This window comes from Esox lucius, chromosome 12, assembly GCF_011004845.1.
Source record: "Esox lucius isolate fEsoLuc1 chromosome 12, fEsoLuc1.pri, whole genome shotgun sequence".
NCBI classification, from domain to species: Eukaryota; Metazoa; Chordata; class Actinopteri; order Esociformes; family Esocidae; genus Esox; species Esox lucius.
In genome coordinates, this window is record NC_047580.1 from 10,436,083 (window position 1) to 10,580,261 (window position 144,179).

Here is a 144,179-nt window from a genome sequence, read left to right on the forward strand (position 1 = left end):
GTTAATTGATAAAATAAACTCTCTTTATCCTCAATGTCAAGTTCTCTTGGTAATGCTCTTGATATATTGTGGCTTTTAGGGGTGTAAATGATGGACATTGGACTTACATATTAATGTTTTTTTGTTCATTAGACCTATTATTTTCCCATAAAATAGTTCAAACATTTAAAGCTCTTTGTCCGTCTGTAAGACAAATACAACAATCCCTGCGCACATGCACATACACACACTCCCTTCTGCCAATACAGAAATATTGATGCACACACAAACACACACATTTAATGATTAGGTTCTGCCTTCTTTAATTGTATAAAAGATAACAAAATTATTTAATTACATGTTGATAATTGGACAGACAACATCACAACATACTTTACCTGCATGTTTTTTATAGTCATGTTTTTTTTTTGATATTCATGTTTTTTCACACCATTGATAATTAAGCATAATGTACTCTGTACGAAAACTATATAAAACAAACATGCTTGGAGATGCAGAGGGGTCAATTTTAATGACAGATCAAAGCCCTATTCTGTTACAAATCAAGTAATTTCTTTAAAATAAATGAATAAACTGCAGAATTATGCTAGAGATCACAGGTGTCAAAATCATTCCTCAGAGGGCCGAGTACCTGCAGATTTTGCTTGTCTGACCACTCAAACTATTTGCTCCAGTCCAACGTTAGACAGATATCATTGTCTTCGACTAAAGGAGCTTGAATCTGATCTCCACAATGATTTATAGATAGAAAAAACTATCTGAACTTTCTGATTGGTCCCAGAAACCGATAGGTCCCTTCTGATTGGCCCCAAAAACCGATGGGTGGGGCCAGAGCCAGAACACACGTGGGTCAAGTGACATTTAGAAAATGTGTCAATGGATTGGATCATATGATTGGCTAGAGGTGATCCTATCTATGAATAATTTATTTTGCACAGCATCCATCATTTTGATGTCACCTAAACAACTGCAAGGAGGGAATCACAGCGAATGATAGAGCAACCGAAAATGTTACATGATTAGATAGGAACTCCTCTCACCTGTTTGTCTAGGATTTAATTGGACAATTGAAAGAAACTAAAACCAGATGACTCTGGGCCCTCTGTGGAACAAAATTGACACCTTTTGCTTAAGATCAGCGTCATTTTAAGAATCTCTTTTTTTAATATTTTTTTTCTTTTTACACCAAAATCGAACAAACATACATTGGCACATGCAATGTGAACCTATTGTGCTGCTTTTTCATTACCATCCCAAGCCATTCAAACTGACTTTTATGTTGTAATCCAAACATGAAAATACTCTCAGATATAAAAAGAAAATATATAGATACATTGGCCGTCACATTGACATAATTATTTGTGTTAAAATGACTGATTTGGCTAGATTTCATAAAAGAAAACGTGGCGGAGCTCGCTACTCTAGGTAAATCTATCAAGGTCCAAATTCAACACTATTATGTCTGAAGAAATGTAAGATCAGGCACAGTAAATCAGAAGAAACCTCACTTAACTTAAAATACAAACATGGGCACTGCAAGAGAATATGGCTTTAATGGAAATTACAAAAAATATTTTGAAAACTGTGGAAATAAACTGTCCAGACTTTTCCCCCCTTCTCTTTGCGACTGATTATCACAGAGGTTGTTCACATCACTGACTGTTGCAGAGAGATCACATTGTAGAGAGCTTCTAAAAATCTGAGCCGGTGCGGCTCTAGAACACATTTGAACAGAAGGGATCCGGGCCAAGTCACCAACCTACGACAAGGTTTGTCTCTTCATCCTTCTCTCCTCATGCCAAATACCCAGCTCCAACCCTGCCGCGCTCCTCTTCAGAAGACAAGAAAATGAGAAAGGTTGACACCAACCACAGTCCCGGATTGCATAGGTAGATAACGCTATCTAGGCAGCCTGTCCCTGTCCCGGACTTCCTCTTTGTTTCGTTGTCCCCCGTCTTGGTCATAATCACAGAGTAAAGACACGCAGCGTTCCCTGGGAGCCTCTCAGATCCTGAGGTTGTTGTAACTCACATACGTTTTCTTCGTAGCTTGACCTGAGGAAGTGAGGTAGGTCAGATGTTAAGGAGCCTCTAATAAAGGCAAAACCAAATGCAGTGCAGCACAACAACACCCACAGACAGATGGAAAAGGAAACAAAGTACAAGCGTGATACGTGTTCCAGCCAGAACCCCTAACAGTCACTGCAACATGGCTGCTTGGCTTATTGCAAAGTTTCATGTTGGTGACTCTGGTTCCTATTTTCAGAAACAAACACCACACGAGTGGGCGCCGAACAAACGTTGGGGGCACGCGACGTGATCGAGGTTTCTGCATTGCCATGGAAACGGATCTGAACACGGCGGAAAGCCAAGGAGCCATATGTGGGCAGTGTGTTACACGTCGCGGTCGTCTGCTGTGTATGTGTCCGCACGTAGGCAGTGTTTTCGTTCTAGGCCCCGGCGGAGACGGCGCACGCTTCCTGAAGCAGACGCGAACTAGTCTTCTTCGCTGCTATAAATGTTGCCATGGTGACCAACTCCCATGGGCTACGCAATTAAAGTCGTACCACTTCCTTACAGCCTCATTTTGTAGTCATGGCCAGTGACTCTAATGAATAAAACATGTGTAAATGTACAACATCTTTTTGCAGTTAGCCCATGAGCAGTCTTGGCTATGTGTGGGTGCAGCTGGTATAAAAAGGACAGAATAAAAAAAGAAACGCTCATATTTTCAAGAAGATCATCTGAATGATTTTGTCTGTGTGTGTGTGGCGCACATGCTTACAATATAGATATGTGTTATATAGATATCCCCATACATCCGCAAACGTCCTGCAACTATACGCCTAGACGTCCTTCAGAATGATTATGCAGTGTGCTTAGTTCACCGTATAGTACCGACTGTGTCTCCCTCTCTGCGTCTCTTTCCATGGTCGGGCGATATCTTCCATCTCATAGTATCGATTAGACATAATCCTAAAATGGACCTTGAAATCGTTAATTCATCCAAACATGTCCAGCGTGGTCTATTTATCTCCGCTCCTAATCACTGCGGGGACATAAGAGAAGAAATCTCCAAATGAAATGGCAAATCTTCCTGTCTCTACGAGGGCTAATCATGGAGATCTCAAGACTAATATGTCCAGTGATGAACCGCGGAATGTACAGAGGTACTGATGCTCTTAATAACTCTGAGTCATTATAAGTCTGATCCGTCAGAGGTGATCCTTCCTGAAAGGCGTCGTGACAGCTACAGGGGCTTGACGGACAGTCTCCAGGGAGACGTGGGTTCAGGTTTCGGGGTTGTCATGCACATAAATTCGCCATTAATAAATGTCACTTTCGCTGCCGCTAAAATAGAAGAGGGTCGAGGTGAGGGGAGGTGAGAGGCGGGGGAGATGTGAGCGCGTAGAGGAGACAGAAGGTGAGAGACGCACCGAGCAGATGACACAGTGGTACTTCTGGGAGAGTCTCTCGGAAACGTGCTGCGGCGCGCAGCCCCTGCTCAGGGACGTTGGCAGCTGTTGAGGTGCCCCCCCCCCCCCGACCCTCCCCCCGCGGTGGCCGTCTGCGCCACAAGCCTCACACGTGATTGACAGGAACTGCTGTCACTTCCTTGACGCGGTCGCGCGCATGCGCACTCACCCTCCAGTTCATTACACGGACGACAGTTGAAATCACACGGGGTTTTGGGGGGGAGTCTGTCATATCGGAGGCTAATTGGTAGAAGGGCAACACCTGTTGAAGCCATGTGCATGTGGGGCGGCCCGCGTCATTAGCGGAGATTGAGGAAATAGGGCCGACGGGAACTGCCATGCGCTATTACCACGGCCTGTCATTCACTTCTTGGTTTAGTGCCGAGAAGCGAGGCGAGCCCAGAGCTCGGGTGCGGAGCCGATATCGACTGAAGATTCGTTGGTTTACAGTAATCCTGTCCATCGCAGGTATCATTACACCATTACCTTAATCCGACGTAATTAGGAGCATTTAATCATGCTCGTCTCAGAACACTGCAGCGGCAGTCCAGCCGGTCTCTGCACTTCGACCTTATGGGCCTCTAATTACTCACACCCTCCAGCTTACTGCGGAGGTTTCCAGAGCGCGCAGCTGGTTTCGCGGACTTCCCGTGCTCTCAGCTGTCATCTGGCCTCGTCTTGGTCACTGCTAATCGACGGTTAATTTGTGCATTTAACTAGACAACCCTCGATAATGCACTCAAATATGACCCCCCCAAGCAGTATTGTAGATGTACACTCATAACATGACCAGGATGTGAATTATGCCACAGACTGGCTACAGGGCTGGGATGATGGATGAGAACGGATACTATGGTGATGTCAGAAATCTCAATCTTCTTCCTGAGGTGGGGGTGGGGTGGAGCCAGAGCCAGTGAGCAGGACCGAACCAAATAGGTGGCTCCAGTGTACACTTCCTGATCTCTTTGATGAAGTCATCCCTCTCTGATACCTCATTAACTCACTCCAGGAACAGCGGGCTCTGCTTCGTGACTGGGCTCGTGGGGAGCAGGACTCCCCTGATCATGTGCCACGGGATGTGATTAACACCACGGACAGAGCAACTGGGCCGCTACGCAGCCACGAGGAACATAAACGACTAATTTGCAACGGAGTCAGTTCTGCTAACTTGACCACGTCGGCGTAAATTGTGAGCAAGCACAACCCCCCCCCCCCCCGCCAACAAACTTTCACTCACTCATGGGGTCGGCGGGCGCGGCGGGCGGGTTCTCGCACAGCTCGGTCTTGGCCTCCCCATTGGGCCTCTCGCTGGGCTTGGCGGAGAGACGGGAGGACATGGTGGCGGCGGTGACCACGGCCTTGAAGCTTCTCTTCCTCTTCTGCACGTTGAGCTCCGGGTGGAATATGATGACGTAGACCTTAGGCATGTAGAGCATCCCCAGAGCGACGGAGGCACTGAGGTTCATCGAGATGCAGAGGGTGGTCGTCTGGATGTACAGCTGTGGGGAGGGGTGAGGGGTGGGGGTGGGGTGGGTCAGGGAGAAAGACGAAATAAAGCCACACTAGTTGGAAATTGGGACTCTTGTCTGTTCAGAGCCCCCACAGCCCTCCCCTACCCAGGACGTGTCTACAGGTGGCCGGGATGGGGCCTGGGGCGACAGAATGGCCCGCGAAAAAAATGACACCATTAAAACTGCTCACCTGTAACACCAAGACCTCGCTTCCATATCCGTACTTTCTAACATGCATTGTGAACCTGACGGTATGTCTCTTGAGAAGGGAGACGGTGTGTCAGAGGGAGAGGAAAGAGCAAAGCCTATCATGTTCACACTCCAGGTCTCCATGTTTTCTGACAAACCCATGAAGATAGGTCTTACAGGCTGTAAAGCTAAAACAAGGACGTAGCATGCATTTCTCCCCGGGTGGTCAGGATGTGTAATGATTAGGAAGATAAATGAACCCAATGACTCAAACTCCCGTTGCACTGATGAGGCACTTAGACCTTACCAAGTTGATATTTCTGTTCATTACGGCAGGTGCACTGTGCTAGGTCACTTCCAAGTGACCTCACTTGAAAAGGCTTCTAGTTATCAATAGCAACTAAGGTTGCTCTAGTATGTTACACTTGCTTGCAAAAAATGTAATCAGTTAATCCGCTTTTTATTTTTTTTGGCCAGATTTGAGATATTAATTTTGTCCCGTGGGGTTTCATTTTATTTCGTTACATTCTGTTGTTCTTGTTCTTGTGAAACAGCTAACAGGACCCTAATGAACGGAACACACTCTCCATAGCCTATATGCAGAACCAGCAGGGGCTGAGCAATGGTTGGCCTCTAATTGGCATGATTCACAAAGCACCTCTCCACCGTGACGGATTTCTGACGCAAGACGGGTTGGTGCTGCATGCGCCTAGATCGCTCCCTTCCTTGACCTTATCCCCCAGTGACCCTTCATCAATGGCCTGGGCTAGGCCTGATGGGGGTCAGCTAGCTGTACGTTTAAAACCATGGGTAAAACGCAAAGGCTTACTTCTTTGAAAAGACAGTCAAAGACTGTTTTGGTCAGTATATGAATCATTCAGAAAATCGACACATTTCTCACGTTACTCAGATGTGTATTAATACCACTTGGGCTTCTGTCCTGTTTTTTTTCCTGAACTTACGTAACACAATTCCGACTTGAGATTTAAAACACTCCGGGCTTGCATAACCTTTAATCAGGCTATGATTTGAGTTGGGAGCGAATTATATAACCCTATTCTTAAAAGGCAATCACCCTTCTATCAGACATGTAGTTCACAGATGAGTGGCACTTGTTTCCTTCAAGAGTCTTAGCAAAGGCTGAAACACATGTCCGAGAAGAGCAACCCATCAGAATCAAACTCAGAACTGAGATATGCCAATTGAAACATTGAAATGCCCCTCTTTTACACCCTGCAGAGAGCAGGGCGTAGTTGTCAATATCTGCATGGCGGTACTTTGGGATCAGTTGGAGAGGAAATGTCACAGTTTACCTACCATTTTACTCAATGAAAAACACCAGGCATGATAACACCCTTGTACGCCCAGTAAACACAGCGACATTAACATGCCGGTCCTGCCTTTGAGTTGTCTTCAAACACCAATATCCTTAACATGCCAATGGCTTCTTCTATTGCCTCTCCTCTCTCTCCCTCCCTCACTTCTACTCTTTCTCTCCCTGCTCTGTCTTTCTAGCAGTCCTGTCCTCACGCTCACTCCCACTTTTTCTGACTCCCTCTCTCCTTCTCTCGGAGGAGCGACATCAGAGCGAGAGATCTGGCTCGCCATGCATTAATAACGGTATGAATATCCTGGTGCTCATATCAAGCACCTCTCGTTGGCTCCCTCTATGCCCCATTGTAAACAGAGGAGAATGGAATTGCTGGGCATGTCTTTCCCCACTGCGTTGCAGTCAATCAACAGCGTGCCTGATTGGTTGTGGGGGCCACCGATCAAAGCCTGCAACACTGGATACTTTATCATTTCTCATTACCAGAGGACATCAACCCCATCACTAGGTTTCCTTGTTTGGTTGCTGCTAACCCAAGTGTGGTATCCATAGCAACAGCACCACCACCACAGAAAGCTACTAGAACACTGCTAATATAAGTTTTAATGAGACTATTGCCAAACATGGGATTCCAATACTATTTCAGACATTTCAATTACTTTTCATAGACATTTCATCGCATGTTTCTGTTTTATTAAGTTGCTGAATACTGGAATGTATTGGCCGGTATAAACAATTTGTTCAAATATATAGTAGTTTACAGTATCTAAAATAATTTTTTGAAAAAACATTTCAAACTTGATGTATTTAAAAAAAAAAAAAATATCAAATGACACAATTTTGTAGTGGAAATCATTGCATGGGCTCAGGAACACTTTTGAAAAACCATTGTCTGTGAATATAATTTGTTGCTGCATCCACAAATGCAAGTTAAAACTCTACCATGCGAAGAAGAAACCAGATATAAATAAGATCCAGAAACACAACCACGTTCACAGGGCCCAAACTAATTTAAGATAGACTGAGGTGAATTGAAAAACTGTCCTGTGGTCTGACAAATCAAAATTGTAAATTATAAAGAGGAGAGGGACCATCCGGCTTCTTACTGTATCAGTGCACAGTTCACAAGCCAGCATCTGTGACAGTACGGGGGTGCATTAGTGCACAGGGCATGGGTGACCTGAGCGTCTGTGAAGGCACCATTAATGCTGAACAATATATGCAGGTTTTGGAGCAACATATGCTGCCAACCAGACAACGTCTTTTTCAGGGAAGGCCTTGCTTACTTCAGCAAGACAATGCCAAACCACATTCTGCACATATTACAACAGCATGGGCCCTGTAATAAAAAGAGTCCAAGTTGCTAAACTGTCCTGCCTGCAGCCTAGACCTGTCACTGATTGAAAACATTTGGCGCATTATGAAATGTAATAAAGGAGACCCCGAACTTTTGAGCAGCTGAAATCAAGCAAGAATGGGAATACATTTCAATTTCAAAACTACAGCAATTGGTCACATCAGTTCCCAAACGCTTACAGGGTATTGTTAAAAGAAGAGGTGATGCAACACAGTGTTAAACATGCCCCTGTCCACACTTTGAAACGTGTTGCTGGCATCAAATTCAAAATGTATGCATCAAATTCATTTCTCAGTTTCAACATTTAATGTTGTCTTCGTATTATTTTCAGTGAAACATAGGGATAAATGATTTCCACATCATCACATTTTGTTTTATTAGCATTTTATATAGTGCCACAACTTTTTTAGAAACAGGGTTGTATTCAAAAGTACATTTGTGGAACATATTTAGTACATTCATTTGAAATAACTAACAATTTAATGAATAATTAAGAAGTCTATGATAATATGGTTATATTTAATGAATAAAATAGCTTGTTGGACATTGAGCAATAATCTGGTTTTGCCTTCCAATAATGTAGCTCCATAGTGTTGGAGGCTGCTGGAAAATGTAGGCAGGGGGAGCTGGAAGTCAGTCACAATATACAGAAATGCAATAGCATGACAAAATATAAATTATTTCATCATTGTTTACCGTTATTGCAAGAATTTGTTAATTTACTTGGAAATGGGAAGTAGGATGACTCCAATTCCACTGTGGCTCAAAAAGAACAAAAAAATTTGCTAGACAGAATAAAGAGACGGTGCATACGCGATAAGGCTGAACGCATTGTTGGCCTAATGATAGCCTAGCTACCGAATGTCATTAGACTTCTTTTCCCTCTCTTTCCATTCCTTAATTTTCACACTGGTGTGCTGTCTGGATGCTGGAATTATTTCCAACAATGCCTCATGAAGTGATTGGCATTCAGATGTAAACACCGTGACTGGTAGTGTTCTAATATAAGAAAAGTTATTTTAAAAATCTTCATGCCACTAGGCTGACAGAAACAGACCTCCTTACACTTCCCACCTGAAACACTGAGAACACTAATTTCCACTTGGCTATAATATGATAACATGTTTGGTATGGCTTCCGAATATCTGAATAATATTGGGCAACACTGTCTTAAATATGTTTCCTCAGAGAGAAAGCTTTTGGCACAAAGTCATGGAATATGCATAACCTCAATTCAATATCTTTGTCATTGGGCAAGTCAGTTCAACTGAGAAGTTTATTTAGACCAACCTGTTTCCTCTCTGGCCTAGAACAGAGGTATCCAAATCCTACCCTACTAGGTCCAGAGCCTGCTGGTTTTCTGTTCTACCTTATTGTTAATTGCACCCACGTAGTGTCCCAGGTCTAAATCAGTCCCTGATTCGGGGGTGGAAATAAATAGTCATAATGGATCTGGCTTCAAGGTCCAGAGTTGACTTTGAGGGCCCCAGAGCGTAGGCTATTGGTCATTTATTCAAGCGTAGTCATTTACTTTTTTAAAGGCTAAATTTACATAGACAGCCCAATTCTGATCCAGTAATTTTGAGCAAAATAAAAAAAGGATAGCCTTCCCAGTAGCATTGCCTAACACCAGTTTGAAGCACTGATCGGAGACAGGCAATTTGTTACAGTTTCTTCTTCCCATAAACTGTCATGTGCTTGTCAACTCTTTCTTTCAGGGTTTTGACAAGATTAAAACATGTCCTTGGTAGAGCAATTGGCGAGATGTTTAGTCAGTCCTCTGATGCATGGAATTATGCAGCCGGCTGTGACCATGTTGGATACTAGCACACAATCTGTGTCGACCTCACAGGGGGTTAGGATGTCCACAGCATCAGCCAGGACGCACTTCGATTGCATGGATCGCTGGGTGACAGGCACAGTGTCAAGCTTCCCTTCATCCGCGCAGACAAATGAGCGAATCATTTTCAATTAAGAGTTACAACTTGTGACAGTTGCTGGTTGCACAGGATTCTCCCCATCAAGAAGATCCTCTCCAAATGTTGACACGTAGTGGTGGGAGAAAATAAATGTGTAAAGGGGTCAGTGGGGCTCGACAAAAAGATGCCACAGAAACATGCTGGGGGTGGGGAAGCCTCAACGTACTATATGCTCGTGTCATTGACACCAATGAAATGCATTGTAGCTGAATACTACCAACAACTCTGTCAGCTAGACTAGCATCTTAAATGAATGGAAGGCAGCATTCAGCAGTCACTTCTAAACCAGGAACAATTTCTAAATGTTATCCAGTGAAAGCTGCCAAATATTTCCACGTCAGACTTGATTAACCACATTGTGGGCCTGTTACAATAAATAAATTGTGATGGATTTGACGAATATCCACATTGTTAGATCTGATTATTTTGACTGTTTGACAATGAGTCCTTCTATGCCCCACTGTTTCCTGGGGGGCTACGGAAACGGCTCGGAGAGATTATCTGCAGGTTTAAGGCTGTCTTTCATGGTGAGCTGCAGTATGTGAGCAAAGCATATTTTACGCTGTGGAAAATGAATTTCATCAAGGTCAGTGGAACTTACAGGTCGCAGACATTCCTTCTCTTCATCATTATCTCCAGCAGTAGGAGGGAAGGCACGACCGCATAGTTCCCAATAGTATACTAACATTTAACTTTTTGTCTAAATCTATTTAATACAGAGTGTTTACATGAAATATGTTTGGAAGAAATATATTTCAAAAGGTTTTTAAATACTAGTCTAAGATAATATTTGAAAATACTTTGAAATACACCAAAACATGGAACTCAGGTCCAATGTTTACTGTAATGCTGGCCCTATTAATTTATTGACTATGTAAGAGACTTCACAAAGTAAAAGAGGCTTGTCACACACAAACAAAACAACATTCTGGTCATTAGGTGTCCAAACTCTTGTCTGATAAAGACGGGATCCTTCGGGGTGCCCAGTGTGAACTTGACCCACATTTGCATCCTTCGCATCTAAGACAGGATTGTTTAGCTTGTCACAGAAAATGTATAATTAATTCCTGTTGCTTTAACATAAATAAATACATGAAGTCAATTTTACAACTGCTTGGCAACTCCCTATTTATAGCTGCAGTAATTATTTATTAAGATCTTCATCATTAATCAAATGAGCGAGCCAGAGTTGAAACATCTCAATGACAAGCATCGCCAAACGCCAACATCCGAATAGCAGAAAAACGAACTGCCAACTGCCTTTTATCAACGCAGACAAAATGCTGGTAAAAAAGGGTTTCAACATAATTACACCCACTAGGGATGTACTTACAGCACAGGCAATTTAGTCTGGTATATGTTGGGGATTATTAACGAACACAGAGATAAAGACACAAGTCAGTTAAGGGACAATTAGGATGCTCTCCTACCCGGGTGGAGAACACCTTCAATAATGGATCTGAAGAATGTTTAGCCTCCTCTCATCTACCTGTGAGTCGCTTGTTGTTTTGGGTGGCCTACTTTCCTAGCTTGGCTCAGTTCAGTCAAATCAGGGGGAAGTTGTGTCTGCACGCTGCTCTGGGGAATCATGTGTTCCTCCATCATTACAAATGGGCTTCTCAGAGTCTTTCTGGGAAGGTTTAGTCGACAATGGCACAGGGATGACTTCAGGATAATACAGGAGGCGATCAAATGTCTGTCTTGTTCCACACTGAATGACTCAAAGAGCCAGTTCTAAAGCAATGGTCATGTTTTAGATTGGATAAACCTTAAACAATTAAGTTGTACTCACTGGAAACATTTACAACTGTTTCGTTTATGCAGCGAGTCTTGACATGATTCTGCTGGCTTACAATGACTTGCAGGAATTCTCATGATGTTAACTCAGCTAATTGCATCCTCTCTGCCTGCTGCTTTTGAGGACCCCACCCTTCCCAGGACCCCCCCCCATCCCATCTCCCCTTCCATGGACCCCCCCCCAGCCCCCCACCCCCACGATCCCATCTCCCCACCCCCCCTTGCCATTTTAGTAAGGCTAAAGCTTATCGTAATCCCACTGGTTCGCGCTGTTCTACATCTATTGACTGAAAAGCTTCGGTCAGCATCGCATGCTGTTGGAGGAGGCCAGGAGCTGTGTAGACATTGGAAATAGCAATTCAAGTAGGTAGAGTGGTTTGACAGAAAATGTCAAGTCTAACTTTTGTCAAATGTAGTTATTTGCTGAAATACAGCCGGATTCGGGAAGATGCTGCTGCAGAAGATACTGTTTCCCCCCCCACTGCCCTTAAAATTGGAGGATGAAATGCTTCTTGGATCCTTAACCTGGAGTAATCTAACTTGGCACCTTGCTCTGATGTTCATATTTAAGTGCAATCTGACAAGACGTTAAGTGCTTGTGAGGCGTGTGTTGAGGCGTGTGTTGAGGCGTGTGTTGAGGCGTAGAAGTTTTGTTTCATAGGAGCTTCCCTTACTGAGTGCGGTTAACTGTTGTGGAAGTTTCCAAGCCTTCAGGGAAACGTTTGGTTATGTGAAGTTTAGCATCAATAGCTCACCACAGAGTCTTTCACAAAAGTGTTTTTACCTTGGCCGGATGTAGTAGTGAATGATACACAGAGATTACTTAAGAATTCCAGCTGAAGACCATCAAATAAAATGGGCAAATTAAGAAAACCCCCATAATTAAATAAATTAATTCCCACATGTTACAATATTATTTGCAGCTTTGCTTAAGGCCAGGCACCATAGTTAATAATAGTGATTTTGCCTCCATCTGTCAAGTTTCAGATTTTGGGATATTCTGCAACTTCCATACTTTCATAAAATGTACAAATAATTCATATAAATACTTGATTGTTCTCATAGTGCATACGTTTCTATATCCTTTGTAGACGTGGTGTTTTGTGCTGAAAGGTGCATCATTTCTATTTCTAATTGCATTAGCCTACTGTATCTTCATCGGCCATTTTCTCAAACTGACATGTTTTGACACATCTTGACACGTCTTCAAAGGAGGTACATTCATAATATTCCACACAGGTTCTTAGATCTTATAGCCAGACTTATGCAGAGGCTTTTTTTTAATCTAGTGTCATTTAGATTTTAATTGTAATTTTATCTGTAAATATAGGCAAAACATGCATCCGTCATACATGTGAATATAGTTTTTAGCCTATTTGCATGTTTGCAAATTTGCATATTTTAATAGACAAATAAATAAAACTTGTAATACAAAAATATATTGTATTTCTGAATACTTGCAACTGGTAAAGTTTCAGTCTGATAAGAGTAAAGGGAAAAAACCTATTAGAGGGGGGTGCCTGGCCTTAAATAAGAGACAGCTACACCTGCTTACAGAATTATTCACAATTCTGTGTGTTACATCATTCCCCATTCATAGTGAGTGGTAGTCAGTGGAACATTTAAAGAGTTGGATTCAGAAGCTAGGGATTCTCACGCTCATTAGCCTTTGTGCCGACTGCAGAGTGTCTGCCTTAGAGAGTGCAGGTGTGGTGTGGGGGAGGGGGGGAGATAGGGGACTGGGATTAAGCAATGTGACATTCTGTTGCCGCGTTTGCATGGTTTCACAAAACATGCAGTTCGGGTGGGGGAGTCACAGGTGCAGAGAAAAATGGTAGGCATTGGAGGGGTGCAGATCTGAGGAGAATTCAGGCAGTACAGCAAGAGGGCCGTTCCATCAAAGCGGACAGTAGAAAATGAGGTCACCCGGGTTATTTCAACTCAGGGCTTAACATCAGGAGTTGCTTTACGATGCATCGCCACCGCATCAACACGAATCCTTAGATAATGGGAGTACTTGAATGGCGGAGAAACGGAAAAGAAAGTGTGTCTGAAGTCACAATCTGAAGTCACAATCAACAAGTGGAAGGTTCTTTTTGAGATAAGGTGTCTGGCCATATGTGGTGACCTGTCTCTGTGAACAAGGGAAACATGCAGACACACACGCACACCTTTGAGGTTTAATGGAGCGCTCTCTGCAAACAACCTGCCTACCTAATTCCAAAAGGCATACTGAGTGGGCCTACATCAACAGCATATCACTGTCTCTGTGGCTCAGATGATTGCCGTGTTCAGTCAAAGTTAACTGCAAGAGGATTCATATTCACATATCAAGGGCTATTTAGCCACTGCGCTTAATATAATGAACTCCTAATCACTTCTGAGAGTGTAATTAATCTACGGAATCAACAGGCAAATTGAGATGAAGAAAATCAGTTTGTGATCTGTCTCCTTCCGTAGCCTAGCAGGAAGGATATCGAACGCTGCACCTCTCTAAAGGTTAGGAGTAACACTTTCCTGACAACGTCGATATTCTGTCAGTGGAAAACTTCCACTCAGCGACATCCTGCGCACAAGTCCCTGCCAACCATCGCATGCCGCTCATGAATAGAGCAGATAAATGCATCGGCGCCCTGTCCAATACTGTTCCGATAAGCAATGACTAGTACAGTAGGTCAGAATGTCACATTCTCAATCAGCTCCACTAGCTGCTGATGTCAAGATCATTTCTAGAATGCACCTTATCAAGGAGTGGAACATTTTGACTTAAGACTATTTATCCCCCTCCTCCTCCTCCTCCACCACCTCCTCCACCACCTCCCCCACCTACTTCTCCACCACTTCCTCCCCTACCTCCTCCTCCACATCCTCCTCCACCTCCTCCCCCACCTCCTCCACCACCTCCACCACCTCCTCCTCCACCCCCCCAGTCTTCCGCCACAGGATGAGGCATAGCTAGCGCTGAGCCCCGGGCGTGAGAGCTAAGATAATGGCTAACCCCCCTCCTTCCCAAGCTCTCCTCAAGCATCTCACAGCATTGCTCTGCTTAGAATACCGCCCCCCACCATTCGCCCACCCACCCACACGCACTCCCCCTCCCTTTGACAATGCCTATCTCCTGCAGTCCTCTAAGCCATATGAATTTGAAATCAAAAGAATACGAGTCTTTAACACATACAGCCGCCGTGTGTGTGTTTGCTTACGTGTGTGTCGGTTTTAGCGTCTGTGTCAGTGTGCGTGCGTGCGCGTGCAGTGTTTGCAAGAGATAAAACACAGGCTCCAAGGAGCGTAAGCGGAGCAGGAGGAGGGAGAGGGAGAGAGGAATGACTCACCTTTTCTGCAGACTGGGCCGTGCCAAAGAAGATGGGGATGAAGGCCAGCCAAACGATGCAGGTGGTGTACATGGTGAAGCCGATGGGCTTGGCCTCGTTGAAGTCCTCCGGCACGTCCCGGGTCTTGATGGCGTAGATGGTGCAGGTGACCATCAGCAGGATGCTGTAGCCCAGCGAACAGATCATCTGCAGGTCCGTGATGTCGCACTTCAGCACGCCGCGTGCCAGCCTGGGGTTCATGGTTTTCTGCTCGTCGTAGTCGATGATGGTGTTGGGCGGGTCTACGGCAAACCAGATGAGCACGCCCAGCAGCTGCAGGCAGATGAGGGAGGAGGTGATGGCGATCTGGGAGGTGGGGCTGATGAAACGCGGGGCGGTCACTGTCTGCTTGCCCTGTTCGAAGATCCGGTAGATGCGGTTGGTCTTGGTGAGCAGCGCGGCGTAGCTGATGCACATCCCTAGACCCAGGAAGATCCTCCGGAAGGAGCACACGCCCACGTCTGGCTTGGCGATCATCAGGAAGGTGATGATGTAACACAGGAAGATGCCCGTCAGCAGCACGTAGCTGAGCTCGCGGCCCGACGCCCGCACGATGGGTGTGTCGTTGTAGCGGACAAACGTGGCCATGACGAAGATGGTGGCAATGATACCCAGCATGGCGAGGAAGACGGGGATGACGGCCCAGGGGGAGTGCCACTCCAGCTTGACGATGGGGATGGGCTGGCAGGCCGTGCCGTTGGCGTCGGGCCTCATGTCATAGGGGCACAGGCGGCACGACGTCTCGTCGTACTGGTACTGGTAGCCGTCGCACGGCTCGCAGTGCCAACAGCATGGCACGCCCTTCACCCTCTTCTTCCTATGGCCGGTCTTACAGGGACGGCTGCACACGGAGGTCGGTACCTCCTGCTCCCCCTCAGGCCACTGCAGTTCCTCCAACTGAGAGGAAGAGAGACAGACACCAATACAGACAGAGAGATATAAAGAGACAGACACCGATACAGACAGAGGGATATAAAGAGACAGACACCGATACAGACAGAGGGATATAAAGAGACAGACACCGATACAGACAGAGGGATATAAAGAAACAGACACGATACAGACAGAGGGATATAAAGAGACAGACACCGATACAGACAGAGGGATATAAAGAGACAGACACCGATACAGACAGAGGGATATAAAGAGACAGACACGGATACAGACAAAGGGATACAGACAAAGAGACACCGATACAGACAGAGGGCGAGAGCCAGCGAGACAAAAAGGAAAATGAGAAAGAGATTGACAGACAGAGATATGGAGAATGAGAGACAGAGACCGAGATGGACAGAAAAACAGAAACAGAAATATAGAGAGATGGAGGGATGAAGAACAGCAGAGATTGAGACAGAAATAGAGGAAGATAGAGATGGAGAATGAGAGACAGGCCGTCAGAAATGGAGAGAAAGACAGAAACAGACAGAGATACAGAAAGTGGGATAAAGATGGAGAGATGGAGGGACAGAGAGAGATAGAGACCAATGAGAATGACAGGCAGACAGAAGAAGAGAGAAACAGAGAGAGAGAGTTACAGAGAGAAGGAGGATTTTTTTTTAAATGGAGACAGAGAGAGAAAAAGACAGAGAAGGGAGACAGAAATAGAGAAAAAGACAAAGAGAGGGAGACAGAGAGAGACAAATACAGAGAGAGACATAAGAGAGAGAGGGAGATAGAGAGAGAGTGGGGGGGGACAGGCCATATGGTGGGAGGGAGATAAGCAGTCTAGGCATCATCTCAGATAAAAGAGCACCAGTCAACAGCTGAAGTGCAGATGAAGTGGTTAACAAAAATCGACAGGCAAATGTGTCTAGACCAGTTGTGCCACCAAAACTAGCGTCTTGTGGACTAACTCACTTCTACTGCAGCAAACAATAATACTGATGACTATACGCATAACCACAACTGATTTGTTGCAGTGGAGAAAATCTCTTTCCAGCCTTTTTTGCTGTTGTTCCACTCAATAGACTAGGCTAAGAATAACCAAAATAAACCAATATACTTTCACGTGTATTACTCTGTACTCAAGAGCAATTGAGATCTCCATGGAGACAACACTTGCGTTTTTATTCAATAAAATGAAAAGGGAGAAACAATTAAATGCCAGACACATACAATATATGATTAATAAAGAGTGTCGACGCCAGAGGTATGAGAAAAGGGATTAACTCAGGAGTATCAGATTTGCCGCCCTAAAATGCTCATTTTACAGCAACCATATTTCCAACAGCATTATGGGGAGAAGAGAGGAGGAAAGTTTTTTCTATTTTCTATACTGCATGGACAAATTGTCGGCTACAGAGAGAACATAGAAAAAGCTACTGAAATTCTTCAAAGAAACTGATCATCAACACTCCCGTGAGTAGTCTAACTTAGAAGGGGTTACGATGACAACAATCTGAAGTGCTTCTAAGTGCCAAACCTCTCTGACTTAGTGTTGGGCTGTCTGTTAAATGATTCTCACTCAGGAAAAGCAAGGGAGAACTAAAGCTATTTTCAACATTCTACTCTCACAAAAACATCCAATTTACTGCCACAGATTTTTGCGCATTTTGTTTGCGTTGATTGGTTTTTTGTTTTTTTGTATTCTTTTGTGAGAAAATATTCTAAACAAAGCACAAATGAAAGCATATTTTGTTCAGCCATTGTTAATCTAATGTGTTTGATGTATATACATTTTGACATAATTGTTTTATTTTCTCAGTCACATTGCCTCAGTCACATTGCCAAGTGTTAGTGAAACTTTAATGTTGCTTATTCATAGTCCCTGAAGCTGATGTGGTATATTTACTTGAAGGTTACTAAATCAGACATGGTTCCTGCATTTACATAGTTAGGGCTAACCAGAAGGTTTAATAACTGAGTATTACAAATTAGGTTACATTTAGATCTGTTTTTGGTGAAGATTTTGGGCAACTCGGGCATGCCACGACATGAATGGGGCTTCTCATGTGGTTGTAGGGTGACTCCACATTGTTAGCAATAAATGGGGTTTATAACCTATTTTTTGAACCAATTAAGTCACGGAAAATGTGCCAAAAAGCTGTGGCACATCTGCATTGGACAATGCCTGATGGGAATCCAGTAATAGGGCAAGCGATAGGTTAGCCAACATTTAAGAAAATAAGACATGAAGTAATATTAATTGTATGGAGGGTTGACATATTTTCTGGAACAAAAGGTGTGTGAAAACCTTGAGACATAGCTCCCACTCTACCGCAATCTCCAAATCTTTAGTCATTTTTAGGTTTAGGTATTTACACACACTTCTGGCTTTATTACACTTTAAATTCAGACTGGTTTGTACTTATCAGTACATCTAAAATCTAAATTTTTACTCTAGCACTTCATTGCATAATTTAATTTCTCCTATATCTAGCTACCAAAACCATGACATGTATTAAATAACTGAAGAAAATGACTTTCTTTTGAGCACTGTAATACCAAATCTATCCTTGCTCTACCAAGGGTTTACAGGACACAGATTTGACCTACTCTAGCAGCTATGTTGGTCTACAGTTGGTGTGCAGATGGCATAGTGATTACAGCGGTGTCAGGCCAGTAACCAGAAAGTTGGAATTGCTGATCATTCCACATGGAGAAGCAGGTTCCTTTACCATAATAATAAGTATTTCCAGATAAACGTGTATGGTAAATCTGTAAAATGTACATGCCACTTGTTCATCAAACAATGTAAATATTTTTTTTTTATATAAAAAAAACACAGGAAGATTGTGAACACAGGAAGATTGTGATAGAGGTGCACAAACAGTTTACATGTTTTAAACAGTTTGCATAGCCTATGACATGAGCACTTCTCAGAAAGCCCACTTCAAAAGGAAATACTGATCTAAATAATTACAGAAGTAGATTACTGTACGCCATATGTTTGTTGAATTGTGTTTTTAAAGACATGTAAGGAGCATATATGGAGCAAGCATGGACTTATTTTTAGCGGTGCGGGAAAAAGAACGTAGCGGGCCGGAAAAGGTGCGCTTAGTGAGTCATGAGTGTGGGAGTACAGGCTGTTTGACATCCCGCATGTACTCTGGCTTGTGCTTTGGGCACTACTAGCCCTCATTGGCTCAGAATGACAGCAGCAGCACCCACAGAGCGCACTGACGAAGCTGTGGTCCTGTATACAACTGATTTGACAGTGCCAGGGACACTCCCTCAAGGTTAGGCACATTTTATACAACAGACCGACCAGGCTGATAGAAAACAAATTACAAATAAAAAAAGGTTCTATTCACTGGACACAAAAACACTAAGCCCCATTCGTGACATGTACCACTACCGCATCCCATTTGACGTTTGAATGCAGCGTTCTCGCGGTCTCATTCCATGTGATTAGAAAGCTAACAGAAAGCAAACTGCAAAACAATAAAAATGACTGTGGCACAGATGATGATCATTTGAAACCGACATCTTGTTGAAAATTATTATTGAAAAAGGCAGATGTTAACAAATTAGCCAACATAATTATTGGTAACACCTGCAGCAGTGGCCGTTAAATGGCTCAAAAAGCATGCACAAACAAGTTAACTGACAGCTATTCTCTATCAGTTACCAACAGTCCTCACCCACGGCAAGTCACTCTGTGACTGGTTGATTTTATGGTCATTCCAAAATGCTCCTCTAATAAAGTTCAGTGGCATATGAATTTTGTGTAGACCCTGAAGGCATTGATCCTTGCCTTAACCAATAGCCTACTGGCAGGCTGAGAAGACATTGAAATGGAAAACCATTAAAATGATGGAATGAATAAAAATGGACCACATAACACAAAATGATGATATAAATACAAAAATATATTTGTATCAATCCTAACGACTTCTTTGAAGGTCCAGATGATTCCCCACTGCTAGCTCCACTCTACATCCTGTTGTAGGATGACACACACATGCCACATTATCTGTCGCCTGTCACTCAATGATGCCCAACAAACCTAAATCTTGTTTTAAGAGCCACCGAATAAATGAAAAGTAAAAAAGACTTTGCATGCCAGAAATGTTGTAAATACTGTACATGAAAGAAAATGGTTGATTGTTTACGTTGGTTAAAAACAGGCTAATCGCTGGCCATATGACACAGGAAATGGAAAGCTTGTGTTGCGTGTAGCGTGAGGAGCTGCATCATGCCAAGTAAACTTGTTATGCTGGCCGGTTTAAAAAGATGTTAACTTTGTGAAAAATGAATAACATCTTTGATTTCAAACAAAAAACAATTGTGCTTACACATTCTGTCAGTAGAGCAATTGTTATGTTCAATGGTAAGTTGATGGACGCTTTAGCCTTGTTTCAGTTCAAAGTCCAGAGATTTAGCCAGATTTGTGTAAAAAGGGGTCTGAGGAACCTGTTGCTCATGACACTGTTAAAAATAGTTTAGGGGTTCTTAGTCAGGCAGTGATGAAGTGTCTGTTAAGTACTTCCAATGAGGTTGATTTGCCCCATATAGTTTAACTTAGGGTCATTTGTCTTTGATTGGATAGTAAGCAGAAGATTAAACAAATCCCTAAACTATTATTTACTACACAACCACAGATTATCTATCCAAAATGTTCATCCAAACACACAGTATTTAAACATCTTCCTTTTGTCTGGTGGATACCTTAATTAAAACTAAAACCTACCTGTGTGTAGACGTGTGTATTTATTTGCTGTGTTTGCGTGTACTGTATGTGTGAGTGTGAGCATTCTTTTGCTTTGCGTGTAACTGTAGCATGTCTTGTACCTTTTCATGAACCTGTAAAACTAATATGTTGTCCCAACACTGCCTCAATGGATGATGATCTACCATCCATTATCTGAGCAGGGGGCTCTGATTTGTTTTATGGACAATGTTGCTCTCTGAAACAGCTCCTGATTGCACACAGACTCTCTGGCTGGAATGGAAACACTAATGAGACCAACACCACTGTTGCCATGGCAACCACAAAGCAAGATTTCTCACCTTGAACTGATACTGCTGCTGTACTTATCATGACTATTTCATGCTTATTTTTATTTATTTATCGATTTGTTTTTTGGGGGGCAGTGTTTTAGATGTAAGGTGCATATAGACTTGTGTTTTGTGATTACTTCATTGTAATCACCTCTCTCCTCAGTAGGTCTTAACAGCCATGCATTTCATTAGACAGGTGTCTGTCTTTCTGATATTCTTCTGCTTGCCAATAAGGAAGACCAACGGCGAAGAGCCATAGGTTAATTCCTCGATTTGATTTCTCATTGCATTTCCTAAACAAGTGATTATCCAAATGAAAAACAAATCAATCTACATTTTCTCAAGGGTTCTGTTTACCTTTAAATGTCGCTGACAGAAACTACAGACTACCCACAGTTCCAGTCCAGTGTAAATTGCTTTTAAGAGTAGGTGAGCTATTGTCAGTCTATCTTCATCAGAGCCATCATCAGTCACCTGACCAAAACCTACTAGACTCAGTTAACATAATATGGTTGCACTGTTTTTATACCCTGTCCCTGTTTTTCAGTTTGTGCATTTTGCCCCCAGCCCATTTACTAATTAACAGAAAAAGTTTTTGTGTATCCAATTACATTTCTGATTAATTCCAAAAATCATACAATAAGTTGATTAAAAGGATCTTTTTTGACCTTGTCCCCATGTAAACCCTGGCTGTGATTGCAGATCCTAACCTTACCTTGAGCTGAAGTGACTCCACCCACTGACCAATCGGCCGGTACCTAGGAACACTGGAGTTGGTCATCTGAAACTGGAACAGGTCATAGCGTCCCGGGGCGTCACCGTTTTTATTAAACAGAACCGACGTCATTGCACTACCTGCAAAGAAAAAAAAACAAGAGAGGAGAAGTGCTCATCACGCCGACTTCCATTACACACTTCCACATTGTTAAGATTCCGACAAACCTCTGCGGGGGAGATATTGTCTCCCCCGCTAGGTCGTCGTGAAGCTACAAAGGGTTCTGTGGACACCGTGGGCCATGGGGTGTTCGTAATGACCGTGACCCACATCATGTCCCCTCATTAAAACGCCAGCGAGGGCAGCTGGCTCCCTCCTGACTGAGACGATATGCCCTGCTGCGTCGTGGACCGTACCTGTTATTCCCTTCGTCCATTAAGGCTAGCCTACATTTCATATCGGAGCGTTTGAGCGTCTGATCCGTGTGATGCAGGGGCATCATTAGATCTGTGGGCAAAATCAATGGAGCCAGCTGGAGGCTATCACTTCCACACATCAGGAATTCGGTGGCCTGTTTTTCAAGACAGATGCACGTTTCCTCTGGTCGAACGAAAGAAAACGTCTCGACCGTGCACGCCGTACTGGAGATGAGCGGCGAGAAGACAAATGGGTCAGCCTAAACATCACACGGCCTCCATCTCGTCCCAGCACAGCAGCCGATCCCACACAGAGGAGCGTGGAGTAATTAGTTAGTGGAGGGTCTGGACACCTGAAGCCTGAAACAGTGCTCGGGAAATGAAATCCAGGGCCCCGTATTTCTGACCTGTGTGTTGGTGTGCACGGGTGTAATATGCGTGTGTGTGTATGTGTGTGTTTCTGTTTGTTGAGATCTCAACATGGTGCAGCCTTTCCTGAGAATCAAGTGCCTTTTTCGACGTGACATTTGGGGCTACACAACACACGGCTGATTGTCTCTCATCCTGACATTGTGAGACTGCATGACACCTTTAGTTCAATAGTGAGTTAACCTTGGCTGAGCGTACAATAACTCAATGATGGCCCAGGACATACCATTTCTAAAATAGGACAGGGGGGTGAGAACTCAAACCTGATGTGGCAAGGGAATAGACTGTACTAATAGCTCTGGCTATAAAAAGTGTAAAAGGGGAATGACCAATAACACCTGTCCAAAATAGTTTAAGGGGACATGTAGCTTCTTTTGTTTGGTGTTGGTCTTAGGTTTTGTGATGTAGAGGCTGTGTCCCAACACTGTGTACCTTTCCTTTTAGTTTGTGTCAGTAGGGACTTTCAGTAACCTACACGCCAGTATTTTCTTCTTCACCAAGGACACTTCTCACTGAACATTCAGCAAAAGTGCAAGGACAATATCTCCCCTTTTACACAGCGAGCAGAAGTGACGGTAAACTAATTTAGATGCACCATACATACAGGACAAGACCTAAAGAAAAAACCTCATGGGAGGACAGAATCCGCCACTCCACTAAAAGTTTATATGGCCATCAAAGTCAATGAGTTCCTTTCCTGTGTATTAGTCACCCACTATTCGCGGTCTTCAACAGCGTTTGAAATGGACTCGGTAATGGTTAGCAAGGTGTATTAGATGAGCTCTAATGGGTTCAGAGGAAAGAGCTAATTCCCAAGCTGAAGCAGGTGAAGTCACTGAAACAGGTTTCCCTCTGAATGTGGGCAGCATATTGAACAGGACATCCTGGCTCCTATGCAAGCCCTTTGTAAACAGTGTTTATGAGCAATGAGCATGCATCATAAAACACAACAGAAACACCCCTCACCAACAGTCACGTCCACATTACACGTTGACACAGCCCTTGAGACAAAAGGCTCATGTCGAGGGAAAGGGGTACGCAACAAGAATCGGAATCCCATTTGGACTGATACACCTACGAAGTGTTTGCAGTCGACAATCTGTCACTTCTGCTTCAGACAGAGGCGAGTTGTTGACATGCTGTATCTAGTTGTTGGCAAGGTGTTGACACAGTTGACTGTGAGGAGTGAGGATGACAAAACTACAAGTCTGTCTGGTTCCACGCCCATGGCAGTACAAATAATCTCACACACACACGCGCACGCACACAGTCTGTCAGTAAGCAAATATAAAGCACCGTGGCTCTCCTTGTTGATAGAAAGCCATTACGAATTCCATTCTATTTTACATTTCAGGTTATTTTCAAGGGAACAAAATGATCTGTGTAGACAGCTTTGTAAGAGCGCTGTATAAGATGAAAGATTGAAGAAAAAATCCGCATCGGGCTCTGTGCTAAGATAGGACAAAAGTGCACAACCACTGTTCGGTGCCGAGCAGTGTGGGTGGACTCTGGGCTCCACCGTTGTGCTTCTCTGGCTTCATTATTCTCTCTTTATTTCCTTCAGTCTTTTTAGCAGTATCCAGCAGAGAGGGGAAGGCAACAGAAACTGTCCGCACAGGCACGCACACTCAGGCGTATTCACATAAACTAACACACACTCGTACGCAGGGACATGCACACACAGCAGTCAGGATGCAGTAAAGAGTGCAGTGATATAGCTGTCAGAAGACTAGAAATGTTTGCTTACAAGGAGCAGGGTAAGTGAGGACAGGGGCAGATCGGCTGGTTTGTTATTAGCCTTCCATTTCTTTTCCATTGTAACAATAAGGGTCTCGATGAAAACAAAAATGACCGTTGTGTTTGAAAATGCCGGGGTAGATATTTAGCCCAGTCCACCCCAGTTAGAGGAGGTAGACTGGGTAAAGTCACAATTTGTGAGCTGAGTATTACTCCGTTTTATTGATAGTGTATTACAGGATATATATAGGTTCAAAAAGAGTTTAAAGAAATAAAGCAACAGCTGGTTTGGAAATGCTTTGAGAAGCACTTCAGACTAATTGTTGTTCATTGTATGGATTGTACTGCCCCGTTGACAAATACCAGCTGGAGAGATGTTGGCAGTAACAAACGTGTTTCTTAATTTTATCTGCAAACACCAGAAACTGCAAACCTTAAGATAATAAATAAGAATTGAAATACAAATGGTTATGCCAAAATAAGGTCATAGTCTTCATTTTCTTACTTGGTTGAGAAAAAGTGTGTCCAGTATATTACTGTAATAGTTTTTTTTGTATATTCTATGTATATTTCTTAAACTAAAATGTTGCCAGAAGGACAATCTGCGACTGGAGAGGAAGAACCTCCCAATGTTACATTAACCACATTGTGGACAAATCCACCAGAGCAGAGGGACACCGGAGCAAAAGGACACCAGAGCAGAGGGACACCGGAGCAGAGGGACACCGGAGCAGAGGGACACTGGAGCAGAGGGACACTGGAGCAAAAGGACACCAGAGCAGAGGGACATCGGAGCAGAGGGACACCAGAGCAGAGGGACACCAGAGCTGAGGGACACCAGAGCAGAGGGACACCAGAGCTGAGGGACACCAGAGCAGAGGGACCCCGGAGCAGAGGGACACCAGAGCAGAGGGACACTGGAGCAAAAGGACACCAGAGCAGAGGGACACCAGAGCAGAGGGACAGAGCAGAGGGACACCGGAGCAGAGGGACACCAGAGCAGAGGGACACCAGAGCTGAGGGACACCGGAGCAGAGGGCCTGATGTAGCCTAATCTGAAGACGAGCTGTAGAATTATAGAACTAATACTACAATTCTCCACCCGCGCAAAACCTGATTAAAAGGTCCTGTGTTTTCAACCAGCAACTATTAGGAAATATCACTGATCCCATTTCCCCCCCCCGCATGTTCACACTGTCACAATTTGAAACAAAAACTCAGTAAAATAATTTGCTCTCCACTCTGCCTTAGGCTTGTCATTCCTCATGGTCTCTGTGAAAGGTTTGTAGAAAACATAGTCATTGTATAATTTCTATTATCACTCTATCTGGTTGGAGACATTTAATAAGGGATGGGTTACCAGGGAAACCGCGATAAGAATGTCCATATTTCCTTTTCATTTACTGCAATTATAGCACAGATAGAAACCCCAAATCAATTGTTATATTCAATAACACTAATGAAAAAGGGTATACAGTGGGGAGAACAAGTATTTGATACACTGCCGATTTTGCAGGTTTTCCCACTTATAAAGCATGTAGAGATCTGTCATTTTTATCATAGGTACACTTCAACTGTGAGAGACACTGTATGATTTTTAAATAATTAATTTGCATTTTATTGCATGACATAAGTATTTGATCACCTACCAACCAGTAAGAATTCCGTCTCTCACAGACCTGTTAGTTTTCTTTAAGAAGCCCTCCTGTTCTCCACTCATTACCTGTATTAACTGCACCTGTTTGAACTTGTTACCTGTATAAAAAACACCTGTCCACACATTCAGTCAAACAGACTCCAACCTCTCCACATTGGCCAAGACCAGAGAGCTGTGTAAGGACATCAGGGATAAAACTGTAGACCAGCACAAGGCTGGGATGGGCTACAGGACAATGGGCAAGCAGCTTGATGAGAAGGCAACAACTGTTGGCGCAATAATTAGAAAATGGAAGAAGTTCAAGATGACGGTCAATCTCCCTCGGTCTGTGGCTCCGTGCAAGATCTCACCTCGTGTGGCATCAATGATCATGAGGAAGGTGAGGGATCAGCCCTGAACTACAAGGCAGGACCTGGTCAATGACCTGAAGAGAGCTGGGACCACAGTCACAAAGAAAACCATTAGTAACACATTACGCCGTCATAGATTAAAATCCAGCAGTGCACGCAAGGTCCCCCTGCTCAAGCCAGTGCATGTCCAGGCCCGTCTGAAGTTTGTCAACGACCATCTGGTGCTTTTTGGTCTAAACTCCACTCGCCGTGTATGGAGGAAGAAGAAGGATGAGTACAACCCCAAGAACAGCATCCCAACTGTGTAGCATGGAGGTGGATACACCATTCTTTGGTGGATGCTTTTCTGCAAAGGGGACAGGACAACTGCACCGTATTGAAGGGAGGATGGATGGGGCCATGTATCACAAGATCTTTGCCAACAACCTCCTTCCCTCAGTAAGAGCATTGAAGATGGGTCGTGACTGGGTCTTTCAGCATGACAACAACCCAAAACACACAGCCAGGGCAACTAAGGAGTGGCTCCGTAAGAAGCATCTCAAGGTCCTGGAGTGGCCTAGCCAGTCTCCAGACCTTAACCCAATAGAAAATCTTTGGAGGGAGCTGAAAGTCTGTATTGCCCTGGCGACAGCCCCGAAACCTGAAGGATCTGGAGGAGGAGGAGGAGTGGGCCAAAATCCCTGCTGCAGTGTGTGCAAACCTGGTCAAGAACTACAGGAAACGTATGATCTCTGTAATTGCAAACAAAGGTTTCTGTACCAAATATTAAGTCCTGCTTTTCTGATGTATCAAATACTTATGTCATGCAATAAAATGCTAATTAATTACTTAAAAATCATACAATGTGACTTCGTGGATTTTTGTTTTAGATTCCATCACTCACAGTTAAAGAGTACCTACGATAAAAAATTACAGACTTCTACATGATTTGTAAGTGGGAAAACCTGCAAACTCGGCAGTGTATCAAATACTTGTTCTCCCCACTGTATGATCACATTTTGTATTTCCATCAGATATTTACTGAAATGTTTTATAAAATTTAGGACATTTCAAGAAAACCTCAGAAAAGACCATGTAGGAAATAAGTAATTCTTTCAATTTCTGTAGCACTGCATCCCTTCTTCATAGTGCGGTCTACAGAACGATTAGTCAGAAGCCCCCTGCACTCCATCAAGGTCCTACATGGCATTAGACCAAGTAAGCCTGCCGACGAGATAATTGCTGACCCCTCCCATCCTTGTCACCCACGGTTACTAAGATTTGTATTTAATTTTTTTTGTGATTTTTATTGGGAAGTACAGCTTAGTCATTACCAAAATAAAATCCTGCAACCTGAACAGTTCTTTTTCCTGTGCTGTGGCAGTCAGTAATCGGCCCCATGGAGAGAAACAAGACTACACTCACCACATCCAACCACCTCCAAACTGCTAATTAAACTGCACTCTGCGGCTAGCAGAAATCTTCCCATCTCCCTATATTTACATAGATGAATAAACTATCTACACAGAACTGTAAATCCGTAAAGGTGTACATAAAACGTGAATTAACTGATACTAATGATACTATACTCTTCCAGGCCGTATCCCTTCATCTCATATGGTTACTAGTTATTTTATTGCATATGTATGTAATATGTATTGATTGAAGCCTTAGGTTGTCTAACATAGATAGAACCCTCACACATACTAAAATAATAATAATAATAAATAATAATAAATCCAATTCAGATTCCAATTCTATCCAGTCATGCCCAGTATGAGGGTATTATGGCAGGAAAATGAAAATGTATTCTCTAACAAGATTAGATTTAACCCCTTATCTGAAAGTGAATGGAAAATTATATGCTATTCCTGTATATACTGTTTGGTTTTATAACCAAACACATAATAATAACATTTCACTTTGTCTGGTTACATTTTGGCTACACAGTTCTTGATTCAAAGATACTGTAACAAAAAAAGATACTCTAAACCAGGGGTGTCCAAACAGTTCCACGGAGGGCCTAGTGTTTGCAGGTTTTAGCTTTTTCCTATAAATTGGTTCCCAGTTCAGGCTTAAACAACCAGGTGAGAGTAGAAACTAACCAATTAGTGATCTAATGAATCAATCAAGTACAAGGTGAGAGCGAAAAGCCTGAAGCCACTCGGCTCCCCATGGAACCACTTTGGCACCTCTGCTCTAAACGATCCCATTCCCCTTTCAGAAACACAGACTGTCATCTCAGATGCACTTCTGTTACAGCATAACAGTATATCTGTAATATCCCTTCCCATATGAAAGCATGACAGGATGGTTGCAGTATTTATCTGAAAATTATTTGGTTCCTTTCCAGCACATTTTATGGTCAACTTTTATGCATACAATGTTTGTCACAAGTGCATTTTAACTGGATATTATAGTTCACAGATATTTTGAGAGGCTGTTGAGAGTGTTTGTTGTAGTCAATTCAGGCACGTGACCCAGTGTTGTCTTTAACACAGGCGGAAATTATTTAATAACCTAAATCTAAAACAATAAATCTGTAAATGATGTGGACATTTTATAATTAGCAAGTCTTATTTGTGCAATTTTACATCAAGCTAAACTGTGCTTTTTTAAAGAATGTTCATGAATTTATAAAGTTTCATAAATCCTGAACAGTGGGTTAAGTATTATAGCTGCTAGCTAACATTGTTATGAGTTTTTATGATGCCAGCTGCTTCAACTGGTGCAACGCCTCCAGACTCCTCCCTTTATCATAATATTTCCAAAACTAGGAACTGCATTTAGTTTCCGCCAATAGTTTCATGTAATAAAATTGTGTGCATTAGGCCTTCAAGTAGGGTTGCAAAATTCAAAATAACCAACATTAGAGAAACAATATCATGGATGAATGATAATACATTTCCTGCTTATTCACAATACCAGGAAACTTCTAAACAGTATTTCAGGAAAACCTGAGAATTATGTCAAAGTTTACAGAATTATGCTAGATTAGAAAATAATTTGTATTGGAATCCAGCCAGTGTTAGTATTTTCTTTCAGATTTTCAGAATGAATGCAAGGGTAATATAAAGTATGTGACTATGTTAACTATTGAACACCTACAGTATCTCAATAACAGTTGCAAAACATCCAGGTTATTGGATTTTTATTTTATGATGTTACTTTTCTGCAAATATTATAAGAATAACCACTCACTCAATGTACATGCAATTCCCATTGCATTCCCATCCAAGATCTGCCCACACTGGAGCATTCTGGGAATATGACAATATCAGCATGGTTTTAATATGTATTACATATTCCCCTCTATAAAATTAAACATGACATGATCATACTCCCACACTCAAAACTGGTTTTCAACACCAACTACTAGTCGTTCTTTCAGTTAAGTTGATTTAACACCGGCATCAACAGTAGTTTGAAAAAATTATAGTAGGCACCAATTTGCTGTACTGCACATCTTGTTTATATAAAAATCTTGTTCATCTTTCATGAATAGGCAAAAGACCGAAGGTGTTACTCTTCCTCCAATCTCACCACTCATACCGTCTAAACACTCCTATAAATTCAAAACAATTTAATAAACATCATTTATTCCTAGGGGGAAATTAGTGTCCCATTGAATTTTATTTATGAGCAAGGGCATGGAGATAATTGTACCTCCCAATTCAAAGCAATGCTCCTTTATGGTATGTTAGAACAGCCATGTTTTCTCCTTTTCCCCCTTCTAGCACTGACTTTGCTGATAACTAGTCCATTGAGTAAGATGTACTTAATACTACTGAGTTGTTAGTTTTTCCCCCAAGCTTTCTTTTGATTAATGGACTAACTGTAAATCGCTCTGGATTGAAGAATCGGCAAAATTACAGTGACATTTACTGTATGCAATGTACAGTAAATGCAGTATGTGGACCGCGGCCAGCATCATTTACATTGTTTGATTAATTGTTGCTCACATCACCAATATCTCTAGTGAATCTCTCTGTACAACAATTAAACTGTAATTTTTTTGTACCAGCACATTGGGTGGACTAAGAAAAATCTTTCATCTTACCTGTCATTCTTTTCTTTAAAACACGTAATAATAAAACAGAACGAGCTTTCAAACAATCAAGCTTTCTAAATGCGATTTTTGAACTCATTTTAGAAACAGGCGCTCATTTTCAAGAGGATCTGCACATGAACAGAGTCCACCATAAACCAATGTACTGACCTTTGAAGCTGGCGTTGCATATGTACATGAACAGAGTCCACAGTAAACCAAGGTACTGACCGTTGAAGCTGGCGTTGCATATGTACATGAACAGAGTCCACAGTAAACCAAGGTACTGACCGTTGAAGCTGGCGTTGCATATGTACATGAACAGAGTCCACAGTAAACCAAGGTACTGACCGTTGAAGCTGGCATTGCGTATGTACTTGAGGAGGGTCTTCCCGTCGGCTGCCTCCATCACAGGACAGATGCCCGAGTGCTCTGGACATAGGTCCCTCTGCATGTTGTGAAGCGCGTGAGCCATGGCGTACACAGCGTCTATGACGAACTGCACTTTCCCCTCCTGCTCGTACTTGGAGTCAATCCCGATCCGCTCCTGGCCTGAGGTGAAGAGACATACGGGCAGAGGTCAGGAAAAGGACAGAATCACACACCGTGAGTTAGTCACTTTGTTGGGCATGCGGCATGGTTCAGAGCCTCTACAGAGTCAAACTGCAGCTCTGTAAAAAAGTCTAACCAACAGGGGGACGAGTGTGGACGTACGCTAAGCCATTCTCCAGGAGAAGCCAGCCAACTGTAAGCCCTGCAGGCCCTGAGATGTGTGGTAGTTTTGGGCCCGGCCATTTCAGAAGCGTTCAAGGCCATGACGAGCTTCCGCAGGGATCTCCACTGCTAGCAGCACTGTGTTCTTTTCCAGTAACCCTGCGGGAATCTGCCCTTTACTATAGAACTGCTGTCCCGTGTACTGTATGTTGTGAACGGTGGAGCTGAAAACCAGTCACGTTGCATTGATTTATATTCTGTTTACTTGACTTTAGTATTTTTCACCCAGTGCTACCTAGACTCATATATTTTACTGTTTGAGCCTCTGGAGTGGTGAAGAAAAACATGAATTGCTATTCATAAAATAAGTCTTTCTGGTTGCAAACTTAATTTATGAAGCTTGCTTTTGTTTTCTTTCAAATGTTTTCATGTGCATATAAGTATAAGTGGTCTCAATATGCGTATATATAAATGCACATTTTCATTAGGATTCTGTAAATACAGTGCTTTATAAACATGTGGGGCTGAGTTTCATGAAGAGATAAAGGACACAGTTATGAACACACAAAATCAATCCAACATGGCCAGACTCCCATTTGAATTATCAGTGTGTGATTGTGGGATGTTTGTAGATTTGTACTTTTGATGACTTCCACTTGTCTTGTTTAGTGTTTGAAGTTAGTCACATCATTTAGCCAATACAAAAGGATTTAACTACACCTGCCACAACATCTGCTATAATGGGCATGCGAGGAAGGAAACGTTAAACATCTGAAATCTTTAAGGTGTTTTCCTGTTGCTGCTGATACACCCACTGAAAGCCTAATTAATGGCCTTATTGTAGGTTTGTGGAAGAGTAACTCCCTCTCACACTTTTTTTTTAGGCGGAGATTCTTTTACTGAGGTATTTTGCACATTTCCAACATGCTAATGTGAACAAGCGCAATCATTAAACATGGCATATGGGCGCTGAATATATTAATTTGAAAGACGCAGACAGTAATTAACAAGGATGCATTAACATGAAGCAGCTCGTAAATCCACAGTAGAAACTAACAGATGAACTGTTTGGGAAAGCCGCCAGGATGGAAGGACTGTGGGATTTTAACTTGTAAATACTGAATAAAGACTTGCAGTTCACATTGCAAACTCGAGGAGGACAAAAGGCAAGCTGAATTCAACGTTGAAGACTGGCACTAGCTAAAGGAGGTCAAAAGCAATAAATGTTGACATTTTCACCAGCTTCTCTCCTTTCAACGTACATCTCAGCCCACACATAACCTTCTTGTTCTCCAGAGCAACGAATGGAGCGCTGAATGCAAAAGCTTTGAATGCAACAAAATAAAAAATATATATAAATACTCTAGATCGGCTTAGATGTGGAGAAAGTGAAAAATGGAAGCAACTCGACGGTGAAAAAGGACATATTTCCCTCACTGTGGATGAAGTACATGGATGTGAATAAGAGACACGTATATGTCGCTTTGTACAATGCTTAAAAGCTTTGTTAATATCCTAAATACAAAGTTGATCTGTTTTAAAAGGGGGAATACAAGTATCTGTAGCATGTGATATGGTAGGAAAAGTTGAAAGACGGTATATGACAATATCATTATGCCAACAAATCCCTGTGACTCCAACTGCTAAAGCTACTGTACGGAGGGCCTTCAGTACATCACACGGAAGCCATAAAAAAGATATCTCTGTCACAAACATTGACACAGTGTCATTGTGTCACTTCTCCCTTTGTTTAAATAGCTCATTATACACAACAGAAAACAACACTTCCACACTATCAATGCTCCCAAGTCTCAACATGCCTCATTGCAAATAAAGCTTACAATGAGATCAAGCCAGTTCTGGTAATAACCTTTTAGGGATTGTCAATAGCGAGTTACTTCGGAGCTCTACTCACTTATCTGTAGTTTCTCTGCACTTGCTATGCAAGCCCCTATTTAGCATATGTATCACAGCAACACGCTGCTGTCATAATGCCTTTGACTCGGCACAACTTTAATATCACAGTAGGACCAGCCTTTTAAGCTGTTAGCATCCAGTAGGCCTACTGCATTTGTCAAATATGTATTACGACTAAAGCATCTTCCCTATGCTGTACCTTGTTATAGAACTATAAAATACATTGAAATTACTTATAGACATCTAAAAGAAGCAGTATTAGTCCTAAGTAAAAACAATGGATTATTGCTATTCTTTTTGTTTTTGTTCTTCAAATAGTGCATGATTGCCAATGGCAATGCTCTGTCCCACAAAGAAACAAATGAACCAAACAAACAACCGTGCAAACAAAAATCTAGGCAGCTACAGTACCTACCTGTGCATTTCCTGCTGGTGTCCTCTCGTTTGGAAGAGCTGAGAAGCCTGCAGTCAAAGTTTTCCTCCCAGAACTCAGCAAACCACACGTTCCTGCGATTATTCTCCAGAGTGAGCGAGATGAAGTAGTCATCAAACCCTGGAGAATGAAAAACAAAAAGAGAATTCTTCAGTTCTGCACCAACTGAAGCGAACCTGGAGGAAATGAAGCAATACTTGGGCCTGTGTTTCTGCTGCACGGCTCCATGCTGGCACTCAGGAGTTCCATTACCTAGAGTATAACTAAGACGCTCTTCATCAAAATTTGACCACTTGCGGTTTCTCTGCATCATGTGCATCCATCTTTAATCACGGTTTTCTTTTCATCTCAGAAATGACATTAATATGGCAATAAAAAGCATGATGCCAAACAAATAATAACGGGGTGTTTACGTAAGTTTAGTAGGCTGTGTTAGTTCCAAGGCAGATTGTATGATTTAAGCATGTATATGCGAGTGTGTATGTAACAGGTGTTTTATGTTAGGTTAGTAGGCTGTGTTAGTTCCAAGGCAGACTGTATGATTTAGGCATGTACATGCATCTGTGTATGTATTGTATGTGTTTCTGGAATTAGATCGATAAACTGTAGATAGAGAGAGACCGAAGGAGATAATGTACTATGGTCTTAATCATGAATGTTCATGTATCGCAATTGATGCTTTTGGATTTTTTTGTGAAAGCCTACTATGAGAGTTCTGTGTACAGTTTTGTAAACTCATTGTTTCTCACCTTGCCTCTTGGTCTGTTGATGTGTTTTACGCCTCAGTCTTTTTTAAACTTCTGCATGAAAATTCATTCACAAATAACAAAATCAATAATTCTAATATGAATACCTGAAACTCCTCATCCACCATCAATACATAGCAGCCATCTGGGTGAGGTGCAGTAACCAATTTGAACCAGAACATTCACCACACCATTGTCTATAAGGCAGGGAGATGAGACATGATACAGGACTGTTACAAATAGATGACTAGGTGGCCGTGCTGTTCACCTGGCTGGATTGGGTCTTTGGACCTTAACACCCTTACTATTACGTTAGGTTCCATGGGACTTCTCATGACCACGGAGACACGCGTTTAACGTCCCGTTTCAAAAGACGCCAACCTAAGAAGAAGGGCCGGCTTCCGCCACAGCCGGATAAGCGGTCGCTTTGGGCAGAATATGTTGTAGGGCTCGAGAACTGTTGACCAACATTAAAAAACACTGGGGTTGCTGTGTGGGTTGGCACCGATGCCCCTCAAGGAATGTATTGGACGCCCCTCTGTCCTCTCTATGCGAGTCACACGCTCGTCTATACAGCACATTACTTATCGTTTTGGTGGATGGGCAGTGAGTACTGCCAGTGTCAACACAACTACCTGTAGGCCCAGAACATTTAATTAGTTAATTAGTTAATGCGCTACAGCAGAACTTTATAAATACAGTAAACACTAACGTTATACCATAGTGAATCTGATTAACATCTGTTCTACAACTCTCCGGGTTCCCTACAGAAATACCTGTGAGGGACATCATCTGTCTACTCTCAGTCTCAGCCTGGAACGTCCAGCACACACCACCTGTCAATAGATCTTCCTGACTGGCATGTTTCCTGTAAGAAATGAATTTGTAAGTCGGGGACCATATCAGGTGAAACCAGACTTTATTTTTCCAAAAGGAGAGGTTTGGAGAAATTGCCATTACAACTTCTACAGATTTTTTTGTCAATAGTGAAAAAGCACCGGTCTTAAGTCAGAGAAGCTCTTCTGAAGGTGATGGGAACAGCTACAGATCCTGTTATCATAATTAAAGCTGGATCTTTAGCTGAGGAAGTTGGATCCTACCAGCTCCATCAGCTCCATGAATGTGGAGGCTGGGCTAAAAGTGAAGAGTTTGTGAACTACTAAAAGGCAGATTTTGTATGAGCTAGTAGAGGAGCCAGTCAGTTAAACACTGAAGGAAAAGGAGACTAGATTCTTTAATGTAGGTGTGGATGTTGCCTACGCATCAACTGAAGAGAGTTTTTAGACCTTAGGGGATGTAAGTGACAAGTTTGGATTGTTGGTCCACTTTACACACTTGTCCAATGAGCTCACTGAGCACATTAAGCAACACCCATAAGCTGTGGCGACCAGTCAGATTTGGATGGATAGGAAGTAACCCTGGAGCACCTAATTTGCCATAAACCAACATGACCACTCCGGAGCTTCTTGCCTTTCTTCATGAGAAGAAGCTATCCTAATATGTGGATAGCCCTCGGGAACACTGTCACTCACAGTGACAGAGGCTGCTGCAGAGAGAAGCTTTTCAAAATTGAAATTGATTGAAACCTACCTGAGGTCTACCATGGCTGCTATTTTATTCAATCATGTTTGTGTTCCCCCAATCTTTTGTCAGTAATAAAGGATGTTATTTTAGCATTGGCTTCGTTGTTATTATTTGTCATCTGTTGTAGTGGTATGTTAAGCACCACATCACTATTTACTCGCAATAAGCAATTTTTCTTTTTTGTAAATGTAAGACATTTTTATAATATTGAAATAAGAGGTAAAATATGGTCGAGGGATTGTTGTATGTGTGTGTGTGTGTGGGGCGGGTGGGGTGCACCATCCCTAAATCTTGCCCAGGGCAGCGAGATTACCAGAATCAGCCCTGCACAGAAACAGGGCTTGGCTGGATTAATCATCTCAAGCTGTTACATACTTGTAGTCATACAGTGATGTCTACACAGGTTCCCTCGCTCTCACACAGTCAGTTTTATCAGCTGAATCGGGGAGATAATGACTAATCGTAGCTAAATGACTAGGCAAATTTTTCTATTGAAACGGGGCATCATTGATGCGTGCTGGTTTAATAGACTTTTCTTGCCTCCTGGCTCTTACCAGACCATGTATTTTCATGTCTAGACCGCTCTAATTAAAAATGCTTTATAAAAACCCACAATTCACTTTCCATCTAGTCCCTAGATTGTAATGATGAGATGCTATTATCCCAGTGACACTGAGCAGAACTGTAAAATAAGTCACCGCTGACTGGTAAAATAAATAAATAATTGTAATTCTGCACAATACTACAGTATAACAAGGTGTGTCCTACTGTCTCCTACTACCAAGGATTATAGCATGTATGATTCAATTGGGGACCAGAAGATAGTGGTTTTTCTAGCTGGCCTGCACTAGGAAAAAGGTTATTTCTGGTTAAAAGGTTAGGCTTATAGTAAAACTGACAGTTAGGGTTGGAATTCCTGGTTACTTTTAGGTTAGGGTTAGGTAGTGGACTAATATCTGATTCCATTCAGGGCACAAGGTACACAGGCTCATGGGTGTAAGGGTTGGGCATTAGATATCAATTCATTTCAGGTATAAAGGTTTGGTAATTAGGGTCATGGTTAAGGATGAGGTTTGGATCAGAGTTAAATGTCATGAATTTGGTTTTCTAGTTCCCAGAAGGATAGGAAAACAGATGTGTGTGTGGTTAGGGTTTTTGTGTGAGTGTGTGTGTGCATACCTCTAATAGGCAGGCGCTTGGGCAATATTGTGAGCGCTCCTACAGCCACCTCTTCTAACTGGTTTATCGGGCTGCTCTTCGTGCCCCAACTGTCCGATCCAATCCACAGGAAATGGCCCACCTGATTGGCTCTCTTGGTGGCATTGAGAACTCCCCTACAAGGGCAGCCATGTGTGAATCAGGAGGAAGCAGAAGAGACACATGCAATACAATTTCTATTACGACAGAGCACAAGAACCTATGATGCCTATATCAGTACATTTATTTTGTGAACTATTTTTGAATACATACACTGTTCACTGTTCATTTACTGTTCATTTATATACAATACTTTCACATCATTTATTTATTGACTGTATATATTACATTGATGGATACAATATTTTTACATCATTTATTTATTGACTGTATATATTACATTGTTGGATTCAAGGCATGAAAGGTTTTTCAGCTGTCTTCCTCATTGTCTGCCATACATTAACTCCACCTCTCCCTCGTTCTTTCTCTCTGCTGTGTCTATCTATCCATCCATCCGGTAGGTCTGTCTATCCCTCCATCCAGCTATTTCTTGTAGTGTTGGACAGTGAAACCACTCAGACAGCCACATCCCAAGAGGCTTTGTAAATGAAACCTCTGCTTTGTTGTGATATTCCATATTCTCAGCTCAACCTAGAAGCACGTTTCTGTTTGGGTTATTCGAGGCACGGTTGCAGACATTGAGTGTACACACTCAATTCATTGGAATCCATAGGTAGTGTTGCATTTGAAAAGATTAAACAAATCGAAGGGTCGTAAATATCTAAAGTTCATGAATATCTACGGCTATTGAATATCCATACCACTGCAGTGTGTAGCTTCACCACCTACCTAACACAGCCCAACACACCACCTACTCAACACAGCCCAACACACCACCTACCCAACACAGCCCAACACACCACCTACCTAACACAGCCCAACACACCACCTACCCAACACAGCCCAACACACCACCTACCCGACACAGCCCAACACACCACCTACTCAACACAGCCCAACACACCACCTACCTAACACAGCCCAACACACCACCTACCCAACACAGCCCAACACACCACCTACCCGACACAGCCCAACACACCACCTACTCAACACAGCCCAACACACCACCCACCTTACTCCCGCCCAGCACACCACCTACCCAACACACCCTAACACACCACCTACTCAACACAGCCCAACACACCACCCACCCAACACAGCCCATGACAACAGACAAAGAACAGAACCTCATTAGTTTCACTGGCTTGGTTTAAGACAGACCTGCAATCTGAAGGCCACACACTATCACAACATTCAACACTCAAATACCAATAGAAACACACACATACACACACACGTATGCACACACACACATACACACACACACGTATGCACACACATGGATGTTATCTGTCTGCACCTCCAACGTTGAGTCTCCTCTATGACATCAACCTTTAGAGTTTCATCTGTGAGCTAAGATCTCTTGACTTGGCCTGTCATCCACGAGCCCTAAACAACACTGAAGCATCGGGATGCTTTGAACTACACAACGAACCGTATGTCTTCTTCACTGGCGAAGATGATGATGGCCCGGGAGCGGTGTGTTTCCAGCAGCTGTTGGATGGCTTTGTCATAGTCCTCCAGCCTTGGGTTGTGGGGAATTTTCAAAGACTGTGCGATGCAAATCCCACCTTTTTATTCAGAAAGAAAGAAAGAGAAAGACACAGAGAGCGTCAGAAAACAGGTAGAACGGAACACAGGAAGAAAGAGTGAGATAGACAGAAAGAGTGAAAGAAAGAAAGAAAGAAAGGATGAAAGTGAAAAAAAGAAAGAAATACGTGCGTGATGGAGTGAGAGCTGAATAATGAGCTCTCTGGTATGTTTACACACAGATACGGGAATACACACACAGAGACACGCGCGCAAAACTCGTGTCAACACTGCGTTAATCTCTTTCTCATGGAAGTCAGATCCATGTGGATGTGGAATGCTTTCAAACAATGGGATTCTGCATGGAAGACCCAGATTGTAATTATGTTTTCATCCTCATTATTGTCTTTGCAAGACAGACAGATGACTGGCAGAATGAATAAATCACAGCGTACATGTTCTATACATTCCATTTACATTTCAGTTATAGTGGGATGATTGTTTCACAATAAGTGGTCTCTCACTGGGAAGGAAAGAAACACAGCAAAAATGTGGAACTGAATGGAAAACTCAGACAGTTGAGTTTCCCACAGAGGGAAATTGTAATTTTCAAATTCTAAACAGAGTCCTGAGGCTGAATCCTTACAGGGCAACGGAATAAGAAGATGACTTCTAAAGCAAATGAAAACTCAATCAACATGGTAGAACAGACTTTTTAACCACAAATGTTTGGAAGTACATTTGGGCTCAAAAGTTTGCATACCCTGGGGAGAATTGGTAATATATATATATACCATTTGTAAACAATGAGTGAGCAGGCAAAACACATGTATTTTGTTTCTTATGGGATTCACATTCAACTGTAGGTCATAACAGAATGGCACAATCACAAAACAAAACATGGCAACAAAGAAATAAATTAACTGACCCCTTTTCAAAAATCTGCATACCTTTAGTTTTTAATACGGTGCATTGCCCCCTTTAGCATCAATGAGAGTGTGCAGTCTTTAGTAATAGTTGTCTATGAGGCCCCAAATTCTTGCAGGTGGTATAGCTGCCCATTCTTCTTGGCAAAATGCCTCCAGATCATGCAAATTCTTTGGTTGTCTTGCGTGAACCTCATGTTTGAGATCTCGCCAGAGTGGCTCTTTTCTGCTGGACGTGCTGGAAAGTCCAACAGAGTCCCATGCACAGCTTTTGTGCAATGCAAATAGTCTGCTAGTATTATCTGATAACATGCATTCATCTTGCCATACATTTTCACCAGATTCCCTGTGCCTTTAGAGCTCACACACCCCCAACACATCAATGAGCCACCACCATGCTTCACAGTGAGGATGGTATTCTGTTCATTATATGTCTTGTTGACCCCTCTCCAAAAATCTTGTTTATGGTTCACCATAAAGCTCTATTTTTGTAACGAGGCCATCCCTCCCGACGTGGTATTCGGCGTGCGTCATCTCCGGCCTTCTAGCCACGCCGCTCCTCCTCCCACGGCACCTGGTGTCCATTCCCTTATTAGGTTGGCTATATTAGTTCCTGTTTTTCTGGGCGTCTTTGTGAGGTATTGTTCTATGTTTGGTGTTGTCCTGGAGAGAAATGTGCATGCTTGTTTTGTGCTTGTGCGCTTTGTTGATTTGCATGCCATTACAGTAAGAATTTTACTAAACTACGTTTACCGGCTCCCTGCGTTTGGCTCCTTTATTTTCACACACCACGACGACACCACTGTTATAGTTTTGGTCTTGTCACTCCAAATTACAGTGTGCCAGAAGCTGTGAGGCATGTCAAGGTGTTGTCGGGCATATTGTAACCAGGCTTTTTTGTGGCATTGGCGCAGTAAAGGCATCTTTCTGACAACTCGAACATGCATCTCATTTTTGTTCAAGTATCATCGTATTGTGCTCCTTGAAACCACCGCACCGTCTTTTATCAGAGCAGCCTGTATTTATCCTGAGCTTATCTGTGGGTTTTTCTTTGTATCCCGAACAATTCTTTTGGCAGTTTTGGCTGAAATTTTTCTTGGTCTACCTGACCTTGGCTTGGTATCAAGAGATCCCAGAATGTTTCACTTATTAATAAGTGATTCAACAGTACTGACTGGCATATCTTTTTATATCCTTTTCCATCTTTATGAAGTTCCATTACCTTGTTACACAGGTCATTTGACAGTTATTTTCTGCTCCCCATGGCCCAGTATCTAGCCTGCTCAGTGCATCCACGTGAGAGCTAACAAACTCATTGACTGTTTATAGACAGACACTATTTGCAATTTAAAAAGTCACAGGTGTGGGAAATTCACCTCTAATTGTCATTTTCACCTGTATGTGTCATCTTGTGTGTCTGTAACAAGGCCAAACATTCAAGTAAATACACTTTGGATCAGGGCCATTTGGGTGATTCCTGTTATCATTATGATTTATTAAGGATCCAAACAACTATGTTATAATAAATGGCTTCATATGATCTCTATCCTTAAATAAAAAATAAAACAATTGCATGATCAGTCATATTTTCTAAATCCATGCCAAAATGTCACCATTTCTGTCAGGGTATGCAAACGTATAAGCACAACTGTTCCTGTCCTCCCTGTGACTTTTCCTTTAACATTATTAGATGCACAATGGCCCAATCCGACTCACAGGTTACACAAGCAAGGGTGATATTAATATTGACAAATAAATCATGCATAGACAGCTCAGTGCTAATGAGTTCATAAAGGATGAAAGCTACTTATTTCTTATTACTTATTCCTCACATCTCTCAATACTTATTAGATATTTGGTAAGTCACCCATGACAGTCACCTCAGAGATATGGCCAAAACTTAGTCGGGAATTGTCCTTGAGGGAATATTGATTAAGGTGATCATTTTAGTGTAATCCGTGGTTGTCAGAAAGGGGCTGTCTTATGACCTAATTTGCTTCTGTCAAGCATTTAAGGTAACCTTTAAATACTGTCTCAGAGTTCTGTATTAGTGCTGGCTGAGAGAATGCAGCTGCCTTTTTTTTCAGGAGAAAAACAAGCACGAGGATTGACAGGGTTTGATAGATTAGTCATCATTGGGTCACATTCAAGAGCTCATTATCCGAATGTAAAAAAAACTAAATAAGATTGTTAACAAATACATTCATTGCGTTAATTCCGTTCTACCAGATGTGAGAGCGAGAGTTGACCTTTTGCGAGCAGTTTTTGTTCTTACCTGGAATATATGGGCCTTGTCGTGATCCTGACGTCATATCATAACAAGAAATGCTTGACGAGCAGCAGACAGGCTCGCTCCTCAGTCAACACCAGAGCTCCTCACAAACTGAACTAATTAAAATTTCACCTACTCAAACACTCCTAACACCAATAACCTTTCCTGCATTGGGTTGGGTTCCCTGAGCAGAGAGAGAAATGGTAGGAATTCCCTAATTGGCTGTTTCCTCAGGCTCATTACTTTGATATAACATCTTTAAGCTGGCTGAACAGAACACATTCACAGGGCTACATCTCAAGACAGCTCCACCCGAAAGACTCCTTCCCAGCTATGCCTCTCTCCTCCATTCTTCTCCCAATATCCCGAACTGCAGAACCAGCGGACAGAATTAGAAAAATATCGCCTGACAATGTCATTGCCTGAAAATACATCTCTACAAAGACAGCGAGGGTGGCTGTAATCCTCCTTAAGTGGACAGAACACAAAAGCTAAGCTCCTTTCTGGAGCAGGTTAAATGCCCGGGGATTGGGCTCGACTGTTAAAATGAAGTGTACTCTGGTGTTGTGGTGCATCTGTGGAGCAGAAGTGGAGGCAGTGGAAGCAGACAGCCAGAGGGTCTCGTAGGGACGGAGCTAAAGCTCCATTTCAGAACAGAGATTTCACATTATTCTTCGGGGCTCTTGGAGGGGTTTGTAACACGGATACGAACAAGCTTTCCTGTTTGGGAAACTGTAACGCTGTGAAGAGGCTAATTCTCAGAGATGTGTCAAAAGCACATTTAAACCCCACAGGGCCCACTGGAATTGAATGTAGTCATGTACCGTACGCATGCACTGTATGTTTGTATGTACAGTACGTGTGTATGTGTGCGTTTGTGTGCGCGGAGGCCATGTGTGTGTATGTGTGCGTTTGTGTGCGCGGGGGCCATGTGTGTGTATGTGTGCCTATCCGTCTATGTCTGTCTGTCAGTCAGTGCCTATGTCTGTCTGTCAGTCAGTGAGACAGCACGGCACGTTTCGGGGACCGATTCAACATAAAAACCAAAGAAATGCGCTTGTCACTTGTCACAGAGGAGGAGACAGAGGTCACACTCGGGGCATGGCCGTCTGTCACAGATGGAGACAACCAGCCTTTGGAGTGGTTTTTCGTTCTGAGCAACAGGCTTGAACACGCTGTGAGGACCAGACTGCCCCGATGGCTGCAGAATGGCTGCTGTGTGTTACGGAGTTGAGGTTAAATTATTGAATGACCACAGGATTCCTCGTTAGTCAGCCAAGACGGGTACGCCAGGGCCACAGGTCTGCCCTCGGAACTCAGAGCTGTTGGTGGGAAGTGCCTTCACCTGCCACCGGCCGAGTGTCTCTCCCCTCTGGACGTGACCAAGATATGTAGCTCTCTGTCCGCAGGGGGAAGCCGCCGAAATAAAGGGCAGCATGCGGCCCGGGTTGGAAAAGAAATGTGTAAGTAAGAGAAAGATACATTCAGGAGAAATCAGAGAGCGGTTGTGTTTTTTACCATGCACCGCCGTTTTCAGAGAAGTCACGTCTTACCACAGATACAGGAGATTCCAAAAGAGTTTCAACGCAAAAGTCTGCACTCTTTCGGGAAGGGGCGTTTGTTTTTTGGGAACGAAAGCTTGGCTGTTTGAACATTCACATTATTTTCCTTTTATCGTGATGCACCGAGCGCTCGCTATCTACGGTAAACACCCCCCTCCAGCCAAACTCGCCGCCCGGTTTGATTAATATGTCCTAGATAAAATAGCGACGATTTAATTCATCAGGCTCCTGCTAGTCCTGCACGGGCCGATGAGTCTGAGTGCCATAGGTCGCCACTGCATTAACAGCTTCAATTATTCATCCCCCCCACATCCCATTGACTCCCAAAATGCACTCCGGGGTGAAGGGGGGTGGGGGCGTTCCAGGAAACACCCTCGATATCAGTGTGTAGTTCTGATGGGCACAACCCCACTATCCCCACCCGGGGTGTTGTGGGCGGGAAGCGGGTGGGGGGGGGGGAGGGGGGGTGTCCATAAGGCTCCAATTATATTTATCACCTCCGGAGCAGGGAGGCGGAACGTCAACCGGCTCCTTCCGCTGTCACTTCCCTCCCAGCGCAGCTCAAGCCAGGAGAAACAGAACGCAGTTCCCATTCGGGGTACGCGTCAGCCCCATCCGCCCGCCCCTTATCCCATACTGCATGTCGCGTTAGCTCCTGGCGAGATGGAGGAAACGCTGCCGAAGCGCCCTGTTCCCATACTGCATGTCGCGTTAGCTCCTGGCGAGATGGAGGAAACGCTGCCGAAGCGCCCTGTTCCCATACGGAGAGCTCATCTTCACAGAACAGATTAAGCTGTTGGTCAAATGCTGATGGCAAGCCAGTGGAGTCCTTCCATACGCAAGTCCAACGAATAGAAATCTTCCGTGCTATATGTACGCTCCGCTTCCACTGTTAAATATGTGTGCATATTGGAGTGCAGGGTTATTTTTTTTGCAGCTCAAAGAAGTGATATGAAAACCCAGCCCTGGCAGCGCACTGCAATTAATTTAAGAGTGATGTTTGTGGGAGTATCTAGTTCTTAAACGCGTCTGCATGAGTCAGTTAATCAAAGGGAAAAGCCAAACTCGACTGCTCTGAACTGAATCCAAACATAAACATGCCAAGGATAATACAAAAAAGACTAATCTCTCCCAGCTCTGTAGGTAGGCCCCTGCACTGAAATGGGCTTTCTGTCACCTCCGGTAGCATCATAAGTGGCCCGAAAAACATAAATTCATTCAGGGACAGGTTTCCCGTCCACCAACTGAAAAGACAAGATGTACCTCTCTTGCTCTCCCATTACAGTAACCGGGGAACTCAGTACTGGAATGTGTGCTTTTTTCACTATTGCCTCCATGTTTCGGCTCCCTGTAAAGTGTTCTCTGTTGGGAACTTTGATTCTGAACGGATGTACGTTCTCTGTGGAAATTCACGTCTGTTATGGATGAACGGTGAATCACCGTATGCAGATGTTCCATCAGCCTTCAGGCGGATTCGTACATAGTCGAAGGAGTTGAGTACCGTTAAGAACCATCGCTTCAATGTGAATTGAAGTTGAGAGCATGTTGGTAGTGTGCTGGTTAAGCAGTCCGGTTTGTTCAAACTTATACGAAGCAAAACGCAAGCCAATCATAGATGTGTCCCCAAAGCACGTTTGTGCCATCTATGGGAAGCGTCAGTACAACAAGGTAAATCATCAGGGGGATTGCTCGCATGTTGTTTCCCAAATGATTTTCGATTTCCTTTTCATCTGTTGCAGCAGTCGCACTACCTCAAATATTCATGTTCAATTTATATGATAGGCTACATCCATTTAGCATTATCCAAGGTAGGCCAGGTCTAGTTTTTGTTTCTCTTAGCTTATAGCTAAAGGCAGGGTTTTAAAAAAAAAAAAATTGGGAAAGGGGAAGAACACAAGAGCATTTAGGTAGCTGAAAGAAGAACCCAAGAGGATGTGTTTAGCGAATAACTGAGTAAAGGTTTATTGGTTTCAAACCGTGACGTACAGTGTGTGGTGTAAATACTGTGTGGTACTGGCCTTGCTCTGCACTCTTGTGACTTTATGATCTAATTGAGTAGCACATGTCAATAGAATCAAGTTATTCCTTAAGCATTAAGGCCGATGAAAGCTGGAATCCACGCCATGCCTTAAATATGCTCCCAACTACCCTGCACCTTTTTTTACTCACTATCAAAGCCAAATTGGACTGATTCAAATGGCTGGTTGGACTGTGGGGTGGGGACCTGTAGCTAAATGAGCGATGCCATAGGACGTCAGGAGACTTGGCAGATGTGGATCCACTCTGGGAGTGTGAGGCTTGATTAGAATGGTTATTGTAATTTCACTGCTTCTGGTTTGGTCAGTGGTCGGTAAACGTTTGGTTTCCAATATGAGCAGGACAGATGTAATAGATCAAATAAATATATGTAATAAATATGACATATTATTATGTTGTAACCGTATGTGTAGATTATCAATGCTCTGTTAAAAAAATGCCTTGTAATTAAGTGGTCTTGTCTTATGTAATTAATGATTTCCCTCACTTTGATCTTTTCTTCTCATGAAAATTCTTTGATACTAGACAAACTTTGATTATTTAATCTTTGGTGTCAGATAAACTTTTAATAGGCTTGGTTCATTAAGGTGCAACATCTTTAATGGGTGACATGAGGTCTATAATACATACATTAAACATATGGAAATGACCCACCCCCCAAAAAACAAATGTGAGGGTGTTTGACTACCCAAACAAAGGGGAAATAGGAGAGGGAAAAATAGAAGAGATCAATACTAGCTGACCATCACTCTACTCTGCACTCTGGGTAATGGGCGACCATATTGCATTAGTCCAGTGGATGCTTCTCCTTGAAGTGGTGAAGCGAGAATGCCACTAATGCATCCGACATTTCACTCCCACCAAAGAAACGGGTCCAAAAAACATCAAGGCCCTACAGATAAATTCAAAGAACCGACTGTGGGTGGATCTCGGTTTGCAATTTTAGTTCTCAATATGTTGCTTGTTCAGTCGAATGTAGCGTGCGATACTGCAACTGGCAAACACTTTGATGTTATAAATATACAGGGTTGCCATTATGTAATCAATGCCCTTATTGAAAACACAATGCCCAGAGAGTGCGAGGCTTGAGTGGAAATCACTCCTGTTTGATTTGTGTGGGGATACGGAACACCATTCCTTGACAGCAGCTCCATTGTAATGGATGAATCAACAACAACAGCAATATCCTAGAATTTCGAACCCACTCGTCTGTCATGTTCTTACAGTCACAACAACAATATCAATGCAACGTTTTGTTGACTGCTGAGACAAATGCCAGTGACAGAAATACAGAACAAAGAAAACAATCTGCTAGCTCCAAACCCACCCATGTGCACTGAAGCATGTAATAAGCTGAGATGAAACCCACGCCAAAATAACCCACTGAAAATTGTCAGGATTTTTATTCCTAATTCCATCCCAGTGTTGTTCCAAAGGGATTCCACCAGCAGCCGTTCAGTCCAGCGCCACAACACCTTACTCATGTTTTAATGAGTGATTGGACGACACATGAAGACCGCACATAAAGACCGCACATAAAGACCGCATATAAAGACTTCACATAAAGACTTCACATAAAGACCTCACATAAGGATTTCACCTAAGGATTTCACATAAGGAATTCACAAAGACAGCGCATAAAAACTGTGCATAAAGATGGCGCTTAAATCCAACAAGACTATATTTTTATGTCAGCCGGACTCGCCAGCTGTATATAGTTAACGCTGCCTTTCAGGGGTTTGTATCTACTAGCATCTCTTCCAACAACCAAGGCTCGGGATCGCTTGACAGGAGGTGGAGGAGCATCAGATTACAAGAAATGGATCTGTAAAGGTCAAGGTGAGAATCAGGAAGTAACCCTTGGTTCCCTTGGCACAGCAATATTCCCGGGGGAGGAGTTATGCGCATGCTGAAACGTGGATCATGCAGTGTAATTTCCTGGGCCAGGCGATGAAAAATGGCATCCTTCCTTCAAGCGGAGCCTCTGACGCCGGGATGGAAAATGAAATTGACAGGAAATATATTTAACACAAGGACATACACAGATCTGGAAGTCACCCACAGACCTAGATGTCACTATGTTGTTGTTGTTGTCAAGCCCATTAATACTTCATAATTCATTACAAAAAAAAAAGAATTAGTCAGTGGAGTCACAGCATGGCATTTACAGCAAATTGCAAGTCTATATTAGTGAGCCCCAGGTGGACAAAACAACCTCTCCCTCCCGACCTCCCTCCCTCTCTCCCCCCCTTCCCTTCCCTCCCATCCTGTCAGGGTACTTCCTGTCATAAATTGGCAGTGTAATTATAACCTGCTGTGAGATAGAGGGTTGAATCTCACTTGTGACCATCATTACTTATTTGCCTGTATGTTCCCAGGGGAAAGAAAGCAACAAGAAGAACATCATCGCTTTAAAGCCATAGCTTGTCATTTTGATATAGGAAGGCCTTTACTTGCCAGTCAGATGAACACTTGGATAACGTTTTTATTTTACTGATGCATTTAGTTTGATGCAAGTTTCCAAATAAAGGTATTGCTTTGACTGGACATCTACAGAACATGGGAACAGCTTTAAGTCAGTGCCCTGATGCTATTCAGTACTGGCAAATTACTTGATGGATGCAGAAACATACTGTAAACATTTTATTCAGAAGTGAACTTGATTCTACGGAAGGAAATACAGCACTTCATTGCCTACTTCCCGTTAATTGTTAATGAAAGCTATAGAACTTATAGAACCTATAGAACTAACTAAAACCAAAATCAAACTGTAACATGGTGTCATGTCCAGTAACATTCCCACTCACCAGCCTCCTTGGAGATCTGTTGAAAGGCCTCCACGCCCTTTTCCCCGTAACTACCCTCCGAGGCCACGGTGGAGACATAGGTCCAGCCCAGTTCCCTGATGATGTCCACCATGGCCTGGGCCTGGAAGGAGTCTGGAGGGACCACCCGGGAGAAGAAGTCGTAGCGCCGGTCATCGCTCAGCTCCGGAGCCGTGGAGGCGTAGCTTATCTGGGGGATCTGATTGGAGAAAAGAGAGAGAATAGGTGCTGTGTACTCGTCTGCTGTTCAGTTGGGCATAACAACAGTGTTGAACCCCATTCATCCCATTCACATTTTAGCCGTTTAGCAGAAGCTCTCATCCAGAGCGGCTCACAGTTAATTCATTCCTGTTAAGGTGGCCAGGTGAAACATCCCCACATCACAAATCAGAGAACACGCCTCGGTGATTCCAGTTGTGGTTGATGGTGAGTGAAAGAGCTTCCACCAGACAGACAATGAAAAGCACTTTGAGACAGAGTAAAATAAAAAGCACTCTAGAAAAGCATCCCGTTATCATAAATATTGAGATAGTTGAGAGAGTTCCCGGGGTTACCAACGATTATCGCAGATGGATCTGTCCTCGAAAAAGTATCTGTTTACCCCATACTAACTTACAGGTTACATTTCCTGGTGACATGTAGCTAAATAAAGCAGTGTGTGAAAAGAGAGGCGAAAATCCCAGACACTGGTGTCTCCTCTGAGGCGGGGCTGTGTTGCCCGATCTCGCCATCAATTCTGAGCCACAGGAGGTACGCTATCCATTCATATTGGGACGATCGTAAGCCGCTGGACACCGGGGGGAAACAGGAGAATGGGGACAATGCCGCCGCGATGGGATTGCAGAGCCGCGCCTCGCTCAGCACCCAGGCCGCGAGTTATGGCTCCGACCCGCAAATCGAAGGCGGGTCAACTGCGCGATGCAGACAAATAGCGGAGGTCGTGTCCAAGGCAACTTAATACGCGTGGAACGGTCCAAGTGTGTACCCGAATAATGTGTTCTGGTTGTAATGCAATTACACAGATTCATTGGGGTGGGATACTGCTAGACGTTAGTAGCCGAACCACTTCAGCGCTACAGCCCGAATTGAGTGTTCTGGGTCAAATGGATGCAGAAGCAAAGTAATGGGAACAGAGAATGACAGCAATTTGCATTTAAACACACAGTTGCGTTCCCACGCATTCGCTTCTCTCACTTTCTGTGACTATCTCTGGCTCTATTTCTGTCTCTTTATCTTTCTGTCTTTTTCTGTCTGTCTCTCTAATTCTCACCTTCCTTGTCTTTCTCTCTCTCTCTCTCTCTCTCTCACTCTCTCACTCTCTCTGTGAAAGTATTTATTTGCAGTGTTTTAAAGGAGCAAAATGTTGCTGTTATAATGGAATGCAAAGGTTTTATATTGCCGGTCTGATAGATTGTCGAGTCACCGCCCGTCTTTTCATGAAAAGAGCTCAAAACATTTTTGAAAATATTTCTCACCTGAGCTTCTTTTGCTGCTAGAAACAACTTAGAAAGCAGAAAGAAGTTTATATGTTATTTCAGGAGCACAACCTTGACTATTTGCCCCATGTCTTTTGGCCTGCTGATAAAATTCTTTCACACAACTTATTCAGAGTCTAGGATTGTCTTCATCCTGCCATCGCAATCATTCACTTTTCCAGGGCATGCTTTTTAATTAGCACTTTGACCCCCTGCCAAATAAAAGGGCTAAACCTTGCATCAGTAAATGCAAGAGCATAAGAGCTTCCCACATTACTACTTTCACAATACTATGAAACGCATTTGGGTCTAAACGGTCGTGATTAGGATTTCACACCTGTGCAGTTCTCACTAGCAGCTAATGGACTAAAATGAAGCGAGAAGCAGTTCGTAATTTAAATCTACTGTGCGAAAGAGATGGTTTAAATTACAATCTTTTTTAGCATGATTACTTCCTGTTCTGAGTTGCATAGGTGAATTTTCTTCCGGATGTTTCTTGATATCCCGCTTCCTCAAGTCAACCAGATTTCAATTTGCTTCAGCGATTGGCTTTATAGAACATTCATTGATCAGATTGTTCCCGGCACTCTTTTCATTAGTTGGGTTTTAAATTAACTTGGCAACCCCAGTATTGCATCCTTACCCAATTTACCGTTAATTACCAGCAGAGCCAATACAAAACAGACAGCCTTCTCCAGGGGGAGACAGCCCCGATCCCAAGTGCTGCCGTCTCTTCAGTTTTATTTAACAGACCTGGAACCAGGTGTGTTGAATTCAGGCAATCATTGAACTGATCAATTAGCTGGGTCTGATTCGGTGCCCAGTTGGAACAGAACACTGAAGATCCAGCAGCACTCCCGGGAATGCTGTCCCTGACCCCCCCAACCACAGAACACTGAAGATCCAGCAGCACTCCAGGGAATGCTGTACCTTACCCCCCCAACCCCAGAACACTGAAGATCCAGCAGCACTCCAGGAATGCTGTCCCTGACCCCCCCTCTGGAGGTTGAGACTGTAACACACAACAATACATCCTCACACCTCTTCCCCGTTTCCATCAGCTCCACCCGACATAAGGCCCCCGAAGTGATTGTAGCCCAAGATAGCAGTCTAGACCATAACCTAAGCGCAATTAAAACCACACTAAATTCAACCATGAGAAATTGAATTCAGGCCCAGAAACGAGGTTGGAGGGTTGGGGGGAGATAAACAATGCCCCCTTTTCAGCATCACAATTACCCCAAGCCGATGTCTGGCGCCTGTCATTTGCGGTATGGATCAGAGTTAGGATTGCAGAGGGTAATCGCTCGGCTAGCTCTTAAATGTATCTGGGCTGACAGGATCGATTGGCGGAAAACACAAAAGTCTGTTACAGGGGACACACTTTTATTGATTCACCACCGCAAAGTGCCGCCTACCTCTTTGAATAAGTCGAGATCTGGAGTCTAAAAAGACGGAAGTGCGGGAGCTGAAGTGTGTGTGTGTGTGTGTTTTGGTTGAAAAAGAAAGGGAGAGCTGCAGAGAAAAAAAGGTAAATTGCTGAGAGAAAGCAAGGGAAAGTGAAAAAGAGAGGGAAAGCTGAGAGAAAAACAAGGGAAAGAGGAAAAGAGAGGGAGTGCTGAGACAAAAAGCTGCAACACCCAGGGCGAGATAGAGCCGGGTAGAGACAGAAAGAGGGAGAGAGACAGAAAGAGGGAGAGAGTGAGAGAGACAGCTGGGGCAGGTGGGAAAAAAGGGAGAGGCCATGGAAGAGAGGGAGAAAAAGAGGTCTAATCTTTTTACTGACATTAAATTAGATTTTTCGACTGGCGTGTTTATGAAGAAAGGTGAATAAGCGGGGTTACTGTGGAAAGGTTAGACACGTTTACTTCAAGAGGAATGCGGTGTGAAGTAAATTAGTGCGGCTTGCCCTTTCCACTGTTATTTCACATACTGTCGGCTACAAAGCAGCGAGGTGGACATTTCTAAAGACAGGTTAGTGGTTACAGTGCTCAAACGTTTGTAACGATTGAATATAAAGCAAAGCAAATTCATTTCGAGCAAGCAGAGGGATTTTGCTATTCAGGAAAGTTTTGGCACTTGACTTGTGTGTTGACTGTGTGGCTCTTGCTCATTCACTCTCATTGTGAAGGATGAGCGGTCGATTGAAAAAAAAAAACGCTTAGCAAAACACGGCTAGGATAAGCTACGGATGGTTCTGTGTCATAGTAATGGCAAGTGTCTAACTCTTTCTGGCCAGGGTCAATGTGCTGTCGTTTCCAGACAGACAAAGCCCCACAGACTGACTCAACAGATAACCAAGATAGTGTCCACCCCCGGGGCCTCTCAATCAATCCCCATCCTCTAGGCCAATGGTTCCCAAACGGGGGGGGGGGGGGGGTATTAGGACCCATGAGGGATCTTGGTCTATCCACAAGCGGTACTTGAGTAGACTCATGAGACCATAGGCTTACTGTTAAAATGCACATGAGGAGGTACCTCAGCGTACAGTGACCGAACGAGGATGAGACACACTGCTCTTTGCTCAACAGATAGAGGACTCCTGCTGTGTGAGGAATGATGCCAATATTTTGGTCTTAATGTACTACTGTCCAGTACATTACTTGCGAGTGCGGATCAAATGTATTAAGGCTGTCTCTCTTCCCAATAGACCGCACACAACCTCCACGCAACTTGCACGCAACCTGTACGCAACCTGTACGCAACCTGTATGCAATCTGCTGCTAGCTGTCTGTCGCCCGGGCAAATAGGTCTTAGGGTCAGTTAGACGTTAGTCCCAGTCTCGTCAAGCAGCATTGTTGTTGCCCAAAACAAAGACTATTGCCGTACAGACGTCTTGGAGTCCAGCAAAACAGAGTTCATCCCGGCATATGCTCACAATCAGAACCGTGAGTCCGGTTCAGATAGAGAGGTGGAACCACACACACACACAAAAACACAGTTTTTTTCATCTGAATATGTTCTCCCATAGTCTGAGACTAATGCTTGTGGTTGCAATGGGCTACAGGACCAATGTGGGAGTTGTCTCCCTTCCTACCAGCACACCTGTCCTCATAGACTTCCATGTCACTTGTCCATTCCAGGTTAACCTTGCCATCATATTTCATCCACGAGGTGCCCTTGAAAAGGTCCTGGAAGAACCCGGACACCATGATAGGCTAATTTCCTGACAATCTCACCACTAATATTTCTGGGTAACTTCCCAGAGTCTGCCTTTGATTCATTTCTCTCCACCTCTCTCTTTCCACTAATTTCCTCTTTTGACCTCACCCTTTCCCAGTCCTCCCCCACTCACAAGGCAGGTCTCTGATCAATTATTTGTGCAGTTTTCTCTCTCTCCTCCAACCCCACCCACTCAGCCACTACCCAGATGGTTATGCGTCTCCTCAGTCTTCGTCCTCTCTGCCCTACCACTCTCTCCTGTTCTGTCCCATCATCTCTCCCATCTGCTGCATTCTTCTCCCTTATGTCTTCTGATTCTGCCTGTTTGACCCAACTCTCCACACCCTCTCCATATCCCTGTGACTGTAACCAACACTTGACCCCACGGACGTGTAGAACCTCTTTCCTTTTCTTTCCTTTCCAAACAATTCCCCCGGTAATTTCTCTAAAAACAATCTCCTTGGCCCAACCAGTCAGGTTTCAAGACATGTTACTCAGCAGAAACACATGCTCTTCACACTACCAAAGATTACTCCGCATCTTCCTGCTGCACATGCATCGACTGTCTACCACACTGCATCTTGTCGGATCCCCTCCAGCCTTTTTGTCGTCCACCAGTTCAATCTCAACCTCGACACAAATGAGCTGCTCTTCCTCTACAGGAGGAACTGTCCACTCCAAGACCTCTCAGTCATGGTTGACATGGTGCCCCCATCCCAGAGTACAAAGAACCTTGGCTCGAACTTTGACAACACAAAGGCTGTTACTCACACCTGCGGCCAGGGCAGGCAATGAGAACTGACGCTTTCTTCCGTCAGACTATGACCAAACTCTACACCCATCCTCAAGCACTTCCCTTCGCCACCTCCGGCCTCTTGGCCGTCCCACCTTTGATGGAGTGCAGCCAATCCTGTCAATGTTTCAAACTACGACAACAGAGTCCCTGCCCGTTTTAGAATCTTCTCAAGTCTTTTCGTTACTAGTTGCTATTACTGGCTTATGTGGTTGTTTTATCTAGCTATGTTTTACCTTAAGAAAATGTCACTCACAGTAAGTTGCAAAGGATAAAAGTGTTAAATGACTAAAATATAAACTGTACATTTGAGATGAAGACCAATGATTGCTCAGAGGGAGTGCGCCTCAGTGGTAAAACTGTTGAGTTCTGTCACAATAACACTGGAGATAACAAAAAAAATTGGATTGCATCCAGTCCAGATTTATTTTGCTTTTCTGTGTCACAGACGTTTAATCAGAGGAAAAACTCAACAAAACTCCAAACTTCCTGTGACAGGAGCTGGCATTTTCTTCCTGAACACATTTAACTAGAGAGATGACATCAAGCCGGGTTCCATTGTAAGAAACTCAGGGTTTCTATTTATTGCATGATTAAATTCTAACTATATCTTGACATCATTCAGCCTTGCTGTACTGTTTGGCTGACAGTCTCCATGGCGAAGGCGGAACTGACAGCTGGTCCTCTGACAGAGCAAACTCTGACCTCATGCTGTCTGTGACCAAATGTCAGGGCACACATTTCACCAATACACAGAGGCAGCCAAACTATGGAAATGGACAAAGCATTAGAGTGGGATCACAATCATGTGTTTCAAATCTGTTTTATTATAAGCCACGAAACAACTAATTACAAACATACACAGAATGGGTGTTTACATTTTTAACATAATTGAAAACAAACAGGAAGACAGGACTTAAAAACAAGGCTAAATAAAAAACAAACCCTTCCACACATCCTCTTCCCAAAAGAATGGGCGAACCCATTCATAATCTAAATCAAAACCAAATTGAGATTTGAATCTGCTTTTTCTAATGCAAACATATTGCATCCATGTCGATTGTTTGATGTGAATTCAAGACAGCCAGCAAAATCCAAAGTGATTTCATGTAATATGCAAATTCCATGATGGTGACTCGTACCTCTACGGAGCAACAAACAGTATAGACAATTTACTGTCAAATATAATGTGAACCTACAAAGATATTGAGCAGTTTAACCACTTTATTTCAATCTTTTCTGATAAATCAAAAGGACAGCTCAAACCAAAGGGTACTTTAGTGAAGAGGGATTGTGTGGAGGGAGATGCGTATGGAGATTACAGAGCAATTTGTCAGCGGGGCTGAGGTAATGACTGTGGCCATACACGGAACCCTTGTCTGGGCTTGGGTAATCTCTCCAAACCAGAACTTGCTCCTGCCAAACAAAAGAGGGGAGCTTTCATTTTGATGGCTGGCCCTCGTTTTCTTCCTCCCTTTTGTGTCAGTCTGTCTTTCACTGTAGACACTGACATGTTCTCCTCTCTCCCGTTCGTGTCTTCCTCTTCTGTCAATATCACTACCCCTCTCTCTCTCCCCGTGGAGACAGTGAGTTCCCTCCGTCCCTCCCCCTTCAATTCCACCCTCCCTCCCTCTTCCCCATTCTCTCTCGGCATACAGACACTCCCACGCAGATGATCAGCAGACACTTCCTGCCCAGGGAGGTCCTGAGGCTGCCAGTTTTCCAGGCTGCCAGTTTCCCAGGCTGCCAGTTTTCCACAGCCAAGCCAATCTGCCTCTAGTCATTCGGACCTCAGCCAGCCAGCCACCCGGTTTCTCCCAGCTCCCTCGCTTCTTCCTTCCCGCCCGGCTCTCCCATGCCCACTCCCTCACGCTGTACTCCCTTCAGTCGATCCCGACCAGGCTCCTCAATAATCCTCTGGGTCTAGAATCTTCTGGCTTTCCTCTGTTCTTCTGTCTGATATTGTCCAATCAAAGCAGTCAGCCTTTCTCAATGAATCCATTCATTCTCCTCCACTCTCACTGGCCAGTTTTCAGTCTTATTTCCGCATCTTGACATTCTCTTAGCAAGGCCAATAATTCCTTATTGCCCCCATGCCTCTAGCATTCTCCCCATAAGCCATTCTGACATCAGCGCCCCCCCCCCCCCCCACTCACACACACAGCCAGCCATGTTCCCCCAGTCAATCTATACAACCAACCTGGGAGCTAGTTAGACTCGTCCATTATCTCCCATCCTCACCCTCACTCCCACACGTCCCCTTATTCCTTTTAGACTGCCCCCCTCAACAATTCACACGACACCGGGGACAATGTCCCTGCCAGTTCCTTAGCCAGTGAGCTAGTTAGTCTATTTTCCTGTCATGTTCTCTAGAGAGAATCCATAACAACTCTTCTAAATCCCTCCCTCCTGCTGCCTCCACCAATAGACTTCACTATTTCATATCTTTCTCCCTTGGCTATCCTTAAACTCATCTATACCTTCCATGGCAGTTGGCACATGCCTGCCCCCACGATAGATTGGTCGACTGAAAGGGAGAGCTGAGTTGAAGTCATCACCTAGACATCTTGGTACTCCTCCTTTGTAAAAGTAAAAATAAATGTTGCTGTTTTCATTTTTTTTTACCACATGCATGGCCATAGTCCAGTACCACCTTCCCCACAGTCTGCACCAGTGTGCCTCTGCTTTGCAACACATGTGACTGTCCCCCTTGAGCGTCCTTGCTGTTGCGCCATTTCATAGACTACTGATGACTGATGCGACCATGAAAACTTAAGTGATTGCATGCAAGCCCATGTGCTACATATAAATAACATGTATTTTTTATTACTTTACCCTTTTTATGCTATTACAACTTAGGACTTCTCTACACTACGGCCATCTCCGTGTCAGGCAATGCCATCAGCCTTCAGACCGGGAATGGAACACTTCACGTGAAATCATTTGAAGCCGACGCCAGGTCTGCATTGCGCTGCGTCCAGTGGCCGTGTCCAATGGGCGAGGTTTGACTCTCGATGCCTGACACGCATTCATTCTATGTTGTGAATTGGAATAATGAGGAAAGAAATAGCTTTGGCTCGCCTTCCGGTGTAGCATATCACACTGACACAGAATGCGGATGGCAACGCAATGTGATGCATGTAGTGGAGTGGAACAGTCATGCATGTATACATTTTCCGTATGGGTGGTCCCGGGAATCAGACCCACTATCATGGAGTAACAGGCACCACGCTCTACCAACTGAGCGTCAACAGAACACTCTCAGACACAACCATAGAACTCTGTTCATTATTTCTCAGCACACGACACACTCACGTCCGGCATGACTGTGTGAACGCCATGGCGACCATTCCATCAGGCCCCGTAACATTTCTGTTGATATTATTTCTGAACCAAAAACAACGTTTGATTATTCATCTAGGGCTGTCAAAAATCAATCCAAATGCAATCTCACTGTTCTGCCACCAACGCAGCGACCGTCACCCCCCGTGACTCAACGTTTCTGAACACAGAGAGGATTCTATGTAGGACCGCTGCTACTGAGAATTCAGATATAGCCTTCAAACCCTGTCAATTGGCCAGTCCGCAGCATTAGAAATTCAGTGTTCACCGTGGGTACTCCATTGACCAGATCACTGGGCTAATCCAAGGTGCACGCTGGGCACTGATCTGCCCCGGGTTGCCCAACCAAAGGGAATTTTAACCCTCCGACACCCCCCACCCGCCGACACCCCCCCAACCCAACTTCGCCTCTTGTCCCCCCGGGTGCGGTGTGTACCAGCGGCTGGTTGCCTGCTGGGCCCCGGGTCTGCCAAGGTTGCCCTGCCAGAGTGTATTTCAACCGTCCCATCTCTTCCCCCCCCCCCCCCCACGGGTACAGTGTACGAGCGCAAAACCGGCTGCTGGGCCTCGGGTTTGCCATGGTTGCCGTGCCAGAGTGTATTTTAAGACGGTCAGCGTGTCTCCACAGGGACAAAGGGCCAGGTATGACTCAGTAATCCGATATTTGACCAGGAGAGGAGAGCAGCGCCGCCGCCGCAGAGTGAGACGGCTAAGTCACTGTGCGTGGGAGGGCAGCGTGGATCGCTCACTAACGGGAACCAAAAGCCACCTCCATCTTCCCATCTGGTAAACAAACCTGCTATTTCCATTCCACCATGTGGCGGCCAGGAGCAAATAATCTGTTTCTTAACTGCAGCCTGAACTATCAGACATACAGACATGGAGCTCTTTATGAAAAGTGCCCAGGGCAGGGGGTGAAATCACATTCCATTGTGTAGTTCATGTACTCTAAAGCTTGTTCTAATAATAATCATGTCTCATGAAGGGATATGGTTATACGCATTATTTCTTTTGGCTTTTATGCTCCTTTAAAGCGAGCAAATTAAGCATATACAGAATCATTGATCCACAATCCTTACAGCGATTAATGTTTTTCAGTGTGACAAATTAGCCTAATATATATGTTAAAAATACTAAAGCAAAGAGTCTTTGGAGAAGGTTAAAGCGGTCTACATTGTGTTGGTAGAAGCATTATACTTGATGGTCTCCCCAGGTGCTGTGGAACCTGAACTGACAGTGAGAATAAACCACAGCCTGCAGCTTTATGACTAAGTGTGAGCAAATGTATTTCTCTCTATCCACTGGCTATTGCATTACACACAGTCCTATTGATTTCCCCCCTACAACAGCAACAAAGTGCACTGGAACTTACTTCATTATTCCACATTGTTCTATTCAGTGTTGTTTTGATAACTTTAGCACCAAAACAACATGAAATATAGATTAGTCTAATATGCATTAAAAAGCAGCACTCTGGGCTACCTACCGCCCTTCAGATGAAAGACTATAAAAGAAATCAAAAAATAATGAAAAAAATGAATCCAAGAATTGGTACGTCATTATTTTGATAATTTATATAGTTGTCTTAATCCATGCACACATATTTTTTGTGCATACTTCATGTGAATCAAGCACCCCAAAAATCTGTTAGGGGCACAAAATTTTGCCTTTTCCAATCATCTAAACAGCTTGTTCCTGCAATCTAGAGCCAAAAACATTATTCTTAATTTTGTCTGTTTTTCTGCATATCTAAGCATACCTCTTCAGCTGGCTGTATTCTCTTGACTGGTGGTTCTACTTTTCACTAAATTAAATATGGTCCTCTGCATCTCTGCTGAAATCTGTGTGACAGACTGAAAGGAAGACTTATGCATTACATTTAGCATTTGCTTACATTTCTAAAATCTTCCATTCTATCCAGTAGGCATACAAATTAGATAGACATGTTAGACAAGCTATCTACCTCAAGTTGATGTATAAAATAGTATAAAATCAGTAGTGTGTATTCATGGAAGCTAATGGAAGCCAGGCTTACCCCAAAAATGTGGCCAATATATGCAAAAAAATTGTTAAGACTGTATCGTTCATTTTGTTTTATAAATTTTCCTTCAGTTTTAGTAGCTAAATCTCTACAGGAGAGCACCCCTCTGTCTCAGTATGTGTAGGTCAGGCATTTAATACAATCTGATAAAAAGAGTATAACTGCTGTACCATGATTGATGGAAGCCAACCCCAAGCGTTTAGCATCCTTTTATAAAATAATTTGCAACTGAGCAAATGCCAACTGTGGGCAGTCCAAAGACTGAGTTCATGAGACATTTTACATTTTGAATGAATTTGCACACATTTCTAGAAAAAGCTTTCACTTTGTCATGATAGGTTATCCTGTGTATATTGATGAATACATTCAATAATTTATAAATTAAGTCTATAACAGAAAAAGATTTGGACAAAGTGAAGGGGTCTGAATACTTTCTGAAGGCACAGAATGTAATGTCTCTCCATTCGTGTCTAGCTAGCTAAAAGTTGCCCTGTCCTAAATAGCTAATTCTCTGTAATGAGCAGTGATTTAATTATATTGTATTGTGCTCTTGGCCTGAGAAGATGAGCATTCAATTTCAACTGCTAGTTCTAACCAGCTGACTCATTGTTGACATAAGGACAGCAACAGTATTTAGCCAACAAAGGTTTTGCTACATATAGGAGTTTCAAATTGCACATCACACATACAAGTTTACTTAAATACTGACCCTAAAGTTGATGGCCCTTAAAGAATCCAGCTTTTTCTAACCCTAAACCTTACCCCTACCTTAACATTATGCATAAATGTAACCTAGCCATAATGCTAATCCCGAACCCTAAATCAAACCTCAATTGTAAGTTTTGCCCTAGTCCTAACACTTAAGCCAAAAATAATCCTGTTTCAAAATGGGGACAGGTAAAAAGTCAGAAACACACACAGATAGTAGCCTACCACCTAACATTGTATATAGTTAATAGTGGTACGCTGACTGGACCAAATAGCTTTTTTTGTTGCCATCTTAAGTTGTAATTGCTGTAGGACACAGGGATAGGGGATTTGTGTTAAAATGATGCTTTAAATAGATGATGCAGGTCTGAGCTTTCCAACTTGCAGTTTTCTGATGACTGTGAAGGATTTAATTCCACCATTGTGTGCGTGTGTAATTGTTATTGCATAGGTATAGGCTATGGATGACAGCTTATAGAGGTAGCAATATAGATTTTTCACCACCTAGTCATTTTACTCATACAATGCCACTGCACTGCTTGGTATACGCTATGAGAACCTATTTGGGTGAGTTAAAGACAACTTTGTAAAATTGCCAGGTGGATGTTCAGTATTTTACACTAACCACAAAACATGGTTGTTTTATTAAAGCATCAAGATAGAACCCATAAGCTGCATAACTAGTTTTAGCAAATGTATTTATCTCTCACAAGTAATGCTCACTAGCAGCTAAGCTTTGTGTGTCACTCTTCACACTATTCTCCTATTGACACCAACGCAGTAGCAGTTGAGTACGTTCTGCTGTAACTCAGACTTACATTGAAACAGACTCACAATTCCGAAGGACTCACTTCTTCTTCCGTCTGGTCTACACTGAACTGATTGGATCTGTGCACTCTGAATGAGCCATTTACTGGGTTTACCTTTTGGTATCATAGCAAACAGTGGAGAAGGGGAAGCCGAACCAGAACCGGGTGTACTGGCGGAATGTATCATTCCAAAAAGATTAACCCACTTTATAGGAACTGTGACATGGCTGAAATGTGACAGAAAAGTTATTTTGGTATGACAGTCACAGAGACCATCAAGTCAGGGAATCACCGTGGTCCACTGTATTGGTGTCAGGTGTTGGACAGCATCATTAGAAGAATGTCCCAGTTGAGTTGACACATTTTTCAACGGTATTCATTGCCCAAAATGTTGTGTACTGGGACAGTGACACAAGTTTGCTGTCGTTTTATAGCTGTGTATGCCAGCTCTTTGGATTTCAAAAGATACAATGATGATGGCGATATAGTGCGAACTGTCCACTTCAGTTTGAACGTACTGTCATCCATATTGGATTGGTAAATTCTTTAGAAATTATGCAACTTTTTTTATACAAATTCACCACCAATTTTAGGGGGCCAAATGGGTTTGGACAATTGGCTTCACAAATATTTTCATTAGGCAGACGTTTGTTTGCATCAATAGTGCATGCAAAAGAAAACTGTCAATGTCTTGTCTTGATTCTAGGCTTGCATTTGTATTTGGAGTTGTTGGTTTGTGTCTGACACCATGAAGACCAAAGAAGTGCTAATGCAAGTCAAGCTGGCTGATGAATCTGAATATATTGAGACAGTCATAACGTGTGCCAAAGTCAACACCCAGAAAATGCAAGCACTGGTGAGCTCAGGATTGGCAAATGCCCAGGTAGATGTAGGAAGATCTCTACAGTGGATGAAAAAAGTATTCACACCATAATCAAAAATAAAAACTTTCTAAGAGACCTGCAACAATTTTTAGGTGGTTAGCATGTGTCAGCATCTGCCATTGCTGAAGTCTTCACTGGCCAAAGACTACAAGGTGCAAAAACACTATTTTGTATAATATGATGGCCTAATAATTGTATAACAATGAATAACTGCCAAAAAAGTACCTTAAAGAGCCTGCTGAATTCTGGAAAAAAGGTATTGTGGTCAGATGCTGCTCATATTAATAGAACGTAGAACATGAAATATGGCAAGTATGGTTGAAACTGGCTCAGCTGTCTACACTGATGATGTAACCACAGGAGAACAAGTATTTAAGTGCATCTGATGTCTATGGGTCACAGGCTTCAGGCATTATTCCATGCAGAACATATGCCACCAGGTATAAAACAGGACTATGTTAGTTGATATATTGTCCATATTTCAAAATAACTAAGTCAATTTACAACAGGAAGCAAGTATAACCTTTCTTTTTTAATGTCTGCACCCACCAGCAGGAGTCACTCTCGACGAGAGCATCGGCTAAATGACTTAAACAAAAACAATATCAACCATGTTAACCAGCAAATCATTATAACAGAATAACAGACTCGTGAATCAATCCTTTTGTTTTACTATTTAGGAAACAATTAAGGGCCATAACACTTTGTGTGTGTGTGTGTGTGTGCGCATGCTTGTGAATGTGTGTGCGCATGCTTGTGTATGTGTGTGTGTGTGTGTGTGTGTGTGTGCGCATGCTTGTGTATGTGTGTGTGTGTGCACATGTGCGTATGTGTGTCTGTGTGTGTGTGTCAGATACCACGTCGGTGACAGAGGAGGGTGACACAGCGTAACGGCCGCCCTGCCTCATTGTTCTCGTTGGTCTTTGTCTGTCTGACAGGTTATTTGGTAGGTGGGATAGGTGCTTGTTTTTTGTAGCTACACCTGGGGCGCTGAGGGGCTTGACACATTCATTGTCCATCTCCACCGTTGCGGCTGCTACACCCTGCCCTGCATCTCAATGACTCCCGGCGTCTCCCATCGCTCTCTCTCTCTCCGTCGATCCTTCGCTTCGTTCCCCCCCCCTCTCCCTCCTTCTCGTTCCCTCTCCCTGTCTATCTCTCCTCTGCGAAATACAGAGCACCATCACCGGCCCCATTTCTCCCCTAATAATGTCGACAAAGTGGGTGAGCCTCTGCGATCTTATCTCTGCCTCTCTGTCGGCTGCTTACAGCGCATTCTCCACCAACGGCCTGTAATTACATACAGAGTGTAGCAGCATCAAAAAATACCCCAGATACAGTCTTCTCTCTCTCTTCCTGCACCCCCACCCCCTCCATTTTCTTTTTTTTTGTCTACCTTTCTTTATTCCATCCTTATTCATATTTTCTGTCCCGTTCACTCCCTCACCCTCTCTGCGTCTTCCCCGCCTCTCTCTCGTTCCTTCTCTCTCCTCTCCCCCCTTTTCCCCGCCCGGGTGGCTACCGTGTACCACCCTAGACGTAGCTGTCAGAACAAAACCGCTAAAAAGCGCTCATCAGCTGAGGAGGCTGCGCCTGAAGTCACGCCTTGAACCTGGCCCGTAGTCAGAGAGATGATTACACTCTCCCATCTCATCAGCCTGATCTCCACCAATTCCGGGGAATTATTCATTAGCCTCTTCTCAAACGCAACCCATGACAGTGCTGACGAGTATATTGTGTTGGTTGGGATCAAGGTGTGGGAAAATGCTTTTGATTAACTTGCTTTGCAAAGTTAAAAACTTTGGGATTTCGACGTCCGTGTTCCCGGTCTCCTTTTGTCTAGTTGTTCGATATCAGCCCGACAGAAAGCCTGTGAACGTTTGTTTTTGTGACCCTTCTCGTGAGGGAAGCTCCGTCTCTCTCCCATTCCAGCAGGGATGAGAAATGTCCTGCGTTTTGCTGTGGCTACTCTGGACCCCTATAATTACTAATGGGTTTACTCTTACACCTCTTTAATAAATGTACTAGTACTCACTAGAAACATGTTTTACTATTCCAGGTTGATGCCTGTGCACATACCAATTGGTTAACCAATAGAAAAACCCCGTCCCTAACTCTTCCTAATGGGGCATTCCGGTACCCCGTCATACAACTGCCTCATTGCAGTCAGGAGCTAGAACGTCGAACGGCATACTGACAGTGGCCGAGACTCTCCAGAGGGTGGTGAGAATTGGCTCAGCGCCGTCGAACAGCTTCCCTTTTGTTTCCCGACCAGTCAACCACAGTGGCCGGGGTTCCATCCGCAGCGAAGGTCCTGTCACAACCGTCTGAGGTGCCACGGACTGACGCGTACTTCCAGAGCAGAGCGGTAAGGCAGCAGACAACAGATCAGACTATTACCCCCATAGAGGGTTAACCAGCCGTATCAACACCGATCTGTTTACTGTCCACCGCCGTCAGAAAGAGCGAGGGCCGCACGCGGGGATACACATTGAGAGAGTCGAAGAGGTAACATGAAAAGACTGGTAGAGATGAATATGATCAAGAAGAAGAAGAATGAAAAAAGATTATAAATGTTTTAACATAGTTCCAGCCAGGCTGACCGGGGGGAGTACACTGGAATGTATCATTTATGATGGGGTCTGATTGCTTGTGGGTTTCACCAACCGACAGACTGATTGACATGTGTGATTGGCATTTGAGCCCCTCTGGAGGCATAACCTATTTATAAACAACCAATATGAGAATTGTTCTTGCAGCCAGACCTGTGCGTCAAAAACTCGTCCTCAATAGCCAATATGCAGTGGTCAATTGCAGTTTAAGCAATCCCATTGGCAAGGAAACGGATAGGGTAATTTGCTAAACGTCAATTGTGATTGAGTTCTTCACCAAATCAATTCAACTGTCAGTCGAAGATGGGCTTTGAGAGTGTGCTTGAAATCCCGACAGATTTGCATCTGAAAACAGTAATCCTGTCAAGTGATTTCTTATGTATGCTATTGCTGCAGCACCATGTCATACTTCCACAGGCTCAGTGGAACCCACACCACTGCAGATCTGAGGAGAGAAAACGGGAGAGGAAAATGGAACACTCGCTAACCAACATCTCCAGAGAAATGTTGCTATGAGAACTTTTCAGATAAACAGATCCAAAAGTGGTAATTTTATGAATTTTGATGCTGTGAAATCAAAAGGTTTTTAAGCACTTGGTGTTCAAATTGGCCCAATTGTAATGATTTTGCCTACTCAAACAGACCCTGTCGTTCTTTCGTTTGATGTTGCTCCTATTTAGGACTATCTATTGACAGCAGAAACTCTTAAATGGCCTCAGGGCGTTCTGAAATATCAACGGAGGGACAACCAACGAATCCAAATGAAGGCTTATTGTATACTGAGTTCTCCCCTCCACCCTAATCGTCTCCCGAAAACACACGTGTACGAGCACAGGTCCAGGCGCGGGAACTTAAAAGCACACACACGCGCGCGCCACATGCACGGGCGCGCCACACGCACACTTGTCCCCGAGATGCTCGAAGCTGTCCGCTAGGCATTTCTTTCTGCGATGCGGAGCTCAGACCGAGGTACATTAGCTATCTCCACATGTCCCGCCAGTCGCTGTGTCCAGTGTGCATGCCCATTTGCATTAGACTCCTCACAGAGATGCTCAGCAGTCTCAACATATCAGAGCCCGGCGCAATGGCACCAACCTCTGGGGACACCAGGCAGACCATGTGACCAATTCACTTTCCACTTAGTTAGGCTGTCATCAGACTGCAAGAAGCTTCTTCTGGAATGGGACTTTGTGACTCCATGACTATGTGAGTTGTACTGTGTGTGTGTGTGTGTGTATGTGCGTGTGTGTGTGTTCGTGTGTGTGTGAGAGAGAGAGATGGGATGGGGTTGTTTGAGTTGAAGGAGCATGAGGATTTTAAAGATTCGGATTGGAAGGAGGATGGCGAGAGGCATACAATCTGCGCGACATGATTCTAGAGCTGTATTCATTTCTTTGTTTTTTTTTTTTTGGGGGGGGGCACCCCCTGCATTTCTTCAATTGCAACATCTTTCATGCATTGAGAGGGAATTCACCCTGACAAGCAGTTCCACAGGATTAGACTGTGTGGAATAGGACTTCTGATGCACCATGTATGGTGGAAGAGCAGGAATAAAAGAGCACTGAAAGAGGGGAGGAGAAAGGGAGGGCCTAAAAGAGAGGAACATTCTGGAGGCTTCAAAAAGAATATGTGGAATCAAAGCTGGAGACGCAAATCATGCCTAACCTCTCTACTTGCACACACTGTCAGTCTAAAGCAATGTTTACACAGGGAGCCTCATTCTGATCTTTTCACTAATTGGTCTTTTGACCAATCCAATTTGCTCTGTAAAAGATCTGATGTGGACAGATCGGATGCAATCTACTTCAAAATTGAATTGCCTGTATAAACGCAGCCTTCAAGATGGCATCAAGTAGGATACAATCTTGATTGTAATCTATTTTCCTCCCGTCAGCAATGCCGTCACAATGGGAGACGGCGTTGGAAAGTGATTTGCCTTGTGTTATTTGGAAAAACAGATTTTATCATCAATTACAATGAAACGGAGAGAGACTGAGACCTGAATTTGCCCTAATACAAACTGACTGAACATTTTGTAACAAAAACCTTCTGTTATGTGGAATGAACAAACATTCCAGGTAATTAAATTAGAGCTCTTTGAGAGCAGAAATAAGACCAGATAACCAAAAGTCTATATGCAGTGGGTACAGAAAGTCACCACCCCCTTTCATAATGTTCACATTTTTTAAATAGGGCATTTTACAGTTTTGATGTGAATTTAGTTTTTTCACTTGGATAGTGTTTTGATATGTTCTCCTTTCAGGCTGTAAAGCAACAAAAGGTGAACATTTTGAAAGGGTGCGGTAACTTTCTGTATCCACTCCAGATATATACTGCTTTAAACTACTGGAATTACCGTACAAAACACTGCACTGTAAATCTGGATACCCAAGGCCAAATAACATACACTATTCTGTTCACTGAGAACCCACCATTCATATTTTAGCTCAGACACCAGACATGTATTTTTGTCCCTGTACATTCTGCATCGATCAAAAGATTATCCCCCTCCTAGTAAAAACCTTGTAGAGATGTTCAGTGTCGGAATGAGCAGAGTGACAGGACAGGACATCCTATCTCGTGAGCCATGAAACAAATGTGCTCCCAATAAACACCAGTCCTGCCCAGCATGTTTTCCGCTCATCGTTTTAGCGTTCACCCTATCCCCAGGGTTGGGACATACACTTTCTCAGGTAGGGATATGCCCATCCAAACTGTTTTTATAGGTCTCATAATTCATAATTATTTAGTATGATCTCTTTAAAATTGTCGAATTGGAATATTTATTTACAATTTCAATTGAGTTTGTGAGTCATAGGGCTTGTTTGTATTATGAGAGAGAATAAAATGCTTAATCTTGGTTTGCATAATCATTTCCATAGTGTTTGAATATACACCAGTATGTTCGAGACGTACCACGCAGGATTGTGGCCGTCAATCATGGAAATATAGAGAAATATACATCTGCAATGCAAAGAAACTTGATATAGTTCAGACAGAACTTTAGTGACTTGCGAAACTCTGAGTGGCTGTATCGGAAAAGTGATTAAAACATTTTTATTCTATACATATTTACCCAGTTCAAAAAAATGTATCATCGTAATCATCACAGTATAACACCAAGTCAATTAAACTTCAGGGATATTAATCTGTCCAGCTAGGTAGCATAAGCGATTGTGAATCAGTGTCACCTGTTTTGGTGCAAATGAAAGTGACAACAGTAGCATTGGAGAGGCAACAGCAAGACAACCCCCAAAAAGGGAATGGTTTTGCAGGTGGTAGACAGACATTTTCTCTCTCCTTATCCTTCCTGACTGATTCTTCTCTAGTTTTGTGTTTTGCTAGTGTCCTTGTCACAACAGGTAGCATGAGGCGGTACCTGCAGCCCATTCAGGTTGCACATGTAGTCCAGGTCCTCCAGGAAGAAACATCCACACATGCCATCCCAAGGTTTCCCAGTAGTCTCAAGAGTATGGAGGAGATACTAGTTCAGACAGAACTGTCTTAAACTTGCAAAACTCTGGTCGGGCTGTATCGGAAAATTGGCGCGCGTCCCATTGGAAGCTGGCATCTCGAGCTATTGATATCTGCTAGTTTACACAACAAAATAATCTAGCATCTTGAATCTTCTTCAATTTTTTCTTGAAAAATTTAGCATAACATAAGGTCAGTCTGACCAAAGATCCCCAAACAAAGACCATTACTGAATATGTCAGGAAGGTGAACAAATTCACCCGCAAACATCCGCCACCTATGGCTTAAGTGTATTTTCTAATGTGTTACTGCAGTTTTCTGTACTTTTCAAAATCTGATGTCATGTGAAAACAAGTTGCAAAACCACCTATGCAACACCAAAAGCATTGAAGTATTTAGCGCCACCATCTGGCCCTTCCAGGTATGTGTTGAAACCTTCTTGAGTGAAATGAAGAGACGCCTGCTGTACTGCCTTTTTAGAAAGCCTCCCTCTGGCTTACTCTGTCACACAGCATCACTAACTCAGGAAGTCCTCACCAGACACTGGCTCTGAATTGGAAGGTTGGTTCATAAAAAAAATTCTAAATTAATTTGAATGTTCCATTGAGGTTTTTGGTAACCCTAGTCTCTAGCACTTGTCCCTCTTTCTCTCCTCCCCCTTGGGCTGGTGAGTTAGGCGTGATTGCTACCGGATGTGACTGGCTCCATGGTTCAAGCACAGTTGTGTAGACTAGCCCCGCTATCTCACTGCCACTCCCTCTTTATCCATTTCTAGAATCATTACTCAGGCATTTAAAATAATAAAATGACAGACGGGATAAAGTTTACTTCCTATCCTGTTTTACTGTTTTTTTAAATGTGCAAACATTGCGATCACTTTCTATTTTACAGTAACAATATTGGCATAGACTGTAAATTCTGATCTAAGGGAGTCCTAAATAACCAGCATACAATGCAACCTTTTCTTTGATCTCTTTTCCAGATGGCACACACTTCTCAGAAAATGTGCTTACTTACTGGGTTGAGGCTGCTCTCTCACAGCTACTGTTCTGCTTACTTGCTAACACCCCTTTCCAGTAGTGTTTGTGAATGTTAGAGAGAATCCGTCATTCAAAACTGAGCTTTCTAAAATTGTGCTAATAAGAAATTATTCAATGCAACAGAGGAAAGGTTAGAACAGACACCTTTAAAAAAAAATCCCATATTGCTGTATGCACCATAATATTATTTTTTTAAATAGTTAAATTACCAGAAAGTTATTTTTCTACATGTTCTTTATTCTCTATATACACTCACCTAAAGGATTATTAGGAACACCTGTTCAATTTCTCATTAATGCAATTATCTAATCAAACAATCACATGGCAGTTGCTTCAATGCATTTAGGGGTGTGGTCCAGATGGTGCCAGACGTATTTCACAATCTGCTCAGTTCTGGGATTTTCACACATAACCATTTCTAGGGTTTACAAAGAATGGTGTGAAAAGGGAAAAACAACCAGTATGCGGCAGTCCTGTGGGCGAAAATGCCTTGTTGATGCTAGAGGTCAGAGGAGAATGGGCAGACTGATTCAAGCTGAAAGAAGAGCAACCTTGACTGAAATAACCACTTGTTACAACTGAGGTATGCAGCAAAGCATTTGTGAAGCCACAACACGCTCAACCTTGAGGCGGATGGGCTACAACAGCAGAAGACCCCACCGGGTACCACTCATCTCCACTACAAATAGGAAAAAGAGGCTACAATTTGCACGAGCTCACCAAAATTGGACAGTTGAAGACTGGAAGAATGTTGCCTGGTCTGATGAGTCTCGATTTCTGTTGAGACATTCAGATGGTAGAGTCAGAATTTGACGTAAACAGAATGAGAACATGGATCCATCATGCCTTGTTACCACTGTGCAGGCTGGTGATGGTGGTGTAATGGTGTGGGGGATGTTTTCTTGGCACACTTAGTGCCCCTTAGTGCCAATTGGGCATCGTTGAAATGCCACGGCCTGCCTGAGCATTGTTTCTGACCATGTCAATCCCTTTATGACCACCATGTACCCATCCTCTGATGGCTACTTCCAGCAGGATAATGCACCATGTCACAAAGCTCGAATCATTTCAAATTGGTTTCTTGAACATGACAATGAGTTCACTGTACTGAAATGGCCCCCACAGTCACCAGATCTCAACCTGAGCACCCTTTAATGAGATCAGTGGGCCTGCTTCCTGGGTTTGGTGCATCCTGGGTTTGATCATCGAAATGGCAACTCGGAGATCATCCACCACATTGAGACATGATGTGTATTTTTTTTAAATACATTTGTGCTCAAAAGTTTGCATTCCCTTGGAGAATTGGTAATATATGAACCATTTGTAAAGAAAACATGTGAGCAGGCAATACACATGTATTTTATTTCTTATGGGATTCAAATTCAACTGGAGGTCATAACAGAATGGCATAGCTACCCATTCGTCTTTGCAAAAAAAGTATTTGGTTGTCTTGCAAGAACCGCATGTTTGACATCTCCCCAGAGTAGCTCGATGATATTAAAGTCAGGAGACTGTGATGGCCACTCCAGAACCTTCACCTTTTTCTGCTGTAACCACTGGAGGGTCAACTTGGTTTTGTGCTTAAGGTCATTGTAGTGCTGGAAAGTCCAAGAGCGACCCATGCACAGCTTTTGTGCAGAAATGCTAATTGTCTGCCAGTATTTTCTGATAACATGATGCATTTATCTTGCCATAAGTTAAGATTCCGTGTGACTTTAGAGCTCACCCCCCCCCCCCCCAAAACATCAGTGAGCCACCACCATGCTTCACAGTGGGGACGGTATGAAGTTTATTATAGGCCTTGTTGACCCCTCTACAAACATAGCGCTTATGGTTGTGACCATAAAGCTCTATTTTGGTCTCGTTACTCCAAATTACAGTGTGCCAGAAGCTGTGAGATGTGTGAAGGTGTTGTCTATATAATAAATATAGACAACACCTATATAATATAATAATAGGTTTTGTGCTATATTAATAAAGCTGACATTATCGGCCATATTGTAGCCAGGCTTTTTTGTGGCACTGGCGCAATAAAGGCTTCTTTCTGGCAACTCAACCATGCAGCAAATGTTTGTTCAAGTATCATCGAATTGTGCTCCTTGAAACAACCACACCATCTTTTTCCAGAGCAGTCTGTATTTCTGAGTTTACCTGTGGGTTTTCTTTGTATCCCAAAATATTCTTCTGGCAGTTTTGGCTGAAATCTTTCTTGGTCTACCTGAACTTGGTTTGGTATCAAGAGACCCCCGAATGTTCCACTTAATAAGTGATTGAACAGTACTGACTGGCATTTGCAATGTTTTGGATATATTTTTATATCCTTTTCCATCTTTATACATTTCCATTACCTTGTTACACATGTCTTTTGACAGTTCTTTTCTGCTCCTCAAGTATCTAGCCTGCTCAGTGCATCCACGTGAGCGCTATTTGTGCCTTGTAATGATGAGTTAAGTACATTAAGTTTGTCAAATATACACAAGATTTACCAACCATTTGGGATCTGTAAAGTGGTCAGTGTGTTGGGACCCAGATTCAATAAGGAAAATGCACACCTCATCACGCAACTCAAACAGGCGAGTGAAAAAGCCACCTGATCTCGGTATGGAACAGCAGGGCTTCATGTTCTGAACACATCTCTTGGACGAGGGTGACAAACAGCCTGGTGTTCCTGGGACGTTATTTAATGGAGTTTATTATTTTAAGTACACATAACTCTGAATTTGGCGCTCCTATTGGCGGAAAAACATGTCAATTTATCAACATGAAAGCCAGGGATGCTTGGTTTGCAAATGTCTTTTCAGTTTCACTGGCTTTAAACTTTCGTGTGCAAGAACCTCTGAGCAAATAGCTTGTTTTGGGATGATGCACATCATTAATGGTAAAGCAAGTGAATCCAAACTATGAATTCCTTTAGATATTTTTTACGTTTGAATGGCTTGGCATATCTCATTTCCTGTAGGCTTATTTTCAATGGAAGTGGATGGCTTTTCTGAAGGAATGCTTTCATCAGTTGTGTGGGAGAGACTTGTCATGTAATATCTTCAGGTTTGGTGAGCTACAAATAAGCGACCGATCCATGTTGGCAGGGCCGCGTAAACCCAATGGGCTACATGGGCTGCATCCCCGGGCCTCGACCATTAGAGGGCCCGAGAGTGGGCCGGCTGAATGGGAATTTTTATTGGGGTTTTGAGTCACATTTTAGGTTGAGTTTTGGCCTGCAACTGTACATCCATACATTAGTTAGCTATACAATACATTATTAAAGTAGCTAGCTATGGGCTATCAGTTCTCACAGCTATCAGTTCTCGCAGGATTTGTTTCAGTTCACTGTCTCATGAGACCACAAGAAAATATGATAAGGGAGCAAATAAGAGAAAACGACAGCAATTGAAAAAGTTGCTTAGTAAGACACCAAAACTTACCACTTTCTTCAAAAATAATTCAGAACACTCCGAGGACCCTCGTAGAAATGTTGTTAGCATTAGCAACAATCCCTCTGATGAAGGTAATTGCACAGCAACAAACCCCAGGGCTAGTGCGTCACTCTCAGGTTTTGTGGAAGATTTATGTGGACAGTTTGAAGAGTTGGAGATAACAGCAAAACAAATCTCTGCTACACAAGAATACCGTTCTGTAACTACTCGGCAAGTAAAAAGAAAACCAAGAGCAGATGGATCTAGTACACGTGATCGCACCCTCACAGGCAGTGAGACATTTAGTGTAGAAGTGTTTCTGGTGATTTTTGACAGTTTGTCCAGGGCACTACGTCAAAGGTACAATGCATACTACTTCGGCTTCTTAACCTGTCTCAAAAACATGTGCACGGAGGAGATGCGCAACACCTGTTGTAATCTCATACAGCAAGGATCTACAAGATGACTTTGAACATGAATTTGTTCAGTTTGTCTTGTTTTGTAGCTCCTTAACCAATGACCTGTCAGCTCTGAATCTTATATTAATGCTGAGAGAAAAACAGCTACAAAGTGTTTTTCCCAACGTTGACATTGCACTCGGGATCTCTCTTACCATCCCTGTCTCAAAGGCAACTGGAGAGAGAACATTTTCGAAGTTGGGACAAATCAAAAAAAAAGGTGATTAACATTTTAGTAGATGTCTTTCTTTGTGTGTGCGCCATCACACATTTGCATGGGTAGTGTTATGCTCTTTCTTTGGATTAATTCATATCTGACCATTATTTGACCAGATTTAACATGGTCATTATTGGCAAGTCCATATATATGTGCTTCATGTGTGTTTAAATATGCTACTCGCAAAATTGCTCACCTGGTTAACCGGGCAAACGTTGGAGCCTAGGGCACCAGAATGTGGGTTAGCCCCGGGTCCTGGGGAGGCTTAACTCGGCCTTGCATGTTGGCTATTATTATTTACTAGCTAACTAAAAGGGTGCACACAGCAGGAACTGTTTAAGTGTGGCTCGGTATAAAGGCTACTGTTAACCTGCGTGACAGATTCAATCAACCAGTTTTTGTTCTTTGACTACGATGTAAATAAAAAAATATTAATGTTTTACAAATTTAGCCTATTCAAGTTGTATTCCCCCTTATATACAGTATAGCAGATTTCAGGTTAATTAAAAATATCACTTTTTAATTTAAATGTATTTATTCTGGAAATCAACTTGCAACCCCCCCAAAATCATCTGGTGACCCCCCGGGTGGTGGCAAACCCCACTTTAAGAGCAGCTCAATTGGCATTCACCAGAGAAGACCAGAATTGGCAGGTCCGCCATTGGCACACCGTTCTCTTCACAGATGAGAGCAGGTTCACACTGAGCACATGTGACAGACGTAAAAGAGTCTGGAGACGCAGTGGTGAACGTTATGCTCCCTGAAACATTATCCAGCATGATCGGTTTGGCAGTGGGTCAGTGATGGTCTGGGGAGGTATATCCTTGGAGGGTACAGACCTACATGTGCTAGTCAATGGTACTATGACTGCTGTTGCGGTAAGTAACAGGATAAAATCCTCAAACCAATTGTCAGACTTTACGCTGGTGCAGTGGGCACTGTGTTCCTCATGTGGCCAGAGTGTATAGGCAGTTCCTGGATGACAAAGGCATTGATGCCATTGACTGGCCCTCACATTTCCCAGACCTGAATCCAATTGAGAACCTCTGGGATGTTATGTATCATATACATCCGATGCTGCCAAGTAGAGCCACAGACTGTCCAGGAGCTCACTGATGCCCTGATCCAGGTCTGGGAGATCCCACTGGACACCCATCGCCGTCTCATCAGGAGCATGCCCAGACATTGTTGGGCATATACAGTGGGGAGAACAAGTATTTGATTACAGGGCAACTATGGAGTGGCTCCATAAGAAGAATCTCAAAGTCCTGGAGTGGCCTAGCCAGTCTCCAGACCTGAACCCAATAGAAAATCTTTGGAGGGAGCTGAAAGTCCGTATTGCCCAGCGACAGCCCCGAAACTTGAAGGATCTGGTTTCGGGGCTGTCTGGAGGAGTGGGCCAAAATCTCTGATGCAGTGTGTGCAAACCTGGTCAAGAACTACAGGAAACGTATGATCTCTATAATTGCAAACAAAGGTTTCTGTACCAAATATGAAGTTCAGGTTTTCTGATGTATCAAATACTTATGTCATGCAATAAAATGCAAATTAATTACTTAAAAATCATACAATGTGATTTTCTGGATTTTCGTTTTAGATTCCGTCACTCACAGTTGAAGAGTACCTATGATAAAAATTACAGAACTCTACATGCTTTGTAAGAGGGAAAACCTGAAAAATCGGCAGTGTATCAAATACTTGTTCTCCCCACTGTATTATCCAGGATTCTACCTTGGACACCATTATCATTTCTAATGCTGTCAGTATTTACATTCTGAATATATTTTTCTGGCCATACAGCTGCACTGGCTATGTTTGAGGTGCACAACATCAGATTTACATGTGTCAAAAGAACTCCCTTAGATGAACCTTGACTTCACCACACAGATTACTTTCTTCCAGGCACACAACTCCAATACCATGACAATGGTAAAAAACAACAACATTGTATTATCAAAGGGTCCCAGACTAGAACAGTACAACAATTCATTAGGGCCAAGTTCCACCTTCCACAACTGCCTTCCTTTTATATATTCCCTGGTCAATGTGGGCACAACAGAGATTCCAAACGTGGCTACCCTACCATGTGCTAATAAGGCAAGCCAATGACAAACTATGCACTCTACACTCAATATTGTATGGTCTACACTGCAACCAAGCATAAAGGGGAAACACTACAAACTATCAAAACACCACAAAATCAATGGCTATACACATAGTGTGGGGTCCAACACTTGCTTATTTCTATCCTGCCAACCCTTTGAAAGGGTCACTGTTTAGTTGATGGGATAAGGCAGGAAGTAAACAAACAGACATGGACTGTGAATGGAAAAGGCCATCAACGTCTTACAATGTGCAGTCTGTGGAGATGTACAAGGCTGATTACTATAACCCTCTGTCTAGAGAACCCACACAGGAAGATCTTCAGTGGTTGATGGAATGTCTCTATGGCAGGTTTACAGGCATGGCAGGATTCTTTGAACCTGAGCCAGAACAACTGGTACCATCCCTGTCTGTACTGGGCATTGTTAAAACTAAGGGAACCTGGGACCTGCAGGCAACCTGGCTGGCATGGTGATGTCTTTAGAGCAGCAGGAGGCTATGGCTAGCAACAGTGGGACAGCACACCAAGCCCTTACTGCACATCATACAGAGTGGGAGGATGAGGACAAGCAATTTAGGATTTGTGTTGGGGTAAAACAAATTACTTCACTGCTAAAAAGGGACACAAGCACTAGATGGGGTGTAAGTCTGTGAATCGGGGCACAGACAAATAACTACTGGTTAAATAAATACAAAATAACATGTATTGGGACAGTATTCAGTCCCAAAATGCTTCCCTTATAGATATGGTGTCACAAAAGTATTTCTTACAGATTTGCATTCTGTGGTGTTACTTTAAAGGTTTAAACCAACATGCAGCACCTCCAGCAGGCAAAGGGGCAGAAAACGTGCCAGATAGCTCAAGGACAAGCTGCACAGAGCCTGGCAATATTCAGTGGAATTGCATTTACCGGACACTTGCTGGACCAATAGAAATGCAAGCTTCATTAACACTGAAGGCATGAATGCTCAAATCAGTTGTGTTTTTCAGATGACTTGGATTACTCAAAGAGCACCTCACAAGTGTCTGCTCCCGCCAAGGGCTGTGTGTCGGCTGTTTTGATTTCATTTTTGTCCACAAAACTAAGACCTAGACTTATTCACTTTAGCCTCGAGACTCTTGCTCAGGCTATCAGATCTCACAGAACTACAGTACATGGTTAGGGATTGGTTGCAATCTATGTAATTGGTACCCAGAGGAAAATAGGTCAGGGTCATGTTGTTTAATTTAGCTGTCAGGTGGAGGGTTTCTTGTTTGTATACCTAGTGCAGTGGAGAGTCACGTAATTTGTCAACGATTACATTCCAATATTTCTCAGAGATTTACAATAAGATGCTTATTAACTCAATCTGTACCCGATCCTGCATGCAGTCCCTATTTCCCAGGATAGGCTTATGGTATGCACAATATTGTTGAGTTGTAGACAAATTGCGGCTGAACTGTGTGGTAAAAGAAGTGCACATACCTGTATTGCTCGCAGAATGAGTCTCTGATAGACATGTCACCAACGTAGCACTGTATTTTCTTATATAATGAGGAATGCAGGATGGTTCTGGAGATGATTTATTGACATACATTTGGCAAAGTTATATAATTATGCCTACTGTTGTCTTATGAGTAAGAAATTACATTTTCAGAATATAACTTTAGGAGAAAGCTTCCAACCACACAGGACCAACACATATGCTTTTATTGTCTAGAATGTCTGTAGTGAAATCACATCAGAAATGTGCTGCAAATCTGTTAAGTTAACCAGGCCTGAGCAATGTATGAAAATGCAGTTTGGAAAAACAATGACTACTGCAAAATAAAGAGATGACTAATTTGTATTAAGGCTAGCAAAATATTTAATCAACCTCCAAATTGGTATAGTGCTTATCAAAAGTATTCACCAACCATGAACATCTTCACATTTTATTGTGTTACAACATGAAATCAAAACTTGATTTAATTTGGAGTGGAAAAGTCCAAAGAGGCAATGCATATTGTAACAATGTCACAAGGCAGCAGGACACAAAGGCAAGGAGAATAGAGGACAATTATTATGAAATACAACAGACATGAACTTAACAGAAAACTGGATAAAAGAACAAGATAAAAGACAGAACAGGACATAAACAATGTTACATTTGGGTAGAACCAAAACATAGACCGACAAGATACATTGGGGAAGCTTGAACATAAATAGGGTCAGTCATGCGGGAAAAAAGGTGCGGGCAAAAAAAAAGAAAGCAGGTGTCCATGATGAAGTGAGGGCGTTGGATTCATTGGCACGCCAGGCTGCTGTGCCAGAATGTGACACATATTGAGTGAGGTAAAAAGTCATATGAAAAGAGAGACACTTTTGATGTGACTGAGCTCAGCAGTCCAACATGGGTGAGTCAAAACTGGAAAGTTTGTTAATAAACACACTAATGTATTTCCCTCCTCTTATTGTTGGCTACAATATGTATCTTCCCCTAATTAAAATGCCAAAAAACATGAAAGGCTGTCTTGTACCCTTTATTTCGACATGAAATTCAAATCGAACATATGAATTAGGTTTCTGTGAAGGTATAGTAAATGTTTAGCCTGTATTTGAGCTTGCTAAGAACTTCATAACCATTTGATTAACATGCAATTTTAAATGGCTAGAGAGCCAACCAGAGCTATCAACAGCTGGCTACCTTGATGGATAACTATCGCTGTAATATGATAGTAATATGTAATATGTAGTATATCTGCCCCTAAAAACAAAGTGTTTTATGCAAATGACACTTGGTAATGTTAAGTAGTGGTGTAATTACCATATATTTACTGCCATTTCAATTCAATACATTTTATGTTCACATTGTACCCCTGCCCATATCTGTCTGCTTGTCTTGATACACAACAGAGGCCACCCCATCCATCTCTTCAAAAAAGAATTGAACAAAATAGGGGTTTATTACGGAAACTACGTCTGCTGCCAAGACCCACTGCACAGAGGATCCTCACAGTCACATTTAACGGTCAACCTGACCGACAATCCTTATTTTTATGTTTTTCCTTTGGGAAAAAGGAAAGGTAAGGCTACTTACTTTTCCTCTCCTACCTTGAATAGTTTTGTATGGGTTGTCACCAGGAACAACACACACACTCATGTTAGGTTGTTAAACAATGACATGTTTGTAGAAAATTAAGCTTAAAAGCATTTACATTGTAGTACTTTTTATAATGTTTGTAGATTACTTAAAGGTGCTTTAAGCATTTTCTGTTTAAAATATCTGATAATAACCCTTATATATCATCAGTAAGCAATGGCATTGCCTTTTATCTGGGATTTTTGCTAGATTTTACCTTGTGTGAACTGGTCAAAACATGCATACTGTATTGTTTCCCCGTCAAATACTTTCGTGTAGCTAGTGCTAGCTATTCAACTCACTGCCAGTAGGTGGTGCCAACTTGCATAGTGCACCTTTGACTAAGAAACCTTTAAGACACGCTAATCAAAACTAGTAAATAAACCTAACATGGTTACAACTTGATGCTGAAAAAGTATTTACGGGATAGGTTGGGTGTGTCTAAGTGAAGGTATACTGTTCATAGTGCTGTATGTGCCAGTTTAAGGAAGGATGGAACTTCAAAGTTACATGACCCCACGTACCAGTTCATTCAGTTGTCGGGTGAATAATGGAGTTCACCTCCCCTATCCCCACAGGGATATCCATGACCTACTAGTGGGCATACAAAGTTTGCCATCCTCCCCCCTGAAAGGCAATCTCACTTTGACCCCAGGACCCTTCCCATGTCAGCCACAGTGACAGTTACTTTGACTAAGGAATCTTTAATTTAGTGCATTAATACTGAATTAGTCATCTACACTATGCGCATACATGTCCGCTTGGCTAAGCATGCGTATAAAACAGGACTTGTTTACAATGCCAAGCTCTAAAAGAACACAGAGGAGCTGCATGTGCTGTGAAATAGTGCTGAGCCTTCTTCACCTTTTGTACACTAACAGGGCACAGTTTTGGGTTTGATAATTGCTCCTTGAAGTTTGAGGAAATTATAATTATAAGCCTTATCAGCATTTTTCTGTATCTGAAAGAATAAACTCACTCTCCGAGAGCTCTCTATGACACACTCAGAGTAAAAGCCAATTAGCAAAGCAAGCTTTGGAGAGAAAATACAAGCACCAAAACCACTGGCACGGAAAAATAAAATTCCACAAGAGGATATGTGTCATCGTCTTTTTATATTCTGCAAGTGTGTGTGTGCGTGCACGTGTGTGGGTTTGGTTGGGGGTAAATCCATTTAAATTCAATCACTTTTTGACTGGAACTATTTGATGTGAACACCCATACACATTTGCACATTGTAGAAATATTCAGAATGTCACTTTTTGAACCTGAATGGCCAAACGTTCAAAAGATTAAAGTGTTCAAAGTTGACCCATTTTGCATACGCCATCATACTATTATACATCCATGTGTTCATCACTGGAAAGATAAAAGACTGATTGTAGCTTAGACCACCTCATAAGGTTTTTGTGTTGACCCTGTGTGCAGCTGAGATGATAAATTTCATGTTGTGGCTGATTAAAAGGGAAATTCACCAATTTTATGTGGCCTGATTTTCCCTATTTCTGAGCTTGTAGTTTTTTCCCCCAACCTTTATTTGTATATTTTGTCAAAAATAAATATAAAGTAATTAATTGATGGTCCTAAAACTAGAAGTAGAGCCCCTGCTGCCTTGGGAGCAGGAGTACCTAGAGTCGTCATCAGAGGAGGCTGAGATACTGCAGCCTTGGGAGGAGGAAGAAGAGCCGCTTCCAGACCCTAGCCCGGAGCCTCCTGCACCATTCCCCCGCCCTGAGCATCCAGTGCCGGTCCCCTGCCCTGAACCTCCAATGCCGGTCCCCAGTGGATGTCCCTGTCTTGTGGTCGGGAGCCCATGCCTGAGGGGCGGGGTAATGTCAGGCTCTGGCTGGGATGCCTCTAGGCATCTCTATGTGCCCAGGGGCCACATCTATTTTCTGTTCTCCCCAATCAAAGGCTGCTGCACCTTGTTGTCTCTGATTGGGGACCCTATTTAATTTGGTCAGTTTATTGGTCATTGTTTATGCTAGTCTTGCTACAGTTTGTGGTGTGTAGCAGTTAGTGGTGTACCGCAAACTTGTTGGTTATGTGCTGGAAACAACATTAAAAAGAATGATTCCCTTCCACTGCTCGGTACCTTGTGTTCTACCTGCCCTGCACTGTGACACTGGGTGGACTGACAGCCATCTGACGACCAACTTTGTGTTATTTACTGAACTTTTAAATGCATATTTAAAATCTAATAGCTATATTAAAATTACACCCACAATGTATTCAAGAGCATTTACCTACTGTTGGTCTGTCAAAGTTAACAAATTACATACTTTGTGTTTTTGCTGACCACTTAGTAGCTATCTGTTTATATTGTAGTATTACACACAATAACCATTAATGACAAAGTGAAAAAATACTTTTTTGACATTTGTGCCAATGGTAAATATATCATGTTTGTACATGAATCATGTATTAAGACCCTTTGCCACATCACTCTAAATTGAGATCATCCTGTGTTCTTTGATCCTCCTTGAGACAAACCTAAAACTTGATTGGTGTCCGTCTGTGGTAAACTTAAATAATTCGACCTGATTCAGAAAGCCACAAATATGGCTCTAAATGGTTCAACACTTCAACGTTCATGTAAGAGCAAAAGTCAAGACATGAAGTACAAGGAACTCTCAGTAGACCTCTTGAGAATTGTGTTGCGGCATAGATCAGATAGAGTAAAGGATTCTGAAACAAAGATAAATCTTTCAGCATGACAACGACTTGAAGCACACAGCCAAGACAACGCTGGAGTATCTTTGAGACAAGTCATTGAGTTGCCCAGCCAAAGCCTTTATTTGAATCTCAGTGAACATTTGTGGGGAGACCTGAAGATCGCAGTTCACCAACACACCCCATCTGATCTGACAGAACTTAACAGGATCTGAAAGAAGAATGAACATACCCAAGAAGACTCTAAGATGTTATCACTGCCATATGCTACTTCTGTACATGAGATTTTTCTTCATTTTGTCATTGTGAGGAATTGTGTCCAGATGGACAATTTGTTTTTATAAATGTCTATTACACAAGTCTATTACACAACAAAAAGTAAAGGGGTCTGAATACTTCTTGAAGGCACTGTATCTTTCTAGTTTTTTAGGAGATAGTACTCTCCACACACTAAGCAGTCTGCATGCAGTCAGGGCAAACAGGTCAAGATTATTTGATTGAATGTTCTGGTTGCCTAGTGATGGACGTCAGTTCTGAAACTGAATCTTCAGAGATTTAAAAGCTTATGTGTACCCTTACAAACAAATAATCATGCAGTTGTAGAGGCTATCTTAAGGCACCACATTCCATATATCTAATGGAATTAATTATCGACATGATTTGAATCAGCACAGTACAACCTTTCTCTTTAGGTGTTGTTTTTGTTTTCAATCTCTGGTAGAAAGAATTAAGAAAATGATCCCAATTTCATTACTAGCATCTTGTGACTAGTTTATGTGGCAGAACATAGATACCCTGCAGCTGCACATGAACTCAGACCTGGCGGATCTGTTGTTATTGTGTCTTGTGTAATTCATAACATTGTTGGACAGGTTTCATTTAAAAGCTCTTTGTTCTTTGTATCCATAGAGACGATATTTTTTCCCCCAGTGATCCCCAGAGTCATTTATTGTCCCCCACAATGAAATCTGTGGATCTACCTACATACATACTGTACGTGCATACATGTATATGTTACATGTGATATGGCATCTTGCCTCAAAGATCTGGTAATAAACATTAACGTGGGTGCTGCCTGGCACATGAATCCATTTAGATTAGAAAAGGATATTCATATCTGTTGAAAATATATTGCAAACGCTGTCAAGAATTGCAAGACATGCAAGAAGACTCATATCGACCGAACAGTGGCACTATAATGGACAAGTACTATCTTCGTCTGTTTAAAACAGAGTAATGAAATTTGGCACACAAGCTCAGGGACAAATCTAGCTAACTCACTGTCTCCTCAGACACTACTGTCATGATATTGATTAAACCTGGGTGATTGATTTGTCATATCCGAGAGATAATGTTTACACTGATTTTTGGGGGAGAATATGCTTACTGTAGTTTTATTAAATAGATACAGTATCTCACAAAAGTGAGTGATAGCAAATTTACACTGTTATACAAGCTGTACACTCATTACTTTACATTGTAGCAAAGTGTCATTTCTTCAGTGTTGTCACATGAAAAGATATACTCAAAAATGTACAAAAATGTGAGGGGTGTACTCACTTTTGTGAGATACTGTATCTATTTAATAAAAAAAACAGTAAGCATATTCTCCCCCAAAAATCAGTGTATATTTGTAAACATTATCTCTCAGATATGACAAATCAATCACCCAGGTTTAATCAATATCATGACAGTAGTGTCTGAGGAGACAGTGAGTTAGCTAGATTTGTCCCTGAGCTTGTGTGCCAAATTTCATTACTCTGTTTTAAACAGACGAAGATAGTACTTGTCCATTATAGTGCCACTGTTCGGCCGATAAGAGTCTTCTTGCATGTCTTGCAATTCTTGACAGCGTTTGCAACATATTTTCAACGGATATGAATATCCTTTTCTAATCTAAATGGATTAATGTGCCAGGCAGCACCCACGTTAATGTTTATTCGTCCATACCAGCTATTTTCTTTTAAGTACTAATAAAAATATTGCGTGGAGCAATGTTTGTCTATAGTTGGCTTTTTATTAATCTTTTGTATTTAGGTCAAACAGAGTGAGGGGCAGAGCTTTTTCATTGTTTTTTTAGCGCCACATTTTGACATTTTCACTTAGGGATGGTACTCACTTTTGTTGCCAGCGGTTTTGACATTAATGGCTGTGTGTTGTGTAATTTTGAGGCGATAGCAAATTTACACTGTTATACAAGCTGTACACTCAATACTTTACATTGTAGCAGTGTCATTTATTCAGTGTTGTCACATGAAAATATTTACAAAAATGTGAGGGGTGAACTCAGTTTTGTAAGATACTGTAACTTTCATAATTCTAATTCGGTAATTCATTTACATAGCATTGTTGAAATATTACCAATGGAAGGTTAATGCTTTGCCTCCATGTCTCCATGGCTCAATCCTCTAATCAGAACAATGGGCAAATATATATGGAAAGTTTCAATTCACAAGGGGTGCATAAATTGCTTGAATTCAAATTGATCCATCCTTGGGTGTTTGTGTCTTGTATGGCGGAGTGTGTGAGGGGGTGTTTATCTGACTATGTGCTTGACGGTGGGCATCCAATTGCTGAAGGCATAAATAAAGGTGATCTAGAAGGGACTAATTGACCTATGCTGTCACATGCATGAATGTGCAAATGGCAAACTCTTAGGAACAAGCAGACACATTTACCCTTTGACATTTGATAACAGCTTTCTGTGCCAGTTACGCAACCCATCTCGCCTACATGTCTGTGTGTCTGTCAGGACTTCTGGCTGTCAGCTGAATAGATCAGTCCGTCTGTCAGGCTTCAATCTACCTCACCTCGATCATACTGATGATTCTTCAGGAAAGGGCAATAGATAAAAATTGTATCTTCCCTGTCAGGCTATGAGAGGAGTGGACATCAATGGTTCATCTAGACAGCTAGTCTGCAGGGACACAGTCCCTTGACAGGAAGGACAAGAAAGAGTTCACCTGCTTTCAGTACAAAGTTACTCCTCTCTCTGGGAAGGAGAGAAGGCAGGAAAAAGCAAGCAGCCTTTCCCTGATATAAATGTCAGCAAGAAAAAAAAGAGATAAATCTATTTCACTATTCATTCCACGGGCCAAGAGTTGCAAATGGACACCAAGAGTAAGAATTTTTGGCTGAGGCAAAGGCTTCCCTTGAAGCGTGGGAGAATGTCTCGATAACTGAGAACGACTATAAACAATAAGATGATTTCTATGAGGTTGAGAACAACAACTCCTTTTTTAATTTAACTGTTTTGTGCCTCTGTTTTTTGTATTTTTCAGGCATTGTTTTTTCCTAATTTCCAGTGTTGTGTGAAAGAAGGAAAATAGAGGAAAATAAAAACATTGTCAGAGCAAATCTGACGCACCATAGCAACAGTATTGATCAACACTCTTAGGGTCCTCAGAAAAATCAATCCTTCATGTCAATTTCCCAGCATTAACAGTTCAGCTGCCCCTCGCACCTTGAATAGACAGCAGCAATATTTAGTGTCTGGCAATAAAACCTACAAGCTGTATTTAACTTCCCTGATGGTCCATTTATCACAGGGGGTGATGAACACAATGACTGGGTTTTATGACGACTTTGACTGAGATTCTCACTGAAAGACCACAACAATAACGCACTGCTCTATGAAGATGATTGACCCCCCAGAGATTCTGGCCATTCCATTACACTACAGATAAAAAAAACACAACCCATAATATTCCACAGCTTATTGCCCAGGTCTGGAGTTGAAGAGATACTAAAACATGTTGCGGCTGATTACACATCAAAATGATTTAACTTAACTTAGATTTTACCTTTTTAGGAACAGAATCTCACTTTATTTTGGTACGGATTGTCAAGGTAGAACCTCAACCCCTGTTGTTCATGTACTGACTAGCATATATATCATTGACAGTGTAAAAAAAAATGCAGGTGTGTCTTGTCGGGGGAACAAAAGTTATAATCTTTCCATGAAGGATAAAGCCTTTTCTCCTCGCTTTAATGGCCAAAAATGTCACTTTATCAATCAGGCAAGAGCAGTTGTTTCATTTTCCTTTTGAGAAAATGAAGTTTCAACTTGATGGATTGAAGCTGAAAACAATCTGGGAAACTTGTAATTGCTACCACAAATTAATCAGTTGCAGTGAGACTGATGAGTTTAAACGGGCAGGAAGCTGTCATCCCAGTTTCTATTGATTACCACCGGAGCTGATAGCTAATTCATCTTGATCAATGTTTACCATCAACGTGACAATCACCACCAGAGCCGGAGTGTAAGAACTAAAAAACCTAAAGGAGACCATACAGTCTCAGAAATTGAAATCAGCTGAAAAATCGAGAGGCCTAAACAGATCCTCCGCTGGATTTGTGTAGGGTTTGACTGTGGGGATCAACATAGTAGGTGACAGCTACACGACGGAGACAGCCAGCTCGGTGTGGTGGAGGGAAATTAGCGAAAAACTGCAGTGACTGCCTTAGCAAACGCAGGGGGGAAGGAGCTTGGAGACAGCGCCTGTCAACCCACTGATTCCCTGAGCCTGATTACTACGCCGATGCTTCAGTGCCACAGCACACACCCAACCTACACGGCTGCTGCAGCCTGACACAGGCAGACAGAGGAGAAGCACCTGGAGTCAGAAACAGGGACTATGGGAATTACCCCGCCCCCTCCCTCCAGGGATGGTAGGTGAATTTCCTGATCATCACAACTGCCCTGAGACCAACATAAATATAATGGCCTGGTGAAGATTGGGGGGAGGTGGTGGGGGGAGTGTGTGTCTGTTAATGAGGTTGGGGCTTTCATAGAACAGATAAAAGGCTGTTGAGCACTTTGATGGCATCAGTCTCTTTTAAACAGCTACTTAGTCCTGGGCTGTGCTCGGTTTAATTGATTTGGGAAAACAAAATAATGGCATTGGCTGCAAGTCACAATCTGTAACCACCAGACATCACCACAAACACTTACTCTCATGTTTTCTACCTGGACTAACTCATGTTTTCCACATGTAATAAATTCTGTCTAGTAAACCTACTTAGATCTTTCGCAGTGGCAAATCTATGGGTGCTACTTCAAGTAATTGCATATTTTGCTCCAAACATTCGTTTTTAATAATTCATTTGCTATGTTGGAGCTCTGCTGGATGTCTCATTCCACTGCAGTGAACCTACTGGCTGTACTTGTAATGCCGACTTTCAACAACACAAACTGAGGGCTATGCTGGCCTGTGTGAAGAAAACAAGGTTCTTGGAGATTCCATCGTAGTCACTGGGTCTGGTTACAAACTAAAACATTGCAGACTGAGCTATGGGTCATGTTGTCATTGACAAGCCAATCAAAATAACCAAGGGCCAGATTATCATTGTAGACTGCTTGGGGAAACCTCATTATTACTTTTTAAAATTAAGCAAAATACAATCTTGATGATGTTACAACGGACTGCCTGAAATACTATAAACCGTGGGTGATATTTTTAGTAAACATCTGTGTTCAGAATATACTAGTTTTTACTAGCTAGTGTGTTGGTGTGTGTTTGTGTGAGTGCGTCAATCTGTCGAAACCCCTTCACAGCGCATTCAATCCACCATGGAGGCAGAGCGAGAGGGAGGGATAGATGTAGGAAGGCGGGTAGCGAGAGCTGTTCTTTCAGCACCACCAGGGAAGCGCAACAGCCCACTCAAACTATTTCTCAACCATTTCTCTTTCTCTTCAGTGAGGAAGCGCTTGGAAAAATAGAGTAATATAAGATTTTATGTGGCCTTGATGGGGCAAGGACTCTCTCAGTTTCTTAGGAGGGTCAAAAGATAATGAAAAGAACCCAACAAGTAGGTGTACAATTAAATTAGACCACATTTATCTTGCCTAATAAAAAAGAACAGCTTTCATTTGTTGTTTTAAACCCATTTTACTAAACTAAAACTAAAATTCAAAATGTAGACAGGCCTACCAGAAATGCAGTTCACAAAAGGTGGACTTACCTGAAAGAGGCGCAAAATGTTGGCAACCATAATCGATACAGAACTTGCCGACGCACCAATGACTCCTACCACTTTCTCTGGCTTGACGAACACGGGCGGTTCTCCGTTGGTGCACCTCACATCTGAAATGTCTTTCTGTATCAACGCCTGAACGAAAGTTAATGATTGTTCAAGCGCATACGTGTCTCTTGAACAAGTGTCTAGCACCCGGGCGCCCAGGGTGATGTTGGGTAAAAGTTGATCGTCGAGGTTAATTTGATCCAGTGCATACAGCATGGCCTCCAGCCGATGGATCCCGTTCTCCTTTTTGATATCTCCACAAGGCATGCCATCAGCCCCTCTGGTGTGCACGGGGAAGAGGCCACCTAGGGTCAAATGTCCCTCAATCCGGATAGAATGGGGTGCATAAACCTCCTGCGACAGCGCGAAATCAACCAACATTCTCGTCAAACACAATACTATCCATAGAATGCGAGGGTTTTGTTTCATTCTAAAATCGTTGCGAGCCATGACGCTCCGGCAGATGAGTTAGTGCTAAGGAAAGTCTGCAATGTTACGACGCAAATGGCAGTAAACTTTGTCAATACAAGCCCATTCCCATTACCAAGGAGGAGATTCAACAAGCTGCATGAAAAAATCAAGATGCTCTCGGCAAACTGCGCCCATCGTTTGACAGCCCGGAGTGCTCTGCGTAGCTTGTTTACTAGTAAAACATAATAAACTTACTCTCATGAAGATTCTAGTCGCTTAAATAAACAAGGCAATTTACATCAATTATGTCTTGGTTAACATCAATCAAATGTAGACTACTCTGGGTCCCAGTATCACAAAAATATGTAGGCCATATGACTAGGCTATTCAAAGCATCGAAAGCACAACCTATAAGCCTGTTCACAGTAAAAGTAAATGGGGTTTGATTAAAACTATCAGAGGAAAAAGCTTTTATTTTAGATCCAGCAGAACTGGGTGACATTCTTTTTGCCGAGCCCAACTTCACATGAGCGCAGATACAGGTCTGGCGTGTCCGTGACGATATGCCTGCTGGGTCTCCGTAGATCTATAGTCCTTATCATCACACAATTATCTCCCAGAAAAATAAAAATTCGCACGCAGACACTTAACGAAAATGGAAACAAGCTCTCTTTTCTCTATCCTCTTCTCTGCAAAAGAAAAGCGTATAGCTTACTGTACGTGTAAGACAAATGAATGACTCACAGAACTCCATGCACAGTTAGTTTCACCCGCTTTCCTTAGGAGACGTAATTCAAGATATTTGAAAACCCCGAGGTGAATCACAGCTCAGCGATGTGTTTCCAATAAATATACCTGTAGAAAGTCATCTTTACGAGGTTTGGCCAAATGTATTAACTCCTCTAAGTGCGTCCCAGGCTACATTACACTATCAAGGCAAAACATTGCAAATCACGTTTATTAATCCATTCTTCTGATTGCGTTTAAGCTCGCTCGTTATTCTCCCATCTTCACGTTATCAACGTGGGAGCGCACTGAAATAAGGAGCAGTGGCTTTTGCATCATCACGCAGTCGTATGGGGTCCGTAGAAACCCCCAATTTCTCCCTCTCTCCGTCTCTTTCTCATTCCCTCCTCTCCCTCCCTTTCGCCACTCTTTCATTACACACAAGAGCAATCGCGCGCATGCACGCACGCACCCACCCATCTAATTATACATTTGTAGAAAAAAAATCTCTGAAATGGTCACGATGATATTCTGGGACAACGTTTAATCGTTTGATAGTACTGATTGTGTAGATGTCCCACGAATAACCTATATGAAATCAAGACTAACTGAGCAAGAATAATAATTTGTACTCAGGGCCTCCATTCAACTCCTAGGCTACGCCTATTCCACAAAGAAAATTGACATAACAATTAGATGTGGATTGGAAATTACTTTCGTAATAGGATACAAGGTGTATATAGGCCCATTTCCTCCGAAAGTAATAGGTTAAAAAAATACGGATTTATTCATCGCAGAACCTTCAGTTTTAGTTGAATTTTATCAGCTTAAGGCCAGACAGACTGCGAAATCTTTTGGAAGAGTATTTTTGGTTTAATCAGACGTCTGTTTCTCAGCTTTGGACAGCACATGGAAAGACATTACGGTCCATTAAAAAGTGAATCAAGCTGATGATCTAAAGCGTTGTGTACTGTTGTCTTCCACAGAGCATATTAGAAAAATACCCAGGATTCTTATCGCTTGGACAGGAGCGCCTGTCAAAGGGTCTCAACGTAACGCTGCAGTAAAACATTGGGTGCCCATGTTAATGGAGGTTTGAAGAATACATTATGAACATCTGATTATTTATGTAAAAAAAAAAAAATACATCAAAGAAATAACATAAAACATATAAAATCTACATTTAAAGGAACATGATACAGTATAGTTAATTCAACCCTGGAATTGGTCTAAATTGGTGTTGCTTATTTTGTTATGAATGTGCAGCTTTGTCTCTAGCTATAGCCCCTTGAGGGGCACCCTTGGCTGGAGTACTGTCACTGCATTGATTATACTGGAGCTATGCACCAGTGACATACTGGAATGATTACACTGGAGCTATGCACCAGTGACATACTGGAGTGATTACACTGGAGCTATGCACCAGTGACATACTGGAGTGATTACACTGGAGCTATGCACCAGTGACATACTGGAGTGATTACAATGGAGCTATGCACCAGTGACATACTGGAGTGATTACACTGGAGCTATGCACCAGTGACATACTGGAGTGATTACACTGGAGCTATGCACCATTTACATTGCCTGGTTAATTAAGCAGAAATTGGTACATTTCCTGTGCCCTTATTATAGTCTGGACACAGCCAACTTTTTGTATAAAAAAATTAAGAAGAATAAAGAATAAAATAGAAAATCTATATTTTTCTTCCAAATTCAAAAAGTTAACAGAGTGAATTGAGATGAGCAAGATATTTACTGTGGTAGGTGGAAGCACTACTCCAGTCATATGATCATTCATTTGAAATCTGCTTCCAGCTGAAAAGTCCCTTCTTGCAAATCAATAATTGGTTTAAAAGACATAATAAAAGTAAAAACCTATTATAAAAAAGTGCAGAGCATCCCCCTCCCCAAACAACATGTTGCACACCTGAGCTTCATTTTGCATGGGATTGTGATTGGTGGTGATGTGGGTCAGGTCACGTTTAGTCAAGCTGAGATCACCTTTTGAGAACAGTGGATGATCATGTGACTGTAGTGCACCTTTTACAGTTGAAATAATGTTTCTTTTCAGAGTTATATCTTCTTCATTTTACAAGTATAGATGCAAGTTCTACTTTAGATTAGTTTCTGTCAGTTCTTTGTTTTAGAAAAGATTCGGTATGGATTGACAATAAGCCTATTACATGATTGCACATTATTTAATATTTATCTCACACAACATGACTAGTAGGAATGCTACAATGATATTCCTTTTAATCTGGAAGTGTTGTACCGAAGTACCAATAGTCAATATACTGTATGATTATTAGGTTGGACTAGTCAATATACTGTACAATTATTAGATTGGACTAGTCAATATATTGTACGATTATTAGTTTGGACTAGTCAATATATTGTACAATTATTAGGTTGGACTAGTGAATATACTGTACAATTATTAGGTTGGACTAGTCAATATACTGTACGATTATTAGGTTGGACTAGTCAATATACTGTACGATTATTAGGTTGGACTAGTCAATATACTGTACGATTATTAGGTTGGACTCGGCAATATACTTAATGATTATTAGGTTGGACTATAAAAACGACCCCCCCCCACACACACACACAAACACCCACACAAAAAAACGAATTGATGTGGCTGCTGCTTGCTGTCTATCTGATCTTGCATGATTTATGTTATTTTGTTCGTGAAGCCTTGGTTAAATAATTATCAGTGGTTCTGACTTGCCTACTCGTGGAACATAGCCTATCAATGTGTGCTCCGTAATCAGGGTGTGCTATGATAGAGCCTACTTAATGATGATTGATGATCATTAATTAATTCATGATTGCTGCTTTGACACAACCTGTAAAATCGTAGATTCTGTAAAATGGGGCACCCATTCAATATTTTTTACACCCAAGGTGGCTAAACTCTAGGTCCGTTCCTGCCAGCTTACTTTGAATATTTTTATTTTTACATTTAGGTCATTAAGCGGATGGTGCTTTTCATAGCAACTTACAGACGTAAACAACCTTTTAATTGTATTTTTTTATTTTGTCTCTTGAACTCTGACAAACAAGAGTCCACGCATTGACGTGTATGGTGTAAATACTTAACAAAGTATACCACCTCTAAAGAAACATGAACTACTGTACAAAGGATGAAAGTAAGCTTATGAGGTATAAGTGTTGAGGGGTGCACTTAACCAAAAACCCTAACTGAACAGAGAAACAGAGCCAGGAATGGATGCCAAGAACGTCTATCTTCTAGTCGGTCCCAACCCCAGGTGCAACTTAACATGAACGACCTAATCAGCTCCAACTTGCCACCAATCTGCAAACAACAAAGACACCCACACAGAGAAGGAGGCTGCTTTATATCAAGCTGTATATCATTTGTGTATGTATTGGTTTTGCCATTTGGAAATGCAACTTTGTGACATGTTTCACAGTAAGTATCGGGACAATAGTTATGCTCCAATATTGCAAATGGGCTGTTAGGCCAAACGAAGACCTCTATGGTGGATGACAAAGCAAAAAGCTCACCATAACAAACAAATGTTAGACAGATCTGGAAAACTCTCCAGTAGATAGGCATGGGTGTGTCAGTTATTACTATCCATATAGGAATTCACAAGCAGAGGCCACAATGTGTGGTGCAAACTGATAATGAGATTTAAAAACAGATTTTATTGCCAGCTTAAAGAACCAAAAAAGACTGCTGAGTTCTGGAATATGAGTTTGTAGACAAATAACATCTAAAAAAGTGATGAATGTTTAGAGACAAGACCACCAGTCTTCCTAGAGCTGTCCACACTGCCAAATTGAGATATCGGGGGAGAAAGGCCTCAGTTAGGGAGATGATTAAGAACCCAATGGTCACTCTGACAGAACCCCTGAGTTCCTGTGTGGAGATGGGAGAACATTTCAGAAAGACAACTATCCCTGAACCACTCCACCAATCAGGTCTTTATGGTATAGTTACCAAATAGTCACTCCTCAGCACATGACAGCCCACTGGGAGCTGGTTTAAAGGCACCTAAAGGACTCTCAGACCATGAGAAGCATGATTCTCTGGTCTGATTAAATCAAGATTAAACTATTTGGCCTGAATGCCAAGCATCAGGTCTGTAGGAAACAAAGCCCCACTCATCACCTGGACAATAACATCCCTACAGTGAAGCATGGTGGTGGCAGCATTATGCTGTGGGGATGTTTTCCAGTAGCAGATGAATGGAGACAGCTCATTGATGAATACCCGCTCCTGAGCTCTAAAGACATGAGACTGCTGCGAAGGTTCACCTTCCAACAGGACAACAGCCCTAAGCACAAAGTCAAGAGATTGCAGAAGTGGCTTCAGGACAAGTCTATGAATGTCCTAGTGATACAGCCAAAGACTAAACTTGAACCCGATCAAAAATCTCTGGAGAGACCAGAAAAGGCCTGTTCATTTATATACCCCATGCAACGTAATGGAGCTTCAGAGTATATTTTGTTGGGTCATTATGGGGTATTGTGTGTAGATTTATTAGGAACATTTAAAGTGATTAATTTTTAAATATAGCTGGGCACAGCTGTCATGGTGCGGTGAGAAGCAGCGCCACCGTGCCATAGTTTCTCAGTTTCCATATCTCACGAACACATCCCGGACTGTCACGTTTCCAATCTTCCACACCAGGTCCCAATCTTGCTAATTTGTATGTGTATGTGTGTTTCCCCTCTGCTCCCCACATTGTGGCTCATTGTTCTTGTCATGTTTGGATGTCGTGTATGTTGCCGTAGTTGTAAGTACTTGTGTTATTTCATATTGTCGTTTTTTGCTGCTTTAGTCAGCCCTTTACTTTGTGTGTTTTGTGCTCGGTGTTTGTTTATTTCTTATCAATTAAAGTATCCACACCGACTACCCCTGCCTGCACCTGGTTCCTTGTCCAAGCAACACTGCACTACACCACCTGTTGTGACAACAGCTAATCAGAAAGTTAACTTTGTTAACCGTTAATCTGTTGACCAAAAAGTAAACTTTGATAACCGTTAATCAGTTAAATTGTTAAAAATTTAAAGGAAGTTAGAGATAAACGTTAAAGTTATTGTTTGTTATTAAAAAAGTGTTTTGCTCTAAAATCACCTAAACACGGCTAACAAAGTGTTTTTGTTGTATATTTTAGAGATTACATTAGAACCCAAAAACTATAGCTTTTTGCTTTACAGTTAAAAAAGGCTGATTTCACTAAAGTAAACTGATGACTACAGTACATATCACAGATATTAGAGGAACATTCTTTGTTTGCCAATCACAGATGATGTTTACAACACACAAGCTGCTGGCAAGTAATCGGAAGGTTCCAGAGTATTTTTTTTTTCCCACTCTTGACACTGAAACTAGTGTGCAATCTTACAGCAGAGAAAAAAAAACTTGGAAAATAGCATCTAGATATTCAGCACATCATGCAATGGACTTGGTCTCATTCCCCACTCAGAACAGAAGCAAAAATTGGCTTTTAAAAGTATATTTATTAAGTTTTGGGTTAATGGGCTAGAGTTTTCGGAAGTTAAATGTAATGGTTAATTCGTCTGATAATGATTTTTACAGTTAATTTAAAGGTTACATCGTTAATGAAAATATTAACTTTGTTAATTAACGGATTCACAGTTTGGTGCCCAGCTCTGGAAGTAATGTAACAAAATTTGCTTCCCTGTACTGTTGCTTCATTTTCTTAATTTTTTTAGGGATCTGTTTGTTAGATTGGATGAAAACCATTATGAGAAGCCTAAAGCAAACGATACACACGACCATCGGAATAGACCAAATGTCGCGTTTTCACACCACGTCACGCATCAATCCGCAAACCCCGCCCTCAGTCCTAAAGTCCGGGGCTTGGCACCAAGTGATTGTTGGTTTGTACCCTCTCTGGCACAGAACACACACACACATACACACACAATCACTTGGTGCAATCACATCAATATGTTTATTTTTGACTAAGTAGTACCAAGATGCCTATTGGAAATCACTGATGTGTTTTTCTATGTACTCTTAGTAGGAAATGAGGCCCTCTACTCATGCTGGTGCCATGCTGACACTGTTGTTGCGTATGCTCTCAAACTGCAAATAGACCGTGGCCTTGGGTGGTCTAATGGTCTATGCCTCTCACAAGTATTGGTGGGGGTGTGGCTTTGAATCCAGCCCTCTGCTATTCTAGCTAACTCTCTCCGCATTCCTCACCTTCCTATCAAATGAAAACATAGAAAAACACAAAATAAGAAATTAGTAGTACTGCCCTATTACTAAGAAAATAAACAAATGGAGTAATTTATTTTTACCCAATATTTTAGCTGGTAAGTTGACTAAGACCACATTCTCATCTACAGCAACAACCAGTGGAAAATGAAGGATTAACTGTCTTGCTCAGGGACAGAACAACAGATTATTAACCTTACTAGCTCAGGATTTGATCTGGCAACCTTTCGATTTCTGGTCGGATGTTCTAACCACTAGGTGATGTTCCCCAAATGAACCAATTAACAATCAATTCATCGCATTTCAACAAATTGCTGAATTTAATGAATATGTGAACGTTTAGATTCTAGCCAATGAAGAGAGTAGTGGGAAGCATCATGTCTCTGTAACTGAATCAACAACTTATGGATGTTAAAGGCATGATCGGACACATTTGGAATCAATTAACTTCAGAACAGACTAACTAACCCCAGCTCTACCGTGTTTAATGTTCATCTCACAAAACTGCATTCGTGCCAGAAGCAGCTTTCAAAAGAAGTACCAGGCTCAAGTTTACAGGTCTGGTAAACCTTCTACACTTGGTAACTGGTTTATGATATAAAAGGGCATCTCAGGGGTCAGTATCGTGGCTATGGGCTGAAGTCTAGGCCCATTATGTTGCTGTTCCCTAAGACTAGCCTTGATACACTAGACACAAACTTGTACCCGTTGTGCCTTATTGCTTGCATCAACAACATGAATCTGATTACTGCTGTTATGGGATAACACAAGATCACCAGCGAGAAAATAACCAGCACTTGCTCATAGCCTTCAAGTGTGTCTATGGTGTACCCTTCATAAAAAAGCAAGACGTGGTCAGGTGTTGTAGCGTGCGAGACAATACAATGGGTATCTATCAAAGCAACTCCACAGGCCAGAGATCAGACTCTATGGACAGGTTACTGGGGAAAGGAGAGCGAGGGAAGGAGGGAGTGAAAAGAGGCAGATGGTCTATTCCATTATGAACACACTGAGACAGGCAGGACTGTGTGATATGCAGCAACTGTCTCTACAAATGACACCCGGAGAGGGTGCTTTCTTGGGCACAGCACTGATTCCACTGCTTCGACCACGCAGAAAGAGGACTGCTCACATTTATGCTGTCAATGCAAAGGTTACTTTTGAAAAATGGGGTCTGCGCCGTGATTTAATTCACTTACTCACCCAAGGAAAAAGGGGCCCTTCCCACGGGGACGCTCTGTGATGCAGAGCAAGATTACACTTCAGTTTGGATCCTCTCTCACGCTCGTGTATTTCTCTCTCTCCTGCTCGCACAAACACAGACATGCTTCATTTGAATTTCACCAGGAACAGGGGGCCAAGTACAAGCTGCCAAGTGATGGTGTAATGTATCTGCCATGGGAAGAGGCCATGTATAATGTATATATGATTACACACACATACATAGAAAACCATTCACAAACACACACACTTCTTCCTATCTCTGTTTTAGGACTGCATCATTCCGTTTGATTACAATCCCTTAGTAATCGTTGGATGGTCGCAATAGGACCTTTTTGGACCTGAATGCCAAAACATGAAGGACATGTTCTGCTGATCCATTTTGCCTACACCACCCTCACTGGAAAAGAGAAAATGATTGAGTGTTTGATGTTATTTGAACGCTTACAGACAGGGTTGACAAACAATTGTGTTATGTCTTGAGATATATCTTTTTAAAAGAATCTGAGGTGATGTTTTTCATTGCAACTCATGCTCCAGAGTCCAGGTTAAGTGTCATGGTTTTGCTGATGTTTCAGCTATCCATATCCAGCCATCCATATTCATTTAAATTAAACTGTCAATCTTCTGGGGTAAACCTACTGAAATACCAGAAATATAGATAATAGAATAGACATTACCATTCAAGTTGACATTTGACGGTGGGTGGACATGCAGCCATCTATCTGGTAGTAATTAGAAGTCCAAATTTCTATTAAATATAAATGTCAAATTAAGTTTTAAGTTTTATTTGTCGTAGGAATAGGATACACAAGGTATGGACTATTGTAGCTTGCAAAAATTGAAATAACAGAGTAAATTCACAAAAAAAGAGCACATTACCACTATAAATAGTAGAGTGAATGAAGCATTCTAAATACAGTATTTACATGTGTATTCAGTGGGGAAGTGGGGATGTACAGTGGTGAGAACAAGTATTTGATACACTGCAGATTTTGCAGGTTTTCCTACTTACAAAGCATGTAGAGGTCTGTATTTTTTATCATAGGTATACTTCAACTGTGAAGGACGGAATCTGAAACAGAAATCCAGAAAATCACATTGTATGATTTTTTTATTATTAATTAGCATTTTGTTGCATGACATAAGTATTTGATCACCTACCAACCAGTAAGAATTCTGGCTCTCACAGACCTGTTAGTTTTTCTTTAAGAAGCCCTCCTGTTCTCCACTCATTACCTGTATTAACTACACCTGATTGAACTCGTTACCTGTATAAAAGACGCCTGTCCACACACTCAATCAAACAGAATCCAACCTCTCCACAATGACCAAGAACAGAGAGCTGTGTAAGGACATCAGGGATAAAATTGTAGACCTGCACAAGGCTGGGATGGGCTACAGGACAATAGGCAAGCAGCTTGGTGAGAAAGCAAAAACTGTTGATGCAATTATTAGAAAATGGAAGAAGTTCAAGATGACGGTCAATCTCCCTCGGTCTTGGGCTCCATGCAAAATCTCACCTCGTGGGGCATCAATGATCATGAGGAAGGTGAGGGTTCAGCCCAGAACTACACGGCAGGACCTGGTCAATGACCTGAAGAAAGCTGGGAGCACAGTCTCAAAGAAAACCATTAGTAACACATTACGCAGTCATGGATTAAAATCCTGCAGTGCACGCAAGGTCCCCCTGATCAAGCCAGCGCATGTCCAGGCCCGTCTGAAGTTTGCCAATGACCATGTGGAGAAGTTCATGTGGTCTGATGAAGGGAGGATGGTTGGGCCATGTATCGCGAGATCTTGGCCAACAACCTTCTTCCCTCAGTAAGAGCATTGAAGATGAGTCGTGGCTGGGTCTTCCAGCATGAAAACAACCCGAAACACACAGCCAGGGCAACTAAGGAGTTGCTCCGTAAGAAGCATCTCAAGGTCCTTGAGTGGCCTAGCCAGTCTCCAGACCTGAACCCAATAGAAAATCTTTGGAGGGAGCTGAAAGTCTGTATTGCCCAGCGACAGCCCCAAAACCTGAAGGATCTGGAAAAGGTTTGTATGGAGGAGTGGGCCAAAATCCCTGCTGCAGTGTGTGCAAACCTGGTCAAGAACTACAGGAAACGTATGATCTCTGTAATTGCAAACAAAGGTTTCTGTACCAAATATTAAGTTCTGCTTTTCTGATGTATCAAATACTTATGTCATGCAATAAAATGCAAATTAATTACTTACAAATCATACAATGATTTTCGGGATTTTCAGGATTTTTGTTTTAGATTCCGATGGGAAGCGGATGAACAGCATGTGGCCGGTGTGTGTGTTATGTAGTTATTAATGCACCGACCATCACAGCCAGGACGAGATGCACCGATATCTTTTATAGGAATTGTTTAATAGATTAGGCAACTATATTTGTTAGATAGCTGTAACATGGCGCTGCCTTCAAGATAAAACATTATATGGAATTTACCATGACATTTGAGGAGAAAATGTGTGTTGGGAAGCACTCTGCCAAAGGATGATTATTTGCATTTGACGCGGCCACATCAACTCCGTCCATACAGGTAGGCCATGTGATTCAGCTAGCTTTGCATCTCTGAAAATTGTGTTCATTGGTTATCATTGGCCGCTGATGTCATTTGCTTTAAGCTAAGAGTATAGCTTATTTCTTTCATTTGCGTTCTGAAAATCCATCACTGGTGGCCATAATAATCGCAGGTTACTTTCGCGCGGGTAAATCTTATTTCTATGGGGGTGTTCACGATTGCAAACGTGCGGTTACTGCAACATTTTGACAATGTTGGTTGTGGAGCAAATCATCAGATTACTGCAGATTTAGTTTATGCGCGAATAATAATTTTTATATACAACAATGTCACCCATTGAGTAATTGCCATTTATTTTTCAACAATGTTTTGAAGCAATTAAAAACATGAATGAAACACAAATAACAGAACAGACTTAAGCATCATTACATTTTGGGTTATGTTCAGATAAAAAGTGAGATTCTGGAAGATAGAGGTTTATTGGATTAATTGGAATGACTGAATATCTGACAGACCTTTAGGGTGTAATGTAGAGATGTAGCCCTACAAGTAAAAAGCAATGGTTTAGAAACCCATTTCCAAAGGCACTGTAGCCTACACAACCCATAAGGTAAAATACAGTTTTTGACCAGCTATGTAAACTCTAACATTGATAGATCCCAATACAAGGTGTTCAGTTGGTTATAGGCTATTTATATTTGTATTCCAATGCCTCTTAATATGAAAGTAATCTACTGAGTTTGAGTAATCAAAAAGTTACATTACTGACTACAAATGTGGACAAGTAACTTGTAACTGTAATGGATTACATTTAAAAACGACATGATGCCAACCTTTGGGATAGAATCTGCCAAAGGGGTCAGCTTTTTGGCTGACGGGAAGTACAATGGGGTTGGTCTGTCAAATTAATTAACCGGAAAAGCCTTTTTCATTCCAAGTCACAAATGAAAGGGCCCAGCTTACTTTTCAGACCTCCCAGAGAAATCAGCCCATAGACAGAAATAATTGCATGTCAGGGTGATTTGTACAAAGCACACGCCATTGTGTGTTCCGAGTCATGCATATTCCAATCTGGGGTTAAATGTTAATGTTGGATCAATGTTAGGGCGGTGTTAGATTATCGGCATGAAGGTGACCCAGCCAACTGGGCCGTGTTGCTAATTATGCACCATCTGTTTTGAGATCCAAACCCTGGTATTTACAGATTTTGTCACTTCTTGTTATGATCTGCTTTGTCTGTCTACTTACGGCAGGAAAAGCAAGGAGCACACTGTCTTTTCTCAGTGTTTATACCTGGAGTAAAGCAGGTGCTCCTCAGGAAGGATAATTGAGACTCTCTAAATTCTCATTTATACTAGTTATCTATCTGTCCTACCTGCTCCTCTCTAATTATGTCTCTGTACTTGGCTGGCGTGCGGCCAGTGCCAAGTCAAAGCCTTGCAATGTGACGGAGAGATACTGAATTCGACCATAGAGAGGAATAGAGAGATTTGCTTGGAAGCAACCTGTTTTTGAACGGACGTTGCCACTAAGGTTTCTCATGTTGGTAAACCCCCTAAATGTATTGATCTTATTAGACCGTATATATTAGCTCAGACACATCAGTGATTTATATTCCCTGTAATAGGTGTTGCGGTTATCTTTACTATGAGTAGCAGTTACCCATACTTACGATAATCATTTTTGGGTATGCAGAAAAGCTTTCCCAGGCCTTTTAATTAAAACTACAAAGAAACCAATGCTTACCTGTCAGAATCGTGATGATTTGCATCCATCCAGTTGCCATTTGTTTTGCATCCCATGTTATATCCAAAAACACAGCTAACCAATATACAGTGCTAAGTGCATGTATACTTGAATTAATGGGTAACTACCCAGCAAAATAGAAACATTAGCCCAGGGTTTTCATATACAACTATAATGATGCAAATTAAAAAATATTCAGGGAATGACATTTTTTTATTCTTCAGAAAAAATGTGTATTTATCCATGAAAGGTTGTAGACATGTTTTCCTAACATTGTGCACAAATGTTCTCATTAGGTCCCCAGATACATTGTGTTAGTAATGTACTAATACAACCTACAGTGGGGAGAACAAATATTTGATACACTGCCGATTTTGTCATTTTTATCATAGGTACTCTTCAACTGTGAGTGACGGAATCTAAAACAAAAATCCAGAAAATCACATTGTATGATTTTTAAGTAAATTATTTGCATTTTATTGCATGACATAAGTGATACATCAGAAAAGCAGAACTTAATATTTGGTATAGAAACCTTTGTTTGCAATTACAGAGATCATACGGTTCCTGTAGTTCTTGACCAGGTTTGCACACACTGCAGCAGGGATTTTGGCCCACTCCTCCATACAGACCTTCTCCAAATCCTTCAGGTTTTGGGGCTGTCGCTGGGCAATACAGACTTTTAGCTCCCTCCAAATATTTTCTATTGGGTTCAGGTCTGGAGACTGGCTAGGCCACTCCAGGACCTTGAGTTGCTTCTTACGGAGCAACTCCTTAGTTGCCCTGGCTGTGTGTTTCGGGTTCTTGTCATGCTGGAAGACCCTGCCGCGAGATCTTGTTGGCCAAGATCTCGCGATACATGGCCCCATCCATCCTCCCCTCAATACAGTGCAGTCATCCTGTCCCCTTTGCAGAAAATCATCCCCAAAGAATGATGTTTCCAACTCCATGCTTCAAGGTTGGGATGGTGTTCTTGTTCATCCTTCTTCTTCCTCCAAACACGGCGAGTGGAGTTTAGACCAAAAAGTGTTCTTGTTCATCCTTCTTCTTCCTCCAAACACGGCGAGTGGAGTTCAGACCAAAAAGCTCTATTTTTGTCTCATCAGACCACATGACCTTCTCCCATTCCTCCTCTGGATCATCCAGATGGTCATTGGCAAACTTCAGACGAGCCTGGACATGCGCTGGCTTGAGCAGGGGGACCTTGCTTACGCTGCAGGATTTTAATCCATGACGGCGTAGTGTGTTACTAATGGTTTTCTTTGAGACTGTGCTCCCAGGTCTCTTCAGGTCATTGACCAGGTCCTGTCGTGTAGTTCTGGGCTGATCCTTCACCTTCCTCATGATCATTGATGCCCCACGAGGTGAGAACTTGCATGGAGCCCCAGGCCGAGGGAGATTGACCATCATCTTGAACTTCTTCCATTTTCTAACAATTCCACCAACATTTGTTGCCTTCTCACCAAGCTGCTTGTCTATTGTCCTGTAGCCCATCCCAGCCTTGTGCAGGTCTACAATTTTATCCCTGATGTCCTTACACAGCTCTCTGTTCTTGGCCATTGTGGAGAGTTTGGAGTCTGTTTGATTGAGTGTGTGGACAGGTGTCTTTTATACAGATAACGAGTTCAAACAGGTGCAGTTAATACAGGTAATGAGTGGAGAACAGGAGGGCTTTTTAAAGAAAAACTAACAGGTCTGTGAGAGGCGGAATTCTTACTGGTTGGTAGGTGATCAAATACTTATGTCATGCAATAAAATGCAAATTAATAATTAAAAAATCATACAATGTGATTTTCTGGATTTTTGTTTTAGATTCTGTCTCTCACAGTTGAAGTGTACCTATGATAAAAAATGACAGACCTCTACATGCTTAGTATGTAGGAAAACCTGCAAAATCGGCAGTGTATCAAATACTTGTTCTCCCCACTGTATCAACAAATGTTTTTATTCCTGAATCCTGATCTCAGAGGGTGATGTGAAATATAGGACCCCAGCAACGAATAAGACTGACAAGGTAGCTTTGCCTTGTCACTAACTTCTTGTGGCAGATTAAGCACCTGTAAGCTCCACTGTGGTCGTTGGCTGGAGAATGCTGACTCCTACAAGTGCATATATTCTGTCAGAAATTAGTCAGATGGAGGGATACTGAGGGCCAATCTAGGTTAAGTTGAACTCACTGTGCCAGCCAAAAGTTTGGACCCACCCATTCACTTACCCATTCATGGTAAGATTATGCTGTTCAGTTGAATAAATTGAATTGAGTTTATCCACTAATAAGATTCAAAATAATTTGACATCAGGGTCTTTATTGTGCGCAATGCATTACAAAGAGAACAAATTATAGGATCTCGATTAAATTCTTTATATTGTTCAGAAGAGACTATTTTTTTATATTTGTGATTTTCCTCAGTCAGTTATTTATCCAGCCAGTTTAATCAATCCAATACAACCCAGCAAGGTTTTGCTTTGACTATACAAACTCAATACATTGCTTTTAAGATTTTTTGCCAAGTAATGATCATATAAGGAACACAGACGCTACCGCAAAAACTGACAGGAAATAACTGACAGATTATTGCACTTCTATTGCAACCAAGATCCTGGCAACATATAAAAATGAAATATAAGAACTTCATACCAAAAATTTTTGGAGAGAACGTCTACCTGATAATTGCGTTGTAGGCGGTTACAATATTTTATTGTTCAAAACTACTAAAATATTGTTCTCTGTTTTGACTGCATTATGTCCCCAAAAAATTCTGTCATGAGGTCCTTTTTAAATATTGCGTGCACACGAGCGCCGTAGTATCAACCAACCTGCGCTTCACTTAGCCTATTGATTTAAAATGAGAACCAGATGTTCTGGAACCCTCCAGGCCTCCCTCATCTGGTTAAGAGAAGACGGATATGTTCAGGGAACCCTGAATTTTTAAAGACATCCTTCTGGAATATTCCTCAGAAGTGCATCTGTCTTTACATCCTACTATACATGTCTGAGATTAGATTACTGTACAATAATGTCATTGTTACAATTCTCTCTCTCTCTAATTTTTTAAGATATCTTAATTGGCTCTCTTCATTCATTTGCATAGTTGTGTACAGATCAAATATTGAATTGTTTGTTACAGAAACATATAAAATATATTGTTTATATTGTTACAATACAGTAAATGGGAACCACAATGTAAAAAATCTCACATTTAGATCCAGATTCCCAGTCAATGGTGAATCGCTGGCAAAAGTGTGATATGTCTTGCGGTAGATTAAAAATGAAGAAACTATGCTCAATTATAAGCAAGCAACCATACTTAATGAGCTACAACAACCGATACACTCGATTGATTTACCTCAAAAGCTGAACAAGAAAGACAAGCAGGGTCTTGCTTTTGACCAAAATACATCCCTTTTAGCTCAGCTGTAAGATAATGGGGCTTGCAACACCAGGATTTGGGGTTTTCTCCCACATGGCGCCAGTGCAAAAACAAATGTATGCTCTCACTATTGAAAGTTGCTCTGGATATGAGCATTTGCTACAAAACTTTTATTTAAATGTAGCAAGCAATGACATCCGTGAGCACTGGCAATATGTTAGCTTGTATGAGAGGAAATCTAAGAGGATGTTAATTCTACAGCTTTCCAGTGAACTGGCAATGAACATGCTTGATACAGCTGTTACATCCCAGCGGACCTCAGACTGCGAAGTAGAACAGTTGGGATCAGACCTTGAAGCATGCAGAAAGGAGCATGATCTGAATAGGTCATTTGTTGTTAAAAGAGAGAAGATCTCAGCTCCAAAACACGAACATGGAGTGGTGTAATGTGCCACTTTCTGGTTTGTGAGTGGAGCAAGCCTTCAGCCCTCATTGCAGCATTAATAATGGCTAAAGAGGCTAATCTGGGGGGGGGGGGGGGGGGGGGGTTATATGTACTTTGGTTAAATGCAAAGGCAGTGTTACCCTCCCCCACAGAACCGAATAAAAGAACTATCTTTTCAGTGTGAGGTATTTTTACTTGTCACAGGAATGTTCTCACTATCCAGAGACTACAGAAAATATGGAGTGGCCCGCCACCACAAATTTACTCAATGTTTTCCCATTGTAACTAAATTATGATTATGATATTGTGTGTTCCCTGATGTAGTAAAATGATATTATGGACTTGAATATTGATTGCAAATTATTTATATTGAGCAAGTGCAACTTAAAAACAGAAATCCAGAAAAACTGAGGACAATCTTTATTATCATACTAAACCTGGTAAACATTATACTATACTAAACCTGTTATTACTATACTAAACCTGGTAAACATTATACTTTACTAAACCTGTTATTACTATACTAAACATGTTATTATTATACTAAACCTGGTAAACATTATACTATACTAAACCTGTTATTACTATACTAAACCTGGTAAACGTTATACTATACTAAACCTGTTATTACTATACTAAACCTGGTAAACGTTATACTATACTAAACCTGTTATTACCATACTAAACCTGTTATTACTATACTAAACCTGTTATTTCTATACTAAACCTGGTAAACATTATACTATACTAAACCTGTTATTACTATACTAAACCTGTTATTATTATACTAAACCTGGTAAAAATGATACTATACTAAACCTGTTATTACTATACTAAACCTGTTATTTCTATACTAAACCTGGTAAACATTATACTATACTATACCTGTTATTACTATACTAAACCTGTTATTATTATACTAAACCTGGTAAAAATTATACTATACTAAACCTGTTATCGGTGTCAATTTAGAAGTAGATAGTATCGTAACAACAGAACACTGTCCTCCTCAGTTTGATGATGGCATTGAACAATACCACTACCACCAATAACTGAATGATACACGTGATTTGATCACTGACAATAACTCACTAATATGGACATTTTCAGATGTTGCCATCAATATATTCAGTTAAGTATTAGTTTAGATGTGCCTTAATGGCATTCCCCATGCTGTTACAGATGACATGGCACAGATAAAAAGTTTAGCTCTCCATACATCTCATAAGATTCAACAGATCAGACCATTGGATAGTAATGCCATAGATGAAGAGGAATGCAAGACGTTTGACTCCTTCACTATGGGTGACCCACCCTATTGAGCAGACATTAACTGATACTACTCACCAGTAGTAAGTGGCCAGAGCCGACTATCTTATTAACAGGGTATACGCCATCTTCGGTAAGACTACCACAGGGACTCAGCACACTCAAGCGTAATCTCTTCACTTTTCACTGCTGCTGTTGCTGAATTCCCTGCCAGTGACTTTTATCAGCACTTCACAACCTTTTTAAGCTGCACGCTCCACTCCCCAGAACCCACAACCAGTGCCTGGAAGTCTAGAGGCACCATTAACCTGCTTTTGAAACTCTCTCTAACCTGCTTGACCTCGGTGCTGATTGGTTGCTCTGGTATTGGACAGAAACTTAGCCGCTCTCTAGGTAACTCTTCTTTCCCCCTTGCGCAGTGACAGAAAGATCGGCAGGTTTATCTCTGTCCTGCACATCTACACACATTTACATCTCTGGACTGGTGGGATGGTACAGTGGCTCTCAAAAGTATTCACTCCCTTGGACTTTTCCACATTTTGTGTTTCAACATGAAATCTAAATGGATACACTAAGGGCTTTTTGCCACTGATCCAAACAAAAACAGTCAACAAAAACATGTCAGAGTGAAAAATAAAATCTACAAATTGTTCTATATTGAATACAAATACAAACCAGAAAATAATTCATTACATAAGTATTCACCCCCTTTAGTCAATATTTGTTAGTAACAACTTTGGAAGCAATTACTGCCTTGAGTCTATTTGAAACTATCTGCTTTTCACATCTGGACACAGTCATTTCAGCCCATTCTCAAATTCGCAGGGAAACCTGAATTTTTCCAGCCATCTTTCTGGAATACCCCTGAGAAGTGCTGCTATCTTTACATCAGATAAATCCCCAATACCATCCCCATGTAATTGTTCCCAGGGTGACTGTTTCTCCTGCCTTATTCCTCTCTTACCGGGGGGTTTCAGGCGGCCGCACCACTAGCAAACACGCAGAGCTGCTCTCAGCCTACAGTAGAGTAGGCTAATTAGGGAGCTTTACTGCATGGTAACTTCATGGTAATGCCACTAGCAACATCCACCAAAGAGGAGCACCAATATGGCTTTTGTACAGTAGCTAGTTTGCACTGGCAACATTACCCACAAATCACCTATTATTACAGAGATGTGAGAAGTAGCAGTCGGCAGCCAATTGCGTAACCTGGTGTGCGGAGCCAGCCAGTCACTGAGGTTAAGACTTTGCCCCAAACAGTAAATGTGCATTATGGGATGTTTAGAAACCACAGATCACAGTCAGGAGGACATTAGATTAATGTCTCAACTGCCTTGTTTCTCACACCAGTGGAAACACTTTGGTTTCTCTCCTACCATAACAACCAATTTAGGACCAACATGCTCTTTTGTGTCATCGTACCCAAAAAAAGGTGATTGGTACATTCTGTACCCACAGCCTGTCAGTGAAGTGACCCAGAGGCAAAAATCTATTTCCTGTTGCTGTGGCACTTACAGTCTCTTCCAAATGTGGAAATGGAGAGTGTATTGTTGCGATAATGAGCGGCACTCATTATGATTGACAGTGGAACGACCTGGAGGTTCTAACCTTCAGCCCACTCAGTTCCGGAATATTCTGCGTCGGGAAAAGGGGGGCGGTCCTATTAATGAGGGACTGGACCGTTTTTTTCTAGAACTAACCGACATGGCCCAGTGCAGCGGGCTCAGTGATAAGTAGGGGTTTGTTTTCTAGCTAGAGGCATGTAGCTACACATTTGACGTCGATAGCGAACGCTCCCAGCGTATTTTATTTTATTATCTGACCTTCTGAGTTGCTGTGTTCCTGACTGTGAGTAATTTTATCAGGATTCGTTTATAGAATATTATAATTGTGGAGATTTATCCACACTCTTTATAAATTATTATAATCATACCGTCATTTCTTATAATGACTTGGTGTGTGTGGGTTAGCAGAGGTTGCAGCACAACCTTTAGTCACCAACACAAAGGAGAAGGTCCCAATGCTGCACTTAATCCAGAGGGTATTCAGTGTTACTGTAATTGTGCTACAATTGTTTTCATGTGGACTTTCATGTGGCAGAAGACAACGTTGTCAACAATCGCCCTTACAGTATAATACGAACATAATGTGTTTCACTGACCAGGTTTTCTTCTGACTTTTATTAGTGGCAGAGTAGTGCAGCAAATTTAAATGGAACCGCCAAGGACATTTATCATTCATTACAGTGTCAGGGATTGGACATCTTTCCCTGGTCTTTTATTCTTTACCATGATTGCTGTCATTCCACAACAAATCGGTTTGAAGCTGCTCTGTTCATTTAACAAAGGTTTCAAAATGGCATTAGAGCTTCAACACCCACTTATAATTAGTTTTGGGTGAAAATGTCCTCCCAGTAAATGTAAGTCATTTTTTTGCTACAAGCTAGAATTTGTGTAAATTCTATTTAAACGCCACTCATTTTCACACTTAATTATGAATCTGCATTATTCAACATTTTACCATTGCTTATTTCAGCGATAAAGAAATCAGCATTTTAATCGCAAATTAGCTCAGACTGACTTTTTTTCCATACCTCTAAACAGAGTCAGAGACAGAGTCAGTGTGTGCAGAGTAGTAGCATATGCTGCACATATAAATGACTACAGTCTAACACAGTTGCACGTGTGAGTGTAAATAATATATACATTCTGTCCTGCTTCAAGATGCGTTGTTGTGTGTTAAACAGCACGTCTGCTGTGTTTCTCTACAATACCATAAAGAGAGGGGGGGGGGGTAAAGACTTCAGTTGAGGCGTAGATCTATTCCAACAGAGTGCCTCTGGTGTAGTCTTTCCCCCACAGACCCCCACGGGCAGTCCATTGCTCGGGTTGGCTTCCTGCTGACGAACCATTCATCATGCACATGAATTAATCTCTCATACTCATTAGACGGAAATGAACTCTGTTGCAAATTACCTCGCAGAGATATTGCATAAGGTGGGACAATAAATCACCACCCTTTCCATGGATGAGTACGGCCTACTAAAATACGCACTTATGGCAACTGCCTGGCATATTTTAATTCACTGCCTGTACCTTGACAGGGTGTCGTTCTCCTACAGAGTCGATGCACAAGTGATCCACATTATTGGTTGAGTCCCACCTGATGCAACCAATCAAAGCTGGAACTAATCAAGGGGTTGGTTAATTAGTTGAATGGGGAGTGTTAGTGCTGAATAAGGATGGGAAACATGCACCCCTGTGGCTAACCATTAACAATCTGCAGTGAAGCTTCACGACATTAAAGAGACTCTGGTCGTTTCGTGGTTAAACTGACGGGATCTCCCGGGGGGGGGGGGGGGACAGACAGGTCTGAGGTAGACGCGTCCCCTGGGTTTGTCTGTTCAGTGAGCTCCATGCTTCAGTGCCCCCCCCCCCCCCCCCCCCGTCTCCAGTCTCCCTCTGCTCGATATGTCCCACGGGAGAGCAGCGGCTGGAAGTCCGTGTGTAGTGCGGGCATAATATTCCCGGGCGACGTTTCGGCTCCACTGCCAGCACGCACATTGGGCATCGGAGCCATTCCAGGTGATCGTCCCTTATCAGGAGAGAAAGGAGAGGATGCCACTGTGTGTTCTTCACCCGGGTCCCTGCCGATTCAAATATGCACATAATCCTTCAGAGGAAACGGCAGAGAAAGAGACAGGGAGGTCACGGGGAGGTCAGGGTTCCAAGTCTCTGGCGATATCCTGAATATTTACAATATAGCCTCACAATATCCAAGCACAACAGGCGAGGAAGCACAGAACAGCGGGGAGACAGAGGACAAGTCGATTGTGTTTTCACGGTTGCCAGAGAAATCTGAGCAAGGTAAATAATAGTGTGCTGTGGAATTGTAAGTCTGTCTGATAGTTTAGGAGAATGAAACTGCCCTGCCGACAAGGGGAACAGCGGACACAGATGCTGCACTTTTAAGGATTCTAGGGGATTGAATTAAGCCATTTGCTACATATCACATTTTGTTACATGGTTTGGAACAATCCCTCATATTTTATCAGTGAATCCAAGTGAGAGTTTTATATTGTGCCAATTCCCCCCACCTTTCAGCTCACTTTAAGCTCTTCTGTGTCATAAGAGTGTTTTCTCTTCCTTTTGGAATTGCTCCTTTTCTGCTTTCAAGCTGAAAATTTAATCTATAAATCAAAGGCAATGCGAGAAACGACAAGGAATGAAGGACATTTAAATCCGCTTCCAGTTTCCATAGCTTCAGAGGGTGGAATAAACAGGAAATTAAAATGGAATTTATAACCATGGAGACATAATGCAGGTTCCTTTCATAAAATTGCAGGCAGGTGCCCTTCTTACCACTGATTCCCTCTTTATATTCTATTCTAAATGGATTCTATTCTCACTTATTAATTTTCCTGGAAAATGGCAGGAATAAAAAACTACTTTGGAGATGGCAGGAATGCAAAGTGCTTAGAATGTCTTTCTTTCAGTTATAATTCTTTGAGTCAGAGAGAATATAGAGTGGTTTGTTCCTAGATGTTTTCTAGCTTTACTTTATTTTCAATTAATGTAAAGGCATACCAACAGTCAATAAAACCAATGAAGCGCACAATAAGTTTTAATTCTATTTTTAAATTATCACCGTATGACGAATAAATCATCATGTATGTCAATTTGATTACAATACCACAAGTGTATACTGTAGTTGTATCATACACTTTCCTGAGCTTTCATTGGCCCTTGAAATGCTCAATCTTGGGCTCCATAGTGGTGTTGCAGTGCTGAGGCATCCACCACTCTGCGTGTTTAGGTCTAGGGTTGACTGTGCCACTCACCAGGGCGTTACCAGGAGTTTCACATGGCAAGGCATATTGGCTAGTATTGCCCAGGGTGGGGGAGGCCTCGTCGGCAGGAACTTCATTGAACTATCACCCTCTAGCAGCTCCCTGAGGCCGGAAGAATACCTGCAAGCAAACGGAGGCTGTTAGTTGAGGGAGCATGATCTCACGCTCTGATTCCATTACTCTCCTGGTTGAGGGAGCAGTGTCAAAAGAAGCATAGGAAACATAGCATTGGAAACACATCACAATCTTTAATTCTCCTGAGCCTGTTGGGAGTAGCTATGTAGAGACAAGTTCTTATCTACAACTGGATACCACAAATATAGTGTATATAAAAAAAATACATTCTCCTGACTGTGTGAGCAAAAAGTGTCAAACTGATTCCAGGGAGGGCAGTGTCTGTGGGTTTTCACTTATCCCTTTTACTTGATTGATGAATTAAGATCACTAACTTAAACGGAAGGGAAAAGCCAATCGCCAACAGATACCAGGCACTTCAACCCTGGGGGCTAAAGTTCCTGTTTATATTAACTTTTCTGAGGAATATCGAAGACTCAAATCACTAGATTATTTAGTTGGGTAAACTAGCAGATATCGATAGACCAACATGAAAGTTCCAGCCCACCCAAAACATGTTTAAAAAGCTGTTTTGGTTCAACTATAGACTATATTCTGAACAGTATAAATAAAAAAACATAAAGAGAGGCAAAGGACTTAGACCACTGAGTCCCTTGGGGTGAACCATATTCTGAGATTTAAAAAAAATATTAATACAAATTAGCTTTTCCTATTCCAGGCCGGCTGCAGGGTAAAGTGACTGAGGGGGTAAATGAACTCAGGGGGAAAATGAAAACAGGAAGGGGGCTAATATTTATTTTGCGACTGTCATCATCTCTACATTAAATTAAAATGGAGTGGGCTTAAATTTCAACTGAGTGGGCTAAGTTCCCTTTAGCCCCCCTCCCCCCTTGGCGCCGAGCCTGTCCTGGTCATCCAAGAAAACCACTGAATGATGATTACGGTTAGGATTTCTCTCCCAATGCAATCCTGTTCAATTTTCAATTCACCAAATTACAGATTTTTCTGTTTTTTTTCAGTCGAGTAAACTCCCTGGGCTGGATGGCATACAAGCAAATTAACTCAAATATCTATGATTAGCGTGGACCTTTGTTTTTTCATTGATTACCTGAAATATTGTGATATTTGAGGTACTCCGTAAAAACGGAATACTTGCACTAATACTCAAGCTCGAGTATTAAAAGAGACAGTTCCTATGAGGTCCATATCTCCAAGGATGTCTCCTGGACTCTCAGTACCTGCAGCAGCTCCTGTATTTTTTGACGAGGCTGAAGACAGCCCGTCTGTCCTCCAAGATCCTTGTCAACTTTTACCGCTGCACAATCGAGAGAATTCTGACAAAATGTGCCACACTGTGGTTTAGCGGTTGCTCCATAGCTGACCAGAAGGCCTTGCAACGTGTGGTGAAAACCGCCCAGCACATCAGTGGTGCCCAGTTTCCTGCCATTGTTGACCTCATGCGCAAGAGGTGTCTGCATCAGGGACCCTTCACATCCATGCCACAAACTGTTTGTCCTTCTACCATCAGGCAGGAGGTACAGGTCTCTTTGATCCCGCACCAGCAGGCTCAGGAACTCTTTCTTCCCTTCTCCTGTAACCCTGCTGAACTCTTTGACCCAGAGAACTCTGTGAACTCTGTGACCCATCACTAACCGTACCCCCCTGCCTCTCAGGGACCTTGTTGCACTACTCCCTTGTACAACTCTGACACTGCTTTGCAAAGCCTGATAATGGAAGTTTTCAGTTGTTACAGATACATGTCTACCTCAGGAACCTCACTGCTGCTATCCCTGCATTTCAGTTGCACATGCACCTTGTACATTCTGTTTGCCTCTTTGCACATTTCGAATTGCCATTGTACTTGAATTTTTACTGTTGTTACACATGCATGTCTACCTCAGGGACCTCATTGCTGCCATTTCTGCATCCTGGTTGTACATCCTACCTTACTCCTTCAATTTGCCACATTTGCACTTCTAAAATGCCATTTAGAATTTGCCATTTATACCCGCACAACTATTACCCAACTTGTAGCATACACAATTCTTAATACTTGTACATGGTCTGCCCTCTTCTATTTGCTTTAATTGCACATTTAGTATTGCCATTTGTACTGCATTTTACTTTATTGCTCATCTATCCATTCCATATACATATACTTAATACTTGTAAATACTCTATTTGCACTTCTGGTTAGATGCTACATTAAACTGCATTTCATTGTACTGTGATTGTATTGTTCAATGACAAACACGTTCAATCTAATCTGATCTAAAAAAAAATAATGAAAAAATAAGCATTTTCCATGTTATGATACAAAATGCATAGCCCACAGAATACAACAAATATTTTATCAGATATTATTAATCAGGATCAGATATGGTTTCATTTACGATACATACGACACAATACACAACTTATAATATAATAATAATATAATAAATAATATAAGTAATATAATCAGAAATATTTCAAAATCCAGTCTAATAGAAGATTCTTTAATTTTATGATTCTGGAATTTACTGCTCATATCCTGTAAATGTCTGGATTTTGGTGAATCTCTCATTCAGTGGGTAAACATTGTGTTTGAGAATCTGATTGTGAAATAGTAAATAATTTCTCAAAGAGCTTTTAAATTTCAAGAGGAGTTCAACAAGGCTGCCCACGGCAATCAAATTGCTAGCTATTAAAATCATGTTGCAGATGAGTTAAGATTTAAGATCTGTCTCATTTAAGAGCTACACAACATTTCCAGCCTCATACTAGACCATGATACAATTTAAAGTATTTCATCTTTAAAAAGACAACCTTTACATAAGCATTTGCTTAGCTAGAAAATGGTATAGCAGTGTAGGTAGACAAAGCTGGTATTCATATCAGTAAATAACATAAATAATATAAAGGATTATTTCATATATTTTCATTGAAAATGTGTAAATATACAGTATAGAGCATTCTGCAACCATGGAAATGTAAAAATACCCACTGCCTATTCCTAAAAACTAGTTTTAAATCATGTGTACAAAATGTACTTTGTCTGGACTTCTATGCCAACTAGTGACCACTGATGGAATCCACATGCATTTGGAGGCCAGAAAAGAATCCTTTATAATGACAATCATTATAAATGTTGTCATTTAGATGACAAACCTGAGATTGTTTTCCTATAGACTACTAAGAAAGGTCACCCCTCATTGACAAATTGCCTATTTAACTTGATGCACTTCATAAATTCTTACTTTTAATGTATGGATATTCAGCAATACACAACTGCTTACAATTTCAATTCCATCTAACAGCACATTTAAAAACAAGTTTCAACTCAATTTATTTTATAAAACAGTGGTTTATTGAAAAGATATATGAGAGGTGCATGTTGTTTCCAAATTATACTGTTAACTGGAATGGTAGAATGATGTATCAACAAGCAAAGATATGGGAAAACTTGTTCGACTCAAGGATACCACCAAATGATTACAACATTACTGCAGAAATTGAGGAAGTGGAGAGAGCTCTGGAACTTGCCTCTGCTATTTATTAAGCATCACAACCTGGGGGGGGAATAGCATGAACAGGAAAGTATGCCAGTTTCATTTGAGGACCAGGATGTTCACAGCTGCGCCATTTAATAGATTGTAAAATAGGTAGGAAGAGGTTTTTGATATACCTATTCTATGGCACAGGGTGTTTTAGCTGATACTGTATATAAGGCAATACAAAATTCAACACACGCATTTCAACACAAATGGTTTTTTGAACATTCTTGCCACCTGCAAAATCTTAAATTTATGGGGCATATCACACCATCTCAGCTCTATAGAGAGAATTATTAGACCATTTCTTTCGGTATTACCCTCCGTTTCCAATCTAACGTTAAGGAATGGCTCAAAAGGAGCATTGTTGCATTGTTGGGAGATATACTGTAGAGAGACCTAGTAAGTCAATCAACAATATACTATATTTATACTTAACGCAAAAACATTCACCTTCAACTCACAGTTGGTGGATTCTAGAAGATTCATATTGTATGTTATAGCAGTTGAAACACATACCGTCCTGAGATTGGAATAGGGTCACAGGTGGGCTGAAGGAAGTCAAGTGGCAGAACCTGGGAGTTGAGTGGGAGGGAAGTTGCTGACACAGGATAACATGACTGTCAAACACACTCCAATAAAGTCAACAAAAAACATGATTTAGAAAGGAGCACAGATTAATACCAATTTGGGAGACACATAGACCCAAGCATTGGTTGAACTTCACAGTGTCTTGACAGCCTGTGGTCACTAAATGTCCCATGAAAGTTATCATAAGACAATGGGGTGTTAACCCTGGTGCCCAGGCTAAAACCTCATTATGGACACCTAATCATCAACCAATCATCCCAGAGCATTTTCTTAAGTGCACTACAGCATTTAGAAAAAAAAACACTTACAGTTGTATTTACCAGTGAAAGCAGAGCTGGATCCATATTTCATGAATGGCAAAGTATTTCACTTGCACACACTCAAGAACTAGACATAAATCTATCCCAGGCAAACAACAAAATAAGCACTCAATCAATGAGACACATTGAGGGGAACATGATATCTTATAATAAGTAATGGGTGGCTTGGATCTAATCAAATGGAGGGTTTATTCAACAGAACATGAGCAACATAATAGCAAGTAGATGTTTAGTTTTCAGACCACTTGAAAGATGTTAGACTAACCACAGACTGTCTCTCTTTTCAAGATGCTAATATAACGAAGCCAATCATTGTTCCACCTCACAAAGACACATACTGTGTATGTATACTGTCAATTTGACAAGGGGACTCAAAATGGCTAAATCCAAGCCATCAGTCAAACCAAGGAATATTGCAACAAAAAAAAAATACACATACTCTGTAAGCAATATTAGTAATAATAAACCAAGCTTCTTCCCCCATCCATCACCCAATAAAAAGCAAGCAGTCTTGCTCTGCCTTGAGCATTTGAAGTGGCGTCACGGCGGGACGTTCAGAATTGCAACATTCTTAAGTAGCCGAAAATGGAAATGTTGTTTGTGTCTGCTGAAATTATTAAAATTATATTCTTCAAGGTCAAGCGGTAAATTCAATAAAAAAAGAAAAACTCAAATATTTTGTATTTTTACATTCTTTTTAAATACTTTTACGAGATATTTCCTTGGACCCTAGTTCAGCATTCCTGGATTTGATTCTTGATCACTTTCCATTGTTAATTCTGAATACATTCACCGCAAATAATAGCACAGAGCAAAACATTTCTGCTCATCAGTTTGTTCCAAAGAATTTTTAACGATTGCTTGAAGGCCATCAAAGTAAAGTTACAAATCATATACACTCACCGTCTGCAGCAGAACACAGTGGGTGAAAATAAAGAATGCCACCCTTTTAAGTGGGTGCTTCCAATTGAACCTCAGGCTCTACTGTCCATAAATCACACCATCAATTATTAACCCAAATCTCTTTTAATGTGCCAAAAGAAATCCCGGCGGACAAACTAATGCAACAAGCAGGAAACGAAAAGAAACGATTAAATGACCAGCGTGGCCCGAGTGAGCCCTTTTACGTTTACATTAAAGAGTGAAGTGCAGGAAAACATCAAACATAGATGGCATCCTCGGGATGAAGGCTTCCATGGGAGTTGGGGGGTCAGTATTAGCAGTATTAAATAATACTCCATCCCACTCACTTAAGGGTGGAAAAAGCTGTCTGAGAGCGCCCTGTTGACATGACCGATAGATACTTTAAAATGTAGCAGGACACAGGAGATCAGGACACAATGGGAACCAACCTCTTCCTTTTCAGAATGCTTCTAGAAGGATACGTTTGGATGCATCGGAGTTCTGAAGGTGATAAAAGTAGTTTAAACGAGCAATAAAAGCAAATATTGGCCTATTAAGACAACAACCTTGACAGCAATCATGAGTTCACTGCAGGGATATGTTTCCATAATTATACGCTTCACAATGTTTATTTTGTTGTAGGTGATTCTCCAAAGCATTTATATGGCGCAGCTAACATAAAGTCAGCAGCAATTTCATCTCTCTGCATGTGAAGTGTTGTAATGTTATTTTACAACAAGAACCGTTGCAGGTTTTCCAGTTATAATAGTATGAATATTTTCAATAGGAACTATCTTGAGAAAAACATCACCCCCCCGAAAAAAAAAACTGATTTTATAGCACCTGACGTGCATAACATTTCATGGTGTGAGGGACATATTCATAGTGACAGTGTGAAAACTTCTGGGAGAGAAGGCCATGCTAGCCAAAGTATAATTCTCTTCTATATATGAATAAAAACTTGCAGGAAGTCGTGATATTATTTGAATTTCACAGAGGAAAACTTGCCCGGAGACAATGCATATGTAGCACCGGCATCAATAGTCACGATCCATTTCGGTCGTTTTTGTTTATTTACGCACCCAGCGTTATATTCCAAACACTGATCCCCTTCAAGGTTTTCTCCAGGACCTGTTCAGATCTATTTCCCGCATGACAAAGGAGGGGCGGGTCAGCGACAGCGTGGGATGAATAGTGAAAGCTGTCTTATTAGCGCTAAACTCCAGTACTTATAGGCTGCCAGATTGACGGAAGAAAAAAAAACTGTTGGTAGGAAAGCTGAGCCCCAAACAGGCGGGCAGTGATAAATATCGGCTGTCAGTTCTAACATGACTCACTTGTCTTAGTCTCTGCGTTCTGGAAGGGACCGGGGGCTGCTACAACACACCGCGATCATTATCCGAATGCAGATAATAGATGTAGTCCATTAAAGTGTATACACTATACACTTATTATAAAGCATCCAGATACTCAACGCTGGTATAATGCTGTAGAAACCGTTATCAAATTGCAGGTAATGTCATTACTTCAAATAAGAGTAACAAACCAAGACAATAACACTGAATCATGGAGAAAGGATGGGGTGGGAAAGTGATATTGTGTAAACCACAAAGGTCGTTATATATGACGTTTTGCTCTAGGTGTGCAACAACGCAAAGCCTCATTGGAATCACTGTCAAACTAGTCAATAATTCTCATCCATGTAGTTTTACCAGTCTCTTATCATTCATTCGTACCCCTTGCCCTTCTCAAGTCAATGATCACTCCATACTTATGTCACTGGCACACAAGGGGAACACAAAAGGGAAACCTCTGCTATTTTAGCAGCAGCTCAATGAAAACCCTCTGAGATCTGAGGAGTAATGTGTGTTTCTAGCTTACTGTGAGGTGCAGGTCAGGTTGGATGATAGGAATACTGTGCCAGTAGGAAGGGGAAAACCTGCTGTTAGACAGCGATAGGCCATTATCTACCATATATACAATATCATCTCTGCCTGCTCCAAGCAGAGACTACTGCTGTTACTGTACCACACAAAAAGCACCTGCTGAGCAATTAACTGTGCCTAGTTTTGTTAGATTAAACAAAAGAGTTTTCATTTAGATTTTAAGAAGTGTTTTTTTTTTTTTAAATAACCCTAGCCAGAAATGGGTTTACAGTTGGAAATGCACAAGCCAGGCACAGTACACTCTTGTTGCAGACCTCATCTATCAGGCACCTCACTACTGCCACCTAATGGGACCTCACCTCTCAGGTACCTCACCAACAGTAAGATAACACTCGAACAGTTCAAGCTAGAGAAACAAAACCAGTCTCCATATGCCTTTTCTACCTCCAGTCTCCAAAACTTTTATCAGCTATAACTATATACGTTAGTAACATATACCCAAAGTAATTCACCAACAGTAAGTCTTAAACATTTCTTGCCCTGTGCCTGAATCAGATTAACTTTTTCTCACCTAAGACAAAATCAACCTACCTATTGGTTATAAATACATCAGGTGATGTAAAATCAAACTGGTGTCTTTGACTGGGCGTACCGAAATGAAGATGGTTTACAATTCAAACTTCAGTGGGCCATACTTTCCCTGGTGCTCCATTAGATCAATGTTTAATCAAAGCAAGTGGAATTAAAACGGCTGCACTGAACCCAATAAATCTTTAATCAGCTACAGTATATTTAGATTCAGTCTTGCTTTGCTCTTGATATGAAACCTCCTCCAGAATACATGTGCAGACTGATTCAACTTGGATGGCTTTAAAACAGCCTACACGTGGGCCTCTAAGTAGATATACAATGACTCTCAAATGTATTCAAGGTGTTTCACGTGTTTTCAGGTTAAACACACCTGTGTCTGGGAGGTCCCATAGATGGTTAGTACAATGAAGTCAAAGGAACACTCAAAGCAAATCTGGAATTAGGTTCTTCAAAAGCACGTTCTCTGAATGCATGTTCCCCTGAACTTTGTAACCAGCACAGAACATTTGCAATCATTCACAGAATGTTCTGCAAATGGGAATGTGGTGTTTTACCTTTATAGAAGATTCCCAGAACTTCCAATGAAAATTCTCTTAACCCCATGGAAACCATCTTTTGTTAGCTGTGTTTCAATGTTTCCTGATCGAAGGCAGGGAATAGCCCAACTATTTGGTGAAGCAGCTGCGGCAGAGCCACAGTGCTTAGCCCCTGCTGAGTTGTGCCTGCTGTCACTGCCCAGCCCCCTGCCCAGTCCTGTCTGGTGTCACTGACCAGCCCCCTGCCCAGTCCTGTTTGGTGTCAGTGCCCAGCCCCCTGCCCAGTCCTGTTTGGTGTCACTGCCCAGCCCCCTGCCCAGTCCTGTCTGGTGTCACTGCCCAGCCCCCTGCCCAGTGATTACCGGTGCCAGAGCCAAGACCCTTGTTGCCTCCCCAGCCAAGCACCATATTCCCAACTGGAGACACAGCCCTCTCAGCTGACAGCTACTGTTTCCATCTCAGCAGTCCCTGGTGCTACCTCTCAGGTCCCTCAGGAGCAACTGGTAAACAAGTAAAACAGTAGTAAGACACACAGCAAAACAATTACAGGGTATTCAGATAATCTCAATGCCATCCTCTCAATCAAACTCTAATGAAAAGCATGTTTTAGGCAGTGGATAAACACTGTAAAAGGCATGGATGAACATTGTATTACTGGCCATGGATGAACACAGTGGTACAGGCCGTGGATGAACAGTGTTACAGGCAGTGGATAAACAAGGTGTTTCAGGCCGTGGATGAACACAGTGTTACAGGCAGTAGTTGAACACATTGTTACAGGCCGTGGATGAACACAGTGTTACAGGCAGTGGATGAACACAGTGTTACAGGCAGTGGATGAACACAGTGTTACGGGCAGTGGATGACCACAATGTTACGAGCAGTGGATGAACACTGTAAAAGGCATGGATGAACACTGTATTACTGGCCGTGGATGAACACAGTGTTACAGGCAGTGGATGAACACAGTGTTACAGGCAGTAGACGAACACAGTGTTACAGGCAGTAGATGAACACGGTATTACAGGCATTGGATGAAAACAGTGTTTCAGGCCGTGGATGAACACAGTTTCACTGGCAGTGGATGAACACAATGTTACAGGCAGTGGATGAACACTGTTAAAGGCTGTGGATGAACACAGTATAACAGGCAGTGGATGAACACAGTGTTACAGGCCATGGATGAACACAGTGTTACAGGCCATGGATGAACACAGTGGTACAGGCGTGGATGAACACAGTGTTACAGGCAGTGGATGAACAAGGTGTTTCAGGCCGTGGATGAACACGGTGTTACAGGCCGTGGATGAACACAGTGTTACAGGCCATGGATGAACACAGTGGTACAGGCCGTGGATGAACAGTGTTACAGGCAGTGGATGAACAAGGTGTTTCAGGCTGTGGATGAACACGGTGTTACAGGCAGGAGATGAACACAGTGTTACAGGCCGTGGATGAACACAGTGTTACAGGCAGTGGATGAACACAGTGTTTCAGGCAGTGGATGAACACAGTGTTTCAGGCAGTGGATTAACACAGTATTACAGGCAGTGGATGACCACAATGTTACGGGCAGTGGATGAACACAGTGTTTCAGGCAGTGGATTAACACAGTATTACAGGCAGTGGATGACCACAATGTTACGAGCAGTGGATGAACACAGTGTTTCAGGCAGTGGATTAACACAGTATTACAGGCAGTGGATGACCACAATGTTACGGGCAGTGGATGAACACAGTGTTTCAGGCAGTGGATTAACACAGTATTACAGGCAGTGGATGACCACAATGTTACGAGCAGTGGATGAACACAGTGTTTCAGGCAGTGGATTAACACAGTGTTACAGGAATGGATGATAATTGGAGTCTGCAGGGCATCAATCTCTCTGCTGATTTACTGCTGGCAAATTAACAACTTCAGGGTGCCAATTTCCACCGTGCCGTAGCTGCTCGTCAGCACCAAGAGACACACGTGTACAACCTGCCAGGGAGCACAGCCGGACAGGCTAAACCGTCTGACCCTCTTGGACCACATGAACCTTAAAGCAAGAGAATGTATACCAGGAAGGTGCTGGCCAATACAATGTGTGGGCAGCACAGGATTTCTGAAACAGGCCAAAATATCAGGGCACAGAGTCCAAGTCTAAGGAGCATTGCCTAGAGCAAATTAGAAAAGGAAATGTAAACGTATCATGTTATCCATTGGCGCTTTTATTATTGATTGTTCTGTTAATTGTATTTTTTTTTTCATTATTGATTAGCTATATGTTGAATATCAAACCATGTTTGTGTAAGAATTTCTCTCTTTTTGTGTCCAAATTCCATCTTATTTCATCTGGACTGGTTCAACCAGATCAACATTAAAACAATTACTGTACATACAACACTGTAGATCTAAAAACATTTGTAGCAGAGAAACTAAAAAAAATAATAAATAATAATATTAGTGTCTCATCCTTTTCTACCCCATCTGAGATACGACCTTGAAGGCTCAGCATCAGCTACATGTGTATCAACCATGTGCTGTCCAGACCCTAATTATTATTCTAAACATAAAGCAGCTGTCCACTCCAAATTTAGATATAAACTATGGTGATAAACTATTTTCTCATCACAGCCTCCCAGAGTATTTTCAAAAGAGTAAAGCCTACGATGGTGGGTATCAAACCACAGACATTTGAATGCATGGCAGATGGTATGTTTTCATACATTTTGAGCAAATGATGATAATGGAACGCCATCAGGCAAATATAATGTCAACTAAACCTTCAACTTTTCTCTGTTTTCCCTTCTTTTCCTCCTTTTCTTCTTTCCACCTCTCCACCCTTTCTGAAAGACGGTTGTTCCATGGCTCCAGCTATAACACTGGTCTGGAACAATCTTTACAACTGCGCGACACCACAAAGTAGGCCAACAGTTCCATCCCACCTGAAGGTTTTTAATGGCACGGGTCCTTTGGCCTTTAGGTTAAACACTGTTTTACAGCTCGGGTTCAACACCATTGTTCATCGGCCTCCATTGCAGTTTATTTGTTTGTTCCAGGCAGTTGATGTAAGCTGTCCTGACACTCTAGTGCCAGTAAGGGGGAGAACAGGGCTCTGTTTAGAGTTGAAAAGGGGTAAATCTGATTATGCTGTTTAATATTTAGGCCTCGTTTTAGCTGATGTCGGAACTCTATTCAGGGGCTGTGCTTTAGTCGGCATCCTGCAGAAATTTGGCATCAACAATAAATCAAGTATTTGTTCCTCTCAATTTCCACCCATCACCTCCCTTGGTGACTTTGGGTCAAAGATTTTAGGTTAGATTTGATCTAAGTTTTTAATCATATGAAGTCGTCTAAGTTAATTTTGATATCTAGCTTGAAAAACCGGAGATACAAACCACCCCACTCCCCACTGCCATCTCCTCTGTCAAGTGTTGATAACAAAACTCAGATGATGGCAAGGGGGATCAACAAGTATTTCAAAATGTAGACACATTTTTGAGTGGAATGATGCAGTTTATATTCCACTTATGAATGATAACACAACCCTGAAATTCCCTCCTATCCTTCTAGAACATACGCACATCAATGACAGTAAAACTAATAATTTAGAAGGTATTTCATATTTTACACAACTTTCAAAATGCATATGACACCTTTCTATTCTAGTACTCATACTTATGTCATGCAATAAAATGCAAATTAATTATTTTAAAATCATACAATGTGATTTTCTGGATTTATGTTTTAGATTCCATCACTCACAGTTGAAGAGTACCTATGACCTCTACATGCTTTGTAAGTAGGAAAACCTGCAAAATCGGCAGTGTATCAAATACTTGTTCTCCCCACTGTATAGTGTGAAATGGTAAACAAGAAATTATGTGGTGCTTTGTGGGATTCCACTGTGCTCATAAGCTGGCATCATTGCAGAATTTCTGGAAGTCACTAGTGAAATGGAATAATTATCCCCTACTACACCCTCAAAAATATCCCCTTGCTTAGCTTTGGGACACTTGCGTGCCTGAACGTACAGAGGGGAAGAGGGTTATTTGGGACTAAGACGAGCTCTGCAACTGGATCCCTTTCGCCAGGCATCGCCTTGGAATTCCTCCATGTTGTCTATTTATTCCTTCTGACTCCCATTACCGCTACATCACCCATAGCACACATGCAGCAAAAGAGCTTCTGCAAAAAAAAGGTTTCTCCGTCTCCCACATTCATACCTTTGCTTCACATAAATGCCATCAAGCGGCAGCATGAGCTACATGTCCCTACTATAATCTCTCCCAGCCCTAGCTAATGTATGAATGCTCCCTGTTTGCAGTAAGCCATTTTGTTTGTTGAAAACTCGCCAAGTGGTGGAAAAGCAGCTGCTATCTACGCAGTCTCAAGGGGCTAGTTAATTTTAGAAAGATAATCTACTTCAATATGCCAAGGCCAGGGATTAAGACATTAAAAATCCCAGCATGGGAAAATGATTAAGCACTACTCATAGGCTGAAGGAAACAGGAAGTGTGTCAGCAATAGCAGAAAGATGCATGTTCCTCATCATGCTGATTAGTGTTGATTGTTGAAGAAAAACAACAGTTGTCTTATGGGACATCTGCACCAGAGATGCTTTGATATGAAGTAATGCAAAAACTGCTTCCCCAGATCATCCTTTTAGATGATGTCATGGCAATGCTGGGACAGTTCACATGCAGAGCAGTCATGTCTAACAGTCATGTCACATCAAACTGCAAATGTACAGGTAACTGTTTCAAACAAAGATGTATAAATGAATGACCAGTTTGTTACGTGATTCTTTTAGTTACTTAAGAAAGCGTCTGAAATTGGGGAGTAGCAACCAGATAATTAAAGGGGTATCTCTAATCTGTTCCCACCTGTGGAACTTAGCTGAATTACAGCAATGCATTCAAACCAACTCTCAATTTAAGATATAGCACAATATGATTTACAACCCTGTTTCCAAAAAAGTTGGTACGCTGCGTTGAAATGCAAATAAAAAACGGAACGCAATGATGTGCAAATATTTTATCCCTATATTTAATTGAAAATAGTACAAAGACAACATATCAAATGATGAAACTGAGAAACTGTATTGTTTTCGTAAAAATACATGCCCATTTTGAATTTGATGCCAGCAATAGGTTTCAAAAAAGTTGGGACAGGGGCATGTTTATTAACGTGTTGCATCTCCTCTTTTTTTAACAATATTCTGTAAGTGTTTGGGAACTGAGGAGATCAATTGCTGATGTTTTGAAAGTGAAATGTATTCCCATTCTTGCTTGATGTAGGATTTCAGCTGCTCAACAATTTTTCGTTTCATAATGCGCCAAATGTTTTCTATGGGTGACAGGTCTGGACTGCAGGCAGGCCAGTTCAGCACCCACACTCTTTTACTACGGAGCCATGCTGCTGTAATATGTGCAGAATGTGGTTTGGCATTGTCTTGCTGAAATAAGCAAGGTCTTCCCTGAAGAAGACTTCATCTGGATGGCAGCATATGTTACTCCAAAACTTGTATATATTGTTCAGAATTAATTGTGCCTTCACAGATGTGCAAGACACCCAATGCCATGTGCATTAATGCACTCCCAAACCATCTCGGATGCTGGCAATTGAACTGTGCGCTTACAACAAGTCGAATGGTCCCTCTTTGGTCCAGATGATGTACGGTCCATGATTCCCAAAAACAATTATTAATTATTTAAAATTAATAATATTTTGTCAGACCACAGAACAGTTTTCACTTCGCCTCAGTTCATCTTAAATGAGCTCAGGCCCAGAGAAGGCGGCGGCGTTTCTGGATCTTGTTTATGGTTTCTTCTTTGCATGGTAGAGTTTTAACAAAATACTGTGTTCACAGACAGTGGTTTTTGGAAGTGTTCCTGAGCCCATGCAGTGATGTCCACTACAGAATCGTGTCAGTTTTTATTGCAGTGCTGCCTGAGGCCCCAAAGATCATGGCCATCCAATATTAGTTTTCGGCCTTTTCCCTTGCGTACAGAGATATATCTGGATTCTCTGAATCTTTTAATGATATAATGTACCAGACATGATGAGATCCCCAAACTCTTTGCAATTTCACATTGATAAATGTTATTCTTAAATTGTTGCACTATTTGCCTGCACAGTCTTTCACTGAGTGATGAAACCCTCCCCATCTTTACTTGGGAAAGACTCATCCTCTCTGGGTGACTCATCCAATAATGTTACTGACCTGTTGCCAATTGACCAAATTAATTGTGTAATATTCCACCATGGTTAGTTTTTCAGTATTCCACAACTTTTCCAGTCTTTTGTTGCCTCTGTCTCAGCTTTTTTTAAACATGTTGCTGGCATCAAATTCAAAGTGAAAAACGTATTTTTCAAGAAACAATAATACACTGCGTGCACAATTATTAGGCAAGTAAGTATTCTGTTCGTATCATTATTTCTATGCACATTTTTTAACTCCATACCATATAAACTTGAATGCTCATTGGATTGAGTCATTTTAAGGTGATGTGTACTTGTGTAATGAGGGAGGGTGTGGCAACAATGAATAACACCTTATATCAAGGTGTGGATAATTATTAGGCAGCTTCATGACCAAAAAAGAGATTTAGCTGACACTGGAAAGTCATAAATTGTAAAATGCCTTTCAGACAGATGCAACACTCTTGAAATAGCTAAACTATTGAGGCATGACCACTGTACACTCAAACGTTGTGTTGCGAATTGTCAACTGGGGTGCAAAAAATGTATGTAGAAGAAAAGATGCTAATGAACTGCAAAAGAAGACTTGAGAAGAATTAAACGTGAAGCTACCAGGAACCCATTGTCCTCTAGTGCCACCATATTCCAGAACTGCAACATACCTGGAGTGTCCAGAAGTACAAGGTGTCAAGTGCTCAGAGACATGGCAAAGTTCAAGAAGGCTGAAACACCAACACTGAATAAGATTTGAAATGTACTGTATAGATTGGTCAAAGAAATACCTGAAGACAGATTTTTCAAAGGCTTTATGGACAGATGAAATGTGTGTGACTCATGATGGACCAGATGAATGGGCCCGTGGCTGGATCACTAATGGACCCGGCACCACTTCAGTCAGGCTCCAGCCAGGTGGAGGAGGGGTACTGGTATGGGCTGCTATCATTAAGGATGAGATAGTTGGACCTTTTCGGGTTGAAGATGGACTGAAACTCAACTCTCATACCTACTGCCAGTTTCTGGAAGATACTTTCTTTAAACAGTGGCACAGGAAGAAGTCCTCAGCATTAAAGAAGGCCATGATCTTCATGCAGGACAGTGCTCCATCACATGCATCCAAGTACTCCACTGCTTGGCTAGCCAGCAAGGGCCACAAATATTCCCAAATAATGACCTGGCCCCCTTCCTCTCCTAACTTCCTATTGTGGGCCCTTCTCAAACGTGAGATTTACAGTGAGGGAAGACAATACACCTCTTTGAACAGCATTTGGCATTTGGGCTGAGGTTGCTGCTTAAGCGAAAGTTGATCGTGAACAGATCAAGAAACTGACAGACTCCATGGATGGAAGGCTCATGGCAGTTATTGAAAAGAAGGGTGGTTATATTGGTCACTGAATATTTTTGAATATTTTTGAAAAAAGTTTAATGAATTGTCGTTTTGTGTTACTTATTTGTTACTCTTACTTAAAAAAAATTGAATGAACACGTGAGTTGGGGTATGTCTCAGTTTCAACATGGTATGTTGTCTTTGTACTATTTTCTATTGTTTGAATTGTTTAAATGATTTAAACATCATTGCATTCAGTTTTTCCCAACCTGGATACTGGGTTGTAGGTGGCACAATGGTTCCCTTGAACAGACATTAATAGAAATCTTAGCAACCAGGAAATGAACAAGAGATTTAACCCCCAATCTGCTATTGCTCAATTGAGGAGAAATGATTGCGTTTTTTACTGATGCCAATGGAAAAGAGGGAGAGTGCAACTTATCCATTTGATTTGAAGCTGGTGCGCCTTCTATTTCCCAACAGAAATTCCGCATTTTCGAATGCTCTTTCTTATGCACCCAAAATGATTCCTGGTTAACTAATAAGTCCATAATACATTACTGCAGATGTCTAATGGACACATTCTTGTGTGGTATTAAATTGCCAAAATTCTACATGAAGCCCTTTTAACATCTAAGGACACATTTTTCCAAAACCCAGGTCTGGTCAGGTGAGTTTGCTACATAAGCACTCTAGAAGTCTTGCAGTGCTGGATGTTGTGTCTCTGAGCTTGCACACTTCTTTTCTGCACTGTAGCCATTCTCCACTTTCGATAAAAGTTCACAATATTCTTGATTATGGTGATTTATCACTGCCTGTCTGTGCTGTCTTCCAAGGCTGTGTCACTGTTTTCCTTATGTCTCCCTGAAGGGAAATATAGCCGGAGAGAAGGTAAGTGTGTCTACAACTTCAACAATGTAATTTCCACATGCAGGCAGGGTAAGCACACTAATCCTCAAGCTTAAACCCACACAAGGTGAATCCCTACCTCAGGGCTCAGGCTGTGCTGTGTTTAGGAGATGCAGTCCTGTTCTAGCCGTGCTCTCTTTAACTGATGCAAAATCCCTCCACGTTCACCTTGCCAGGAGAGGATGGGACTTAACGCTAGCATGCTGTCTTCAGGTCTGTCACGTTCTGTCATTCCACCCAGGTATTTGGAAAGAGCCTGCGATGACGGGAAGACTACAGAGAGCGATTACGTACAAGAAACGGGTGTATTATCCTTCCCTTTCTGGTTTGTATAGTGGTGGAAGACTTGAATGGGATTGTATGCGTGGGGATTAAACATCAAAAGACAAAAGAACAAACAGGGTACAAAAAAAGCTGACTACAGCGACGGTTTAGCTGCATGTGAGTCAGTGGGCTCAGTCCACATCCAGTTCCAGGTGAATAACAATCGGGGCTGTTTGAGGGATCATGCTTAAAACCCCTGCAGTACTTGAGTACAGTATGCTTGGTCACCCCTGTGCTTTAAGCATGGGCCATTTCTTCAAACCCCCAGCCAGGCCGGACTCCCCCCGGCCGTTTCCACAGCCGTATAAAGACCAGAACAAACACGAGCAAACATATGGAAGAGGGAATAATACACTTGAAACCAACCTGACGACCGGGCAAACACAGTAGAGTCGGGGGGATTTGTGTCGTATTAGAAGTCTGCGGAGAGGAAGAGAAGCTGCTTTCAAAAGATCCCTTAAGGCCTTCACATTGTGGAGACAACCTGTTCCCCCCCTCCTCTCTGGAAGATAGGGGGAAATTTACTTTGGCAGACCAACGTGACATTTTGCTGGTGTTGAGTGCTGCTTAAAGGGTGGATTCCTAGGTGGACACCACTGAATAAGACGGCTCCCAGAACCATGGAGAGGGGAAAATTACATAAAAAGGAAGACGGCAGCAATCAGGAAGAGGTCATGATTTTCCTTACCTTTTATCTACCCTTGATGCAAAGTCACACTTCCTATATTTTCACAGCCGTATTACATACAGAATTTAGGACGCTCCATTTAAAAACTTCTTCATTCTGTACAGTGAGTAGGCTTGCAAACATGTGTGGGATTTTCCATAAATTCACAGGTTTCCCTGTTAGAGGAGTTCTTAACATCAGGACAACTGGGATCCCCTCAACCGGGATTTCTGGAAAACCCTGTCAATTTCTGGAACGTTCCTAACGTCTAACGGAGTGCTGTGCTTGTCATGCGCCTGTCTGTTTCCCTGGGGTCGTTTGTGTATTAAGTGAACTGTTAACTTCTGTATGGACAGGGAGCACTAGTATTCACACCATATTCTCCCACGTCAGCTCCACTAAAGATTACCATTACTCCTAACACGATGAGAGAGCATGCAAGAGAGTAAGAGAGGATGAGAGCAGATGAGAGACAGAGAGGTTGTCTGGAGGCTGTTGTCAAGGCATGGCCGATGCACTTTTAAATGGTGCCTGGTTTCCTAAGTAGTAGATGTGAACGGTCGGGGAGTTTACCAACAGACTTCAACTGTCAGTAAACCGTCGCTGAGAATTATGCTCAGAGATTACGCTGCACTGTGAAAGTCCACCTCTTCTATGGGCTAGAGTAAACCATTATTGCATACATATCTTTGCCTTCAATTGCAAAGCACCGTAGCAGCCACACAACAGTTCCAGTCCATCAACCCTCCCTGTATATCCTGTTGAAAAGTGTCCCACCGAACGGTCGTACGATGAAGCGCGCCGTGAAGTCGTGCAGAGGTCTGGAACGTAGGCGGGGAAGACAGTAGACTCGTGTTGGCGGCCATTCAAAACAGTGTGATTCCTGCAATGGCTAAAAGGGGAGGGAAACTTGTGTTATTGGGCTGAGGTACGACAGCGATGGCGTGAAGCCGGGTAAATCAGATTGATTACCCATTGTAGCTGCCCTGGGGGGGAGTGGGGAGGGGCAATGGCCTGGGTAATGGTGGCTCTGGGATCCACGAGTGGACAGGCGAGCGGAGACAGATGAGACCACGTCCGCAGTGACCTTGCTTTATCTATTTTTCTCCCTGGCCTTGGCTTTTTCCACTGTGATTAAAGGTGCCAGAGTCATTAACATGTGAGATACTTAAAAGCCACTGTTTACACGCGTGACAGGCAGGAGAAGGAGCCACGTTTGACTCCATAATCAAGGCGGAGTGAAAAGAAAAAAGGTCAGCCAAAATAAGACTGGATCCACGGGGACAATGAGGTAAAGGGCAACTCGGTGCGTTCGCCTGTGCATAAAACGAGAGAGTAATACATTTCGGTGACTCCAAATTATGATCAAAGACATGCCCCGCTTCAACACACGCACGGGGCGTGTGCGCGCGATCACACACAGTACACAGAGCTGCAGCTGTTTAATTTCACAGTCAAATGTCCTCGCCTTTCCCTGACTTCACAGAAACCGCCGACACATGTTAATATCTGCGCGGAAACGATACCTGACTCCCCCCGCTCGCTATACCGCAGCCTATCCGCGAGCGCGCGGAATGTCTCCCAACGTTCCGCGTTGTTTATCTCCCACTTTATTTCATTGAACCACACTTTTGAACACGAAATAGGGGCTCTCCGTGTGTTTCGACTATTTGTAAAAGGCCAGCATAAATCCAGTGACCTCAAGAGGGGACGGCAACATGAGGAGTCAGCCAATGAATGATGATCCAGGGAGCAATTCGGCGGGTCACTGTTACTCAGTGCCAGCCAGCCGGAGAGATAAGGAAATAATCAAAGCGGGGGGGGGCAACTTCAGCTGGACCACACTGACAGATGAGCTCCCGCTCACACAGCCCTTCTCTACGTCTCATATACTCCTCCATATTCCCACATCTCTCACCCGTCATATTTACAGTAGCTTTCTAAAAACAAAGGCTTCAGTAAGAAACGACTGTAGCGATTCGGGAGGGTTTCCAGAATGGTAATATTTGTTGTCTTCGCCGTGGGGAAGATTAGAGTCAAAGTCGAGGCAAACGCTACGGAATACATTTGAGTGTCGCGTCGATTTATGATGTACTTAAAGGGTGTAATTAGCTAATAATTCGTCTTTAATACATATCCCTCCCCCCGGTGAGGTTGCCATTGTAGAGAATGCTCAAGGTCCTTGTATATCATCGTAATCTGTGATTTTCAAGATGTCAAAGTCAATGACAACACTGAGGGACATATATTATACCTAGTCTGCTTTGTTTCATTGATATGTTCGATATATGAAAAACTTTTGCTTGCTGTCTAGTATTACATATTCATATAGCTGATTCCCAAAAATATTTTTCCAAAACCTCTGCACATCACAAGCCAAGTGAGACAAGTCAATTTGCAACCCCAAAGTAGTTTCTAAAGCGCATACAAATAGGAATGTTTTGCCAAAGGAAATATCTTATGTTAGTGTAGAGAAAAGCAGGTAAATAAAATGCCAACATACAACACCACTTTTAGTGCTTTGCCAAAAGTCAAGGGACAACATTTATCGGTGCAGTTCAATAATAGCCAAGGCCACAGTAGACCAATTATTCACTACAATGTTTATGAGGCCACAAACATGTACACTTTATATAGTATTAATATTATAATTCCACCTAGTATGTATTTTTTAAAATTGAGACATTGAAGAAAATCAGAAGAGCTTTGCTCATGGGGGGCCTGAAACCAGGATTTCTACACCCAAGTGATTCATGGGTAATCACCTTAGTGCCGCAGGCCACCTGGCAGCAATAATACTTAAGGAAAGTACAGTCATTTTCTTTACAATTTACAATACACTTAAATGTTGAATAGACCTGCTTTATCCTTTCCCACAAAACCATGTACATGTATATGAAATGGATAAGCGCCTTTTAAAGGATTGAAGGATCGAATAATCATGCAGTTCTGGCAGTGCATTCCAGACAGACCAGTTGAAGGGGAAACTAAAGCAAAGCTTGAATGAGGAGGTTGAAATGTAGCCCTCTGGTGGCCTTGTTGACCTATTGTAAGAAATGCCACTGAATGGTGGAGCAAGTAATCTTGATGAACTGGATGAAGATGTTGCTATAATCAAAGCCACCAGCATTGGTTAGCATAGGACTCAATGAACAAGCTCATGTAAGCGGAAGACCTTCTCTAACAACCATCGATCATCCATATCAGCATTTTTCATTGGCTGATGCTTGAATTTAATGTCAGTTAACTCAGAACTATTGTGTAACTGGTCAGATGTTTGATTGAGTTCCGTGTTTATTGGTGGTAAAAGATCAAATCGAAGAGCTGCACACTTTATCTTCTTAATTACCAGCAAGTTTGTGTATGGCTCTCAATATACATTTTCTTTATTTTCGGGGCCAACATCATCCATGTCCTGCATAGACAAATGCAAAACATACAGGGGTCTATACTCCATTGAGATTCAAAAAAACTGGCACTTCGAAACAATATTCCTGTCTCAGAGAACTGTTCAAGAAATGGAGACATCTGAATGTGCGGAAACATTCCATTCGATATAAAAATGTTGACCAGTGTCATCACTCCCATCACCGAACATCCAAACTGGACTCGACATCCAAGCTGCACCTATGCTGAAAGAAAAGTTGTGCCAAAACAAAATGTTTCCCTTTTCAAAAGCGCTATGTTAACGGATTACTACCAAGAATGCACAACACCCTAAAATGTGTGTAGATGTCTTTGTTAAAAGTAATACTACATTTCTCTTGACAGAAGGAAGCTGAACATAAAAAATAAAAAGTGAATCCGTCTCTCTCCAGAGTGCAGTGTAGAGAAAAGACACTTCCATCATTCCCACCAGCCGCCCTTTATCTCAATTTCTTATCGCTCATTAGGACGGTCCTGTGACGAGGGTGAGGCCTTGCAGGGACAAACTCATCTGTTTAAGAGGGAGAGACCGTTTCCAATGAGAACAGAGGCATCATTCTCCTAGCGCTTATTAGCAGTTGCTCAGTTCCTGTCGTGGAACTATTTCTATTTAATTTTGGGTAGACTTTATCAGCACGCCTATTTACATTTTGATAATGAAGAACAGCGCAAATCCCCCAAGTGCCCTTGTGCCGGCATGACACACACTGACACACACACACACACACACACACAAGCAAACTAACAGCAGTGCGCGGCGTCGCGCCCAGTAATCATTGTGTAATCACTCAAACAACAAAGCAAATCTAAGCCTGGAAAGCCGGGGGGCACTCTCTGGGCCGGACAGCCCCTGAAATTTGCAGGGCTTTATGATTTGTTCTGGGATCTAAGCAATAAGGAGAAACTCCTTGTGGCCTTGTAGCCAGATTGGATTGCAGAAACATGTTGCACCTGGTACAAGGATGGGAGGGAGGGCTTTGCCCCTATTTACAAATTGATGGCTTGCAATCTTATTGAAAATCTGATAATGCAATTTGGTGAGCGTAATAGCGGTCCTCTGCGGGCTACAATCAGTCTTAGTCACTGCTTTATTTCGCCAGCTCGGTCATTCTCTCTGCCTCCATTTTTTTTCACTCTCCCTCAGCGTGACATGGAGAAATAGTACCGCCTGTCTCTGTTTTGGGAACCTGGGGCTCAAAAAACCCCTTTCTTTGCTCTTCGCCTTTATTTTTCAATTAGACTTGAGGACCGCGTGCAGCTTGGATGCACATTGAGAATCAATGAATGTGATCAATTGGGGACGTGCTGTTTAGATTTGGGACACCAGAATGCCCTCTAAACCTAAATGAAAGGTGGGGACAGAGCCTGTTCGAAGACGTTAGAAAAGTGGCTTGTTATTTTATTCAGACTAAGTGGTATATTTTGGAAGATGTGCTTGAGCAACAGGAAGGGAGTTGGAATCGATTGACCTTTAGTGAAAGAGCTGGGAGGGTTCTTCAGATAAGCAATATCACTTCATTTTTTATTTTGTGGTTGACTTTTTGGTTGCCTTTTTGGATGCCTGTTTTATGAGTGGGTTGTTGTAAATGGGCATCTGAGTCAGACAAGACTATAGTCCAGGAAGTTCCATGAGTGTCCAGCCACATTGGCGTTCATTGCCAACTCATTTGCAATAATTAACTGAGCTAAGTTTATTTTAATTAATAACGGAAAGGAGATTATTGAGCTTCACATTAAATTGCACTCGTCAAATTGACTTTTCCTGGCTGCACGGACGCTGACTACTAAGCAGGACTGTGGAAAGGTCAATGTTATCATGATATAATTTAGCATGAGAACAATTATGGAATGGACCTAATAAGGGAGCTGGGGACTCGGCGACTGTTAATGAAAGCCAGGAGAATGACGCCTCTCTTCCCTCATTAGAGTTAATCGATCTAATTGTTACAATGCTAAGATCCATTTCGTAACCCTCTGTGATTTAAGGCGCCTACGCGAGGGAACCAACTCACTTGTAGTTTTGTCAAAACCAAGCCCTTTCCAATAATGCCCTTTACTAATAATGAAGAACTGAGGACTATGCGGTGTAGAGCGTTTGTGTGAGTTCTCTTCAATTCAATGGGGCATTTCTGCAGCAAAAGCTTGTATTTTACTGCTCATGTCTTCCCTATCCTTTCATTTGGAGTCCCTCAGTGTAGGCAAGGACCTTGTGTCTTATCTTCAGTATAGATACAGTTGAAACAGTGGGTATATTTGTGAAGAGTTCCAGGCGACCAACTCTCCATTTTGCTATCTTCAGCATTTGATAGAGGTCTGATTAAAGCCAGTCCATTTCATTGATCGAAAAGGGGGAAAATGGAACCTTTTTGCTCCTTAGATTCCATTCTTCCATCTGTACAGAGGAAACGCCCTCCCCTGACAATGTCCAGGCAATTTAGGCTGCACGGGCCTCTCCTATTGCCCTCTGTGGCTCCGACCGCTCTGGTTATGCTCTGTTACCTCATCCAATCAGCTGGGAAAGTATTTGTGCTTGTAGCGCAGCCGAGAGGCGACCAAGAGTTAAATTGAGTTACCTGTTCAGAGGAGGTTTCATTTTCCTGGGCCGGCCCTGGAGTTCCTCGATGGAACTGCTAACCGCTCATCGCCTCTGATGTTCACCCGTGTCCGTCTCTGTGGAAAGGGAGTGACAGGCTCACTACACAGCAGCACACAGTAAAGCACAGGTGGCAGAACAGGCTTAGGGGCTTCTGTGGGTCCGGTTTTGAGGCAGAGCGCTCTAATGAAACTACTCAACATAAACTCTGTCTTTCTAATACTCTGCTGCAAACACTCACAGATGCAGCAACGCAGATTTAGAAACACAAACGCTCTACCTCACAATCACTAGATCTCTGCTGCCCCCAGCGATTACCCTCAGTTTAATTCTCTCTGGGTCCCAAACCAGCATCAGAATAAAGGTGATGACAATAACGATAATAATTCATTTTGACCTTGATAATTTCACTATTCCATGGCTGGCCCAATCGATCAAGGTGCTATGTGTCTTTACTCTGATACATGGATCGGCCATGATAATGAAAGACGGTACTTTAGTCCGCTCATGACTTGACTGTCTTTGTCCCTAACTACCAGACAGGAGATGAGAAGGAAGAGAGGGGAGACGTAGAGGACACAAGATGATTTAACAGGAGAGAGAAGAGGATGAGGGACAGCAAGGTGAGAGGGTGGGAGAGAGGACAGGAGAATCAGGAGGATGAGCTAGAGGTTGGAGGAGGGGTGAAGATGACAGGAGAATGAGAGGATGGGAGAGAGGAGGATGAAGGGTAAGAAAGCGGAGATGCACGAAGAGTAGGAGATGAGGGACCACCACCCTCACATCATATAGGCTGTTCTGGCTCATGATGTTTTATAGCACACTCACTGGTAGCCAAATTGGCAGTGATCTCATTTCACAACTCATATCCTTCAGTAATGTGAATGCAAAGAGTACAACCATTACCCAAGTCCAGCTACCTGAAGCCATGAAGTATAATCACTTACCCTGGAGGGAGGGGAAGCAGGAAACTGTTATATTAACCCCTGTGAGCACTAATTGAAATATGTTTGCAATCAGCACGGGCAGCATGAGGCTATGCTACACGGGAGTCTTAAAAACCACAAGTAGCTTTTGTTCTATCACACAATGCAATTAGTTGTTTATTGGCATGCAGTCAGTCGCAGACATAATTAAAGAAAGCGTGTAACAAAGAAAACATCTACAACAAGTAAGCAGTGCCAGGGTTGCCCAATTCTGCTCTTGGGCATCTAGCATCCTGTAGATTCTCTCCAATCCCAGTTGTGACTAACCTGATTAGGTGTGCTAAATTAGTGTTTGAGAGACAATCTACAGGACGGTAGTTTTCCAGGACAGGACAGTAGTTCCCCGGGGAACAGGACGGAAGGAACAGGGCGTTAGTTCCCACGGGAACTGTATAGTAGTTCTCCAGAAACAGAATGCTTGTTCTAGGACCAGGGCGGTAGTTCTCCAGGAATAGAATGGTAGTTCCAGGGACAGGACAGTAGATCTCCAGGAATAGGATGTTAGTTCTCCAGGAACACGACGGTGGTCCTCCAGGAACACGACGGCGGTTCTCCAGGAACACGACGGCGGTTCTCCAGGAACATGACGGCGGTTCTCCAGGAACACGACGGCGGTTCTCCAGGAACACGACGGCGGTTCTCCAGGAACAGGGCGGTAGCTGTCCAGGAACAGAATGGTAGTTCCAGGAACAGGACGGCAGTTCTCCAAGAACAGAATGATAGTTCTCCAGGAACAGGGTGGTAGTTCTCCAGGAACAGGGTGGCAGTTCCCCAGGAACAGGGTGGCAGTTCCCCAGGAACAGGGTGGCAGTTCCCCAGGAACAGGGTGGCAGTTCCCCAGGAACAGGATGGTAGTTCTCCAGGAACAGGGTGATAGTTCCAGGAACAGGGTAGCAGTTCTCCAGAAACAAGGGGGTAGCTCCAGGAACAGGACGGAAGTTCTCCAGGAACAGGACGGCAGTTCCCCAGGAACAGGACGGTAGTTCCCCAGGAACAGGGTTGGGCCTTGTTAGGTGCACTGGATCACAATCATATTTTCTGCATGACATAAAAAGGAATCATATGGGCAGAATTGTGTTCTACTAGGTTCTGCATTGAGAAACCTTTCCCTATGTATTATAACAAAGCAAATACAATATCATTTCCCAGAAAATCTTTACAGTTTTTCGTCTAGACATTCTGATTTTTTTTTGTCCCTACCCACTAGATGGCAGACATGCACCTCTTCATTAGAGTAAATCCGTGGACTGTTACCACCAGGTGGGGTACCATCTCATATGCGTCCCTGTTGTCTACAACCTGTTAAATAGGGCGTAATCAGATAGGAGAGCAGCCCAAATCGTAGCCATTTCTTTACAGTATTAAATGGGTTTGTTGCTAATGACACTGCCAGGCTGTGAATGGATCTGGAAGCAACCTTCTTTCACATTAACCCTTCCCCCCATGATCTGGACGTTGAACTAAAATATACTGGATTCTGCCTAAAGACTCTGGACACAGTCCACTTGCATTTATTGACCTGCTGGTTATCTGACCATGCAAATATACAGATGTGATAATTTTCTCTGATAGTCTTCATCTGGCAGAGCCAGAACAAGACGTGTCACTCCTTCCTAGAGAGGAGTCCAGCCCCTCCCTGTGTCCAACCCTACCAAGGAATTTTCCCTAGCCAATGTCCATCCATTTTTTGTTGTTTATTATTCTTTACAGTTTTAAGCTGGGTATTTGTATAAATAATTTGAGACAACCACTGATAAAAAGGGCCTTATAAAATACTGAATTATAGTATAGTTTACAGTACTGTGCTGATCACACTTGTCAGATTCCCTCTGGTCCGGACCGATCAAAGGTTTTCTTGTTTAGGGGCACATTTTATCAGAATGATGGGCAACATTCTTTGCATGTATTTGTTATTTGTAATTTTAATGTTAGTAGTCTATCTACACACAATACCCCATAATGACAAAGTGAAAACATGTTTTCACACATTTGTGCCAATATACTGAAAATGAGAAACTGAATTATATCATTCAAGAAATCAGTACATGTGCCATGACACTCCAAATTGAGATGCATCCTGTGTTCTTTAATCATCCACCAGTGCCAAATTATTTTTATTGGACCTTATTTCAAAAGCAGCATGTGACTATATGAGATCCCACACTTCAAAATGCATGACAGCGCTAAAATCGAGCCACGACATCCAAGGAGCTTTCTGTAGACCTCTGAAATTGAAATTGTGTCATGGCATAGATCTTGGGAAGGTTATAACATTTTATATAAAACACAGAAAGTTCCCAGGATGGCTTCATGAAACAGAAGAAGTTTGGAACTTCCAATACTCATCCTAGAGCTGGGTGTCTCTTAGTAACTAGGCAAGAAGGTGACCAAGAACATAAGAGAAGAATGAAAGGAATAAAATACAGCAAGATATGGTGTCTGTCAGTGTACACCCCCCTTGGATATTTACACATACAGAGTTACTACATGGGTTTTTGGTGCTGACCAAAAGTAGATGTTGTGAAAGTTATAAATACATTCTACAAATGAACTGAAAACACAAAACAAAAAATTATGAATTAAATAAGAATCACCTATAGTCAATATTTGGTGGAGGCCCCTTTGGCAGTCATTGCAGCTATTTGGATAATTCTCTACCAGCTTTGCACATCTGGACACAGCAATGTTGGCTTCTTTGCAAAATTACTCAATTTGTCAGTTTGGATGGGGACCTTTGTTGAACAGCAGTTTTCAACTCTTCCCACATATTGCCAGTTGAGTTGTTTGACTGAGCCACTTGATGTTAATTCCATCACCATGTTTCACACTAAGTAAGTAAGTAATGTTGTTCTCAGGATGATGTGCGGTGTTAGGTTTGTGCCAAACATAGCACTTAGCCTTGAGGCCAGAAAGCTCTATCTCCCGAATGCCTTCTGGCAAACCTGAGATTTGATATGACTTTTTTCACCTTCCACTCTCAAGGTTAATGCTTTCGACCACTAATGTAGCGTGCATATTTGTTTTTTCATGACTATGTTGATCTGTGAAAACCAGGTTGGCTTTTCAACCATTGTATCGCTATTAAAGACCACACCCAGCCTGGTGCATCACAGCATGCAAAAACATGCTTCCAAAAGCTTCAGTACAGACTATTGTACAAGTATTACCAGAGACACTGGTTGGGAACAGGTTTAGAAAGTGATTTATATGACATGTATTTAAATAGAACTGTATACTTCCATATTCAGTAAGCATAAACAAGGCAGATAAACTTTCAACAACAAAAAACATCCCCAGGTTTTTCTTTTGATGGATTAATGTTTGAAATAACTGTTTCAAGAAAATTTAACCATGAATCTCTTGACCCATAGATTTCTTTAAAAGAATGGACTATTTTCAATGCCCAAAAAATTTAAACAATGGAGACATTTTCTCAACATCAAGAAAGCAGGTCTTTTAAACTTAAATTCAGAGCTAAAATGGAAACACATTTTCACGTCTCTGTAAGATTATTCTCACTGGGCGTTTTTGTCTAAAAGCCAAATAGAACCTGCATTGGGAAAAAGAGATTTCCCTGCTGAATGAAATTCTCTTTCATCTGATCCAGACAGCAAAAACAAATAGACAAACGCAACTCCTTAAATTAAAATGTTAATATTAATCCTCACCAATGACTCATTCATATGAAAGTTTGGCAGCCGGCCAGGTTGACAGAATGCAGCTCAGAGGGTAAATGCGTGGGTATGCAGTACCAGTCAAAGGTTTGGGCACCAACTCATTCCAGGGTTCTTTATTTTTAGTATTTTCCATATTGTAGAATAATAGCGAAGACATCAAAACTATTGTATGAATTACACATATGGAATAATATTACACATATAACACACAACATATATGGAATAATTTACCAAAGAAGTGTTAATACAATCAAAACAAATTTCATATTGTAGAATCTTCAAAGTAGCCACCCTTTACTTTGATGATCGCTTTACACTCTCCTAAGAAGCTTCATAAGGTTGTAACCTGGAATTCATTTCAATTAACAGATGGAAGGATGTGTGTGGGTGCTTTGCTGGAGAAGCTGTCTCTGATTGATTTACAATTCAAGTCACATTCAACCAGTATGGCAACCACTGCATTCTGTAGCGATACACCCTCTCATCTTGTTTGTTTGCAACATTTGTTTTTCAAGATGACAATGACCCTAAACACCAGGCTGTGTAAGGGCTATCTGACCAAGAAGGAGGGACTCAATTGAGATAGTTTGGGATGAGTGAAGGAGAGTGAAGGAAAAGCAGCCAACAAGTGCTCAACCTATGTGGGAACTCATTCAAGACTGTTGGAAAAGCATTCCGGGTGACTATCTCATGAAGCTAGTTGAGAGAATGCCAAGTGTGCAAAGAGGTCATTAAGGCAAAGGGTGGCTTCTTTGAAGAATCTAAAATATAAATTAATTTTTATTTGTTTAACATGTTTTTGGTTACTACATGATTCCATATGTGTTATTTTATTGTTTGAGGTATCCACTTTTACGCTACATTGTAGAAAATAGCAAAAATAAAGAAATATCCAGTAAATGTGTCCAAACATTTGACTAGACTGTATATTAACAGATTCAAGGGATTCATAATTGGGAGTGAACAGCCTTTGCCTATCTTCTTTCACCTGCTTCCCTGTCACTGAGTTTGCCCATGCATAAAATTGCAAAGGCCTACCTGCCCTGGGTCTTCAGAGTGGTGATGCTCTCCAAAAATAGGCAACAACAGAAAATCCACCAGGGAGACCAACTCAGAGCAGGGCACTCTTCTACTGCAAGAATAACTACAGAGGTGATCAGACATGACTAAAAAGCATTCTGACAGTGTGTTGGGTTGCCATCATTCACCTCTATGATATTCCCAGAATGTGCCGTTTTTTTTTCAATCTGTCCATCTAGAGATTGTAGCTTACAGTGGATGTGAAGGGCACAATAAGAGCTGACATTTCCCTGTGCAGAGAGCAGATGGTACGGCGCAAATCACTTACTGCTAGGAGCCGGCCGGGAGCGGGAAGCATTGGGGTCAGGGTTTAATCTTTGAGGTCCACTCTGAAAATGGCTGATGACAGTGTTAGTTTGCATAATATACACACAGTCAAATCAAATGTTGGCATGGGAGGTGGTAGGATTTTCAAAACAGGCAGAGAGACAGGACTGTCAATCATCCAGTGCACAGAAGAAGACTCCTGATACAGAGGACATGGTTGTAGAGGTTGTTACTGTGCAGTATTTAAAACTGGGTTTAAGACTATTGGTAACACTCAAACTGTTTTCAGCATGGACATTCTGGGAAACCTTTTTTTTAGGGTGTGGGTCAGAATTCTCTCACAAATCCACCAAAATGCACTCCAAATCAAATCTAAAAATAAACAAATAACCTTAAAATCACATACCAATTATCTCACTAATAAAGGTGCTATATCATTCCTTCTAATAAATAAATGCAGTATATGCCGTGCTTTGCAAAATACACACAACAATTCTTCATACTCATGGTAAACACTGTAGAAAAAATTGCGTTGTTGTTCATCAGCTTGATCTTTCATTGTAAATATTAAATAAATACAACCTTTAATTGAGGCTAAGGTGCTCAAAGACTAATTTCTAATCAAGAAATAAATATTTTCAAAAACTACAATTAGTGGCACCCCTGAAATAAGTAGTTAGTGCACCCTCCCCTTGCCAAGATAACAGCACTGAAACATCTCTTATAATGTTTGACGAGGATGGATGGGATCTGAGACCAGCAAGGGATCTGAGATCAGTCATATATCCAGAATAGCTACAGATCCTGAGATTCCTTGAGAGAGTCCTTGATCCTTGCTTGTGCAATGGGGTTTAGGTGAGGGAACAGGCCTTGCAATGCCAAAGCTTGATTTTGAAGTCAGTGAGTAATTTATCTGTGTATGTAAAGGAATGCTTTAGATCATTAACCATAGTGATCAAAGTTAGTTTAATTTATACATAAATTATATAATATTATTTCCTAACAGTCAGAAATACATTTAAATTGCAACAGCCTTAAATTGGTCTTTTCACTGATCAACTCCAGATGCTTTCTTTAATTTCACAAATCCTCCATGTTATACTGATCATGCTACAAGATCACATGTGTGTAGTTGTGGTTGTTCTTGATTGATAAAGCTGTTGCATACCTTTCAGCAATGTTCCTATTAGCAGATATATTGCTGAATATACATTGTGTCAAAACACTACAAATTCAGTGGGGCAGTACTTCATGTTCTGCCATAGTCCCACCTCCAACTCTGTTTTTTCAGATAATCCTCCTGGGAGACTGGGTTGTGATAGCAAGCTAACTAACTTTACATTACAAAACACAATAGCTTGTAATCATGATTCAAAACATTAATTCATGAAAGTGATATTACATGGTGATATTGAACCAGAGCAGGCTACTTTATACCGATTTTGCACTAATGTATGGATTGAATAAGTAATCACATGTGGACCACAATAGTTTTATTAGGAAAGATTTGGCAAATAATTTAATTTAAATCCACCATATCTCAAAAAAATAGCTGCCATTAAGTCTCTATTAAAAAAGATAACACTGGATGCATCTATATTGAACAACTATAGACTTGTATCAAATCTCCCCTTTATAGTGAAGATCATTGAGAAGATTGTCTTCAATCAACTCAGCAATTTTGTTAACTCAAGCGTTCTCTTAGACAAATTTCAGTCAGACTTCTGACCTCACCACAGTACTGAAACGGCTCTGATAAAAGTTTTAAATGATATATGGCTGAATACTGATTTGGATAAAATAACAGTACTGTTTCTATTAGATCTCAGTGCAGCATTTGACACTGTAGATCATAGAACACTTCTAGATAGGCTGTAAAATTGGGTAGGACTCTCCGGGACAGTCCTTAATTGGTTCAAGTCTTATTGAGATGGCCTGGAGTTACTTTGTCTCCTTTGGCAATCGTGGATCTGATAGGGTGGCTATGACAGGGTGGCTATGACAGGGTGGCTATGACAGGGTGGCTATGACATGTGGAGTTCCCCAGGGATCAGTTCTGAGACCGCTTCTGTTCAATCTCCAGATGCTACCTCTGGGCCAAATTCTACAGAACAACAACATTAACTACCACAGCTACACAGATGTTACTCAAATATATATGGATCTTGAACCATATAGCCAGAATCAAGGGCTTGGTGTCCCAAAAAAAGCAGCTCATCCATGCTTTTATCTCTAGTAGGGTTGACTGCTGTAAAGGCCTCTTAACTGGACTCCCCAAAAAGACTGTAAAACAGCTGCAGCTGTATTCAGAATGCTGCTGCTAGAATGTTAACCAGGACTAAGAGAACAGAACACATCACTCTGGTTCTTAAATATTTGCACCTGCTTCCAGTCAGTTATAGAATAGATTTGTGGTGGTTTTAGTCTATAAAGGAATAAATGATTAAGGCCCCGAATACATTTCCGAATACATATGTTTGAAGAGTAGATGCATGAACTCACGACAGCTAGTAGAGCCCAGAGTCCAAACTAAACATGGCAAAGCTGCGTTTAACAGTTATGCTGCACACAACTGGAATAAATTATCAGAAGATCTTAGATGCGCCCCAAACGTATCCATTTTTATATCCAGGTTAAAACCACTTCTCTTTTCATGCACCTACGACTCAGCATTTAAACTCACCCCACTGTTTAGCCTTACAGCTTTGATAGCTTCCTCGTGGAATCTATTACGGAATCTATGTTTTTTTCAATTCTATTTTCTTTTTCAATGTTTGATGATATTATGATGATGTTTAATTATTGTTTATTGTTTTATTCTAGAATTTGTTTTTATTCTATTGTATTTTTATATTTATCTTTTTCTTTGTAAAGCACACTGAATTGCTTCTATGTATGAATTGTGTTATACAAATTTGCTTGCTTGCATGATGGATTTTCGGACGTTTTGAATTTTAATGGGGATAAAACGTATTGTAAACCATAAGACCGATTGACTTGAGATTTTATATATGGGTCTATGAATACAGTTTGATCAAAGCTAAGCAATGTGCTCCAAAATGAGAGAAAAAATGTGGGTGAAAGAGTTGCTGGAATATTGCACTGAAATAGTTGACAGGATTTTGCTACTGTTAAACTGTTTTATGTTTGTTTCATTGACATTCCTTCAAAACAGAGAATGTTTGAGAATTATTGTGTATATTCTACCATGTGATGTTCCACCCATATATACAGTTCAAAAGATCCAGTGACTGGTTCCACAGGGTCAACATTTGCAGTGCCAGATTAAGGGGTCATAGTTTAGAAGTGATTGTCAGACCATCTGGCAGTGTTTACAACAGAGCTGAAGGCTATCTTGCCTGCCTTGCACTGGGTGGAGGAGATAAAACTAGATAAAGAGGTCATATAATGGGAATCCAGTGCAGTTCTGGAAAGCTTTACCTCTAATGGTCGCTGAGAAAAAAGGAAAGCAAACACATACACTGATTAGTCGAAACATTATGACCACTCATAGGTGAAGCAAATAATGTTGATCATCTCCTAACAAGAGCACATGTCAAGGTCTTGGTAAATTAGATGGTAAGCGAAGAATCATTTCTCGTAGTCAATATGTTGGATGCAGGAGAAATGTGTAGGAGTAAAGACCTGAGCAACTTTGACAAGGGCCAAATTGTTATGGCCAGAGCAACTCTCAAACGACAAGGCTTGTGGGGGGCTCCCGGTCAGCAGTGGCGAGTTCCTACTGACAGTGGTCCAAGGAGGGACAAACCACAAACCGGCGACAGGCTGTTGGACGCCTAAGGCTCATCGATCCCATCTGGCCCAAACCTACTGAGGCACAAGTCACAGAAAATGTTAATGATGGTTATGGGTGATGCAACACAGTGCAACATACCCTGCTGCGTATGGGACTGTGTAGCCGCAGGCGGGTCAGAGTGCCCACCATCGAAAGCACCTACAATGGGTTCTGGACCTTGGAGCAGCGGAAGAAGTCCTTTTTTCTTTTACATCTCGTGGATTGCTGTGTATGTGTGCCCCGTTTGCCTGGGGAAGAGATGGCGCCAGGATGTACTGTGGGAAAACTAAAAGCCGGTGGAGGGAGCGTGATGCTCTGTGCAATGTTCTGCTGGGAAAACCTAGGTTGGGCATGTGGATGTTACTTTGACATGTGCCACCTACCTAAACATATTTTCAGACCAGGTACACCCCTTCATGGCAATGAAATTCCCTGATGGCAGTGGCTTCTTGCAGCAGGATAATGTGTCCTGCCACACTGCACACATTGTTCAAGAATGGTTTGAGGAATGGGATGAAGAGTTCAAGGTGTTGCTCTGGCCTCCAAAGTGTCTGTCTTTAAAGCGTATGCACAATGATTCTGAAGTAACATTAAGCTGTTAATTCTCTTTTACAACTTTTGCTGTAGCCAGAATCTCTTCTGGAAACAGTAGCCAAACGGAATGTCCGTTGGGGTTCACCTTATAAATATTTCTTCTTAATCCTGTTATTATTCATCATCTATCATATATATAGCTATCTAGATCAACATCTACACAAGATTTACATGCATAATTGTAAAATATTAATAAATATTTCGACAATTATGTGGTTAGCTTACTAGCTATGCCAGCTAGACAATCTTCAATGTAATTAGCCAAGCAACTACTCAAAAGCAAATGCTGATTCTAGCTTTCTGTCAGTGGCATCTCAAGTGCCGGTACTGCATCAGTATACAACACAAGAAACTTTGCATACCCCAAACATATTTGGATTATCTTCTGAAATCATTAATCTGCAAAATGTGCTCTACAAATGCTAGAATTAGTGGTCACGCTGGCACAGTTAAGTATCTGATAAATGGCTTGCCAAATCTGGGAATGACATGAAATGGGCTGTACAAATTCAAATTAGGGAAAATCAAAAAGCATATAATTATTAAAATGAGCGATGACGTGATGTCAGGTCTTCCTCACAAGTTACGTGATTGGATTTTCAGATAAGGCACTACAGACACAGGAATGATA

The 144,179-nt window shown here is 42.0% G+C and overlaps 1 protein-coding gene across 1 annotated transcript; it reads right to left on the reverse strand.

Annotated features, from left to right (window-relative positions):
- Positions 1 to 277: 277 nt before the first annotated feature.
- On the reverse strand, positions 278 to 87,962 carry LOC105030112 (metabotropic glutamate receptor 7). Its single transcript, XM_034296005.1, has 10 exons — positions 86,420 to 87,962; positions 48,132 to 48,348; positions 38,433 to 38,568; positions 36,857 to 37,011; positions 33,330 to 33,467; positions 30,635 to 30,835; positions 21,668 to 21,807; positions 14,971 to 15,906; positions 4,713 to 4,974; positions 278 to 2,054 (listed from the first exon to the last, which is right to left on the reverse strand). Exons 1-10 carry the CDS (start codon positions 86,927 to 86,929, stop codon positions 2,005 to 2,007), a joined length of 2,745 nt encoding a protein of 914 aa, XP_034151896.1. The 5' UTR covers positions 86,930 to 87,962; the 3' UTR covers positions 278 to 2,004.
- Between the last annotated feature and the right edge of the window lie 56,217 nt (positions 87,963 to 144,179).

Excerpts from the sequence above, each read along its gene's own strand:
- LOC105030112 (XM_034296005.1), bottom strand. The coding sequence starts at position 86,929 with ATGGCTCGCAACGATTTTAGAATGAAACAAAACCCTCGCATTCTATGG. Across the intron at positions 48,349-86,419 it reads ACATTTTGCGCCTCTTTCAG|ATCCCCCAGATAAGCTACGC; the intron begins GTAAGTCCACCT and ends TTCTCCAATCAG. Across the intron at positions 21,808-30,634 it reads ACGCAATGCCAGCTTCAACG|GTAGTGCAATGACGTCGGTT; the intron begins GTCAGTACCTTG and ends TTTTCTTTGCAG.